General features: G+C 50.6%; 4 protein-coding genes across 7 annotated transcripts; 3 read left to right on the top strand and 1 right to left on the bottom strand.

The window, feature by feature from the left end:
- The first annotated feature begins 13765 nt into the window (after positions 1-13765).
- On the top strand, positions 13766-23440 carry LOC115655357 (phospholipase A and acyltransferase 3-like). Of its 3 annotated transcripts, XM_030570733.1 has the most exons (6): positions 16253-16274; positions 16355-16429; positions 19365-19424; positions 21263-21365; positions 21978-22246; positions 22777-23440. In XM_030570733.1, exons 3-6 carry the CDS (start codon positions 19410-19412, stop codon positions 22888-22890), a joined length of 501 nt encoding a protein of 166 aa, XP_030426593.1. In that variant the 5' UTR covers positions 16253-16274; positions 16355-16429; positions 19365-19409; the 3' UTR covers positions 22891-23440. The 3 variants fall into 3 exon arrangements, with proteins under 3 accessions (XP_030426594.1, XP_030426593.1, XP_030426592.1); XM_030570734.1 differs by lacking the exons at positions 16253-16274; positions 16355-16429 and adding an exon at positions 13766-13831; XM_030570732.1 differs by lacking the exon at positions 16253-16274 and having other exon boundaries at positions 16291-16429.
- Positions 23441-37949: 14509 nt separating this feature from the next.
- LOC115655238 (phospholipase A and acyltransferase 3-like) lies at positions 37950-39643 on the top strand. Its single transcript, XM_030570484.1, has 3 exons — positions 37950-38085; positions 38706-38974; positions 39545-39643. Exons 1-3 carry the CDS (start codon positions 37950-37952, stop codon positions 39641-39643), a joined length of 504 nt encoding a protein of 167 aa, XP_030426344.1.
- A 35191-nt stretch (positions 39644-74834) lies between these two features.
- LGALS12 (galectin 12) lies at positions 74835-89020 on the bottom strand. 2 transcript variants are annotated; one of them, XM_030570977.1, is made up of 9 exons: positions 88908-89020; positions 84829-84917; positions 81191-81401; positions 80089-80208; positions 79614-79652; positions 78457-78483; positions 77996-78084; positions 76638-76800; positions 74838-75837 (listed from the first exon to the last, which is right to left on the bottom strand). In XM_030570977.1, exons 1-9 carry the CDS (start codon positions 88959-88961, stop codon positions 75691-75693), a joined length of 939 nt encoding a protein of 312 aa, XP_030426837.1. In that variant the 5' UTR covers positions 88962-89020; the 3' UTR covers positions 74838-75690. The 2 variants fall into 2 exon arrangements, with proteins under 2 accessions (XP_030426838.1, XP_030426837.1); XM_030570978.1 differs by lacking the exon at positions 76638-76800 and having other exon boundaries at positions 74835-75837.
- Positions 89021-97665: 8645 nt separating this feature from the next.
- On the top strand, positions 97666-140708 carry LOC115655237. The gene is made up of 25 exons (XM_030570483.1): positions 97666-98853; positions 103393-103496; positions 104079-104233; positions 104799-104967; positions 105386-105509; positions 106241-106356; positions 106956-107170; positions 107807-107915; positions 108312-108515; positions 109552-109631; positions 118332-118657; positions 119339-119771; positions 119889-120184; positions 121148-121428; positions 121511-121732; positions 123834-124251; positions 125876-125979; positions 127835-127989; positions 129110-129278; positions 131907-132030; positions 133455-133570; positions 135490-135704; positions 136505-136613; positions 137843-138046; positions 140466-140708. The coding sequence occupies exons 1-25, from the start codon at positions 98452-98454 to the stop codon at positions 140548-140550; spliced, it is 4935 nt and encodes a 1644-aa protein (XP_030426343.1). The 5' UTR covers positions 97666-98451; the 3' UTR covers positions 140551-140708.
- Positions 140709-141350: the final 642 nt, after the last annotated feature.

The following is a 141350-nucleotide window of genomic DNA, read 5'->3' as shown; positions in this document are numbered from 1 at the left end:
GAAGAGCTGAGAGGCGGTGGGGTGCTCCGTGCCGCCGCCCACGCTTTCTGAAGGCTGTCATCTGCTTCCTGCTCAGCCTGGAACTGTTCCCTTGAGGCTGGGGTCACCAGTTCTTCCTCAGACTGTGGACTTGGGCTTGGTCCCTCTGGAAGCGATGTAGGTGATGGGGTTGTTTCCGTTGCTGGTGAACCGCTCTCCGCTGGTGCACCTGAGGGTATTTCAGGCTCTGGCTGAGCCTTTTGGGTATGGCTGTCTGTTGCTTCTGCCAGTTTTGGCTCGCTGGCACCCTCTGGCGTTGAGTTTGAAGATGTGGTTGCACTTGCTGGTGCTGGTTGCTGTTCCAGTTCCGGGCCTGTGACTGGAGATGCTGTGGCTGTTTCAGTGGTAGGCATGGAATCCGGGTCCACTGCCTCTGTCTGGGTCTCTGGTAACACAGACGGGGCCTCTGTGGACGGCTCAGGAACAGGAATGGGTCTGGAAGCTTGCCTGGTTTGGCTACGGGTAACCATTCCCACTCTCTTGGCCCGCCTCACCTGGTTGGCCAAGTCTTCCCCCAGTAGCATGGGGATAGGATAATTGTCATAGACTGCAAAAGTCCACATTCCTGACCAGCCTTTGTACTGGACAGGCAGTTGAGCTGTAGGCAAGTCTACAGCTTGTGACATGAAGGGGTAAATTGTAACTTTGGCCTTTGGGTTGATGAATTTGGGGTCTACGAAGGATTGGTGGATAGCTGACACTTGTGCCCCCGTGTCTCTCCACGCAGTAACCTTCTTTCCGCCCACTCTCAAATTTTCCCTTCGCTCCACGGGTATTTGAGAGGCATCTGGGCCTGGGGATCTTTGGTGTGATGGTGGTGTAATGAATTGCACTCGCATGGTGTTCTTGGGACAGTTGGCCTTGATATGTCCCAGTTTATTACACTTAAAGCATCTTCCATCTGATGGGTCACTGGGCCGAGGTGAGTTACTGGAGACTGGTGAGGTTGAAGGGTAGGGTATCTGTGGCTTTACTTGGGTGGTATGTGGGGTCTTTGGCTGTCCTCGGTTGTAGGGTTTATGGTCTGTGTGCCCCCTGGGGTAATCGTTCCCCTTGACAGTAGCTTTCTTGCTTTCTGCCAGTTCCATCCATTTGGCTCCAATCTCCCCCGCCTCAGTGATATTTTTGGGATTTCTATCTTGTATGTACCGTGTGATGTCTTCAGGAACACCGTCCAAGAACTGCTCCATTTGTATGAGGAGGTTCAGTTCTTCCAAGGTTTGAATGTTGTTTCCTGTTAACCAGGCCTCATAGTTTTTTGCAATGTAGTAGGCGTGTTTGGGAAATGACACCTCTGGTTTCCACTTTTGGGTTCTGAAGCGCCGACGGGCATGATCTGGGGTTATCCCCATCCTGTATCTGGCCTTGGTTTGAAAAAGTTTATAGTCATTCATTTGCGGCGTGGGCATTTCAGCTGCCACCTCTGCTAAAGGTCCACTGAGTTGTGGCCTTAATTCTACCATGTACTGGTCTTCGGGGATGCTGTACCCAAGACAGGCTCTTTCAAAATTTTCCAAGAAGGCCTCGGTGTCATCACCTGCCTTGTAGGTGGGAAATTTCCTGTGCTGTGGAGCAATAATTGGCGCCGGGTTGTTAGGGTTGGCTGGCACATGCAGCCCAGCTTTTGCCAAGTCCAGTTCATGTTTTCTCTGTTTTTCCTTCTCTTCATTCTCTTTTTGTTGTTTTTCCATTTCTTTTTGTTGTTTTTCCATTTCTTTTTGTTGTTTTTCCATGTCTCGGCGGTGGGCCGCCTCTTCTTCTTCTAGTTTTCTTTTGTGTGCTGCCTCGTGGGCTGCCTGTTCTCTTTGGAAGGCTGCCAGTTTGATGCTTTCTTCCTTTTCTTTTATCTCCATCTCTTTTTGTTTTATTTCCAGTTGTCGCCTGTGTTCAGCTTCTTTGAATTGGTCTTCGGCCTCCATTTTTGTCCTGGTAGACATGGTTCCTGTTTTCTTGTGTTGGGGTGCCCTCCGGTGTTTATCTTCTGAACTGCAGGCTCTGTTCCCTCCTGGAGTCTGCCTAGCAACAGTGCTTTTTTCCCTTTCTCTCTCTAGCTAATGTTCAATGAAGGGAAACCAGAAAAACCACTTTATTTGCATGCATATAAGTGCTGGTACTTGCCTCCTAATGGGAGGGCTATTGCATGACAAAAGACTGGTGATAGCCCTTAATGACTTCTTGCTTAACATGCAAGGCACACACTGCCAGAGAGAGCAGAAAAAAAAAATTCTCTCTGGTTCCTTTTTAAAACCAAACTGTTTCTCTCTGCTAAAAAGCCCTTAGCAGAGAAAAGAAAAATATAATACTCCTACTGGCTTCTGGATTCTGTCTATCTCCCACCGCTGCTACACCATGTTATAACCTTATTCCCAGATTTGGACCTTAGCGTCCAAAATATGGGGGTTAGCATGAAAACCTCCAAGCTTAGTTACCAGCTTGGACCTGGTACCTGCTGCCACCACCCAAAAAAATTAGAGTGTTTTGGGGCACTCTGGTCCCACTGAAAAACCTTCCCTGGGGACCCCAAGACCCAAATCCCTTGAGTCTAACAACAAAGGGAAATAATCCTGTTTCCCTTCCCCCCTCCAGGTGCTCCTGGAGAGATACACAGACACAAGCTCTGTGAAACTACACAGAGTGATTCCCCCTCTACAGAGTGATTCCCCCTCTCCGTTCCCCAGTCCTGGGAACAAAAAGGACTTTCCTCTTTACCCAGAGGGAATGCAAAATCAGGCTAGCAATCCAACCCACAGCTCTCCCCCCTGATTTCTTCCTCCCACCAATTCCCTGGTGAGTACAGACTCAATTTCCCTGAAGTAAAGAAAAACTCCAACAGGTCTTAAAAGAAAGCTTTATATAAAAAGAAAGAAAAAATACCAATGATCTCTCTGTATTAAGATAACACAATACAGGGCAATTTCTTAAAAGAATATTGAATAAACAGCCTTATTAAAAAAGAATACAAATCAAAGCACTCCAGCACTTATATTCATGCAAATACCAAAGAAAAGAAACCATAGAACTTACTATCTGATCTCTTTGTCCTTACACTTAGAAACAGAAGATTAGAAAATAGAACTACTTCTCCAAAGCTCAGAGGAAGCAGGCAGGCAGACAAAAGACTCAGACACACAATTCCCTCCACCCAAAGTTGAAAAAATCCGGTTTCCTGATTGGTTCTCTGGTCAGGTGTTTCAGGTAAAAGAGACATTAACCCTTAGCTATCTGTTTATGACACCTGCCACCCCACATTCAGGGCCAGCCCTGCTGATTCCAGCCTCCGGCCAGTCTGCACTAAGGCAGGAGAGCCAGCCGCAGATTCAGATCCCACCCGCCTCTGGAGAGAGGTGGGAAGGGTTGTGAAAGCCTGCGGGGGGGCTCCATCTAAGCTCGCCCCTGAACCTCGAATTTTGCAGGAGTCCCCCACCCACCAGATATTAACAGAACTGGTGCAGAAACTGGATGAAATTCGAAAGCCCAAGAAACTGTGGCATGACATATATAAGCCCCAAAAGGTAGCCACAGTTACCTATGAGATCCTGGCTCAGGCCCTTGATAAACTAACTGTTTTCCATGGGGCCCTAATGACCTTAGCCAAGGAGGCCACTAGCCAGGCTAGCCAGGAGGGACCACCGCTGACCTCTAGCCTGCCCAGTCCCAATAAATCCCCTGAAAAACCATCCCCATATACCCACCCAGAGGCCTCATCTCCCCTCAAGAAAACCCCACTATACCCAGCCCTACCTTCAGCCCCTCTAGAGGCCCAAGCCCATGAACCTGCACCCACTGTCACCTCTGGTGAAGCCCTGCCAGTATCCATCAGTCGTATAAAGATTGATAACCAGGGCAATACCACACAGGTGACAGAACTCCGACCTCGCTCCAAAGCAGAGATGAAGGAGTTCATCTCGGACACCGCTAGGGGGGCCAATGAGCCACCACTACTGTGGCTAGGCCGCCTGGCTCTGGAAAACGGACAAGAGTTAGTGGATAGAGAAGAGGGCATAGTATTAGCCAGGACCAGTAGCTGGTCCAGGGGTCTCTCAGGGAGCCTGGTAATATCTAACACTGCATGGCCCCTGACTGCCCCAGCACTGGCCTTCCTCCATTTACAGCACTCCCTTCAAGGGATCCAAGTCCCCAGAGGAAGCGTCAAGGACATCTCTTCCCTCAGATGTGCCATCGCAGGGGGGTCCATCATGCTGTGGTCCCCTACCCAACACCCTCTGGGGCTTACTCATGCTCAGATTAACCAGGTCAATGCCTTCAGACACGTTATTGACCCCACCGAGATACCCATAGACGAAGCTGCCATTGACTTAGCCATGGATAGCAGTACCACCCCTGACACTGGGGCAGTTCTGTGGCTAAGGGGGTATGCTAGGCGCCCCATTGGGCGACTCTATGAAGCCCTCGAGAAAATAAGATGGCCCTCAGCCCAAGCTCTACCCATCAGTCCACCCCCACCACACGCCAGTCCACACTCCCCACATGCCAGTTCACAACCCAGGCCCCAGTACTCACAGCATTCATTTACAGAACGCAAAATTTTGGGGTTCTTATTGTACAAGGGCCTCACTAAGGAGGTTGTACGTAAGCTCAATAGTGAGCAGCAAAGAGCCTTGGCCATAGCTCTGGGATGGGAAGAGCGCTCAGAACCTTCCCAGCCAAAAAACGGGTAATGGCCGGGTGCTTGGCGGCGGCCAGCACCCGGCAAGGGGACCCCCGCCCCTATTATCCGCTAGTTTTTGACAAGGGTCTCGTCATCCCCTTTTTGCTGGACACGGGGGCACAGGTGTCCATTGTTCCTCCTCACGTCCCTAACACCCCCACAGGACACACCATTTATGTGCAAGGCCTCAACAGCACAGAACCCCGTGCAGAAGTAAAGGTACACGCATCCATAGGCCACACACCAGTAACATTTCGGGCCCTAGTGGGACCCATGCCACTCCTTGGGGTTCGGGAGCTACGGCGTTTTAAACTAGCCAAAGCCGTGCTTGATGCACTACCAGTCACCCTATCGGGTGCCAGTGCCCCCCATGAACCTGAACTTCTCAACCCCACACCCTGGAAATACAGACCCATACCACAGCCCCAGAAGGTCAACCACACATTGCCCAGCTCATTGAAACACTGCTTAATGATAACAAGATTCGGTGTGTGTCAGCGAGCAAATACTTGTCCAGTGCATGGGGAATCCCAAAACCACACAAAACCAATGAGTATAGGATGGTTATAGATTATCGCGCCGCTAACAAACACATACGATCAGTAGCATTCGCCGCCAAATGGGATATCCCCACTATAGAACGCATCCTACTGGAGGACACTAACCAATGGGCCTGTACAATAGACCTAAAAGATATGTTTTATCAGATCCCCCTCTATGACCCCAAGGGATTGTTAAACTTCGCTTACCAGGGAGCCCAGTACCAATGGCAAGCGTGTCCCCAAGGGTACAAAAACTCACCTGCCTGTGCCAGTGAGGCCCTAACCCGCACATTAGAGAAGGTACCATCCCTCCCCAACATTCATGTTGTCTATTACGTGGACGACATTCTTATAACTGGCACCATACCAACTGAAGTACAAAAGGTCACTGAACAGGTTCAGGCCGCTTTATCCACCGATGGGTGGAACCTCAGTTTGCCTAAAAGTGTCCTCACTGCTACTTCTACCTTTCAGTTTTTAGGTTTTACTGTAGAAAAGGGACAGCTACGCCACTTAACTTACCACCCACTCACGAATTCTTTCCCCTTGGGGGTAGCTCCCCCCAGACGTGAAGTGCAGCATGTGTTAGGTGTAATTAACTATCACAGACAGTTTCTCCCTGCTGCTTTGTTGCCACAACTATCTGTTTTGCAGCAATATGCCAGGAACATTAAAACCCCTTGGACACCAGAGGCCGAGCAGGCGGTGTCTTCCCTGGCTGCCTGGTTGGGCTCTGGGCCCACCTTGGCTCGATGGAATCTCACCAACCCTATTGAGATTACCCTCACTGTGTCCTCAGACCATGTGGCCGTAACTGTGTCCCAAGAGGACCTCCCTGTCCACAATCAGGCCCGGAAGTTGTCAGGACCCGAATATCGTTATGGGCCTGTGGGCATTGCCATGCTTGCTGTCCAGTGTGCTCTCCCATGGGGTAAATCTGCCACAGGCACCCTAAAGGGGCCTCATGTGGAGCTTCTCCCATACCTCACCTTCACCCCGGCCCCCCAGTTGCAGGGAGCCCCTGCTACCTGGGAGCGACTCGTTTACCAGGCCCAGGAGGTATTTGGACATTGGGCCCTCAAGTCCTCCTCCACTGCAGCTCCCACTGAGCCGGGGGCTATTGCCCAACTGAGTGCCTATGCCCCTTGGATTGTATCTGATGGGGGCACATCGCCTTCTCCCCGAGCAGGAATGCTGTGTGCTACCTGTAACACCCTCAAAGTTAAACCCTTAGATTTTTCCAGCTCAGCTCAGAAGGCCGAAGCAGCAGGCGTCCTACTGGCAGCCTCTCACATTGTGGCAGCCCACCCGAAAACACGCGTGGTCCTGGGAGTGGACTCAAGCTACTGTGTGTCCATCCTGATGGGAGAAGGATGGCCCACCGCTCATGAAGAAATATGGGCACAGATTACTCAACTGGCAGCACAGTCCAAGCTGCCATGGTTTGTTACTCATTGTCCTTCACACAGGTCTGACAGTAACCCTCTTCATTCCAGCCTGGATCTACAACTCCGAGAATATAAGTGTAACATATCCCAGGTTAACATTATCTCTTGCAGTGATCCCTTCATCACCTGGCTTCATAAAGAGTGGGGGCACCTGCCTGCCCGTGCCCTACATCAGCTGTTGACTGACCGAGGGAGACGAACATCGAGCGTGTCTAGGCAGCAGTGCACCCAAGCTGTTCAAGGGTGTCTGAGCTGCCAACAGGCACGAGTCACTAACAAGCCTGTCTATGCTCATGGTGCTTATAGCCCTGAACACTTTAGCCCAGGTAAAACCTGGCAGATGGACCTCATTGGCCCTCTCCCGGGGGCCAAACAGTATCCAAAGGGGCTTGTAATAGTTGACCTAGGGTCTCGTCAGTTAATGTGTTCTCCCCTCAGGCGATCTACTGCACCAGCTGTTTCTGTAGCCCTTCTCCAGGTAATTGCTGCCTGGGGGGCACCCGAAGAGATCCAGGCCGATGGAGGGCCACCGTTCACCAGTAAAGCTATAGACCAGACGGTGTCCCAGTGGGGGGTGCGTCTTCACACCCACCTGCCATATCACCCCCAAAGCAACGGAGTCGTAGAGAGACGGATCGGAATGCTGAAGACCCAGATTCGGGCCATACTTAGCACCCCTGATTACAAGGGGTGGGACCGGGTCCTGCCTCAAGCCCTCATTTCCCTTAATACAGCATACAGCCGATGGCCAGAAATTGCTCCTAAACCACGGGAACCTTGGAAACCTGCCTATAGTATTTCTCAGCCAGTGTGGGTCTCTATTCCCAATGCCCAGGGAACCTGCACTCCACTAGCAGCCACCATCATCACACCTGGCCGGTTCCCTAACACCTATCATATTCAAATAGATGGACGGGGCAAGCCTGACCTGGTCCACCACAACTGGCTTAGTGTTCGGTCATAACAGGCCCTAAGAGGGGCCACCTTTCTTTTATGTCTCCGTAGGAATCAGTCGCCATGATTGCCACCCCGCCTCGAGAAAACCCTCTGGTTGCCTGGTTGAGAGCCTACGCCCTACAGGAGGTCCTCATCGGGAACCTGTCAGATGTCCCCCCCATCACACGATTGCGTTGCCTGTACAAGACCAAAGGCCTCAGAGGGAGGGTCCCCCTTCCTCTGGGAGTTCCTCCCCCTCACGAACCTGACTTCACAGCATCCAGCTTCAGCCTGCAACAACACAAACTGGGTTCATCGGCCTCTGTTCACGTGCAACACCACCAGCGACGACCGAAGACCCAACTCATTCGCCCCTGTTGCGGTGACAGGACCACTCCCAGCAGCCCCCTGCATCGTGTTCTTTGGCTTCTCCAATCCCACTCCGTTGGGGCAGTATCCCAATTGCACCCAATGGTTCATAGGACCTCGGCCTAACTCAAACCCCAAGAAAGGAAGCTCAAGATACCGCACTGAGTTCACCAGGTTTATTAATCATCTTTCAACAAGTACAGTGTTTAACCCCACCCAATACTTATCCACAGCTCAGACCCATGTAGAACTGAGACAGGTCAGAGCCGCCCACCTACTATGGATGGAGGTTGATATACCACCTGGCCAGAAATCCCCCCAGCGAAGCTCCATCCATGACCAGTTTTTACCCTCTTCCCCAGGACAAGTGTGGCTCTGTGGGAACAACATTGCCCGGACTGCTCTACCCGCATTCCCAAAGGGGGTATGTGCCATCGGGCAACTCGTCATAAAGGGAGGAGGGCTCTTTCACCACCGTCGCCCCTTCTTCTCCTCACCACGCAAACGACGAACAGCCACCGCATGGGAGCGACTCAAGTCAGCCACCGAGATGGTCATAGGAGGGTACATACAGTTTAACCCCCTCTCATACAGTTTAACTTTACAGCAAATCCGTGGACTGTCGCTTGGTCTGGAAGCCCTCACCAACATCACAGCAGAAGGACTTCGTCGAACCAGCGACGCCCTCACTATCCTAGCCAACTACGCCGAGCAGAACCGTCTTCTGATCCAGACCATCCTACAGAAGGACTTTTGTGTCGCCTTGGAGGACCTCGATCCTCGCTTTAAAGGACAATGTTGCCTGCGCCTTCAGCCTGGGTGGAACAATGTCTCAGCCGTGGCTGACCAACTATCCTCCCTCGCCGTCCAGATTCGTAAAGAGCGTAAGCAGTGGGATTGGTGGCAAGCTCAGTGGTCCAGCTGGGGGTTGGGGACCTGGGCTCAGTCCATCAAGCAGTGGCTTATCACTGTGGCTATTGTTCTTGTGGCCTTTCTGTTGGGGATAGCAGTGGTCAAGCAGCTAATTCATAAGGTTGTGTCAGCCCTGCCTTTGCAGGTGAGGTATTCCTCCATCCCCTTGGACAGCAGCAAACCACCACCTCCATACTACGAAGACGATGACTTGTAAAACCTTTTTTTTCTTTTTTTTCCTTTTTTTGGTCTTTGCATGGGACATCCCCCTCACAGCCCGTTCAGGTCGGCCAGGGGGGCATGTCCGTTACAGCTATTCCCCTATTCCATTTTGTTTCCCCAGACTCCATTTTGTTTTCTGTTCTCCTGTGGCCGCCCTTCCCTGGCTGTTAAGTTGTTTACCAGGGCCACTGCCCTTCTCAAAGGGAGGGCCCCTTAAGTTGTTTAACAAGAGCCATTGCCCTTCTCAAAGGGATGGCCACTTGTGCTGCATGCTAAATGGGACCACTGCCCTTTTCAAAGGGTTAGTCCTGTTATCACCTCGTTGAACCTGGGCTTGGTGTAGGGTAGGCAATGTCCAGAGCTGCAAGGCCTATTGTGGTTTTAAGATCCTGGGCATGAGTCATAGTCTCATGTGCTCTTGAGTCACCTATTGCACAGGACTATGTCCAGGCATGTCTCTGGGCTTACCTTCAGTTTTTTCCCCTGTGCCCCCTCCCCTGTGACAGAGGGAGCCTATCAGGATTACTGGTGGGAAACTGCCCAAGTTTGCCTTTAAAACCAGACATTTTTGAAACACACCTCAGAAAGGTTCCTGCATTGCTGCCTGGTCTGATCAGCCAGGGGCTCTGGGGGGTCCTTTCTCCGCTCTCGTTTTATTTTTGAGCGTACCCCCGTTTTTGAAACCCCCCCCCCCCCACGAAAAACGAATTGCTACCTGAGAGATCTCCTGATTATTGAGACTGTACCGAACCCTCCTTGCCTCTTCTGATGTTGCTGCTGCTGCTGCCTTTGCTGCTGCCTTGGGGACTGGTAAGAATCCCTCTGTAAAACTTTCTATACTTTTATTTTATTATTTTAGCTGCTGGCTCTGTTTCCCCAGCACACAGACTCAAGCTAAACCTTGGTCTGTGTCTTAAAACCTCTCTTAAACTACAGGGCTCTTTGCCACTGCTAAGCTCTGCTCCTGTGGGCTTTGCCTTGGGCTCTCTGCTGTATCCACCGCTGTAGCTACCATCCCTTGGCTTCCTTTGGAGCTGGGTCCTGGATACATACCACTCTGCCCTCTGTAACCTCCCCATAGCATAAGGTGCACCATAGGTCTTGTTTTTTTTTAAAAAGTCATAGTTTGTTAAGATTGTAGAGCTTGTAAGTTTCTGTGATATTTGTTGTGTTGCCTAATTGTTGGTTAAGATAAGTTTAGAAAATCATTGCCTGGTTGTATTCTGTAGCTGCTTGTCATTTTATGTAAGTTTGATTAAGTTAGGGGATAGATAAGGTTTTTACTATTTAAATTTGTCTTCCCACTGCCCCAATTCCCCCTCCCCCCGAGCTCCCCAGTCACTTATTGCAGTCTCTCTGCTGTTTAAACTTGCAGCCTGTCTGCTCTCTGTGTCTCCCTGAGTTTAAATCTCCCTCTGTAGCGCCTCTATCTTTGGTTTCTGCTCCACCACGTGCTCCTCTTCCCCCATCCCCTAACCTCATTCCTCTACCACTGCCTTTCTCTCTCTCTCTCTCTCTCTTTTAATCCCTTCCCCCACGTGTTCACCCCGCTCCTACCGCTGCCAAACCTCAATTGTATTACTGAAGTCTAGCATAAAACCCCATTGGTTACCCTTTTTCTCTCTCACACACCTCACATTTTATATTTACACCACTGTGACACATTTTTACCTAAAGTTGTTGGTTATTTAACACATTTTACCCATAACTGTTAGTTGGTTATATGCTGCTGTGACACACCCTTTACCTAGAAATTGTTTGCTACCTGTTACATTTATACTTCAGTGTTAGTTGGTTACCAACTGTATTGTACCCCACTGTATTGTACCCCACTATTGAAACCCCCTATACTATACTAAAAGAACTCCCTCCCCAATTGCCTACCTTAACAAACCCCATACCCCTCACTATTAAATTTTCCCTGTTTTTGCATTTTCTTAATAAAGTTTATTTTGCACCCCACCTGTGTGGTAATTGCTCCCCAAGATCCCATATACCTGCAGGCAGGGACACATCCCATTTCGGGGTGGGGGGGGGAAGGAAATTCTGCACACCCAACATTAATTTCTGTAAAATTCTGCACTGCGCAGTGACACAGAATTCCCCCAGGAGTATCCAATGGGAATTGTATCAGCAACCATTGGGGCTAAAACTTGCAACAGGGGTTCTAAGATGGGAACTTTGGCATCAAATACCAATCCCCCTGCTCTGCCCCCTTCCTCCACACCTGTAAAGTATGGCTGTGTGGGTAGCAGCTCCCAGTCATGCTTCAAACATATTCAGGATGCAACTGAACATTGTAGCTTAGCCTTGTGCTAGTTGCAGACACCTTCTTAAGTGCTGACCTAGGCCCATGATCAGGGGTAGCAGGTTTGTAGAAATTTTGGTGTTGCCCAAACTCCATCCCCCTAACTCTGCCCCTCCACCTGCCCAAGGCTCTGGGAGGGAGTTTGGGTGAGGGAGGGGTGCAGAGGGATGGGATGCAGGGGTGAAGGCTGTGGGGTGTGGCTGCAGATGAGAGATTTGGAGTGTGGGAGGGGCTCAGGGCAAGAGTAGGAGTGTAGGGGGTGAGGGCTCTGTCTGGGTCTGGCAGTGGGAGGCTTGGGGTGTGGGAGGGGCTCAGGGTGAGAGTAGGAGTATCAGGGGTGAGGGCTCTGGCTGGGACTGGGGATAAGGTGTTTGGGGTGCTGGAGGGGCTCAGGGCTTGGACAGATAGTTGAGGATGCGGTGAGGGGTGTAAGCTCTGGCTGGGGTGTGGGCTCTGGGGTGGGGCAGGGCTGGGGATGTATTTGGGGTGCAGGCAGGCTGCTCCGGGACAGGGGCCAGAGAGGAGGACTCCCCCCAGCCCTTTCCCTGCCGGCAGCAGCAAGCTCTGGGGGAGGAGCCCCCCTTTCCTGCCCTCCCCCAGCAGCACACTCACCCCCACCACTGTTACTGCCTGTGCTTCTAGGGCCTCTTTCAGGTCCAGGAATCTCCCCCACGTGGTGGGTGCCGGGGGGTGCTGTGTGCACCTCCTCCCCTGCTGTTGCCCCTGAGTGTAGCCTCACTGAGGATGAGGGATGGGGCTGCCTCCTTGCCCAGCATGGGGCAGGAGCAGTGATTGTGGGCCGGGGGTTAGGAGGGGGTGGCGGTGCTGGTGGAGGGTCCTGCCAGAAAAGGGAAGGGTTTGAGGGGGAAGGGCAGGCTCAGAGTCAGTCTGCCCTGGCAGTGAGATAGGAGTCACTAGGCCTCTGCGGCAGCAGTTGCTTCAGGGAGGCAACATGGAGCTGCCCTGAAGAGACAGCGTGTCAGTGCCTCTCTGCTCTGGAGCTGGGGAAAGGCAAGCGGGGGGTGGGGGCAGCAAGTTGGGGCCCGGGGACACTCAGGAAAGGCGTGTGGGGGGCGTAGGTGGGGCTGAGTCTCCCCCCCGGGCCCTAAATATTAGTGGAGCTGGGCCCCTAGGCTCTGAATACTGCTGGTGCCCGAGCACCACATGGGTATGGAACTTGCCGCCTATGCCCATGATATCAGTGCATCTCATGCTTGCTAACATGCATCTTGGCTTTTTTCCTGTTTGTCTGGAATGCGATAACTGGAGAATGACACATCAGCTCAGTTCCAGGCATTCCACACAGGTCCCCAAAGAGCCAACCATTGGTAATGGCCAGGATGGCTTTGTCTCAGTGACGATAGAGGACTATAATATCATGTATGGTATGGGGAAAGTGAATAGGAAGTGCTATTTACGCCTTTACAGAAGACTACAATTGAGGGTCACCAATGACATTAATAGGCAGCAGGTTTAAAACAAAGTAAAGTACTTCTTTATACAACGGACATTCAACCAGTGGAACTCATTGCCAGGGGATTTTGAGAAGACCAAAACTATAACCGAGTTCAAAAGAGTATTAGATAAGTTCATGGAAGTAGGTCCACCAATGATTATTAGCTAAGATGGTCAGGGACGCAACCCCATGCCCTTAGGGTCCTTAAACCTCCAACCACCAGAAGCTGGGACTTGATAATTGCCCAGCTCTGTTCCTTCTCTCTGAAGCATTTGCACTGTCCACTGTGAGAGAAAGAATACTAGGCTAGATGGGCCATTGGTGCGACCTAGTATGGTCGATGTTCTTATGAAGTGTAAGCATAGAGGTGGATGTTCCTGCTACTCCGCGTGAAATCAGACTTGACCCAGCTATTGATTAAAATTCTGGTATCTTTCTCAAGCCTATTCACTCAGCTCAAACTTTACAGATTGGGGGGCAGAAGATATGGGTACAGTGCATTGTGGGAATGGTAGTGGAGGACTATTCAGATTTGATACCTGGTACCTGCCCCTCCAACACATCCACACTGAAGAGTGGGGCAGGTATAGGGTAGTAGGCCTCAGCTAACCCAAGCATGTACCCATATCCCTCAGGTGAGCTGGCTTGCTCAACACCTACTTGCCCCGAGCATGCGTTTAAAGGGTTTGAGTGTGGACAACAGGTGGGTTTGGGCACAACTTCAATTCGGACACAGGTAGAATCAGCAGCATAGACGTACATGATCTTCCCATGGGCTGGAATCCAAGCCCTGAATATCCAACCCACTTGGCATTTGCCTTAGATAAAGGCAGAATGAAATGGCAAGCTGACAAGAGGATGTGGAAAGCACAGTCAGGAAAGCCAAGGACCTCCGATTCCAGCCCCATGCAAGAGACATCGCTCATCCCTGTAAGTACTGAGGGCAAGGTACTGCAAGAGGGTCTAAAGCAAGCAAGGGATACAGCTCGGAGGGGCGTGGGGGGGTTAACACCAGATGGCCAATCCTGGGAAGAGTTTGTCCAGCAGCTCTGGGCGGTTCTATTTGTTCTAGTCCTATTTTTGCACCTGTAGCAGTTGTGGCAATTTTGTAACCAATAGGTTTGTGTCAGGGAATCTTTTGCTTCACCAACAATGGTCTAGAAGTCAGGACTCCTGGGTTGTTTTCCCACCTCTGCAACCTGAGAGAGTTCTAGTGGGTTAGAGCAGGAGGAGTGAGATCCAGGACTCCCGAGTTCTATTTTCAGCTCTGGGAGAGGAGTGAGGTGTAGTGGTTAGGAGCCAGAACTTCTGGGTCCCATTCCCACACGTACAACTATCAGTGTAGCCCTTAATTAAAAACTAGACAGTGAAATCTGCTGCAGAGAGTATGTCAGAGCAGCCCTCAGTGCAGTGCTTCCCCTGTGGCAGGTCCTGACCTGACAGGCACATCTGCCTCAGTTTCCCCCTCCAGTCACTCAATAACTTCATTTCAGGCTCTCTTGTCTCAGTATGATTCCCCCCTTGAGGCTGGCTTATTACAACAAGCTAGTCTGAATAGTCCATAACAAGAGTCCCAGACGTAGTCCACTTCTGCCCCCAGTGCAGCTACTCATTAAAAATCAAGCTGCCCCATCCCACGGTGCCTCACATACCAGCACCTTCAGCCCCAGACTCTGTTCATCCTCTCCTGTCCTTGTACCAAGATGGCCACCCCAGCCCCTTCCAACAGGAACGCAGCCCTGCTTTTCCCAGCAGGAACCCACTCAGCCTCTCTTCTGGGACCCTCCCTCAAACCCGTTGGCCTTCTCGTTGTTCCTCAGGGTCCAGCTCTCCAGCCCTGCAGATATCAGCAGATCAGCCCCTCCACTGCCCTGCTGCCTTCAGCCCTCTCCAGCCCTTGTCTCTGGCTCTGAGCCAGTAGGTAACACCCTCTGCAGCTGCTGCTCCAGCCCTGGCTCGGGCACACCACCCAAAAAACCTCTCTTGCTGCTCACCTACTTTCAGCCTTCTTCCACAAGCCACCTTCTGCTTCCTTCCAGGAATCCTGCAGTCGGCAAGTCTCAAGCACTTCTCACCTGAGTCTTTATAGCCTCCAGGTGCTGTCCTGCCCTCTTAATTGGCTAAACAGGAGCACCTGTTTTAGCCCAAGGGTGCTGGACCTGCCAGCTGCCTTGTGCTAAGGTGATACAAAGCAAACAGCCATGGGAATGTGGCAGCAGCCCTGAGCTTGACTCAGGCATCTCAGTAAGATTGTGCAGTGCAGGGATGCCAGGCTTACCCCAGGGTTAGAGTTGCCGGACTGTCTCACACTTGCCAGTGGCAGAGGGACACTGGACTGGAAGGGATGAATGTGTGCACGTACACATGCAATGCGGGCTTCTTGTGGCATGCAGGACTCAGACTGCGATTGTACACAGTGGTGTAGTGCAGTGTCACCTCTCTCCATTTGCTGTCTTGCTCGCCGAAGTCTTGAGGTGTCCTGGTTGAGAAACAAACCTAAATATATGGACTGAGTGTAACTGATGTGACACCTGCTTGAGTCTGCAGAGAGCCTGAGCCAATTGCTCTGAGAGTGGGGGAACTGAGTGTAGCTAGGAGCGTATGGGCTGAATGCTGGCATTGCTGAGTGACTTCTCATCTGCCACTGGTTGGGTTTGTGAACATGGAGTCACTTTGTCTCCAGGTCCAATCAGCCCTGGCTATGGGATTTCAATGGTGGCCCCCTCCAGGGGTCTTCATTGGAATTAAGCCATGGATGAGACCTGGCAAGTCAGTAATGAGGTGGCACAAAATGGGAGTATATACAAGTGCTAATCCTTTTATTAGCCTCTAAACTCCAGGGCTGCTCAGCCCCAGCCAGTCTCATACTGGTTCTATTTGGCCCCTGGCAGGGAGTGAGAGTTTCATGGCTAGAACAAACCATGGCATCAGGACCCCTGGGTTCTACTCTTCATCTCACAGAGGGGAGTGGTCGCCAGTGCTTAGAGCGGGGGACAGCATCAGAGCTCCTGGATTCCATTCCCAGCTCTGGATGGGGAATGGGGTCTAGTAGTTTGGGGAGGTGGGAGGAACTGAGAGTCAGAATTCCTGGATTCCATCCCCATCTTGTGGGCCGGAACATGGGAGGCTGGGGAGCCACAAATCCCCAAACAGCAGAAGCTTAAAGCATATTCCCCTGGGGATCGGAGATGCACCGGCTCAGAGCTAAGTTTACCCTTTTGTATGAGTCTTCTCCCTTCCCCTCCAAGTCAGCAGCAACAGTGGACCAGCCTGGGCTAGCTGCTCTTTCTGTGGCAGGGCTGGAGTCACCTGATCCCTCCCCCAGACCGTCCTGCCCATGTCAACACCCTGCTGCCCTGCAGCGTGAACTCTAGTGAGTAACGGGGCTGTCTGTGGCTCTGACACCCATCTGCAACCACCTACACTCATTAAAGAGGAGCACTTCCCTCTCAGCCTCCTGCCCCACAAAGCAGACTGAGGACCCAGCCCCACCGCTGCCACACCAAGACGATCATGCCTCTCTCCTCTGTAAGTACCAGCTGCAAAAAGAGCCCCCAGAACTGTCAGTCAAACCTGTTAGCTCAGCTGATCTCTGCAGCTGTTTGTCTGTCCCAGCTGAGCCATGCCTGTCCTAGTATCACTCTCTCATTTGTGGGGTGTGTTCAAGGGGTGCAGGATAGCATCTGGGTGTCCGATTACTGGGCCCCCCATGAAGGTCGGCTCTTGGCATGTGTCCTTGAGTTAAATATAGTCTTGGCCAGACTGGCTGGCAGGAAGAGGAGGTCCTGTTACACTGCAGCTGGACTTGTTTCCTCTCAGTGGAGTGAAATCAGGGAAGGATATCTCTCTTCGTCAGTTACAGAGCCGCACTCTTCCCTCACAAACCAGCTGCAGAGCAAGAGGGATTTGATTGCTTAGTTGCCAGGCATCCAGACCTCCTGATCTGTGGGAACCTCTTAAATTCTGGGCTGATTTGCTCAACACTGTGACAACAGATAGGAGGTTTATCCTGCAGTGGGCGGTATGAGGCAGACAGACCTTGGGAGTTCAACGGGTTGGCTGGAAAATGTTTGGGTTTCTTTTTCCCCTCATGGAAAGTTTTTGACGAAATATCAAGCTTTTTTTTTTTATCAAAACCTGCTGAAAATTGAATATTTTTGGTTAGAAACTATGTATTTTTAGCCAAACACTGAATAATTTTGGCCCCCAAAATGAACAGTTTTGAATAGGGTGACCATACGTCCCATTTTGGCCAGGACAGTCCCGGCTTAAAAATTGGCAAGAGCAAAGGGACAAATGCACAGTTTTGCCAAAAAAAAGTGGAGTGTGACCCCTATTAGGGCATGGAGGAATATACAGGATGGAGGTGGGGGCAAGCAGCACTGCCAGCCCTGTGTGGGAGAGAGGGCTCAGGAGAGCAGCTTGGGCTGAGCCAGCCCTGCACAGGTGGGCAGCTGGGGGGGGGCTTGGGCTGGTCCCACACTTCCAGGGGAGAGGAGCGGCTCGGGCTGGCCTCATGCAGTGTCCTGTTCTCCCTTTGGGAAAATATGGTCACCCTAGTTTTGAATCAAAATTGCCAGAAACTGATTTTTTGGCCCCAAACTGACAATATCTGAATACTGAAATCATATATTGTCAGTCAGAAACTACCAAAAGTTGAATATTTTTGGCTGAAAACTGCATATTTTTGGCCAAAACAGAGAACTTTGCAGCCAAAACTGATGAAACCAAAACAGTTTACCTTTTTCACAGAAATAAAATCACTTTTTGGTCTTTTGTAGGAACTATGATTTTTAAAAATGAAAACTTGAAGATGAACATTTCTTTCCATGAACATTTTCGTTATGTCAAAACCCCAATTTCCCTATTGAAAAAAACTTTTTGATGGAAAATTTCCCCCTGGCTCTTATTCCCAGCGGCAAAAGAAAATCCCGATTTTTGAGCCAATCTCGTAATGTCTCTTGCAACTGCACTCCTGAGTTTGAACATGCGGGGTTGTGGCAATAGTGTAACATTTCTGTTTTAAAACTCATTTATATTATTTCTGGCTATTTCCCCTTGCAAGAGCCTAAACATTTCCTCTCTGTGATGGGGTTCCTGGGGTGCCACCTGGCCTGTGGGACTCTGTCCCTCCAACCTGGGGTATCCTCATGCACTGTGATGCTGTATCAAGTTACAAATCTCTAGCAGGTCCTGCACCTATACAGCCATCTACAGACAGGGACACACCCAACAGAGTTACATTAATGCTTCTCCCAGCCAGTCATGTACCATCAATAGGGAGGTTCCAGCCAATTCCCACCAGCTCCCAAGCCTTGTACCCCAGAACTGTACCATCCTGCCCTGGTCAGAAGCCTGAGCAGTGTAAGTTCATTACCCAGTCCACTCCCCCACCTCCCCAATGTGGAGAGGGCACAGACTAGCCTTTGTAAACTGAGCTGAGATTTCCCAAGCACTTCAACCAAAAGAGAGTTTTAGGTAAAATAGAAAACATATTTGTTAACTAAAGAAAGATCGATTTTAAGTGCTTATAAGTGGCAAGCATAGAGATCAAAGTTGGTTACCTAAGAAATAAAATAAATTCACAGTTTAAGTTCTATAAACTAAATAAGATTTGAATGGAGTAATGTCTCACCCTGATAGATGGTACAAACATGTCACAGATCTTCAATACACAGGCTGGAACTCTCTGCCAGACTTGAACCACCCTCCCCAATTCAAAGTCTTTGTCCTCCAGACCTTTCTTCCAGATGGTGATTGGGGGGTGAGTGAGGCCAAGCCATGATGTCACTTCTCCTCTTTATAGTTTCTTCCCTTGCTGGAAAGATCTATGGTTGTGACATGGGTGTCTACCCCCATTGGCCAAGCATTCTCTGTCCTCTATGTGATATCTCTGAGAAGTCTCCATTGTATACAGCTCCTGGGATAGTCGATTCTCTTTAATGGGCCAACAGCACATCTGGCTACTCCATTGTTGTACCTGAAAGGTTCATTGTGGGTGTTCCCAAACTCACAACACTTTTCAGTAACACATACATAGAAAAACTTCATAACTTCACATACGACAACACATACAATCCAACAGGATATTAATGTTCAACAGATCAAGGCCTTTGATGTGATACCTCACAAGGCATACTTTGTGCAAAACATATCAATTATATGACATGGGTGTGTATGGGGATTCTAGGGTGTGGCTTTGAGCTACAGTGCGTCATGCTCTCCTTCCTTGATGATATTTATGGCAATGAATCTGCCTCGCCTCTGGCCCAATTTTAGCTTTTCTTTACCAGCAATGACCTAAACAGGTTCCCCAGGAACCACAACAATCCAGTGTCCATTCATGCTACTTTGATGTGATGCAAACACGTAAGTTTCTTTTATCAATTACTCAGGATTTACATAGGTGACACATTTGAATTAGTCAAGGGGAAACTGAAATCTTAATTTCTTTAAAACACAGAAACGCTGAGAAAATAAGTCATTCTGCTTCTGAAGCTCAACGAAAATGCCACTTAAAGGGGTAAGTACTTACTGAAATGGCTTGTATATCAGAATAACTTGCATTGGGCTTGTCCTTTATTCATAGATTCATAGAACCATAGATTCCATGGCCAGAAGGGATGGTTGTGATAATCTAGTCTGACAGCCTGTCTAACAAAGGCCAGCAAACTCCCCCAGAATAATTCCTAGAGCAGAGCTTTTAGAAAAAACATTGAATCTTGAGTTCAGAATTGTCAGTCATGGAGAATCCACCAGGACCCTAGGTAAGTTGTTCCAATACTTAATTACTTGCACTGGTAAGAAGGAACATTTCGACTTTGACAAATTGCCATTTGCAGATGGAAAAAAGTTGCATAGAATCATAGAACTGGAAGGGATCTCAAGAGGTCATCCAGCCCAGTCACCTGCATTCAAGGCAGGACTAAGTCCTATCTAGACGATCCCTGACAGGTGTTTGTCTAACCTGCTCTTATAAATCCCCAATGATGGAGTTTTCACAACCTCCCTGGGCAATTTATTCCAGTGCTTAACCATCCTGACAGTTAGGAAGTTTTTCCTAATGTCCAAACTAAACCGCCCTTGCTGCAATTTAAGCCCATAGCTTCTTGTCCGATCCTCAGAGGTTAAGAAGAATAATTTTTCTCCCTCCTCCTTGTAACAACCTTTTATGTACTTGGAAATTGTTATCATGTCCCCTCTCAGTCTTCTCTTCTCCAGACTAAACAAACCCAATTTTTTCAATCTTCCCTCATAGGTCATGTTTTCTAGACCTTTCATCATTTTTGTTGCTCTTCTCTGGACTTTCTCCAATTTATCCACATCATTCCTGAAATGTGGTGCCCAGAACTGGACACACAACTCCAGCTGAGTGGAGGAATTACGTCTTGTGTCTTGCTTACAACACTTCTGCCAATACGTCCCAGAATAATGTTTGCTTCTTTTGAAACAGTATTACACTGTTGACTCATATTTCACTGATTTTTGGCCCCAAACTGACAAAATCTGAATATTTAAATCACATATTTTCAGTCAAAAACTACCAAAAGTTGAATATTTTTGGCTGAAAACTGCATATTTTTGGCCAAAACGGAGATTTTTTTTCAGCCAAAACTGATGAAACCAAAATGGTTTCACTTTTTCATTGAAATAAAATCACTTTTTGGTCTTTTGTAGGAAATATGATTTTTAAAAATGAAAACGGATCCTTTCCATGAACATTTTTGTTATGTCAAAACCCCAATTTTCATTTTGAAAAAAAAAATTTGATAGAAAAATTCCCCTGGCTCTTATTCCCAGCGGCAAAGGAAAATCCCAACCAAGTTCCCAACCCCTCCACAGCCAGAAGAAGGCGCAACCTCAGGTCTGCCCTGAGATTCTGCACCCTGTATGCCATAGACCTTAGTGATGCATGAACAAGCAACCCACCTGGAGACCCTGCCCCAGGTGCCTCCTAGTGGCAGGAGAAGTGCCCTTCATAACCCACATGCCTGAGCCAAATCCTTTGTCCAGCTTCTCTTAGACCTCCAGCCTCTGAACCACTCACCCTTCTGCTTATTTTAGTGGCTAACCCCTCTTTCTGGTTAATTGCACCATCTTCATTGTACATTACCCCTCTTCCCCGCATCTGATCCAGAGTCTGCTACAGCTGCAAACTGGACCAGCTGGGTTCCTTAGCTCCAGGGGCAGAAGCTGGTGCTTTGGGCTCTGGTGTTTGCCAGGACAATCCCCTCCAGCAGTTGGATCGGCCACCCTGCTATGCTCTCAGAGTCTCTGTGGTGAGGGATTCCCTGATGGAGGGGTAAGTAGGTAGGTTTGCTCCTCCTCCTCTCACTAGTCATGCTGATTTTGCTCCAACAGGTGGAACCGAAGCCTGGGGACCTGATTGAGATTTCCCGCTTCGGATACCGGCACTGGGCCCTCTACGTGGGCTACGGATATGTCATCCACTTAGCTCCCCCCAGTAAGCACCCTGCCTGGCACTGCCAATGTGTGTGTGTGTTGGGGGGGAAGCGTGAATAGAGGGTGCTGATGTACAGCTGTGCCTGGGGTATTGTCGATATTGGGGATCGAGCCTGGGACCTCTGGGTCTAAGATCATTAAGCCTTCAGGGCTTGAGCTCATATAGATGGTTTATTGCTTTAATATCCTCTTTCTTGTATGTTACACTTTGTTCCCACTGTTAAGACTAAACACTACTTGGGTGTAGGGCAGTGTCTGGTTGCTGCACACGCCACAGGTCACAGGCTCCAAAAGGGAAGACCCACAGGTGCCAATCCCAGCTGGACCTGCAGAGTAGGCAGGGCTGATCAACAGGATGCCATAGCCTAGGGCTCAGCTTAAGAGTAGGAGAATCATATGATTCCATCCCCAGAGAGGTAAAGGCACGAGGCCTGACACCTGAGAGGGTACACTGGGGACAAAGGTGCAGCCAGCCCTGTAGCTGGGACACGTGCCCTACTTGGCTTGGTCTGAGACACATCCCAAGTGATGGAGACTCCAGGGAGGGATGGAAATCCCAAAGTCCATCCAGATCTGTTAGCACAGGGTCCATGTGTTTGTCCCGGATCCCCAGGTGAGGTCACCAGAACTGGATTCTCCAGCCTGATGTCCGTGGTGGCTGATAAAGCCGTGGTGAGAAAGGAACCCCTCTGGGCAGTGGTGAAAGACGATGACTACTGGGTCAACAACAAGCATGACAGGAAGCTGCCCCGGCGGAGTGTGGACCAGATTATCCAGGAAGCAGAGTCTCTGGTGGGGAAGACGATGCCATACAGTGTCACCAGTGAGAATTGCGAGCACTTCGTCACCAAGCTGCGCTACGGTGTGGCCAGGAGTGACCAGGTGGGGGCAGAATGGGCCCTGCTGTGTGTGTGTGTGTGTGTATGTGTGTACACACACATGCCATGTGAGGCCCTGCTATGTGTGCCCATGTAATCCACACACCTCCTGGGTGTGGTGTTCTGTCCAATCTAGTGATACCGAGCCCACTTAGAGATTAATGAGTCTGTTCTTACACACAGACCCCATCCAAGATAGGGGCCCTCTCGTGCTGGGCTTTGCACAGACACACAGCGAGAGACAGTCCCTGCCCTGATGAGTTTACAATCCAACTAGACAAAGCATGGGAAGGGAGGCCCAGAGCAGGGAAGGGACTTGCCCAGGGCCAGGAGTAGAGCCCGGAATACAACAAAGGTGACCAAAGACTCAGCACAACTCCTGAACCACAGTTACGTTGCTTCCACTGAACTGTGGAGATTGGATGCCCTAAAATGGACTTTAACTCAGCATGGTTCTTGTGCCATTTACTGCTGTGTTTAAATCCTCCTGGGGTATCCAAGGCCTCCTGACCAGGTCTCTTCTGTACTTTGCAGGTCCGAGATGCCATGGTTGCAGGGATGGTGGGGATCGTGGGCATAGGAGTCCTTGTGGCAGCTGCTACATTCATTGGCTCATTGCTCTCTGACAACAAGCAGGAGGATGAATAATGCAAACATTGGCCTGGGCCAAAGACCCGAGCAAGATTCATGGGAGCTGATCTTTACTAGCTGGCTTAGCTTCTCACCTGCTTTCTTCTTTTGGATCACTGCCTTGGGAGTTTGTTCTAATGGTTAATCACTGGCACTGTGAAACATTGGTGCCTTATTTCTAATTGGAACGTGTCTGGCTTTGACTTCCAGCCATTAGGTCTTGTCCTGCCTTTCTCTGCTAGGTTAAAGAGCCCTTTAGTGCCAGAGATTTTCTCCCCTCATGAAGATACGTATACAAAGTAATCAAATCACTTCTCAACTGAAGCTAAACTGATTGAACTCTGTAAAGCTCGCACTGGCAGGCATTTTTTCCAGCCCTCAAATACATTTTATGGCTCTTGTCTGCACTCTCTCCAATTTAGCAACATGAATGTTAAAGCAACTAGTGGTTTTGGACATGTGGGACATTCTTGGTGAGTGTGTGTATAAATCTAGCCAGAGAGATTCTGCAGCAGATCTACAAGCTTGCACCAGCACTAACAGATTGCCTGGGTCACGCTGAACCACATGTCGTTAAAGAAATAAAAGCATTGCTCACATGCCTGATACTTGGGTACGACTGCTCTCTGAAGGCATTAGACACAGGCGTGTTTAACAAACGCTCCCGAGAAGCTGCAGGTCAATAATATTGTCTTGTGATATTTGTTGCTTTTCTTCAAGCCCTAGCTCCTGGAGCCATGTGAGTATGAGGCAATCTCAGCTTTCAAAAGGTTTCTAGCCCTCCTTTGTGCAGAGAAGGGCTTTAACCATGAACACCATGACACTAGTTGGCAAACACAATGAACCCCAATAGTTGTACTTGTTAAAAAGAATTCACAAGTCTCCTGATCTTGGGTGTGGAGAGTTGACTCCATGGTTTTGAATATGATGATTTGGGGCTGACAATGCTAGAACTCCCATCAGCATAATTACTGCAAACTCCAGTTAGTTCCCGGATTGCTCAGTCAGGGACATTCCTGTGCGTACTCCTGAGCTCTATTGTACTGAGGGGAGACCCCAGCAGGGGCACCAATCATGCAAATTATTTAAGTGCATACTTAACTATAAGCATCCAAGAAGTACCATTAACTAGCTGGGCATGGATCAGACCCGCTGCCCGAACAAAGGAATGCCCCATAGCCCATTTCCCAACCCACTGGGCCAGCCAGTCTCCCCACCCTAGGACTGGATTGGAGCTGCCACCCTTGAGAAAGGAAAGACCCTGTATCCCATTCCCCAAATCCCTGAGCCAACCGTCCACCCAACTTCAGGCTGGATTGGAGCTGGCACCCCCTAGAGAAGAAAGGGCCCAGATCCCATTCTCTATCCCCCTGAGCTAGTCAGTTCCCCACCCTGGGGCCAGATTGGACCCAGCACCCACTAGCATTTGATCCACTCACAGCCTGGGCCACTCTGAAACCAGAGCCCGCATGTAAGGTCAGTATCTCACTTTCATTTCCCTTAGCTGATTCTTTCCTGAAACCATGTGGCTTGTTAGAATCTGAGCAGCAAATGTCAATTGGTCGAGTCATCAGATATAGAAGGAAAATACATTCCAGGCCCTGGTCCCTGGTGAGGCAGGAAGCCAGTTTCCCAGCTTCATGCTGGACCGGAGCTGGTGCACCCTAGAAAGGAAAGGCCCCATCCTCCATTCCCTGCCCCCTCAAGCCAGCCACGCCCCTTGATGAGGTAGGATTGCAGCTGGTGCCCCTGTCCCAGTCCCTGGCTACTTGCCAGGCTGCCCTGGGGGGAATCCCAGCCTCTGGATCCCTGGGTATTTTAAGCTTCCCTGGGTCTCAGCAGGCTGCAGCCGTGTTTCCTCCCTTGGCCTCTGTGGCACATTGCCTGGGCCCCAACCCTCAGTCTGTCACCCCTTCACAGAAACAGAGCCCTTCAGCTCTCCTGCCTTAGGCCTCTGCCTCTAGTGCTGACCCCAAGACACCCCAATTGCTTAATCACACCTCTCCCAGACTCCCACAGAAGGTGTGCGCCTTCCAGCTACCCATGAACTCCCTCAGGGGCACACGGTAGGTGTAGCACATAACACAGACACTCTGCACACAGTTCTGTGACACTGTTGCTCCTTCCTTTTATGCACACGAGAGAGACACAGATCCACACAAAAATAATAACCCCGCCACGCATGTCCTATGCCTTAGGAGTACGGGGGCCACCTGTGTTCAGATAGGCACGGTCCCCCTGCCTCAGCCAGCTCTGCCACAGCTTCCCTCTCCATAAGCCTGTGAAAAATCAATGCGCAAAGAGCAAACAGTGCAGCTCCTGTTCTTTACAACCTTCCAGTCTCTGGTCAGGTGACTTCCTGGGAAGCCTCAACAGGGAACTCCCTTGCCAGGTGACTTTCCCCTGACAACCAGTTCTCCAGGATGGGAGTGCTTCCCTTCTGAATAGCCGAGGGTCAAGTTTTAATGACCTTCCATTGTTAGGCCTTCCCCACCCCCACCCCCGTTGGAATTTTGGTTCATCCTGGAGGTGAAAGTAGGGTGACCAGACAGCAAGTGTGAAAAATCAGGACAGGGGGTGGGGGATAATAGGAGCCAATGTTGGGTCTAAACTTTTGGTGAACTTTGGAGCCAAAAAACACCCAGACTGGCCGTCTCTGCATAATCCTTTCTGAACCTTTTTTGAACAAAGCACTGACCTGCAAACTACTCATGACACCCCCTTCCTCAAGTAGCCATTAGCCTTTATCTCTATGCATTTACTTGTTAAACTTGCTCTTCCTGTAAAATCTTGATTGATTATGCATGACCATTATCTTTTGTTAATCACTTTGTTTACTTCTGTGTATAAATATTGATGCCCACCCCTAATAAAGGGGCCACACTTATTCTAAAGCTTTTGGGGTAGTGTGTGCCCGTTGATCAACGCATTTGTGTCTGGTCTCTGACAAAATTGTGGGCCCATATTCCAACTCCGCACAACCTCGGGTGTTGGAGAGGTGAGTGAGGACTTGCTTTATTACCTAACAATTTGGGGGCTCGTCCGGGATTCCTTCTGGTGCGGTACCTCTGTCCAGTGGTCAGACCACTCATATATGAATTGGCAAGGCGCCACAGGAGATTTCTCCTAGCCAATTCAATATTGAGGGGTCGTGTATTGGACAGCAGGGTAAACGCCAGTTGGAGGGCTCCTGTCAGACACCATGGGTCAAGGGACTAGCGTGCCTCTTGAGAGTCCGTTGGGGATTGTAAATAAGTTATGGAATGAAGGGAAACTCCCAGTACAGACAGGAATGTCTAGGAAGAAGTTGTACACACTATGTGTAAGGAATTGGACTGGGTATACCGCGGTATTGGCCGACTCGGAGATGAGGTGGCCTTCGTATGGCTCTTTCGAGCAGGCTGCCTTAAGAGGAGTAAAGAGCCAGATCGAAAAAGACCATCCGGGACAGTTATGTTACTGGTTTTGTTGGGACACAGCAGCAGAGCTGTGGAAATCTTTAAAAATTATGGCAGTCAGGTACTCTCCCGAGAGTGAACCCCCTCCAGGTTATTTCGATGAAGGGTGTAGACCACGGCGTGTTTTGATTCGTCAGCTGGTCCCCTCTGCACCTGCCCCTATTCCTCCTCCGCAGGGGAACTCTCTCCTTGTAGCAGAGGGGAATCTGCAGGATCCCAGATTGGAATTTGTGCAGAAGGATGAGGAGGAATTGGAGGGGCCAACCTCGGGAGGAGTAGTTACTAGGCTTAGGTCCAAGCAGGTACAGCAGGGTGCATGCCCCCCCCCTGAGGATAGCCTAGAGGATGTCTCTGTCAAATCTCTTGCGAATAATAAAGTATGGTTATAGAGATGCCTTTACAGGTGCACGATCAACCTTATATGAGCAATGATGGACAATTGCAACATGCTAGTATTGTGGAATATAAAGGATGGCTAGAATGGGATTTGAAAGAGTGGGGACAGTTGTCAGGGTCTTTTGGGGAAAATCCCCGAAAGATCATAGAACTTCTAGAAAGATTGTTTTTAAGTTATAATCCTACTTATACGGATGTGGATCAGTTGTTAAGTAGAGTTTTGACTGGAGAAGAACGTAGTAGATTGTGGATGGCAGAAAGGACATGGGGAGATAGCAATGCAGCTAATGTTACTTGGATGGATAGGCGGGATCTGGCCGCTGGCTGGAATCCCCTAGACTGGACTCAGCTAAGGCTGACTCAGCTGCGAACAGATAGAGAGCGATTGTTAGAGAGACTCAAGGAAATGGCTCGCCGCTCGCCTAATCAGGCTAAGTTCATGCAGATTCGGCAGGAATCTGATGAGCCGCCCAGAAAGTTCTGGTCGAGGCTATTGGAGGGGGCCCGAATGTTCACTCAGATGGATCCTGAGAGAGAAGCAGACCACCCTACTCTTATTTCATTTTTTGTGAATCAGTCGGTGCCCCCTGTAAGGGATTACTTCTTAAAGTTTCGCCCTGGTTGGGGAGGTGAGTCAGTCACTTCAGTGTTGGAAGTAGCTGATTTTGCCTGGGAGAAAGAAAGGGAAAGTAGTAAAAAGAAAGAGAAAAAGGAAGAATATAAGCTAATGGCTTTAGCTTTTCACGGTGGTGTTCGAGGCAAAGGCCGTGGCCGTGGCAGGGGATTCCAGGGTGCCCGGGGAAGAGGGTCCTGGCGACCCCAGCCATCAGAAAATTGTTTTCAGTGCGGACAGCCTGGTCACTTTAAACGTGAATGCCCCTGGGGACGCCCAGAAGGTCTGGCTGCATCCGCAGATGCTTACACAAGTGAGGAATACACCCCTGCACCACCAGCTCAGCCCATCCCCCAGGCCTGGATCAACTATGGAAAACAGCAGCAGCCGCAGCAAACTCAGCCTCCTCAATGACGGTACCCCGGGGGCGAAGGCAAACAATGTGATGGTCTTATTTCCTTAATGTCTTTAGCCGGCTCCTTTCTCACTTTCTCTCCTCCCAGCGAAGAGCCTCGTTTAACCCTTTCAGTCCAGGGACTGCCTGTCTCTTTCCTCATTGATACTGGGGCTACTTTCTCTCTTTTAAATCATGCCCCCTCTCCCTGGCTATCCTCTGAGGTTAAAACTGCGACTGGGGTGGAGGGCAACCCACAGTCTCTGGGACTCACTTTGCCTTTGAATGTTATTTATGCTGATAAATGTTTTTCTCACCGTTTTCTTTTTTCCCCAGCTTGTCCGATCCCTTTGATGGGCCGGGATTTACTCTGTAAGCTTGAGGCTACTTTAACCTGCACTCCTGAAGGGGTAGGATTATTGATGACAGTGTTAGGAGATTCGGCCCCTACTCAGGGTAATTGGGAAACACCTCTCTCTCTCTCCCCTGACCTCACTGACTTGCCTTCAACCCTCTGGGGAATTTCTGACACTGATGTTGGCCTGCTCCTTTCGGCAGAGCCCGTAAGGATTCAGGTAAAGCCTTCCTTAACCCCCCCGTCAGTCCCTCAATACCCCCTGTCGCTGGAAGCCCGGGAGGGCATCCGCCCCATTATTGAGGGATTCATTGCACAAAAGCTAGTCCGCCCTCAGCGCACTCCCTGTAACACCCCTATACTGCCTGTCAAAAAGCCTCCTAAAAAGGACGGAGACCCTGTTCGTTGGCGCTTTGTACAGGATCTACGAGTTGTTAATCAGTATGTGGTCCCTCTTCATGCAGTAGTTCCTGACCCAGCTACTATCATCAGCCAAATCCCCTGGGATGCTGAGTGGTTCACTGTTATTGACTTAAAATCAGCTTTTTTCAGCATTCCTGTGCACCCAGACTCTCAGTATCTCTTTGGTTTCACCTGGGAGGGACAAAGTTATGTCTGGCAACGACTTCCTCAAGGCTACAGAGACAGCCCCACGATTTTCAGCCAGTGCCTCCGCCACGACTTGGAAGGTTTCACCAGTCCGCAGGGGTCCACATTGGTCCTATACGTAGATGACATCCTATTAGGTAATCGCGAAGAAGCTGCCCTCCGCATCGATGGTAAGGCACTTTTATTATACCTACACACCAGAGGCCACAAGGTAAACCCTAAAAAGATTCAGTGGGTCTCACAGAAGGTCCGATATCTGGGCTTCCTGTTAACCCCAGAAGGAAGACAGATGGACCCAGCCCGCATAAAGACTATTCAAAACTGCCCTCTACCGAACACCAAGAAACAACTTCGAGGTTTCTTAGGATTAATTGGCTTCTGTCGCCCCTGGTTGCCGTCCTGCGGGGAGTTAAGCAAACCGCTCCACCGACTCACTGCTAACCTTGCTCCTGACCCTTTGCAGTGGTCCCCGGACACTATTCAAGCCTTTCAGTTACTCAAGGACAGTGTGGCCTCCTCCATGTCTCTCCGCCCCCCCAATTACAGCAAACCCTTTCACCTTTTTGTCCACGAGAGGGGCGGAATTGCTAGTGGTGTCCTTACCCAGCTGAGCGGGCCCCACCATTTCCCGCTTGCTTTTTACTCTCAGCAAATCGACCCTGTCGCTCAGGGAACCCCATCCTGCACCCGGACTCTGGCAGCAGCTGCCCTGCTGATCACAAAGGCAAAGAGCCTAACCCTGGGTCATTTTACCACGGTTTGGACCTCTCATGCCTTGTCAGCCCTTCTGCGTAGGGGCACAACCCAAGTCTTTTCGGCCCATCGTCAGCAACAGCTAGAGGCCGAACTCTTAGAAGACACTAACCTAATTTTTGAAAGGTGTGGACCCCTTAATCCAGCTACCTTGCTTCCTGACCTGCCAGTCCCCCAGGACCAGCACGACTGTGTGGAAGTAGTTTCCAGCATCTTACAGATAAGAGACAACCTGTTTGACGTGCCACTGGACAACCCCGATTGCATCCTCTTCTCGGACGGAAGCTCCTTCTATGTTGATGGCAAGCGTTTCACTGGTTATGCTGTCACCTCTGAATGGGACATTCAAGAGGCCGCCTCACTGCCAGGCAACTGGGGAGCCCAAGCCGCTGAACTCTATGCCCTGGCCCGAGCTTGCCAGTTGGCCGCTGGTAAGACCGTTACCATTTTTACTGATAGCAAATATGCTTTTGGAGTTGTGCATTGTCATATCCACCTCTGGAAGTTTCGAGGTTTCCAGACAGCTGCCGGTAAACCCATTCAGCACCTCCCCCTCATCCACAAGCTTTTGGACGCCCTCCAAAAACCCTCCGTCCTGGCTGTAGTTCACTGCCGGGCCCATACTAAAGATAGCAGCCCCGTTACCCGTGGGAATGCCCTGGCTGACGCCTCCGCCAAGAAGGCTGCCACCTTACCTTTAGCCATGCCCACATTGGCTATTGCAACCTCCTCCTTTACTCCACCGCACCCCGTACCAGTACCCGCTGCTAAACTAAAATCATGGAAAAGCCTCGGGGCCACTCTGGTCAAAGGAACCTGGCTTATGCCAGATGGCCGAGCCTGCCTCCCTCGCTCCACATACCCTGTGGCAGTTCGCTGGCACCATGATAAAGGGGGTCACTACGGCACGCACGCCCTCGTGGACACTATCGCTCGCTTTTGGTATGCTCCAGGCATTCAACCCTATTGCCTATCAATAGTGAAAGCATGCAGCACATGTCAGCGTAATGGACCTGCTCCACCTCTTAACAAAATTAAGGGTGGAAGACCTCCGCCTGCTGCTCCATTTCAACATCTTCAAATTGATTTTGCAGATATGCCAAAGGCTTTTGGAAAAAAGCACCTCCTTGTTTTGGTTTGCCCTCTGACTTCCTGGGTCGAAGCTTTTCCTACTGCTAATTGTACTGCTGCCACAGTGGCAAAGATTCTCCTTAGAAATATTGTACCCCGTTTTGGCATCCCTCTTGTGCTCGACTCAGATCGCGGACCTCACTTTACTGGTCATGTCCTTGGCCATTTAGAACAAGGACTGGGCATTTCACACTCCTTTCATACACCCTACCACCCCCAGTCTAGCGGGAAAGTTGAGCGTATGAATAGGGAACTTAAGTTTACATTGGCTAAATACTGTCAGGAAACAGGATTAAAGTGGCCTCAGGTACTTCCCTTGGTCCTGTTTCACCTTCGTACTCGCCCAACCCGCGCATTGGGATTATCCCCCTTTGAACTGCTCTATGGACACCCCCCTTTCAAAGGCGGGGCGCTACCACGTGCTGATGTTTCACTATTGGGAGGGGATCATATGACTGCGTGTCAGTTTCTCTCCCTACAGGCTCGCCTCCGTACCCTTTGGAAAGCCTCGCAGTTTTCCCAGACCGTGCCGCTGGAGGAACAAATCCACCCGTTCCAACCAGGGGACTTCGTCTGGGCCAAAAAGTTCGTTCGTAACGACACCCTCCAGCCAAGGTTTACTGGACCCCACCAGGTTCTTTTGACAACCCAAACTGCAGTGTTCCTGGAAGGACGCAAATCTTGGATCCACCACTCCCACGTCAAGCCAGCCGTAGTGGACCACAGTGACGGACCAGCAGCTCTTGTCACCACTGAGGACACTGCCTTCGACCAGTGGACCAGCTTACCTCTCTCAGACATTAGACTTAAATTAACTCGGAAAAAATGAGAGGACCCTTTATTCTGACAACTGTATGTTTTTTATGCTTTTTCAGTTTATTTTCTGCTTATGAAGATAATGCTTTTATTAGATATTCCCATGAGGTTAAAACTCGTATTTTAGGAAATAAAAGTGATTGCTGGGTATGTACTCAATTTCCAGTAAATGCAGCACAGGGACTCCCCTTCACACCCATTCCCCTAACCACTGCTAATATAACTTGGATGCCACCGACTAGAATAAAAGATCCAGTCCAACCCAATCTTACATGGGACAAAACAGAAGTGCCAATTAACAAATATCTCAGGGTAACCAATCAAACAGGATCACTGTGTTTTGTTAAAAAAAAAGGGTCAACTTTTGTGGGAACAAGTAAATGCAACATATATTTTAATGGCACCGCCTTTAGTAAAAATCTTGGCTTCAAGCCTTGCGCATCCCACTTATCCCATATGTGGATCCCTCACCCCGATCCAACCTTTTCAACTTTTTCATGGAGGGGCAGGTTTTCAGAGTCAGTTTTTAAAAAGCCCTGCTCAGAGCTCGAGGGTGTCCAACTAATTGTTAAAGGATACACAATTGCCTTCTACAACTGCTCAAGCAGTATTACACTGCCCTTTGAGGACAACACTACCAAATTGTGCCTCTGCAGTTCACACAACGACCCCTCTGCGTTACCAGGGGAACAGTGGTACAACGGGCGGTGGGTTACCTCCTACTTTGAGAAATGGAATACCCAAAACGCATTATATGAAACATACTGGGTGTGCGGGCCCAAGGCTTATTATTTCCTCTCCCCTGATTGGGCAGGGTCATGTTATTTGGCATGGCTAGCACCGCCTTCTCGGATCTCCCTCACCCCCCCTCATTTTCCCCACGTTCGTAACATCCGTGAAACTGACAGAAATATTAATCTCCGTGATGGTTTGTCCTGGCAGCGGTGGGCTGGTCACACTAGCTTGAAGGGTGCTATCATCCGTCTACAGGGACTATTAGAATCTTTGACCAATGAAACTGCAACCCTATTTAAAAACCAGGCCGGGGAAATGTCCCAGCTGCGCCAGTTGGCTTTGCAAAACAGAATGGCTTTAGATATGATGTTAGCAGCCCAGGGAGGAACTTGCGCCCTCATAAATAAAGAATGCTGTGTTTTTGTAAATGACACCTACTCTGACACTTTTCAACGTACCAAACACCTAAGGGAAATGGCTAAAAACTACTCCTCTGGCCAGCCACCTTATGATTGGTGGGGAGCCTTATGGAATTGGCTGCCCGGATTTGGGTGGGTTAAAAACCTCTTGGTGGGTGTTGTTGGGGCCATGGTAGTCCTTATAATACTGTGTTGCTGTATTCAGTGTGTCCCCTCCCTCATAAACTCATGTAAGTCAGTTTATTCTTTTCCCACTTCAGCTAAAAGCCTTACTCTCTTCGAATTGGCCCAGGCTGAAATTGCCAAGCGGCCCTTGAGATCTTGAAATAGGGTGTAGCTTTTTGATTAATAGTTATCTCAAAGCTACAAATGGAGGAATGTTGGGTCTAAACTTTTGGTGAACTTTGGAGCCAAAAAACACCCAGACTGGCCGTCTCTGCATAATCCTTTCTGAACCTTTTTTGAACAAAGCACTGACCTGCAAACTACTCATGACACCCCCTTCCTCAAGTAGCCATTAGCCTTTATCTCTATGCATTTACTTGTTAAACTTGCTCTTCCTGTAAAATCTTGATTGATTATGCATGACCATTATCTTTTGTTAATCACTTTGTTTACTTCTGTGTATAAATATTGATGCCCACCCCTAATAAAGGGGCCACACTTATTCTAAAGCTTTTGGGGTAGTGTGTGCCCGTTGATCAACGCATTTGTGTCTGGTCTCTGACAAAATTGTGGGCCCATATTCCAACTCCGCACAACTTCGGGTGTTGGAGAGGTGAGTGAGGACTTGCTTTATTACCTAACACCTATATAAGAAAAAAAACCCAAAATCGGGACCTTTCCTATAAAATCAGGACATTTGGTCACCCTAGGTGAAAGGCCACCAAGGAAGGCAAAGGCTGCACCTTCCCCATGGAGTTTGCCATTTGGGAAAACTACGTGCAGAGAGCTCAGAATCTCACCCAGGATCTCTCAGCTGTACAGACAGATTCCCAAAATTATCACAGCATGGCACAGACACTCAATGTAGATGCAAGTGGGGGACTGGTCCCGCTATTGTGGGCAACTTTCCTGGCTTATATACTCCCCCGGTGAAATGGGCTAGTGAAAGGATGTGAGTCCTCGCTTTCGCTCCCCCAGAGGCCTGCCTGATCTCAAGGGCTTCCCCTCCACACTCCTGTGTGGCAGACTCTTCGGAACCCCAACAAGGCTGGGCCCAGAATTCCTGGGGGCTCAACCCCCCAACCTTGTTGTGGTCACTTAGGGCAGGGGCTAGGGTGTCCCCACTCTGGGGTGCTCTCTCCACTGGACTCTTCCTTGACCCATTGATCATAACACACAATTCAAAACTAATACAATTTAGTAAACAGCAACCAATGTAAAAAGCAAGGTAAAGATGGGAAAGGTGAAAGGAAACCCTGTCCCTCCGCCCTGTGGCATGGGGACACCACAACCAGCCGTCTCTGGAACGTAAGGGCCATTCGCAGCCTGTCCCTCCCCTGTCCCAGGCCTCTGCCCAGATGCTGGCTGTGCTCCAGGGGTGCAGCAGCTCAGATACTTGTTCTGGCAATGGCCACACGCCCTCTGGCACTAGGTGGCAGGACCCTTCTTCCCCTGTGAATCCCCCCTCCTAGTCTGGCCTGCAAGACCTCCTGGCTGGGGGCATCTCCCTGCACTGGCCCGCTGCCCAGGGTCCCCCTTCTCTCCCCAGCTGCTCACCACACCTGGCTCCAGCCCCAGCACTGCTGCCACTACACCTGCGCATCTCTTCTCCCTGGCTCAGCTCCACCCTGCTCTCTCCTTAGCTCACCCCTCTGGCCAGGCAGCTCCAGGTCACTGGACAGGACCCCCCAGCCTCCTGACTCCCTCATTGGGCTGCCTGCCTTGTCAATCAGGCTGATCTGGAGCATTGGCCTCTCCCCATTGCCCCTGGGGACTGTCAGTCTCAGGGTCCTGATTTCCCATCAACCCTTCCCCTTTCTTTTGGTTCTGGGAGCTGGCCAGCCAACCCCCCCCCCCCCCCCCGTTTTAGTAAGGCTGGGGGAGCAGAATGAGCAGACAATGCATAGCACAGACACATGGAACTGAGATCAGGACCCCCGTCATGCCAACTGCTACACAGATCCCCGCCTGAGGTTGGGGCCCTGTTGGGCTGCTGGGCACTGCACAGACATCAGTGAAGATCAGGGTCTGTGTTGTGCCAGGCACTGCACAGACGCACAGAGAAGATGTGCTCTGAGGACCTTACAATCTAAATACACAAGACAGCCAGAGGAAGGATTATTTTTTAATGGGACTTCTCAGCACAACAAAAATAAGTTTGCTCGCAGAGCTGTAAGCTGGGAACAAGCTGCTTTTTAAAACTACATAGTTCACAACAGCATGGGGAGGAAAATGCCCACCCACTCAGACAGGAGGAACGGAGAGATGGAGCATGGCTCTAGCCCATAGGACTCTGGGTAACCCAGTTAATATAAAGTTAACTTTACTACTGATTATTATCCACGTTTTGCCATTGGAGACACAGGCAAGGGGGAACCTATGATTCTCATAAGGATTCAAAGGCTTTCCAAATTAAAATGCAAGTATTCCAAGACTTTTCAAATGAGGCAATGACAATTCCAGTGGGATTTGGGGTGGTAACTTCTTGACACTCTTTTGAACATCCCTGTTTAAGGCCTGCACACCTCACAGATGTTGTATCAGCATCACTATGGCTGTTGGGGGGTGATATTGTTAACAATACTGGTACAACCTCTGTGTGCATGCAGTTAGACCAGTATAAAGATGCCTTATTCTGGTATAGATTACTGCCCTGCAGGAAGCGGACTAAGGAAGCAGGGAGGCAGTGTGACCTAGTGGTTAGGCTTGGGACTCAGGTGGCCAGGACTGCCACTAACCTGTTGGGTGACGTTGGGCAAGCCACTTCTTCGCTCTGTGCCTCGGTTTCCCCATCTGTAAAATGAGGGTAATTCTGCAGAACTGCTTTGAGAGCTATGAATGCCAAGTGTCACAGAAGAGCTAGGTCCTCTCTGCTACAGGCCTAAGGCACCTCTGTAAATGCTGTGCAGAATAAACTGTTCACTCACCAGACCACTGGGGGAAATCCCCCACAAGGGTGGGCAGTTGTTACCTGGTAACCAGAGATGGAGCAAACAACCCCCTGTGATGTCATGATAAGTCCTCCACATCCCCCTCCCCAACAGACAATGTTGCATTAACCCACTGCAGGGAAGGCGTGAGTGCCTCCTACAGGTACTTAGTGGTGGACAATCCAAGGATGGAGGAGGTGTATAGCTGAGAAGGAGGTTGGGCCAGTGGGACTTAGGTGTCCTGAGCTTTGATCCCATCTCCTGCGTAGTGCTGGGTAAATTGCTTTGGTCCTGGGTTTTCTATGAGAGACAACGTGGTCTATTGGGGGCGGGGAAGTGACACAAGGAAGCACTCAAAGCCACAAAGCAGAGCCAGCTAATCGCTCCAGATGTCCTGAGCCTCAGTCCAGCACCCTAGCCACTGGGCCCACCTGCTTCTGCTGTCTTGGGGGTTGTTATCAATGTGGTACATGCCTTTGTTTTAGCTATGCCAATAGGAAGCCCGCAATGCGACCAAGATGAATGATGAGACGCGAAATAATTCCACCTCCTGCATCAGGGTGAAGATCCCCTCCGTCCATGTAAGTGCGGTCACACGCCCAGCCATACTCATGACTTTTGCTCATGATCTGGATAACGGTGAGCTCTGAAGTCAGTGGCACTTTCTGGGTCCTGTGCCCTCTAGTGCCTTCTGCAATGTTTGAGCCACAAAAAGCCACCCAGGGAGAGCCAACCCTTCCCCCACGTAGCTCCACTGGGATGAAATAAATAAACAAGGTTATGGTTCCCTTGTGCTGAGGTTTCATGGGGTCAAAGCCAACCTGCCAGCACCCCATTAAAGAGCATGGGATGCTGCATTAATAGGTCACCTAGCAATGTCTGCAGGGATGGTGCTCTTCATGACCCTCCTCCCCCACCAATATTATCTGGCCCTATCAAAGAACCCCCAGTTAAAGCCAGCAACAAGATCTGCAGGGATGAGAATGGAAGCTGTGGGGAATTAGGGACATGGGCCAGATACTGCTATCAGAGAACTGTGGAGTGACTCTGCTTAAGTCAATGGGGTTAGGGCTAGATACTGCTCTCAGTACCCCTGGGGTAGATCCAGAGTCACCCACTGACTGCAATGGGGGTCAAGGCTGGATTCTGATCTCAGCTCCCCCTGGGGTTCCTCTGGAGTCACCCACTCACTGCAATGGAATCAGTCCTGGATTCTGATCTCATTTATGTCTGGTGTAAATCCAGAGTAATTCCAGCGAATTTAACAGGAATAGGGCCACCTTCTGATCTCATAAGAACATAAGAATGGCCATAGTGGGTCAGACCAAAGGTCCATCCAGCCCAGTATCCCGTCTACCGACAGTGGCCAATGCCAGGTGCCCCAGAGGCAGCGAACCTAACAGGTAATGATCAAGTGATCTCTCTCCTGCCATCCATCTCCACCCTCTGACAAACAAAGGCTAGGGACAGCATTCCTTATCCATCCTGGCTAATAGCCGTTAATGGACTTAACCTCCGTGAATTTATCTAGTTCTCTTTTAAACCCTGTTATAGTCCTAGCCTTCACAACCTCCTCAGGCAAGGAGTTCCACAGGTTGACTCTGCGCTGTGTGAAGAACTTCCTTTTATTTGTTTTAAACCTGCTGCCCATTAATTTAATTTGGTGTCCCCTAGTTCTTATATTATGGGAACAAGTAAATAACTTGTCCTTATTAACTTTTTCCACACCACTCACTGTTTATCCCGTTTACCCCTTTCTCCAGATGATTTATGAATAAGTTGAACAGGATTGGTCCTAGAACTGACCCTTGGGAAACACCACTAGTTACCCCCTCCATTCTGAAAATTTACCATTTATTCCTATCCTTTGTTCCCTGTCTTTTAACCAGTTCTCAATCTATGAAAGGATCTTCCCTTTTATCCCATGACAACTAAATTTACATAAGAGCCTTTGGTGAGGGACCTTGTCTATGTCCACTGGATCCCCCTTGTCCACATGTTTGTTGACCCCTTCAAAGAACTCTAGTAGAGTTCTCCTGCACTCTAGTTCATGTAGCGTAATTCCGCTGAAGTCAATGAGGTTGGGGCTAGATCTTGCTTTCGTTTAAACTGGTCTAAAACTGGAGTAACTGCAGATTGATAGCAATGGAGGAAAAGTCAGCGTCTTATCCCACTGGAAACCCATGGTGTTACTCTAGATTGATAGCACATTCTGGTCCTCCTTGTTCAAGTGTTCTTGATGATGCACCTTTCCTCTTTGGAGAGCCCTTTCCTATGTGGCCACAATTTATCAGGACTCCCTAATGGCAACAGATCCCCATTATCTCCTCTCCCAGGTGGAACTCAAACCCGGTGACCTGATTGAGATCTTCCGCTCATGCTACCAGCACTGGGCCATCTACGTCGGCGATGGCAAAGTCATCCACCTGGCTCCTCCTTGTAAGTGCCTCCCTTCCCTAAACGGGGAGGTGTGTTCTGCTGGAGGCTGAAGGTGGGTCCCTGCCATGGGAGTGCCACTGCATAGGAACCTCTCTTAGGGTTTTCTACCTGCAGAGGAGCCAGTGCTCTGTGCAGGATTTGGGGATTCCATGCCATGGGCGCTGCAGCCCTTGTGTGCCTTGGAGGCCAGCTGCATGGACGTTCAGCAGCAGTGACTGCCATACAGCAGAGTGTAGTACTGCCTGCTGGCACTAGGGGGAGCTGGAACTGCTTTGGCCCTGAAGAGTGCGGTAGGGCCTGCTGTCATTGGGGGACTCAGTGCTCCAGCCTCTGGAGGCTGCACTACCCCAGGGCTGGCTGTCACCTCCTGTGGGGGAAGGGGACTGGAGGCAGCACAGGGTGGAGGTGCAGAGCAGAGACTGGCTGTATGCAAAGCTTCGTGCTGCCTCTGCTCCTGGTGGGTGGGTGGAGGATGCCTATGTATCAGCCACTGTCCCCAGTCTCTAGGGATGCAAGGAGAGCTTTGGGGAGATGCAGTTTTCCCCGGGTACCGTGGAATCTCCCTGCATCATAACCTGGCTCAACGCCGACTCAGTGGATCTCGCTCTGCCCCACCCAAGGTGAGCACCGCATGGATGGCGTTGCCAGCGTCCTGGCAGCCCTGTCCGACAGAGCCTTTGTGAAGAAGGACTGGCTGGAGGATGTGGTGCGCAAGGACCGCTACCGGGTGAACAACAAGCACGACGAGACGCACCCCCCGCTGCCGGTCTCCAAGATTGTCCGCTGGGCCGAGGAGCTGGTGGGGCGCGAGATGCCCTACAACCTGACCAGCCACAACTGTGAGCATTTCGTCATGGAGCTGCGCTACGGTGTGGCCATGAGTGATCAGGTGGGTGTGAGGGGGAGGGACAGGGCCTCACGCCAAATTGATTCCACGCCGGAGCATCTCAACAGCTACCTCTGTTCCTCTGCCTTGGTGCCTCTTCACAGCCCCAGCTGGCCACCACCTTTCCTTTCTGTATTGCAGCTCTGCATTAGTAGCGAGGGGCTGTAGGGGTGGGCGGGGGAAAGCAGGATTCATGCCCCTAGGACAGAAGATCTTGACCTATCCTGTGGCTTCCCTGGATTGGGCTTTTGCAGCAAGTGCTGCTTGATGTCTCATGGGCTGGCCGGACGTCTCAGCTCCTTCCTTCATTTCTGCCTAGGCTGACCAGATGTCCTGATAAAATCGGGACTGTCTCGATATTTAGTTGTTTGTCCCCATTTGTCCTGGTATTTTGTCCAGGCCCTTTTTGTTTTTGCTTCGGCAGCAGCACTCCCGCTTTTTTTTTCTCCTATGTGTCCCAGTATTTTGTTCTTGTCATCTGGTCATCCTATTTCCAAATCGCTTGCCCCAAGCCTGTAAATGACCACATATGGGAAACCCCATGTCTGATGGGCACTTTGTTCTGTTCTGCAGGTCACGGAAGCTATAGCCATGGGCACTGTGGGGGTGATGGGCGTGGCGGCAGCTGTGATCAGATCCATGGCTCAGCGACGCAAGCATCGGAAGGAATAGTGGCAGATGGAGGGAGTGGGGTTCGTACCCGCACTGGCTTGGGGCGATTAACCCGGCTCTCATCCTTTATCATCAGATTGTTTTCAGTGCAAGATGAAAGCTAAATGAGATTTCGTGAACAAAGCTGCCCCATAGATGATGCCCAGTTGTATCCCAATAAACTCATCTTGAGACCCCTGCATCTTGCTGGCTGGGCTGAAAACATACAGAAATGTGGCTCATAGCTTGGTGCGTTGCGCTGTGATTTCCCATCTTCTCTCCCAAACTAAGCCGAGTTGGGCTGGCTCAGTGCTTTCACAGATGAGCTCCTGGGAAATTGCACTGATTCAACAGGAGATGTTTTGAGTGAGGTGATCCCTTTCTGATGAGGTGTAAAACCAAGATCATAATCATGAAAGATCCCAAGGCACTTTTTTGAAAGAAGCTCTAGGTTTTAACCCTTGTGCCTGGTCAAATTCCCACTGGGATCATTTCATTCTGTCTTCTTACATTTTTCCCTGTAGTTTCAAATGGATGCAGAACTCACTCAGCTTCCTTAGCTGGTGGGTAGTATTGCTGTTAAACACTTGTAGTGTTCCACTCCAGAAGCAGCTGCATCTCAGTGCTGGATGAGGGATCTCTGTATAAATAACCCCCGTGCCTCACCTCAGAGATGGCTTCATCTCAGCTTTGGGTGGATAAACACAACCTGCCCCCTACCAGAGACAGCTGCATCTCAGCATCGAACAAACAATCCCCGTGTAAACAGCAGTCATGTTGTATCCCAGAGGGGGCTGGATCTCAGCACCGAGAGCGCCCTGTATAACTAGCTGCAGCCCAAAGCAATGCCATTGAGCTGGGTGTAAGAACTCACTTTGCTCATCTGAAAATGTATTATTTAAAAAAGAAATCCTGATTTTTGAGCCAATCTCATATCTCTTGCAGCTGCATTCCTGAGGTTGAACATGCGGGGTTGTGGCAATAATGTAACATTTCTGTTTTAAAATTCATTTATATTATTTCTGGCTATTTCCCTATAGCGAGGCGGTGTGGTCCCTCACCCCCCCAGAGAGGGACAAGCCTCTTTGGATACCAAAGTGTGCAGAGCCAGTGAGTCCTGCGCCCACCCCCTAGAGGTCAAGGTGCAGGACAGGAAGTATAAAAGCCCATCCCCAGAGCTCACTTGAGGAGCAGTTAGCAGAGAGGCCACGCCTCCGGCTTAGCTCCTCTTTGGGTGACCCTGGTGACCTACGGCGGACCCGAGGACTGGCCTGACCTGCTGATGCCCGATATTGACCAGAACCTGGAGGCACTGCCCAGCCTGCCCCTTGCCAGTTACCCAGAGGACCCCCATGGTGCTTAACCCCTGGAGGAACTCCCCACCTGCCCCTCGCCAGTTACCCAGAGAACCCCATGGTGCTTGACTCCCCCTGGAGGATATCTGGACCCAGATACCTCCAGAGGGAGAGTTAGGAAGTAGCCTGGGGGCAGCTGACCAGAGTCTGGCTGCAGCACTGCCAGAGCCCGTGTCAGTGTGTTGCAGCCAGGATCCCTACTGATGCAGCAGCAGGCCTTCTGCCGCTGCTAGGGCCCTGGCTGGGACGCAGAGAATTGGGTGGGCCTGCATCCCCCCTGCTACCCAACTTGTGGGTGGGAGTCTCCCCCTCCTCCAGGCTGCTCTGAGCTGAGAGGCTGGGCTGGTTGTTTACCTGCTTTGCTCAGCCCCTGCCTGAGGGCCTGAGCCATTGACTCTCTGTTGCCACACCCTGACCCAGGGCCTGGGCCTGCTAGTTAAATACTGTTGCTCAGCCCCTGCCTAAGGGCCTGGCCTTTACCTCGCTATTGCCTGCTGACCACAGGCCGGGTGCGAATAACTGTCTGTGTTTGCCTCTCTTGCTGCCGCGGCGAGAGACTCCCGTGGCCAGGCTAATTCTCCATCCGCAACTGGAAGGAAGTAGCGAGGCAGTGTGGTCCGCCGCCACCCCGGAGAGGGGTGAGCCCCAGCCACCCCTCTACATTCCCCTTACAGCACCCTGAGCATTTTCTCTCTGTGATGGGGTTCCTGGGGTGCCACCTGGCCTGTGGGACTCTGTCCCTCCAGCCTGGGGTATCCTCACACACTGTGATGCTGTATCAAGTTACAAATCTCTAGCAGGTCCTGCACCTATACAGCCATCCACAGACAGGGACACACCCAACAGAGTTACATGAATGCTTCTCCCAGCCACTCATGTACCATCGATAGGGACATAGGCGCCGACTCCGTGGGTGCTCTGGGGCTCGAGCACCCATGGGAAAAAATTAGCCAAGCTCCCCCCCACTGCCTTCCCCCCCCAAATGTGCTGCATCCCCACTCCTCCCCCTCCCTCCCAGCGCTTCCCGTCCCTCCACTACCTAACAGCTGTTTGGCGGCGCTTAGGACTTACCGGGATGGAGGGGAAGGAGCGGGAATGTGGCACGTTCAGGGGAGTAGGCAGAGAAGGGGCAAGGACTGGGCCTTGGGGGAAGATGGTGGAATGGAACCATGTCTCATCCTGATAGATGGTACAAACTGGTCTTGGCTCTTCAATGCACAGGCTGGAACTCTCCCTCCCTTTGACCACCCTCCCCAGGTCAAAGTCTTTGTCCTCCAAACCTTTCTTCCAGACGATGAGTTGTGGGGGGTGGGATGAGGCCAACCCATGATGTCGCTTCCCCTCTTTATAGTTTCTTCCAGCAAAATCTGTGGTTGTGACATGGGTGTCTGCCCCCACTGGTCAAGCATTCTCTGTCCTCTAAGTGATCTTTCTAAGGCCCTGGCTACACTTGAGAGTGACAGCGCTGGTGGTGGCTTTACAGCGCTGTAACTCACTCCCCGTCCACACTGGCAAGGCACATACAGCGCTGTATCTCCCTGGCTACAGCGCTGCCTGTACTCCACCTCGACAAGAGGAATAAAGAGAACAGCGCTGGTGCTGCAGCGCCGGGGTGCCAGTGTAAACAGGGAATAATCTTACTGCGCTGTAACTGACCTCCGGAAGCTTCCCATAATCCTTTTAAGTAAAGATAACTCTCTTTGTTTTTTTTGTGATGCCTCTGTTTGTTTTGTTGTGAACTCTGGGCTCCGGGACCTGCTTATCAAAAAAACCCAAACACAGCTCCTGTTTGCTGTGAATGAGCAGAGGCAGGGGGCTCCCTTTGGAAGGCCCACAGCTAGTGTTTGCTTGAAGAGAGGGGGAAGGAAGGGGCTTGAGAAGCAGCGGGGCGGGCAGGAGGGCGGGGGGGTCCGTTTCAGAGCAGTTGCTTATCTGGTCTGTGAGGAAAAAAACAAAGAGGGCTATTTGCTTTCAGTGAGTGACAGGGAGTGGGGGAGGGGGGTCGGAACGTGCAAGGCAGCTGCTGACAGAGTGTCGGCTCCAGAAATCCACTCTCTCTCTCTCCCCCACGCTCCCTGTCACACTCCACTCCACCACCCTCTATTGAAAAGCATGTTGCAGCTACTTGAATGCTGGGATAGCTGCCCATAATGCACCGCTCCCAGTGCCGCTGCAGATGCTGCAAATGTGGCCACGACAATGTGCTGGTAGCTGTCAGTGTGGCCACACTGCAGTGCTTTCGCTACTCAGCTGTACGAAGACAGGTTTAACTCCCAGCGCTGTACAGCTGCAAGTGTAGCCATACTCTGAGAAGTCTCAGCTCCTGTATACAGCTCTTGGGATAGTGGATTCTCTTTAATGGGCCATCAGCGTGTCTGGCTACTCCACTGTTGTATCTGAAAGGCCGGTTGTGGGTGTTCCCAACCTCACAACACAACACATACATAGCAAAACTTCATAACTTCATATACAATGACAACATATACAACAGGCTATTCATGTTCAACAGATCAAGACCTTTAACATGATACCTCACAAGGCATACTCTGTGCAAAACATATCAATTACATGACGGGTGAGTATGGGGATTCCAGGGTGTGGCTTTGAGGTACACAGTGCCATGCTCTCCTTCCTTGATGACATTTACGGCAATGAATCTGCCTCGCCTCTGGTCTAATTTTAGCTTTTCTTTTCCAGCAATGAGCTAAACAGGTTCCCCAGGAACCACAACAATCCAATGTCCATTCATGCTACTTAGATGCGATGCAACCACCTAAGGGTATGTCTTCACTAGCAATGTTAAAGCCCTGTTGTGGCTGTGTTTTAACGTGGCTATGTAGTTGCGGCACCAGCGCCGAGAGAGAGTTCTCCCAGCTCTGTAAAAAACCACTCCCACAAGGGGAGTAGCTACCAGCACTTGGAGCATGGCTCCCAGCGCTGGTGCACTGTCTAAACTGCCATTTTACAGTGCTGAAACTTGCAGTGCTCAGGGGCTGTTTTTTCATATCCCAAGCGAGAAAGATGCAGTGCTGGAATGTGGCAGTGCGAACAAGGCCTACCTCTCTTTTATCAATTTATGTAGGATTTACGTAGGTGATAGGTTTGAATTAGTCAAGGGGAAATTGAAACTGAAATCTTAATTTCTTTAAAACACAGAAACTCTGAGAAAATAAGTCATTCTGCTGCTGAAGCTGAACAAAAATGCCACTTGAAGGGGTAAGTACTTACTGAAACGGCTTGTATATCAGAATAACTTGCATTGGAGTTGTTCTTTATTCACAGATTTATAGAACCATAGCTTCAGGGTCATCCCTAGACATTGTGGTGCCCTACACAGCCCTCCCCATGGGTGAGGGAGAGGCATCCCCAGGCCTCCGTCTGGGGCAGAGGGGGGCTGTGCCCAAGGTTTGTGGTGGGCAGGACTAGGCTTGCGGGGCAGAGTGTAACCACTTCTAGCACGAGCTGGTGGAGTGGGTTGGGGTTGAGTCACTCCACTTTCTGACGCCTAATGATTGCAGGGTGGGCCCAACCCCATGCTCATGGGGTGGCAGGAAATGGAGTGACCCAGTCCCAGTCTGCTCTGCTCCCCTGACTTCCGGCCTTGAGACTTGGGGGCGGGCAGAGGGAAAGCGCCCCCAAGCGCTCACCGGCAGTGTGGAGCGAGTTGGGGCCTGGTCACTCCACTTCCTGCCGCTCGGTGAGTGCAGGGTGTGCCCGACTCCTGCTGCAGTCCCCCAAGATGCAGCTCAGGGGGAGGGGTGGAGTGGGGCAGGGCTTGGGTGGGGCAGGGGCAGGAAGAGGCGGGGCAGGGCCAGAGCAGGGACTGGGGGTATGTCTACATCTACAATTTTGCAGCGCTGGTTGTTACAGCTGTATTAGTACAGCTGTATAGGGCCAGCGCTGCAGAGTGGTCACACTTACAGCAACCAGCGCTGCAAGTGGTGTTAGATGTGGCCACACTGCAGCGCTGTTGGGCGGCTTCAAGGGAGGTTAGGGGAACGCGAGAGCAAACCGCGGGGAAGCAGGTCTCCTTCCCCGCGGTTTGCTCCAGTGTTCTCCGAACACCCCCCCCCCCAAGCAGGTCTCCTTCCCCGCGGTTTGTTCTCGCGTTCCCCGAACCCCCGTGCAAGCAGGTCTCCTTCCCAGTGGTTTGCTCCGGTGTCCCCCGAACCCCCCTGCAAGCAGGTCTCCTTCCCAGCGGTGTGCTGTCGCATTCCCCGAACCCCTGTGCAAGCAGGTCTCCTTCCCAGCAGTTTGCTCCGGTGTTCCCCGAACCCCCCTGCAAGCAGGTCTCCTTCCCAGCGGTTTGCTCCGGTGTTTTTTGAACCCCCGTGCAAGCAGATCTCCTTCCCCACGGTGGGCTATCGCGTTCCCCGAACCCCCCTGCAAACCGCGGGGAAGGAGATCTGCTTGCACGGGGGTTAGGGGAACGCGAGAGCAAACCGCGGGGAAGGAGACCTGCTTGATTACCAGAGAGGCTTCCTCTGGTATGCTGGGATACCTGTTTATTCCACGGAGGTCAAGAAAAACGCTGGTGAGTGTTTACACCTGATGACCAGCGCTGGATCACCAGCGCTGGATCCTCTACACCCGAGTTTCAACGGGTGTACGGCCAGCGCTGCAAACAGGGAGTTGCAGCGCTGGTGGTGCCCTGCAGATGTGTACACCTCCTAAGTTGCAGCGCTATAACTCCCTCACCAGTGCTGCAACTTTGTGGTGTAGACAAGGCCTGGGGCAGCTTTCCTGGCTGGCTCAGCAGGCCAGGGGATTGGCCTGGCCACTGGAGCAGCACATAGGTGTGTAGAGCACCAGGAAATTTGGGGCAATTGGTGCCCCAAATTTCCTGGTGCCCTATGCAGCTGTGTAGTTTGTGTATGGGTAAGGATGGCCCTGATTCCAAGGCCAGAAGGGACAGTTGTGATAATCTAGTCTGACCTCTTGTCTAACAAAGGGCAGCAAACTCCCCTGGAATAATTCCTAGAGCAGAGCTTTTAGAAAAAAGATTGAATCCTGAGTTCAGAATTGTCAGTCATGGAGAATCCACCAGGACCCTAGGTAAGTTGTTCCAATACTTAATTACTCGCAATGTTAAGAAGGAACATTTTGACTTTGACAAATTGCCATTTGCAGATGGAAAAACATCGCATTGAAAAGTTCTGATTAGTTCTATTTCTAAGGAAGCAGACAGTGGCTGCGTACCTTTGGAGGGGATGGATTTTCCAGAGAAACCGGCTCCCATTTAGGCACCTAAATGAAAGGTCCACATTTTCAAAAACGCCCAGCCAGTCAACAGGGAGGTGTGCACTAGCCCGTTGGACAATCCAACCACTTAATCTCGTCACCTCATTATAAACAGGTTCTGATGCACTGAAAGACCATGGGGTAGGGTTAATTTAATTACTAAATGTTTATTCAAGATAAATATTTAACAGCATATGTGATTTGCTTACATCCATATAAAAAGAGAGAAATACACAGATAAAGGAATTCAGTTCAGGCTACGTGTTATATTGGATAAATGTCATTTTCCTAGAGAAGTTTAATCCTTTTCTTTCAGCCCACCTTTTCTCAGCTAAGTGTTCAGTCAGTGATCTAATTCAGGGAGTGTGTGTCTCCACTCCTCTTAATTGTTTTATTCTGGTGTGCAACACTTTTGTGGATTACAGCCACATAGATAAGGATTCTATTAGGCTAGGCATTCCATTACACCAACCTCATAAATTGGCTGGAGACCAGGATTTTTTGACTCCAGGCTCTTTCTGTTAGAAATCAGAAATGAAGAAAAGGAAAGTGACCAGGACCAACAGAAAAGAGGAGGAGACAGCTCCGGGCAGTGTTTCTCCCCGCAGAGGAATTAGCGCAAAAGCCTTATCGAAAGCCTTGGGCTGACTCTGTTCTGTGATTACAAACAGCAAATAAGCAAATCTGATTCCTCTGTTTGCTTCTTGCTGGAATTAGCCGGTGTAGTCATATAGCAACCGGTACAATAACAATCAAACAGCTGGGTGTGGCATGGCTAAGTGCTCTGTAAACACAAATTACTATGAAGGGGCCTATTTTGGCTCCATAGGGAAGGAGATGTTGAATTCTGCACCTGAAACAACCTGTTACACACAGAGAATATGGGGTGTTCCTGCAAAATGACCAGACCTACCCTTTGAGCCCCCAGTGATTTTTCTGCGAATGTACAAGGGACTGTGTTGATTAGTTTATGAGTGAAAATTAATTTAATAATGGAACATAGGATGCAGACTGGGTGGGACCTCCTGGATCACTGAGTCCCATCCCTGCTATCCCCAGCCTGCCCCATCATATCATCCCAGTCACAAATGTTGCCACCTCCATCTTCAAACTAAGTGGGTTGTGTGTCCCCACTCGTCCGATTGGGAGGCGGCTCAGAGTCGATCTTAAGGAATTTGTATTTTGGTGCCTCTGGACAGCGGAAAACAAGAGTTACTCCATTTTGAAACCCTTCCCCCCTTACCTGAAAGCAGGCAGCTCACATAGATATAACATCAGGCCAGAAAAATAGCAAACTCTTGGAAAAAGTGCAAACAGTGCTAAAGCAGCAGGTCATGACATTGAGTGCAGCAGCAAGTGCTTAACGACAATGTTGGTGCGCGTCCAAAGTCATAACTATAGCAATAAAAGAAAGGAAACCATGGAGAGACACCACTGTTGCTTAAGAACTGCTAGCAAGAGCCGCTGTCACAAAAAATTCTCCCTATCCCCAATGACCAATAGACAACTGGCCATTGGAAGCAGGGCACTACTCATTCAGCATCATCTTGGATTGTATATAACTGCGATTCAGGGTGCTTCTGGCTTATTGCAATAGGGATTTTTGGGCTAATAAAAGACATTGTGTGTTTGAACTGCTTGTGTCAATCACTTTTTGGATGGAGCTGCCGTGTCCTCAGGGAATTCCTGAGACCATCCCAGCACAGTGGACCCTTGCAGGGGGGGAAAGGGCGGGTAACACCCCTGGGTCCCCAGCACCCCTGGCCCTTGTTGCCTCCCTGGGCTTCCCCCTCCTTCAGCCTCCGCTGCCTCCCCAGGCTCCCTACCCCACTATCAACCCCAGGCTCCTCCGCATCCCCCACCTGCATTGCCCCGAGCTCCCTTCTGTGGTCTTGTACCCCAGGCCCACTGTGCTCCTTGCCTCTCGACAATGGTGCCCTGGGCGGTCACCTAGATCGCTCACCCATAAGGTTGGCCCTGTGGTTGCTCCAGCACCTCCTTCCTCTGATGGGTAGAAACATTCTTACTTCCAGCCTCAGTTGACTACTTCTTTCTCCAGTGAAAGTCCCTTGCCACTAGCTTTTGAGTTACTCCAAGCCCAGGGCATCTTTTCCTTTTGTCTCTGATCGCTCAGCAGCTACCGTCTCCCTGCCATTTTGACTGGAGAATAATTTTTTTTCCTGCAGTGGAAACCCGAGGCCGGAGACCTGATTGAGATTGACCGAGGGTTTTACAAGCACTGGAGTGTCTATATGGGAGATGATGACATTGTCCATATAACAGGTGAGATGGGTGGCTTTGGTTCCTTGTGCGAAGCATCCAGCAGAGAGAGAGATGGTGAGATGCCATACGGATTAGGCCAAGGCAAATGTTCATGCTCTATATTTTCAAGTACCTATAACTAGCGCTGGGGGACATTTTTCATCCACATTTTTTTGGGGTGAAAAAAATGCAGATTTTATGACACAAACATTTGGCAAATTTGTGTTAATTTCACCAAATTGTTTTGGTTAAAAAATAAACAAATTCAAAACTAAACCCTCATGTCATAAACAGATAGCTAAGGGTTAATGTCTCTTTCACCTGAAGCACCTGACCAGAGGACCAATCAGAAAACCGGATTTTTTTAACTTTGGGTGGAGGGAAGTTTGTGTCTGAGTCTTTGTTTTTTGTTTGCCTGCTTTCTTTGAGCTTTGGAGAAGTAGTTTTTACTTTCTAGTCTTTTGTTTTTAAAGTAAGGACAAAAAGATCAGATAGTAAATTATATGGTTTCTTTTTTTTGGTATTTGCATGAATATAAGTGCTGGAGTGCTTTGATTTGTATTCTTTTTGAATAAGGCTGTTTATTTAATATTTTTTTAAGCAATTGACCCTGTATTTTGTCACCTTAATACAGAGAGACCATTTGTATGTATTTTTCTTTTTTTTTATATAAAGCTTTCTTTTAAGACCTGTTGGAGTTTTTCTTTACTTCAGGGAAATTGAGTCTGTACTCACCAGGGAATTGGTGGGAGGAAGAAATCAGGGGAGATCTGTGTGTGTTAAATTGGCTAGCCTGATTTTGCATTCCCTCTGGGGGAAGAGGAAAGTGCTTTTTGTTTCCAGGACTGGGAACGGAGAGGGGGAGTCACTCTGTTTGGATTCACAGAGCTTGTGTCTGTGTATCTCTCCAGGGGCACCTGGAGGGGGGAAGGGAAAAAGGATTATTTCCCTTTGTTGTGAGACTCAAGGGATTTGGGTCTTGGGGTCCCCAGGGAAGGTTTTTCAGGGGGACCAGAGTGCCCCAAAACACTCTAATTTTTTGGGTGGTGGCAGCAAGTACCAGGTCCAAGCTGGTAACTCAGCTTGGAGGTTTTCATGCTAACCCCCATATTTTGGACGCTAAGGTCCAAATCTGGGACTAAGGTTATGATATGGTGGCAGCGGTGGGATATAGACAGAATCCAGAAGCCAGTAGGAATATTATATTTTTCTTTTCTCTGCTAAGGGCTTTTTAGCAGAGAGAAACAGTTGGTTTTAAAAGGGAACCAGAGAGAATTTTTTTTTCTGCTCTCTCTGGCAGTTTGTAGCTTGCATCTTAAGCAAGAAATCATTAAGGTGCTATTAAGAGTCTTTTGTCACACAATAGCACTCCCATTGAGAGTCATTACCAGCACTATATATATGCAAATAAAGTGGTTTTTCAGGTTTACTTAACATTGAAGATTAGCTAAAGGCACTGTTGCTAGGCAGACTTCAGGAGGCAACAGAGAACCTGCAGTTCAGAAGATACACACCGGAGGGCACCCCAACACAAGAAAACAGGAATCATGACTTCTAAGGCAAAAATTGAGGCCGAAGAACAAATCAAAGAAGCTGAACACAGGCGACAACTGGAAATAAAACAAAAAGAGATGGAGATGAAAGAAAGAGAAGAACAGATCAGAGAGGCAGCCTACCAAAGAGAACAGGCAGCCAAAGAGGCAGCACACAAAAGAAAACTAGAAGAAGAAGAGGTGGCCCACCGAAGGAAACAAGCAGAAGAAGAGTTGGCCCACCGCCGAGACATGGAAAAACAACAAAAAGAAAATAAAGAGAAGGAAAAACAGAGAAAACATGAACTGGACTTGGCAAAAGCTGGGCTGCATGTGCCAGCCAACCCTAACAACCCGGCGCCAATTATTGCTCCACAGCACAGGAAATTTCCCACCTACAAGGCAGGGGATGACACCGAGGCCGCCTTGGAAAATTTTGAAAGAGCCTGTCTTGGGTACAGCATCCCCAAAGACCAGTACATGGTAGAATTAAGGCCACAACTCAGTGGACCTTTAGCAGAGGTGGCAGCTGAAATGCCTAAGCAGCAAATGAATGACTATAAACTTTTTCAAACCAAGGCCAGATACAGAATGGGGATAACCCCAGATCATGCCCGTCGGCGTTTCAGAAACCAAAAGTGGAAACCAGAGGTGTCATTTCCCAAACACGCCTACTACATTGCAAAAAACTATGAGGCCTGGATAACAGGAAACAACATTCAAACCTTGGAAGAACTGCACCTCCCCATACAAATGGAGCAGTTCTTGGATGGTGTTCCTGAAGATATCACACGGTACATACAAGATGGAAAACCCAAAGATCTCGCTGAGGCGGGGGAGATTGGAGCCAAATGGATGGAACTGGCAGAAAGCAAGAAAGCTACTGTCAAGGGGAACGATTACCCCAGGGGGCACACAGACCATAAACCCTACAACCGAGGACAGCCAAAGACCCCACATACCACCCAAGTAAAGCCACAGACACCCTACTCTTCCACCTCACCAGTCTCCAGTAACTCACCTCGGCCCAGTGACCCATCAGATGGAAGATGCTTTAAGTGTAATGAACTGGGACATATCAAGGCCAACTGTCCAAAGAACACCATGCGAGTGCAATTCATTACACCACCATCACACCAAAGATCCCCAGGCCCAGATGCCTCTCAAATACCCTTGGAGCGAAGGGAAAATTTGAGAGTGGGCGGAAAGAAGGTTACTGCGTGGAGAGACACGGGGGCACAAGTGTCAGCTATCCACCAATCCAAAGGCCAAAGTTACAATTTACCCCTTCATGTCACAAGCTGTAGACTTGCCTACAGCTCAACTGCCTGTCCAGTACAAAGGCTGGTCAGGAATGTGGACTTTTGCAGTCTATGACAATTATCCTATCCCCATGCTACTGGGGGAAGACTTGGCCAACCAGGTGAGGCGGGCCAAGAGAGTGGGAATGGTTACACATAGCCAAACCAGGCAAGCTTCCAGACCTATTCCTGTTCCTGAACCGTCCACAGAGGCCCCGTCTGTGTTACCAGAGATCCAGACAGAGGTAGTGGATCCAGATTCCATGCCAACCACTGAAACAGCCACAGCACCTCCAGTCCCAGGCCCGGAACTGGAACAGCAACCAGCACCAGCAATTGCAACCCCAGCTTCAATCTCAACGCCAGAGGGCACCAGCGAGCCCAAACTGGCAGAAGCAACAGCCAGCCATACTCAAAAGGCTCAGCCAGAGCCTGAAATACCCTCAGGTGCACCAGCGGAGAGCGGTTCACCAGCAACGGAAACAACCCCATCACCTACATTGCTTCCAGAGGGACCAAGCCCAAGTCCCCAGTCTGAGGAAGAACTGGTGACCCCAGCCTCAAGGGAACAGTTCCAGACTGAGCAGTAAGCAAATGACAGCCTTCAGAAAGCTTGGGCGGCGGCACGGAGCACCCCACTGCCTCTCAGCTCTTCTAATCGATCCCGGTTTGTTATAGACCAAGGACTTTTATACAAGGAAATTCTTTCTGGTGGACACCGGGAAGAATGGCAGCCGCAAAAACAGTTGGTGGTTCCAACTAAGTACCGGGGGAAGCTCTTAAGCTTAGCCCATGATCATCCCAGTGGCCATGCTGGGGTGAACAGAACCAAGGACCGGTTGGGGAAGTCCTTCCACTGGGAGGGGATGGGCAAGGATGTTGCCAAGTATGTCCGGTCTTGTGAGGTATGCCAAAGAGTGGGAAAGCCTCAAGACCAGGTCAAGGCCCCTCTCCAGCCACTCCCCATAATTGAGGTCCCATTTCAGCGAGTAGCTGTGGATATTCTGGGCCCTTTCCCAAAAAGGACGCCCAGAGGAAAGCAGTACGTACTGACTTTAGTGGACTTTGCTACCCGATGGCCGGAAGCAGTAGCTCTAGGCAACACCAGGGCTAACACTGTGTGCCTGGCCTTAACAGACATCTTTGCCAGGGTAGGTTGGCCCTCTGACATCCTTACAGATTCAGGGTCTAATTTCCTGGCAGGGACCATGGAAAAACTGTGGGAAACTCATGGGGTGAATCACTTGGTTGCCACCCCGTACCACCATCAAACCAATGGCCTGGTGGAAAGGTTCAATGGAACTTTGGGGGCCATAATATGAAAATTCATCAACGAATTCTCCAATAATTGGGACCTAGTGTTGCAGCAGTTGCTGTTTGCCTACAGGGCTGTACCACATCCCAGTTTAGGGTTTTCACCATTTGAACTTGTGTATGGTCACGAGGTTAAGGGGCCATTACAGTTGGTGAAGCAGCAATGGGAGGGGTTTACGCCTTTTCCAGGAACTAACATTCTGGACTTTGTAAGCAACCTACAAAGCACCCTCCGACACTCTTTAGCCCTTGCTAGAGAGAACCTAAAGAATGCTCAGGAAGAGCAAAAGGCCTGGTATGACAGACATGCCAGAGAACGTTCCTTCAAGGTAGGAGACCAGGTTATGGTCTTGAAGGCGCAACAGGCCCATAAAATGGAAGCATCATGGGAAGGGCCATTCACGGTCCAAGAGCGCCTGGGAACTGTAAACTACCTCATAGCATTTCCCAATTCCTCACTAAAGCCTAAAGTGTACCATGTTAATTCTCTCAAGCCTTTCTATTCCAGAGACTTACAGGTTTGTCAGTTTACAGTCCAGGGAGATGATGTTGAGTGGCCTGACGGTGTCTATTACGACGGGAAAAAAGACGGTGGCTTGGAAGAGGTGAACCTCTCAACCACCCTGAAACGTCTGCAGCGGCGACAAATCAAGGAGCTGTGCACTAGCTTCGCCCCATTGTTCTCAGCCACCCTAGGACGGACTGAACGGGCATACCACTCCATTAATACAGGTAATGCTCACCCAATCAGAACCCCACCCTACCGGGTGTCTCCTCATGCCCAAGCTGCTATAAAACGGGAGATCCAGAACATGCTACAAATGGGTATAATCCGCCCATCTACCAGTGCATGGGCATCTCCAGTGGTTCTGGTACCCAAACCAGATGGGGAAATACGCTTTTGCGTGAACTACCGTAAGCTAAATGCTGTAACTCGTCCGAACAACTATCCAATGCCACGCACCAATAAGCTATTAAAGAAGTTGGGACGTGCCCAGTTCATCTCTACAATAGACTTAACCAAGGGGTACTGGCAAGTACCGCTAGATGAACCTGCCAAGAAGAGGTCAGCATTCGTCACCCATGCGGGGGTGTATAAATTCAATGTCCTTCCTTTCGGCCTTCAAAATGCACCCGCCACCTTCCAGAGGCTGGTAGATGGTCTACTAGCTGGACTGGAAGAATTTGCAGTTGCCTACCTCGATGATGTGGCCATTTTTTCAGACTCCTGGCCCGAACACCTACTACACCTGGAAAAGGTCTTTGAGCGCATCAGGCAGGCAAAACTAACTGTTAAGGCCAAAAAGTGTCAAATAGGCCAAAACAGAGTGACTTACCTGGGGCACCAGGTGGGTCGAGGAACCATAAACCTCCTACAGGCCAAGGTGGATGCTATCCAAAAGTGGCCTGTCCCACGGTCCAAGAAGCAGGTCCAATCCTTCTTAGGCTTGGCCGGATACTACAGGCGATTTGTACCACGCTACAGCCAAATCGCTGCCCCACTGACCGACCTGACCAAAAAGACCCAGCCAAATGCAGTTAAGTGAACTGATGAGTGTCAAAAGGCCTTTACCCAACTTAAGGCAACGCTCATGTCTGACCCTGTGCTCAGGGCCCCGGACTTTAACAAGCCATTCCTAGTAACCACAGATGCATCTGAGCATGGTATAGGAGCAGTGCTCATGCAGAAAGCAACAGATCACAACTTCCATCCTGTCGTGTTTCTCAGCAAGAAACTGTCTGAGAGGGAAAGTCACTGGTCAGTCAGTAAAAAGAAATGCTATGCCATTGTGTACGCCCTGGAAAAGCTACGCCCATATGTGTGGGGACGGCGGTTCCAACTACAAACTGACCATGCTGCACTAAAGTGGCTTCATACTGCCAAGGGGAACAACAAAAAACTTCTTCGTTGGAGTTTAGCTCTCCAAAATTTTGATTTTGAAATTCAGCACATCACAGGAGCTTCTAACAAAGTTGCTGATGCACTCTCCCGTGAGAGTTTCCCAAAATTCAGTAGTTAAAAAGTGTTCTTAAAATGTAGAAGTCTGTTAGTTATATACTTAGGGGTATATGTAAAGGTGCATGTGTTGTATTAATCTGTTTATTTTCAAGTTCTAGAAGAAAATTGCCGCCAGTGAGCTTCCCCACTGTCTGCAATTTGGGGGGCGTGTCATAAACAGATAGCTAAGGGTTAATGTCTCTTTCACCTGAAGCACCTGACCAGAGGACCAATCAGAAAACCGGATTTTTTCAACTTTGGGTGGAGGGAAGTTTGTGTCTGAGTCTTTGTTTTCTGTCTGCCTGCTTTCTCTGAGCTTTGGAGAAGTAGTTTCTACTTTCTAGTCTTCTGTTTCTAAAGTAAGGACAAAGAGATCAGATAGTAAGTTATATGGTTTCTTTTCTTTGGTATTTGCATGAATATAAGTGCTGGAGTGCTTTGATTTGTATTCTTTTTGAATAAGGCTGTAAATTTGTGTTAATTTCACCAAATTGTTTTGGTTAAAAAATAAACAAATTCAAAACTAAACCCTCAACATTTTGATTTTTTTAGTTTCAATATTTTCTTTAAAAATAATTAAAAAACATGTAGACATGCTTGAAACAAAACCTTTAGTTCATCCCAAATTAATTTTTTCCACACAAACTTTGGATTTTCCAAAAATTTTGAAAAAAATCATTTTAGGGCCAACCCAAGACATGTATTTGTCAGAATTGCCAGCTGATTAAAAAAATCCATCATTCACTTATTTCTTCTTATAGCCCACACATTGTGTCTTTGTCTGCCCTCTAATGGCTGTTCTGCAAAGAGGTTTATTAGGAGGCGGCTAGTTAGAGCCTTTGAACAGATACATGCAGGGGCGGCTCTAGCTTTTTTGCTGCCCCAAGCACGGCAGGCAGGCTGCCTTTGGCAGCGTGCCTGCAGGAGGTCCAGGGCCGGTGCAACCATTTAGGCAGACTAGGCGGTTGCCTAGGGCGCCGAGATTTGGGGGCGCCAAAAACACCCGCAATTTTTTTTTTTAATGGTTGAGCAGCCACTGCTGCTGGGACAGAGAGGGAGTCTGAGCTGCCGGTGGCAGCCGGCAGCCCAGGGTGTCCCCTGGGTCAGGGCGCCTCCGCGGCAGCCGGCAACCCAGGCTGTCCCCTGGGTCAGGGTGCCTCCGCGGCAGCCAGCAGCGCAGGGTGTCTCCTGGGTCAGGGTGCCGCCAGAGGGGGCGGCAGGCAGCTCCTGTGGAGCTGCCGGTGGAGCTGCCGCAGTTGTGCCTGCGGACGGTCGGCTGCTCGCGCGGCTCCAGTGGACTGCTCGCAGACACCACTGTGGCAGCTCCATCGGAGCCGCGGAGCTCCGGACCCTCCGCAGGCACCACTGCGGCAGCTCCACCAGAGCCGCGGGACCAGCGGGCGGGGCGGCGAAATTGCCATGTGCCTAGGGCACTCAAAACCCTTGCGCCGGTCCTGGGGAGGTCCCCGGTCCTGCGGATTTGGCGGCTTGCCTGTGGGAGGTCCGCCGGTCCTGCGGCTTTGGCATATCCGCTGCCAAATTGCCGCCGAATCCGCGGGACCGGCGGACCTCCCGCAGGCAAGCCACCAAAGGACCGGCACGGCACCCCCCGCCCGCAGCTTGCCACCCCAGGCACGTGCTTGAAACACTGGTGCCTGGAGCCGCCACTGGATAGATGGTCTTTAGCTTGCTTCTTGAACATAGCACTGGAAGGGGCCTTCTGGGTCATCGAGTCCAGTCCCTGCTAGCACAGCCAACCCTCTCACAGAATCCTGGTCAGAAACTTATCCGGCTCCATCCTCAAACTAGCTAGGGGTGTTTGCCCCTCACTCTTCCAAATGGGAGGCTGCACCAGAACCTCCTTCCTCTGAGGGGTAGCACCCTTCTCCTCTCCAACCTCAACTGATTCCTGGTCAGTTTATCCCTAGTTATTCTTGTGCCAACATTGCCCTTTAGCTTCAATCGCTTATCTTGCTGTCTGGTGTTCCCGTAACAGTTCCCCTGAGCCCCCCTGCCATTTTTGCGGTTTTACACAATTCCATTTTTCCTGTTTCTAAAAAGTGTTTAAAACACATTTTTTCTCTCCACTCTGCTTTGATAGACCCTACACACACAGGAGGGAAACTGACTATGTTGGGGAAACAGGGCATGCAATTGTGTCATTTAATGCTCAAAAGCAACAGATCGAGACAACAGATTTCTTTCTTTTTTTTCTCTCCAGTCTCTTTTGGTTCTAGTCATTTTCAAGTGTCATTTCTGACTAGGGCTGCTTGAAAAGTTTCCAATGAAATCTTTTCCCATCTGAAACTGGAGTTTTGCCATGGGAAAAAATAGCTCTCAGTGGAAATTTCCAGCAGGAGAATCAAAACAAAGCATATTGTTTCAGGCCAACATTAATCTTTTCCTCTCTCTCATTTGCCAGGATGCCTTGTGTGAGTTCTAGTTCTGGGTCTCTCCTGCTTTCCATTTCCCCATGCGCCCTGCTCCCCATTGGAACCACCTCTTTCATGAGGCACAATGGCCGTCTCTGGGGCTGAGGTGCGGCGGGCCATCATAGGGAGCCCATGAAAGACCTGGAACTACAACTCCCATGAGGCCCAAAGCTGCTCAAATATGTAAGTGGGGGAATGGTCCCGCTATTGTGGGCAACTTTCCTGGCTTATGCACTACCCTGGTGAAGTAGGCTAGCAAAAGGATGTGAGCCCTCACTCCCACTTACTTTACCCGAAGCCAGGCCTGACCTAGAGGACTCCCCTTCCACGCTCCTGTGTGGCAGAGGCCTCGTAACCCCAACAAGGCTGGGCCCAAGATTTGTGGGGAGGGCTCAACCCCCAACCTTGTTGTGGTCACTTAAGGCAGGGTCTAGGGTGTCCCCACTCCAGGGTGCTCCCTCTGCACTGTATGCTTCCCTGACCCACTGATCAAGAAGCCCTGTCTCTCTGCTTCTGCTCAGTGTCACGCTTGTGACTAGGCCCTGCATGGATACAAAAACGTGGATCCGCATCTGCCAGAATCAATCTGCATCTGACCTGTGATCCACTCGCCTTCTTTTATGCGTACTCGCATCCGCACCACACGCAGCAGCTTCACAAGGGCTAGTAGCAACGGGGAGGGGAGGGGGTGAGAGGCGAGAGGGGTGGAGATGAGTGGGTGGGGTCTTGCAGGGAAGAGGTCGTGCCAGGGCAGGGACTGGAGGTAAGGGGTGGCGTAGGGGCAGGGTCTCAAGGAGAAGGGGCAGTGCGGAGGCAGCGCAGAGGTGGAGTCTTGAGGAGAAGGGGCAGTGTGGGGGTGGCGCATCGCATGCTGCTTCTGGGGGCTCATGAGTGACAGCATGGCAGGAGCAGTAGTATATGTTATATCACAGTGGGGCGAAGGGTTGGGGCGCCACAGCCCCGCCCACTTCAATCCCCATGAGTAGGCATGGGCCCCACCAGGGACAGCAGGTTTGTATAATTTTTCGGCAGTGCCTAGAATGGGTCCAAGTTCCACACTTGCCTAAGGCTCTGGGAGGGAGTTTGAATGCAGGAGGGGTGCAGGCTCTGGGATGGAATTTGGGTGCTGGGTGCAGGCTCTGAGCTGGGGATTGAGGTGTAGGAGGGAGTGCAGGCTCTGGGAGGGAGTTTGCGTGCAGGAGGGGGTTTGGGGTGCAGGCTCTGGGAGGGAGTTTGGGTGCGGGAGGGGTATGGGCTCTGGGATGGAATTTAGGTGTTGGGTGCAGGCTCTGGCCTGGGATGGGGGTTGAGGTGCAGGAGGGGGTGTAGGAGGTGGTTTAGGGTGCTGGGTGCGGGCTCTGGGCTAGGGCAGAGGGTTGGGGTGTTGGAGGGGATGCAGCAGGCAGGTTGCCCTGGGGCTGGGGCAGGGGGCCAGAGAGGAGAACTCCCCCCAGCCCTCTCCCTACCGGCAGCAGTGAGCTCTGGGGGGATGGGAGGTCCTTCCCTGCCCCTCCTGGCATGACACTCATCCAAGCCCCCCCAGCTGCTGCTCAGGCCGTCCAGCCTTGATAAGCCCCCCCCCTACTTCAGAGTTGCCTGCCGGGGGTGGGGAAAGCCATGTAGCTCCTCCCCTCCTCTTCCGCAGGCACAGCAGCTGCCTCAGCGTGCCCCTGACGCTGCTCCCTTGTAGCCAGCAGCAGCTGGCAAGGAAATGCAGCATGGAACTGGAGGGAGCAGCCGCCTGCTGCCCAGGGGAGGCAGGGATGCTCAGGGGAGGCAGGAGGAGCTGGAGGAGAGACTTGGCTGTGAACATTGGTGGAGCCGGTGGGCCCTGGCCCTGAATTTGCTGGAGCCCAGGCACCATGGGCCCATACAGCTCACTGCCCCTGGACCCCAATGCCCAGGAGCCAGTGGGCTGAGAGCGCGGCCAGTGTTGCCGGACCAGGCCATGATTGGGACACTAGTGCTGCCCAAGGGGCCTGATGTGCTGCGGTGAGTGGATGTTGGACAGCCTCAATTCCAGCCTGCCCAGCCCCAGCCACTGGCTGCCGCTACTCCTGAGTGCACCAAGCCCCCCACCTGGGTGCCCGAGCTGGACGCTTTTGGCCAGGCACTGCCGGTGAATAGAGCCCTGCATGGTTGTATCCACAGCTGATCCATGATCCACAAAAACGATCCGTGGATATCTGCGGATTTGCAAGGCTCTACTCATGCCTCCTCTTGGCTTCCTGCTTCCAACACCCATTGCCTAGCCCCTGCTGCGCCATTTGAGTTAGCTCTGGCCTGGGCATGCGGCTTAGCATCTTGGGTGGAAGTCCCACTGTCTACAGCTGGTTTAAACCACATTAAGGTGCTTCATTGCTCCTTATGTTGAGCCAGAAAGAAGGTGCTTGACATCCCCATTGGCTCCAGTGTCATTGTCTTTGGGTCTACGACCCATCGTGATGGCAGCCATGAGCACAACTGAGCATGGCAATACGATGTAGTGGGTACCAGCAGGGACAGCTGGAAGGTGGGTGTGGGCTCTGGCCATACGACTGAACTCGTAGCCTGCCTTCCTGTTTTCAGTCTCCAGGTCTGACTGGAATGCCTGACCGGGGCTTTGCTAGCTCTAGCAATGGCAAGGCGATAGTGAAGAGCGAGCCCCTCGAATGTGTTGTAGGGAACTGCAACTATCGGGTCAACAACAAGTATGACGGAGCCCGGCAGGTTTAGCCGGTGCCCGAAATCATAGTCCGGGCAAACAACAAGGTTGGGAAGACATGGACATATCATGACTTCGCTAAGAACCGTGAACACTTTGCTAATGAGATTCGCTACAACAAAGCAAGAAGTGACCAAGTATGTAACGGGCCAGGTGTGCGTTATTGTTCCCTGTGTCTGTGGGGTAGGCAGGTCCACGTGCTGATGCCTAGCAAGGTAAACAGGGCTGAGGGAGCAGGGAGGGGACTGCAGCAGGGGGCCAGGACTCATTTGATAGATGTGTAAGGGACTGGTAGTGGGTATTAGATTTCTGATGAGGTGAACATCGAGGTTGTTCCTTTGCCGACTGAAATTTCTACCAGGCCTGGCTTAAAACAATTGGGACTCTAAAAACACTATGACCAGCACTAGCCCTTGCCCCTCTGCAGCATCAGCCTCCATGCCCCCTGCTGCCAGCCCCCCGCTGTCAGCCCCCCGGCTACCCCAGCCAGGGCCGGCTCTAGCAATTTCGCCGCCCCAAGCACGACGCGGGGGGGCACTCTGCCACTCGCCAGTCCCGCGGCTCCGGTGGACCTCCCGCAGACGTGGCTGCGGATGCTCCACCGGAGCCACGGGACCAGCGGACCCTCTGCAGGCATGCCTGCGGGAGCTCCACTGGAGCCGTCTGCCGCCCTCCTGGCAACCGGCAGAGCGCCCCCCGCGGCATGCCGCCCCAAGCACGTGCTTGGCACGCTGTGGCCTGGAGCCGGCCCTGACCCCAGCAGCCTCTATGCACCTCCCATTGCCATCCCTCACCCCCTAGTACCACTCTTCATGCTTTCCCCCACCTCAACCCCCTGCTCTGCCACAGACTTCATCTATGACCTTGAGTCATTTAGTCTCACTCTGCCTCAATTTCCCCAGTTATACCATGGGGATAATGATACTGTACTGCCTCCCAGCGGTTTGTGAGGACAAATATACTGTTTGTGAGGCACTCAGACATGACAGTGGTCAGAGTTGTACAAATACCTAGAAATACCCACTGAGCTTCTCTGAACAAATCAGACATCTACAACACACACAGCCTGATGGGTGGATATTTTTCCAGTCCTCAGCTGATGCTCCATTTTAGTCTGAGCTGTTTGCCAATATTCAGGGCCTTGCTAGCTTGATTCCATTAGGAGAAGAAATGGATAACACAAGTCAGTCCTACTCTTTGGTGCAATCCTATGTCTTTACAAAGGATGCGTAAAAAGCCCAGTGTCCCTGAACGCAGTAGGAACAAACATAAGCGCTGACTTCCTCTGTTCCCGGGTGGTACTCTACCTCTACTCCGCACCAGGCCCCGCCCCACTCCACCTCTTCCCCCAAGATCCCACTCCTTCTGTCCCATTCAACCCCCTCTCCTGCCTCTTCCTGCCCCTGCTCCTCCCAGCGCCTCCTGCATGCCGCTGAACAGCTGATCATGGCTGGCAGGAGGTGCTATGAGGGAGGGAGAGGAGCTGATCTGCAGGGCTGCCCATGGGTGCTAAGCACCCACTATTTTTTTTCCCCATGGGTGCTCCAGCCCCGGATGCCAACTCTGTGGGTGCTCTAGGGGAACAAACAACATTTGCCAGTTTCCTTGTTCAGAAAACCAAGCCAGTTTCAAGCAATGATTGGGACCTTGTGTTGCAGTATCCTGTCCCCTGACTGGTCCTCTGGTCAGGTGACAGCCTGGCTCACTGATCTTGTTAACCCTTTACAGGCAAAAGAGATATGAAGTACTTCTGTTCTATTAACTCTTACTTATCTGTTTATGATGGGGGGGAAGCCCATCTCTGCAGGACAGTAAGGCCTAGTGGCCAGAGTCCATAGAGATACCCAGGGTTTGCAAGACAGTAAGGGCCGATGGTCAATAGAGAAACCCTGGATCTACCAGGTAGAAAGGCCTAGTGGCCAGCATCATTAATGATACTTTGGGTTCGCTAGCCACAAAGTCTAACGGCCAGAGTCAATGGAGATACCCCTCTGGGCGTGGCTGTATAGCCTAGCAGCTGGAGTCAAATCGCCCTCTGGGAGCTCACCCTGGCACACATCCTCCCCTCAAAAGGGCACCCAGTGGGGGCTATTCTTCTCCCCCCTCCCCACCTATCCTCAGAAAAAATGAATCAGCATTGGCACGTGCTTTCCCAGGGTGATGTAGTACCTGAAAGTCATATGATCGTAGAGCAAGATTCCAGCGCATGATTCATGGGCCTGTGTCCTTCATACTATTTAATCATCGCAGGGGTGCATGGTCAGTGATCAGTCAAAATGTATTTCCTAACAAATAATACCGCAGAGCTTCTATGGTCCACTTAACGGCCAAGGCCTCTTTCTCAATAGTTGAGTAGCTTGTTTCTCTGGGGAACAGCTTGTGACTTAGGTACCGCACAGGGTGTTCTTCCCCAGGGAGCAGGGTCAGGAGTTTGCCCCGCTCCACAGGTGCCATAGCTCCACACGGCTCCCAGAAGCAGCAGCACGACCCCCATCCGGCTCCTACGCATAGGGGCAGCCAGGGGTACAGCCCCTGCAGCTCTGATTGGCTGGGAACCACAGCCAATGGGAGCTGCGGGGGCAGCACCTATGGACAGCTGCCTGGCTGCACCTCTGCATAGGAGCTGGAGAGGGGACATGTCACTGCTTCCAGGAGCTGCTTCAGGTAAGCACTGCCTGAAGCTTGTGCCCCTCCTGGGCCTCAACCCCCTGCCCTGATCCCTCTCCCACCCTCCAAACCCGTCTGTCCCAGCCTGGAGCCCTCTCCTGCACCCCCAACCCCTCATTCTCAGCCCCACCCCAGAGCCCACACCCCCAGCCAGAGCTCTCACCTCCTCAACCCAACCCCTTGATCAGAATCCCCATCTGCACCCTGAAAATCCTCATTTCTGCCCCCCCCCCAGAGCTCCACACCCCCAGCTGGAGCCCTCACCCTCACCCCCACCCCCAGTTTCATGAGCATTCAAGGCCTGCCATACAATTTCCATACTCAGATGTGGTCCTCAGGCCAAAAAGTTTGCTCGCCCCTGCCCTAAGAACTAGGAATTCCAGGCCTGTTATTGCATCCAGATCCTGGTGTCTGAAAGCAATAGCTCCTACTAGCAGTGGTGGAAGGCGGAAGCACTCAAAGCTAGCAGCCAATCACTCTGGGCAGTTTACCCCTGAAATTTCCAAGCCCCAGCAGGGACCTGAAATCAGCACAGAAGAGTCTAACCCACATGCAATATGGCCAAAGAAGCAGTGTATTCCCAGGTGAGCATAGCAAATCTTGTTGTATTACAGTAAAACCAAAAGTTTCCAAATGACTTAGAGGTTCTCATTATGACCTGTGCATTATTAATAGTATTCGAATAGTGTCTATAGGCCCCAATTAAGATTGGGGAGTCCATTATGAGATCTACATTATGGTAGCGCCCAGAGACCCCAGCTGAGATCGCGGCCTCGTTATGCTGGGTGCTGCACAGACAGTGAGATACAGTCAATGAATTTACAATCTAAATAGATGAAGGATTATCATCCCCATTTTATAGATGGGGAAACTGAGGCACAGACTGGCAAAGTCGCTTGTCTAAGATCAGGCAGAAAGTTAGTGGCAGAACCAGGACCAGAGAACTCAGGAGTCCTGACACCCACTGTCCTGTTCCTCCCAGAGCTGGAAATAGAATCCAGGAGTCCTAACTCCCAGCCCAACTTTGCTCTAGCCTCTAGACTTCCCTCCCCTCTCCCCTGGTGCCTATTAAGCATGGAACATGTCTATTTATGCTCTCTAAGCTTAGAGCCAACAACTCAGCAAAACTCAGGTGAATTTTCATGTGAGAGGGGGCCAAAGGCACCTCCATGACCCCAGGGCAACCCCCCCACCCACTCCAAAGAGCTTGTCAAGATTTATGCATCTGTGAATTGCACTTAAAACTATACCTGAAACATGCATTGTAGCTGGAGGGATAATACAGCAAGTCTCAGCCAAGCAGAGGGGTAGTCCCCATGCCACAGCCTTTCCTTGCTCTGTGCCTCACTTTCCCCATCTCTCCAATAGTACCTACCCAGTTCCCAGCATGGATGCAGGAGTTGACGTCTGTCCAGGACTAGGTACAATGCTATTACGTTGTTGGATCCTATGCATGCTTCTCCCCTCCCAAGTGAACACAGCAATCCGGGACATAAATCCTCTGAGCTGGATGGATTTAGCCCGTGTTAATCCGCCTGCTCAATCTGCTGCTGCTACTCAGCTTCTCTGCATCAGTAACCGCGAGTCACTGGCTGGAACTGTGTTACTGAGCTGATTGATCGAGGGCCTGGCTTCACACCCCCACAACTCCCTGGGCAGAACCTGAGCCCCAGCACGGACCCAGTCACTCGCCAGCTGCCTGACGATCGGAAAAGCTGGAAAGATTCTTCCAGTTCAACAGCTACTTCAGGCCCAGCAGCCCCGCTGGTGAGTAAGCCCTTCCCAGGGATCCTATGGGATGGGGCGGGTTGTGGGTAGGCATCCCACAAACCCTGAGCTGCTAGGCTTCCCCAGGTCAGGCCCAGCCCCAGAGCCAGGGCTGGCTCTAGCCATTTCGCTGCCCCAAGCAGGGCGACACGCCGCAGGGGCGCTTTGCTGCTCACTGGTCCCGCAGCTCCGGTGGATCTCCCACAGATGTGACTGTGGAGGGTCCGCTGGTCCCATGGCTCCAGTGGATCTCTCACAGGCGTGCCTGCGGCTGCTCCACCGGAACCATGGGACCAGCGGACCCTTCGCAGGCACGCCTGCGGGAGGTCCACCAGAGCAGCCAGCCGCCCTCCCGGCAAGCGGCAGAGCGCCCCTGGCAGCATGCTGCCCCAAGCACGAGCTTGGTGTGCTGGGGCCTGGAGCCGGCCCTGCCCAGAGCTACTGTTCTGGTATCCTTCTGGGGTAGAATCCAGGAGTCCTAGTTTCCAGGACACCCCCTACCCCTGGTCTAACCACTAGATTCAACTCCCTTCCCACAGGTGGGGATAGAATTCAGGAGTTCCGAGTCCCAGCCCCCTTTCTAAACATTAGACCCCACTCCCCTCCCGGAGTTGGGAAATGAACCCAGGACTCTTACCTCCCAGACCGCACTGGTTCTAGAACCAAAGAGGAAGAAACTCCCACTCCAACCAGGGCATCCCCAGGCTGTCTTGTGATTGCAGCAGCTGTGGAAGAGGAGGTGTGGGGGTGAGGGGTGGAGAGGGCAGTGTTAGGGGTAGTTATGTCAGCCTCCCTGCCCCATGTCTCCTCGCCCCCTGAAGATTGCCTGAGCTCAGCTGGGCCTGGGCAGAGAGGGTGTTTCTGTATTTACAGCAATAGGATGGGGTGGGGTTTTATTGCAAAGGTTTAGAAATTGCTGCCTGTGATGGGGGCCTGGGGTGGGGTAGGGAGTGGGTTGAAATACATGGGTGTCAGTTCAGTGATTGGTAGGAGAAGGGGATTACAGAGAACAGGGCTGGCCCGGGAGCCCTGAGGCTCTTCACACACTGCAGAGTTTACACACACACACACACACACACACACACACTCCTTACCTGCAAACACTCACCTGCAGCCCAACACACATACCATCTGCAGGTGCTTTCTACCCCCACCTTTACTTTCTGCACTCACTCCTCTACCCCCCACCCACCCACTTTATATGTGCTCACCTAAACATACACCTTGTCTGCATACACACGCTGCCCCCGTGCTGCTCCACACACAATACACTGGCCACACATCCCACCCCCCAAACTCTCCACAATCTGCAGAGCATGCAAATACACAACCCACCAGCACACTGCGCACACTCATCATATACACACACACTAGTACCCCAACAGATTAGACACACACCAGCACATTACATAGCCCTTCACCACCACCCCATGGAACATACTCACATCCTGTTGCTGGTAGCACATCAGTGCATTACTCACACACCCCAGCACATCCCATACCCACAGACCAACTGTCACACACAAATGGGCACCTGACATCATGCATTTAAAACACACAGCTGCAGTTAACTGAGTATGAACACTTCCTACCAGTCATTCCCTGCATCTCCTGCTGCTACCCCAACTTTGAAAGTGGAGTGGTGTCTAGTGGTTAGAGCAACAGGGGGCTGGGAACCAGGACTCTTGGGGTCTACCCCTGCCTCTGGGAGGGAAGTGGGATCTAGGGGGCTCAGCAGGGGGCTCTGGAGTTCTATTCCCACCTCTTACAGTGGAGTGGGGTTGAGTGGTTACTGCCTGGGAGACTAGGAATCAGGAGTGCACAGTTTTATTCCCAGCTCTGGGAGGGGAGCAGGTCTGGGTTATTGCAGTGCTTTGAGACCTTAGATGGTTAATGCACTGACCCCCTTTTAAGCTATTACAGATTATTCTATGGGGCCAAAGTCTCTGCTCATGTCAGCCTCTGAATGTCCATCCCTTGGTTGCCTGGGCAAGAACTGGCTACTCTCAGCAGGGCTACTATCTGTGAGCATTACTGGAGCCAGTGGCTCCTTAGTTACTCTGAGGTGTGCAGGGAAGTCCTGGCCAAGGGGGTCTCAGCCTTTTCCTTTCAGAGCCCCCCGGAACATGCTATAAAAACTCCAGGGCCCAGCACAGGGGGGGGGAACCAACGTGGAGCTTGGGGGTGGGGGTAGTTTGACTTCTGTTGGTGGGGGCAAGGGCTGGCAGGGCTCAGGCCAGCTCCACGCAGAGGGGTCCAGGGATGGAGTACCACCTCCACCCCTGACTCAGGGCCAGCTCCAGGCACCAGCTTAGCAAGCAGGTGCTTGGGGCGGCTACTCCAGAGAGGGGCGGCATGTCCAGCTATTTGGCGGCAATTTGGCAGAGGGTCCCTCATTCCAGGTCTGAGCGAAGGACCTCCCGCTGAATTGCCGCAGATCACGCTTGTGGCTTTTTCGGCGGCTGCTTCGGGTGGCAAAACCCCTGGAGCCGGCCCTGCCCCGACTCACCTCAACAGGTCACTCTATAGGCGCTGACACTCTAGAAACCAAGAAAAATTCTATTGACCACAATTCCGCCTGCCCTCAAGCCAGCTTCCTGCTTTCCCAGAATCCCCAGCCCTGAACTCTGTCAGCTTTGGACCCTTCTGTCCTCATAGCCCTTCCACTGCATTAGTCAGTGGTAAAGCCATTGTAGGGAAGGAGAGAGGAGCATTTGGAGAAGGCACGGGGAAGTCAGTCTGCGTGCACGTGGCTGGAATGTTAGCTGCCGTTGCAGACAGTTCTCTTAAACAGAGATCCAGTTCAGTTTTAAAAACACAGAGCTCTCACATTATTATGCAGCACATGAAACAGCCATGGGTGGAAACTGCACGTTCCAGTCCCATTAGCTGTAATGTGCTCTTGGCACACAGAGCTGCCATCCAGCTCCAATGCTTATTAAAGTTCATCTCATCAGGGAACATCCTGTGACCTTCCAGGGGTTTAGCGATTGAGCTGGCCATGGGAGGAGGGGCTCAAAAGCAGAGCCACATGTGGCCTTAAAGCAGACTGGGTTGCAAACAGCAAGAGGAGGGAGGAGAGCCCTAGTGGCACAGTTGGAATGGAATCAGCTCTCTCAGGCGTTCTAGCACTGGCATGGCTTAGATGGAGGCAGTGCATTAAATTAGTGCTTTTCAAAACTTTTTTTCTGGCGACCCAGTTGAAGAAAATTGTTGATGCCCACGAACCAGTAGAGCTGGGGATGAAGAGTTTGGGATGTGTGAGAGGGTCAGGGCTCTGGGCTGGGGCCAGGGATGAGGGGCTGGGGGTGCAGGAGGGGGCTCCAGGTTTGGGGGGGGGTTCAGGGCTGGAACAGGGGCTTGGGGTGCAGGCTTACCTGAGGTAGCCCCCAGTCAGTGGCACAGTGGGGGTGCTAAGGCAGGCTTCCTGCATGTCCTGGCATCATGGACCACAATGCTCCCTGGAAGTGGCTAGCAGCAGGTCTGGCTCCTAGGCAGAGGCATGGAAGTTGCTCTGGACAGCTCTTGCCCACAGGCACTGCCCCCTGCACCGCCAATGGGAGTTTGAAGCTAGTGTCCAGGGCAGGGGTAGCGCATAGAGCTTGGTGGCTCCCCTGCTTAGGAGCCAGACCTGCTGCTGGCTGCATCTGGGGCACAGTGTGATGTCAGAACAGGTAGGGACTAGCGTGCCTTAGCTGGGCAGCACCACCAATGTGACTCCGGTCTGGTCAGCAGCACTGACCAAAGCCACCACAACCCAGTGCGTTACATTCCGTGACCCAGTACTGGGTCGCAACCTGCAGTTTGGAAACCACTGCATTAAATCGTGTGCATAAAACATCACACATGGAGCGAATACAACCCTCTGGCAAGTGTAGGCGAGGGTCCCCCTTCTGTGCTGATTCACTGAACTGTTACAGCCCCCAGCTGTGGAGCTTTGACTCTTTAGCTCAAGCAGTAGTAGCTCATGTTTTGGGCTCTGGAACTCCCTGGTTTGATCCCTGGGGTGCTGCCAAAAGGGTGACCATCAAATTAGCAAAAAACATGGCAGCCACCAATCCACTTACCATAATTCCTGTTAGCAGCCCTTTGATGTGGGCTGGGAGCGGTTTCCAACAAGTTAAGTATCAGAGGGGTAGCCGTGTTAGTCTGGATCTGTAAAAGCAGCAAAGACATGCATTCGACGAAGTGGGTATTCACCCAGGAAAGCTCATGCTCCAAAACATCTGTTAGTCTGTAAGGTGCCACAGGATTCTTTGCTGTTCCAAGAAGTTGTATCTTCATTCTCAGGCAGGAAGAGGATTTAGCATTATCCTGAAGAGGCCTGGTTTTCTGGGCATGCCGGCTAGCTCAGAGATACAGCAGGATGATTGGAAGTGTCACTTTTATGCACCTGGGGTAGCTGTTCCTGCTCCCAACACCATCCATTGGCCAGTAGAAACCATGAGGGGAGACCATGGAGCATCATGGGATATGTAGTCTGACCAGGAAACAGAGCTTATAAAGGAGAATGGGAGTATGAGGGGCCTGAACTACAATTCCCAGGAGGCACCATGGCAGCTCAGCAAGAAGGAAAACCATGGTGCCTCCTGGGAATTGTATCCAGCCAGGGATTCTGGCCTGTAAAATCCTGGGAACTTGTAGGATTGCAGTGGCATTTTAGAAAAGAAATTTTGGGGGTGCTGGATGAATTTTCCATTTCTTTTTAAATCTTGAAATTTTCCCTGGAAAACTGACAGACGTTTTCCAACCAGCTCATGTTTCCACATTTCAAGAAGTGTTTCATTGCAGAATGGTTGGATTCAAAACAATCTTGGTTTTGAACTGCATTTTGACATAAAATTGGCATTGACTTAAAATGGCATGCCAAGTTAAAAAATGTTGTTTAAATCATTGTGTTTTATTTCAGAACACTGAATCCAAACATTTTAGTTTCGAGTCCCCCACCCTGCCTCCAAAAGACAGTCCATTTGTTTGGGGGCAGGAGGAACAAACATTATTTTCCCCCAGCAGACAATCTATTTTGATGAAATCACCATTTGTGATGGGAAATTGTTGTTCAAACAAATTTCACCCAACATTGATTATTGTATAGTAACTTATTTCAGTCCATATAAGTGCTGCTACTGTTGTTATGCAATGGGCCAGATGACAGCTGGTAGAAAGTGCTACACTGATTTATGGCCACCAAGAATTGGGACCCACATACTTTAACTATTTGATCACATGTAATAATATCTAGCTCTCTTATCTAGTGCTTTTCATCAGTAGATCTCAAAGCGCTTTACCAGTATCATTATCCCCACTGTACAGATGGGGAAAACTGAGGCAGATAGAGGGGAATGGACTTCCCAAAGGTTATTCCACCGGCCAGCCGCAGAGTAAGGAATAGAACCCAGATCTGCAGAGTCCTCAAGGTTTGTCTACACTGTAAGGCATAGCTACGCCTCTGCAGCTGAGCCACCATAGTGTAGATACTTCGTAAAACAATGGAAGGGAATTTTTCCCATCACTGTGGTGATGTTAATCCAGTTCTCTGAGAGCTAGTAGCTAGGTCAATGAAAAAAAAGGAGTTCTTCCATCAACCTAGCTGCCTCTAAAACTGGAGGTTAAGTTGACCTAACTACAGCATTCAGGGTGTGAAGTTTATCACAGCCCTGAGCAACTTTGTTCCAATTTTTAAGTGCAAACCAGGCCCCACTCCAGTGTTCTATCCATTAGAACACACTGCCTCCATGTAACGAAATAGTAGTTAACATTGGAGACTAGTTGAAAAACAATTCCCTTCCCCCCCCCGCCATGGAAAAACCCAAAGCAAAAGGAAAACAAAATAGTTCCCTAGTCCCCTGACGAGTTCAACTTTCCACAAAAAAAGTGAAATTGGAACCATTTCAATTAGGAAATCGGACTCGGGTGCCTCATGCTCCCGTTCTCCCTTCCAGGCCAGGCTCTCTGGCTGGACTATATTCCCCACAATGCACCACGATATTTCCTCTTGCTGAGGGCAGGCAGTGCATCACGGGATTCCTGGCCACAGTGAATTTTCAGCCAGCTCTTATCACAGATCCATATGCTCCCACTGGGTGACATTCAGCCCTTTGTAAAGGGGCCAGCACAAGGCTTAGTCTTAAGTAGTACATAGGATTTGTGCTGGAACAACGAGTAATCCATACCTGTCCCTGATCCACAGAGGCTATGGCTCTGTTACAGCTCTTCATTTGAGAGTCTGGCTCTTCAGCTCACACTGTAAAGACGTGTGTTTAGCCATAGACGTCCCCAGTTCAACCCTTTGCGTTGGTCAAGATGATGGGGCTGATGGCTAAGTGGGGGCATTAAGGACTGTGAAATTTCACCCTTAAGGAGTATATGGAGCTTCAGTATTAACTGCTATAACATTGTGTGTTATCCTCTGGAACTCATTGCCACATGATTTCACCAAGGTCAATTTCTTCCTATCCAAGCTACAGCGAAACCAGATTAACTCTGAACTTGGTTGGTATTCATCTTTGCCTGTCATTGCTTACCTCACATGATGCCTTTCCTTCCCAACCCAGCCATGTTCAGGGAGCAGACTGAGTCAGTGGTAAAGACAGTGGAGACCCTGCTGGCTGAGGCAGAGCAGCTGAAGAACCATTGCCGGCGCCAGAACGAAGACATCAAGCTGATCATGGAGGAGCTGCAGCGGGAGAACAAGGAACTGGCTCAAAACTACGAGCAGGCTGAGCACGACATGGAGGAGATGCGCAAGGCTCTCAGCGAGCTCATGGACACCAAGATAGCCTTTGAGGCACGCGAGAGGCAGGTGCGCAAGCTCAGCAAACAGCTCTGAGGCAGCAGGACATTTTCACCCAATGGGAAGCACTATCTCCGTTCCACTCAGGGACATGGATTCCCCCCCACCAATCACACTAGTTTTTTCTGTCTGGTGAGGGCTCATCACCTAGACGTCAATTCACCCCCAGTGGCTCACAGCCTCCTCATAGGATCATCGCTGGCTTAATTGCCACCCACTCACTGGCTGACAAGGCCTCAGTTCACCCCCATTTGTGTTCATCACCTCAGCGGTTCAGTCTCCCCTTAAGGCTTCCATTGATATATTGCCCATTGTGTGGCCATAGGAGGCTTCAGTTCAGCAACAGTTGCATCCATTACCTCTGGTCTCCTAATTGATCCAACCCGTTGCCAATTAGTTGCATTATGTTAGCACGCCCCTACTGAGATCAGCCCCTTCAACCAGCGCTGTCCCTGTCATACTGTAAACAAGAGGAGTCTTTTCCCAGCCCATGTCACAGCTGGGGAAATGGAGGCACAGAATTGGCAGTGACTTGGCTAAGGCTGCACAGGAAGTCTTCCACAGAGCTGAGAACTGAACCCAGGCATCCTGAATCCAAGCCTATTGCCTAGCAAGCAACTAGAGAGGAATGGGGGCCTTAAGTGCGGTGTGGGGTTTGCTTATCTGGTTCTAGGCATGGTGACCAACTCCTCAGCCACTGTAAATCAGCATTGGTGTCAAGGAGGTGTGTGCCAATACATACCAGCCAATGAGCTGGCCAACGGCCACACAAGCATCCACCCCACACCAAGTCAGGGTGATAACATTGTTTGATCATGCGTGGCTGAGACCAGCCTGTTACAGTATTGAAAATCGGAGGATTGTAACAGGGGTTAATCATGCATGGAAGACAGGGCCAGCATGCTGCAGTTCCGTATAAGAATCAGGGTTACAACTGGATCATGCGCACATGGATAGGATCAGCCATGTCTAAAGAGAACATATACTGATCCCTGTCAAGCTGTCCTGCAGTGGCTCAGAAGCATGAGTACCAGCCTTAGGCCAGACTGCTAAGAACCAGGGCACAAATCGCAAACTGGCAGTGGGTTCTGCGCTGTGATTTCACCAATTAGTCATCAAGTGTGCACTCCTCACGCACTATAACAGCCTAAACATGGAGTCACAGACAGGCCCCTTGAGTACTCTGTCTTGCCATGCACATAAGCTTACCTTTGTGATAGATGGTCCTATACACCAAAAATCACAGTAATATTCAGGTCCCCAAGACTAGTCACTTACCCCAGATCCACTGCACCAAAAAGACAATACTTGTAGCCAGTCCTATAATAAACTATCTAAAGATTTATTAAATTATACAGGAAAAGGAAGTGAATTATTGACAAAGTTAAAGCAGGAAAACAGATACACACAAGTGAGTTCCAATCTTAAGGTTCAAAAACGTAATAGAAGCATCTATAATAAGCAGGCCCACCGACAGCGATTCCAGGCCCCAAGGCAGAACAGTCAACGGGCCCACGAGAAGGGATGGCTGAGGTTTGATTTGTGCAGGGTGGGCTGAAGCCGGGCCCCACACTGCTGCTGCCCTGGCGCAGCCTCACCACATGGGCACAGAGCTGGACCACGGGGTGCATGCACGAGCCGCGGATGTTTGGGTGGTGCTGCGCCGGGGCTGCCCAAGGCAGCTGCCACTGGCTGTGCGCGCTTTTCCAGCACAGCCAGGGCTTTCACTTGCCCATCTGGCTACCTTCACTGCCACTGGCACATAGGCGCCAACCCTGTGGGGTGCTCTGGGGCTGGAGCACCCATGGGAAAAAGTAGTGGGTGCTAAGCACCCACTGGTAGCCCCCCCTTCCAAAACCTCTTCCTCCCCCAGTGCCTCCTGCTTGCCAGTGAGCCCTGCCAATCAGTACCTTCTCCTGCCTCCCATTGCCTACCATGGATCAGCTGTTTCGCAGGCGGAACTGGGTGGAGAAGGGGAAGGAAAGAGGTGGGCTGGCAGTGGCATCTTGGGAGAAGAGGGGGAGTAGGGGTGGGCCTGGGTGAAGCTGGGGAGTGGGAAAAGCACCCCCCAGCAGATTAGAAACTTGGCACCTCAGGATCTTTTACTTATGCCTGGTAATTCTTGTCCCGCAGAGGCCAAGCAGTAAGAAGATACAGTTCCTCCTTGTTAGGGTTTTTTCGTCCCTTCCTCACTTTGAGCTGCAAGCTCAGCTGATGGGAGGAATTCACTTGCAGGATTCATCTTCATGGGGGGTGGGTGGGGACCGGAGAGTAAACAACGTTTTTGTCCTCTTTAATGTTCCACTCTAGTCTGACTGGCATGGATGGGCCTTTCTTGTCAGGCAGGACATAACCCTTCCATGGCCACCAGCATTTCACACTAATTAATCCAACGTCTCTCCCTTGTCTGGGGATTTACAGTTACAGAGGCTTAAACTACAAATGCTTTAATGTAATCTTACAATACAGGATACAGTGGCTCCAAGCGAGATTACTGTATGCAGCCACTCACAAGCATTCAATAAAATCTAAACACTAAACATATTCTTACAATTCTAATACCTCTTTTCACAATACCAACACACAGGTGAGGCAGACTGGGTCCAGCCATGTATTTGTCAATGTCCACTGAGGCATGGGGACTGTGGCATAAGCTAGCACCTGGTCTGCCAACATCACAATCCCATCGATACAACCAAGCCCCTGTATTATTCTGTTCTACTTTAATTTTGCTGCATACAGTCCCTCTGTGTAATTGGCTGGGTGATCCATTGCAGACTTACAGAAACCACAGTGGAGATGCCACAGCAGCTCAGACCAGTGGGACCAGCTAGCCCCACATCCTGTCTCCAAAAGCTGCTAGGCACAGCAGCTTCAGAGAAAGGGGCAAGGAATTTCCATCTGGGGTTGTTTTTATTCTGTGTCCATTTAACCCCTCGGGGTCCTTCCCCTTTTGTACATGATCAGCAAATAAAGAGCCTGGTTTCTCAATGGGAGGCGGGGCTTGCTGCCGATGGTGTGAGGAAGGTGGCAGATAAATGGGGGAACCAGTTCCCACAGTGCTCCACTCTCCCTGCACTTACTCTGGCTTTAGGCAGCCTGGCTCTAAGAGGCCAGTGTTCAGCATGTGGCTCTGAGAGCTAACCTCATGCAAAGCCTTTCCTGGGGAAGGCAGGGGATTTGTAACACCACCATGTATGAAGAAGCCAACCCAGTGCTAATCAGGGGGATTAGCTCTGTATACAAGGCCTGTGTGCTTAAGGGAGGGGGAGGGTACACTGAAGCCCACATCCCCCAGTGTAAAGGTAGGGCCTCATCCACAGCTACACCAAGGCCTCTAAGCCCCTCTTGCGGGAAACCAATCCCTGAGAACAGCTGCTGGTCTAACTGGATGAGAGCTGGTCAAAGTTTGGAATTTTCTGATAGAAAAATTAATCTTCTATAAACTGAAACTCTTAGTAAAGTTGTTTGGATTTTGATGAAACTGATTAAAAAAAAATAAGTTGACTGTCAAAAGGTCCTGTCTTCCAAAGAAAAAATTATAGATCTTCTGTTTCACAAATTTGCTTCTTTTTTTAAAAAAATAGAAGATTGAAAATAGTGGAAATAGAAACAAAAATGTTTCCATGACAAAAAATCCACCACATCCTCACAAAGCTGGTTTTGCAATATATTTGCAAGTTTTGGCTCTGTCCCAACACAGGAGGATTTTCGCAGGACGGAGGAAGCTGTTTCTGACCAGCGCTCAACAGGCCATGCCTGAGCTATGCAGCAAGGACCAAACTTGGGATTGCCAAGCAGGCACTTCTGCTGCCTGAACTATGTTAGCTGAGGCTGTAATAGGTTTGTCAACTTCCTGTGGCTCAACCATCACCAGCAGAAGACAGACCACCACGCTAAGTGGGTGCAGGTTACACCTGTGAGGAGGTGGATTGGGGATGTGGCCAGTATGCCCTTCACTATGGCTGGTTTCTACTTGCCTCAAGGCCCACAGGGAGCCAGCAGGCCCTACAGTACAGGTGGGAAAAGGACAAACATATCTTAAAGCTACAAGCACAGGAACTGGGAATCAGAGGCCAAGAGGCTCAAGGCACCAAGGTGTTTAATCTTTCACATGGGACAGCTCCTCACCCCAACCCGAGCACTCTGCATCTCCCACCCCCCGTGCCGGTGGCTCAGCAGAGACAGAGCATTGCAGAAAAGAGACTTTATTACAATTAAAATAGCAAACAAACTAACCTTGATGGAGAACAAATATACATGCCAAGGGAGAGCTGGTGCCCAGGGACATAACCAAGCCCTTTAGAGCAAACCATATGGCAGCTGGAGAGAACCAGATGGTCCCACTAGAACCATTCGGTGCATGCCCAGTGCTGGAACCGGTCACTCCATGCAAGGAAGAGTCCCATCACCATTTTGTGTCACCCAGGAGGGCACTGAGGATGCCTCTAGGACCACCCCATGCTTACCTGCTTCTGCCACCCTGTGCAAGGAAAGGCCCATTCCTTAGCATTCACTGCAGTCTTCTAGCCAGCCCAGGCCATGGGGGTTCAGGTAAGTGGAGAGTCAGTCAGAAGGAAGGCTGGATTATCTCACTAAGGCAGCCCCACCACCCCATGCAATAGTTCCTTCAAACACACAGGGCCCAGTCCAGTCCATGCAGTCTCAGCAGAGCCCACAAGACTCCTGGCAGTGAGGGGGTCAGGAGAAGACACTGTAGAGTGTGACGTCACCCTCTATCCACAGCTCTGCGATCCGGTCCCAGGAGACCCAAGGCGTGTCAAACTGTCCCAGGGGGATCCCGTTGAGTGCCAGTTTGAAACTCCCCTCCTCACAGACAAGCAGCAACTAGAAGAGGATTGGCAGAGAATGTGATGGCAGGTATGGGCCAGATCCCAGCTGGTGTTAATGAGCATCACTCCCTTGGAGTCAGTGGAAACAAGACTACCCCAGCTGAGGAGGTGAGTCTGTATTTCTGTAGCAGTTACAGCCCTCCACCCACTCCCCAGTTGGCTTGCTGAGATGCAGCCATCTCTGGAGTGGAACACCACTCTTCCCCCACCTCCTTCACATGGCTCTGCAGAGCTGCAGCCACCCTACAGGGTGGGAGGACAAGAGCCGGGGAACAATAGCTTTGGCCTGGGGAAGATGGAGGGAGGATTCTGATCATGAAACTCCGCTGTGTGCCTGTGAAGGACTGAGGCAGCCCAGGGGTTGTAAGGAACTGAAGCTCTGGGCTCCAGCTTCAACCCACTCTGCTTGAACATTTTCAGGGGCAGTGGTCCTGGGAGGAGGGGGCTCTCAGTCCTACTGATGAGCTTACGGGGCATGCTGACGGCAGCTACCCCAGTGCAGGTGATGGGGCTGCAGAGAACGTGTGCAGAAGCCCTGTACTCTGTTCCTTCTCCCTGGGTTACATGCAGCCCCAGGTGACAAACAGGGCTGGATCTGCAGTGGCTGGACCCCCAGGAGATCCTCCAGGTAGTATTACAGCCATAGCCAGAGCACCCACAGTGGCAGCAGGCAGTACTGCACCCTGCACTGCCTCATTCCCAGCTACACATAGTGATGTTATTAGTCAGCCTGAGCCCCATTTGCTATGCCTGCAAGAGACAGACCCTGCTCCTTCTGTGCCAACAGAGCGTTACCTCAAAGAAGCGCTGGGGATGAAAGGGGAAGCAGGCTGCCACTTTCTCTGCATGGCTCAGGGCCTCATCTGGGAAGGAGCTCCACGTCAGGGCTCTGGTTCTGAAGCAGGTGTTGAGTCTTAGGGGCACATGGGAAGGGTCTTCCCTCAGGCTCAGGCTGAATCTGCAGGGTAGGTTTAGCTCAGAGACATGGTAGGTGGGCCACCGGAAGGTTGCACACGCACCTGCATAGTGTGTGTGTGTGTGTGTGTGTGTGTGTGTGTGTGTGTGTGTGTGTGTGTGTGTGTGTGTCACAGCTGACCCCTGGTGGGCAGAGCATGTATTTATGGAACATGGTGCATGACTACAGGTACAGTGAAACACTGCTATAAGGCGCCCCATGATAAATGCGAATTTGGATATAATGCGATCATAAGGTGGCTCCGGCCGCCCCAAGCAAAAAGTGCCTTCCCCACTGCCTCTTCCCCCCTACCCCCGCTTCTCCTTTTGGCAAGAAGAGCCATTTTCCTCCCCAGCTGCTCCTCGCTCTTCCTCTGCCCCTTGCACGTCTCCCCTGCTCTCCCCAAGTGTTTCCCTCTCTCACTGCATGGCTGAGAGCCCCTGCTGCTGGAGAAGGCTGACAGCTGGGAGGAATGCTACAGAAACAGTGGCACGAACTCTGCTCTGAATATCAGCAACTCCTCAGCGTCAAACATTGCAATTAGCTCTCCAGGTGGAGGGGAGTCGGTTGAGTGCCTTTGTACAGTTCTCTCCAGAGCTGCTCCAGCCCCAGTCTGCCGGTCCCAAAACTCCGCTTTTGAAAGTCCAAACCCAGCCACTCTCAGGCTAGTTCTGGCTCATTTAATAGGTCGATTAGCTTGTGCTGTCACTAATTATTACTACATCCTTTCAGTTACCGTTATGGGCAGTTCGCAAATGCAAGTCGTTTTCTGCCCAAGAGAAACTGACGAGCTGGAAATGGTAAATTTTCATAACCCCGCTATACCGTGACCCCACATTTATCACGATCCCGTTTTTTGGGCCCCAATTATTGTGTTATAGCAGAGTGTCACTGGACTTTCCTCTAAGAGCTGCAGCCAAAGACCTTTTCATTGATGCCATTCACCAGGATTCCCCTTTGCTTCAGCAAGATTGTCATGGGTTCCAGACCTGCCCAGGACAGCAATTTATGTTTCTGCTTCAGCACAGTTTCCAGGGCTCCCTGAGGAATTCCCTGGGCGGATCTCTCTGCACAGCACAAGCCAGAGGTCAGACTGGCTGATCAGAATGGTCCCTGATGAGTCACACCTAGTGCAGCAGATATGGAGCTGGGAGTTAGATGCTCGTCAAGAGGGAGTGAGGTTTGGACAGATACTTACCCCTCTGGTACTGGGCAAACCAGTCCCCTCACTGTAATGGTGTCTCTTGATGCAAGTCCATGGGGGAGCGGGTGGCAGTATGGCACAGCCTGCGGAAGGAAAAGTCCAGGTGCTACTATTAGCCTTTAAGCCACAGAAGTACAAGCCCCAGTGGGATCCTACGTAAGAAGCCATTGTGCGGGGGGGGGGGGGGAAGAGGTCTGGGATCAGGCCTGGGGTACCCCAAATTATCACTGGGACCAATCCAGCAGGCCCCCACAATACAACCCTCCATGGTTAAAGCACAGCAGTACTGGCATCCTGTGCAAAAGTCCCCCCTGCAGCCCATCCCTCCACACAGAACTTCTGCTAGCAGCTGCAACCTGCCCCTCAAATTTCAACCACCCTGTCAGATCAAACCAAGCTGCCTCACAGGTGCAGGAACCTGCCCGTTAGAGATCACAGAGACAGGCTTCACTCACCAGCTTGGAGCTGTTCAGCTGCATTGGCTAAAGGGAGGAAGGAGAGGAGAAAAAGTTAAAAGGACAGAGCTGCACTTGCGTGAGGACATGCCTGTTGCACGTGCTCACGGTGAGGGGTGAAGAGAACAGCACACACTCCCATGCCCCCTCCCCCAGAACAGTCTGTAGCTCAGAACCACCTGCATGAGGCTGCATGGACAATTCAGCTTCAGACAGACTGTTGCACTGCTGCAGCAATGCATTATTAGAGGCTGAAGACATTGGGTGAGACTGGAGGCTCTGGCACCAGCTGCATTAAGAGAACAGCACCAGGCACAGCACAGATCCCTAGATGGGTTGCTACAGGACCCAGGATGGTATGTCATTCCCTCTACGCTAACAACCTCTACTCCTCCGATCTGTCAGCTATGAGATGCAAAAGGACCACAGATTGGAAGCTCTTTGAGGCAGGGACTGGGTTTTTGCCATGTGTTTGTACAGCACCTACCACGATGGTCTGTGACAGGGGCTCCTATGTACTACCGCGATATGAATAGGGGAAGACACCAAGTCCCCCCACCCTAGAACTGACTTTGCTGGGGTGTATGGGGCTGGCCAGCAGTATAGATTGGGGGTGCGGCTGGGGCAGGCCAATGCTCTGGCTTTCTGCCCCCCTGCAGAGCCCCATGGGGGTCATGGAAGCAGAGGCAAGCCCTGATGTGCTGTGATCAGGGAGGGGTGGCTTAAGGGCCCCTAAGCTGGCTTCCCTACTCAGCCGACACACCAGGGAATGGATAGTCTGCTGCGGAGCTATCCACGATGGGGCACATGCTGGGATTTGTCAGGGACAGACACCTAAATTTAAGACCAAGAGTTCCCAGAAGGGCTGGCAATTTGCGGGTGCTTCATATTTCAGGGGTTGCTGCTCAACTCCAGCACCCGATTTTCAAAGTGACCAGTGCTGCCTCAACAATCAGACCCCATTGGGAGTGTCTATGGCCAGGCATCCCCTTAACCTCCCCAGGGGCTTTAGAAAACCTCAGCCAGCTGCCCCTGCAAACAGACCACGATTGTCTCATAGGAGGGAGGCTCAAGCTGGTGCCGATGATGGAGGGAGCACTACAAGGGAACACCCGCTGGCCCCTTGGGTTGGTGCTGAGACATTCAGCTGGACTCACGTGAGCAACAGGGTACTCAGTTTGGCTGGCGTCAAAGGGCTGCCCATGCAGGAGAAAGAGAGAGTGTGTTAAGGACTGTGGCCCTGATTCACAGCCAGTGTAAATCAGGGATTGCTCCATTGGCATTCCTGGAGTCAGATCCCCAGCTGATGTTAATTGGGCTCTCACACCTCATTGCTTGTGGCTGAGCTCATTGTGCACATCAGAGCCCCTTGCATCCCTCCATCCCAGCTCCCTGGTTGCCACCCTCCCTTTCCCTCTCCCCCGCCCCCACTCTTTCAGGGACTCCCTGCAGTTCCCACCCCCCTTTCTCATGCCAAGGGCTCAAGGTGTCCTCAACTGCCCCCATGCTTCTGTGTGCACCCTCATTCCCTCTATACCGGGGCTTATTCCCCCCCACCCACCCACTCACTAACTCCCCTCCCTGAAGCAGGTGCCCCATCACCCTATTGGTTTGCCCCACGGAGGGGATTACATTGCTGCGCAGGAAGGCCAGGCTCTTCACCATGATGTCGCCAAACACCCCTACAGTGTCCACTCGGGCCAGGGGCAGGCGGGAGCGGTACTGGAGGAAGTGCTGCCCATTCACACTCACCTGGAGAGAGGGAGAGGGGAGGAGTTCAGCTCCCTGAAAGGGCAAGATCTCAGCAGCCAGCTGGGGTAACCATGGTCACCAGGGCGTCAGAGGGGCCACTTACACCAGCTACATCTAGTTGCACATGCTGAAGGTCTTGCCCTTTTTCTTTCCCCACCCATAAGTTATGGGGTTGATGCTGCTCTCAGTCACCCCAGTGTAATTCAAGAGAGCCCTGTGGAGTCATGCCAGTGAGACCTTGGCCTAAGCCAGCAGAGAGCCAGGCTCACCCCTGTATGTCTCCCCTATTCAGGAGCTGCCAGGGTCAGCATGGGCAGGCTGAGGGGCTGCCCCACCTTTAATGCCTCCTACTGGCACAGAATAGCCAGAGGGCAGTCCTGTCCAGGTCCTCTCCCTGTGCCAGGGCTGCTACACTTGGGAGCCCCTGCACCAGAGCTACTCCAAGGGGACCTTCGCCCCCACCCAGCTCCCCTGTGGCCTTCTTTGCACCAGTGCTCACTGGCACTAAGGGGCTGCAGGGCAGTGTTGGACAGGGCCCCTGGGACCAGAACTCCTGGTGGGGGGAGGCACTGAGTACACACCTGCCCCTAGGGGCTGATAACAGGGGTCAGAGACAGCCTGTGGCCTCTCTGTACTTGGATCTCCATTAGGAGACAGTCATCCCACTGCAGTTCCAGGTACCACCCTGGAGCTGCTACCACCAGCACACTGAAGGCTGTGGGGGGAAGAAGACCTGCCACATAGCCATGGGAACCCCTGAGCCTACCAGGATGAAGGGCTTGTAGCCATGGGAACCCCTAGCCCCCATTGGGGGATGGGTGGGGACACATGTAGTAGCCACAGGAACACCCAAGCACCCCAAGACCCAAGGCAGGGGAAGGGACCTGTAGACATGGTCGGGCTTGTGCCCATCCACTTCCCAGATTTCCAATAAGCCCCAAACACCCAGCTACAAGCTAGGGCTCCACCCACCACTCTTCACCTGCACCTCATCCTGCCCAAAGAGGAAGAGCAGCTGGAAGGCCTCTCCCCTCTTGAGAGGGAGGTGGGGGAACTTGGTCTCCTCCAGCCAGCGCCCGTTCTGCAGGGTGTTGCAGATTACATGAGGCCGGGAGCGGAAGCGGGGGTTGAAGTGGACGGCAATGTCCGGCCGGGGCATCAGACTGCAGCCACACTGGAAATCCACCTGGAACCTGGGGGACAGAGCACAGAGTGGGAGTGGGGGGCACTACATGGACTCCTGGGTTCTCTTCCCAGTGCTAGGCAATGACAAGCTGACTCTGCTGGAGTCCAGGATATTTGCAAATCTGGGGCCTGAACCTCAGTTTGGGGGAACTAAGGTAGCTGTGAGAGGCAGAGACATACAAATACACCTTGAAATTAGGATGGTGACAAGTTCTTTCTGCCCATTCACCTATCTGGTGGCATTAGCTCTTATGCCTACCCCAAACCTTAGCTCCCTTTTGGAGCTAAAGACAATGAGAGTCAAGAGGTGGGACATCTCGTCTAGAGAGCATTAATTAAGCTTCTGTTAAAATGCACAGTTCCCAAGGAATGAGAATTCTGGCTGGAGAAGGAACCTTCCAGCTATTGCTAGTTTCTCAGATCAAAGAGTCCCAAAATTTATTTACAGAAAAGACTTCATCTCGTAGACCTGCTCAACACTTTAACTTAGATCGACCTAGCTAAGTCACTGAGGGCTGCAACAAGTGTCACACCCTGTGCGCCGTGGGAAAGTTGACCTAGCCGTTGGAGTAGACATGGCTAGGTCAAGAGAAGAATCCTTCCATTGGCCCAGCTACTGCCTCATGTGGGGGGTGGAGGGTGGATTAACTGCATCGATGGAACCCCCCCCTTCCGTTGCTGTAAGTAGTGTCTAAACAATGGCAGCTGCAGGGTCATAGCTGCGCCATGATAGCATGGACATGCTGTTTGTTTACAGCAGTGGTTCTCAACTTAGTGCCCCGGACCCCGCCACATGCAGTGGGCTGGCTGCCCCAGCCCTGGACCCCGGAGCTCGCAGGGCCAGCCAGGAGCCCTTGACCCTCCCCCACCGTATGGCTGCCCTGGACCCCACAGCTCGCAGGACTGGGTGGCTGCCCCAGACCCCTGCCCCCGTGGGGCCAGCCAGGAGCCCTGGACCCCACCGGGTAGCCCAGACCCCTGCATGCCGGGCACCTGGGAAGCTGGCAACCGTAGCACACTGGCAGCCTTTAGCACACAGCTGAGCTGGGCCGCAGCAGGTCCAGCTCCTAGGTGGCTCCACACACTGCCCCCTCCCCAAGCAGCGGCTCCACACTCCCATTGGCTGGTTCCCTGCCAATGGGAGTGTTGGGGAACAAGTGTGCCTGCAGGCGAGAGCCATGCAGAGCCACTTGTGCCCCTCCACCTAGGAGCTGGGACCTGCTGCTGGCCACTTCCAGGGCACAGCACGGTCCATGGTGCCAGGACAGGCAGGAAGCCTGCCTTAGTACCCCTGCTGTGCCACTGACTGGGAGATGCCGCTAGTAAGCCTGTGCCCCATTTACCGAACATGGACAGAAGCAGCAGAGAAACTGAGAAAGCTGAAAGCCAAGAGCCACTTGGCAAGTAACCAATAGAAACCATAGGATAGCCCCCTCCAATAAGCCCTGAAATCAGAGTATATAGAACTGAGGTAGCCAGGTGGGACCCCAGAGTTCTGATGAATCCCTATGTGGGAAAGACACCCCTTGCCCCATCCAGGGTCAAAGGACTGACAAGAGTTAACTGAACCCACAAAGAAGCTGCAGAATCCCCAGTGAAACCAATACTCGGAGGGTTTAACAGAAGACACAGAAAACAAAATCTCACTGCAAGGATTGTATTTCTTCTTCTGTTTTTAGCATTAATACCTGTAGGTTATCTTGCTGAGCCAATGCTCTTTAGCAGGACTTCAAGTAACCCTAGTTTAGAGATTGTAACTATTGCTATAGGCATGGCCTCCTTCATAAGTCCAAGCAAACTGACTTAAGAGATTTGAACTATAAATTTAAGCAAATTGCTTTTGCTATTCTAAACCAATCCATCCAAACAGCCGGGCCTGCTCCCTTAACAAATGACTCCTTACTCCTTGGAGGATACTGGAAAGGTGATAAGTGTGCTAGGTACTAAAGAACTGATGACAGGAGTAAACATGATAAGAAATCTTGGTGATTTTCACTGGTCCTTGGTGTAATTGCCGAGCCTCATCCATAGTCCACTACAAGTGCTTGCAAGACAACATTGTGCGGTCAGCACGTGCCTAGAACACGGTGGTCTACACTTGATTAATGAACTATTGATTATATGCTGATGTGGTTCTGAGTGAATAGCTGAACTGTTGATTGGTTGAGAATAAGCAAGTGTCTCGATTTAAGAAATATTCTTCAAGTTTAAAGTTGACCTAAATAGAACCAAACACTGAATTACTTAGCTAATGCTCCCTGGACTCAGTAAAAAGGGTTTATTCCATTCTAACAATGCCGATAACACATATCCAGTTGGTATATCTAGTTTGTTAGATTTCAGCTTTAAAACCTACCAGGGACCTCAGCAAATTCATAAAATTAAACCCATTTCATGCTTAAACTACATATGTGAAGTGGAGACACCCCAGAGTGGTTCTCACTCATGCTTCCCTGGGAAGAAGAGAATAGCACAGAGCCCTCTAGCCCCTCGTCAAGGAGGGACTAGAACTCATAACTCCCTGCTTGGAGGCTGACTCTCCTGGAGTCCAGGGATTGCCCAACCCCATCCCTTGGTGGCTTCAAACAGGAGCTGAGAGAACATTTTTGGCTGAATTTTTTTTGGAGGGGGGGGGATGGGGGAGGAAATGCAGATTTAGTGACACTAGAAGGTTTTGCCAAATTGTTCATTTTGAAGGGAAAAAAAAGCAAATTTTTAAAATATTTTCAGTGATTTGTTTGTTTTGAAGTTGCCTCTAATGTTATTAAATTCAAAGATGTTAAAAAAAAATAATCAAAACTCAAATCTTTTGTTTTGGCTCCAAGTAAGCATCCCCAAAGTAAGCATTGACCCAAAACGGGTCATTTTCAAAAATCACCAACAAAGTGGAAAAAAGCCCAGCCCTACTTTTAGCCGGCTTTGTTCCCAGGAGTAAGTTAGAGCTGGCTCCAGGCTGCTCTAATCCATACCTCTCCCCAATGGCTCCTGTGAAGCAGATACTAGCTGTAGCATAATGCACTCTGACAATGGCCGAGGTGGGCATATAACCCAGGTCTCCCAAGTCACAGTGGTGTAAGGCCAGAGGAACTATGGCATAGTTGGTACAGCAGTCAGGGATTCCCATATAACAGGAGAGCACCTCCACCTACTTATGCCGCAAGAAAGGCCTCAGTGTAGCTAAGAATCAGGCCCATAGAGTGGTACCATAGACAAGGGAATTCCTGACCCAGCCTTGTACAGGACTGGAAGGATCCTGAAACTCCCTGACTAAAGGAAACTAGCTACAGCTCATGTGAGCGCTGTAAAATCAGAGGGTTCAACACATTAACTCCCAGCAGCCACTGAACTAGTGCATTTTCTGTCTGACTGCAAGAGCCATGAATCAAGGGGTTCGAGTAGGATGAGCAGCCCGAGTCCCAGGAAATAGCCTTTTACCTTTCGGCCTCTGCAAGGACCACGCCCTGCACCAGAACCATCTTCCCATGGGTCAAGCCACCGAAGATCGTCGTGATGTACGGGAGCACCTGAAATGGACATGGGGTGGAGGAGAGGGACCCATATTGATGTTGGAAATGGGAGAGTCTGGGAGCTCTGACTGGTAACACTGGACTCTTGGGGTCTCTCTCCAGCTCTGGGAGGAGAATGGGATCTAGAGAGTTGGGAGGCTGGGAGGGGAGGCTCTCATTTGTGCTCAGTTGGGGTCAGGGCTGTCCTTAGGATTTATGGGGCCCTACGCAGTATTATTAAACTGGTGCCCCTATGCCAGATGGCAGCCCAAGCTCACAGCCTAGTAGGGGAGGGGGAGGAGGGACTTGACAGCAAAGGATAATGAGATGCCCAGCCTGCCTCATGGTGGCGGAGAGTCATAGTTCCCTGCAGAGACTTCCATGCACTCTCCCTCATGCAGAATGGACATGAAGAAAGTACCTAATTAAAAGCACTAAAATTTGGGAATGAAAAATGTCAGTCACAGGTTTTTTGATATGCCCTGAAGTTTGTCAGAGATTTATTTGCAAAAACTTCATAGTAAGGGTGAGTCAGCTGTCCTGCTGAATACAACATTACATATAATGGAATACATGATGCAGCTCTTCTCTGTTTTACATTTTCTTCATCAGTATTTCTAAATTGAATTTATATTTTAAATGTACTCAAATCTTAAGCCAGCATTCCAGATTACTACATATTTAACTCACTGAAACAAAGACATTCTTTTAAATTAATCAGAGAGGTTTAGTGTGTTCATAACAATGCTCATTGCTTTTAGAAAAAGGGAACAGTAATTTACTTTGTGTGATCTCCATAACAAGAGACATGGTTATGAAATTTCACCAACTTTAAAAAAATAGGTTTCCAAAGATTTTAGGTATAACAAGGATTTTGTCTTACTAAGGTACTGATTTTGCTGGAGGGTTCTTTTAAAACTAGTTTTTCAGATAGAAGTAAAGAAAGGGAACTCTTTGTCCAGCTATCTGGAAGGGAAGGACTGTTGTCCCTTTAAGGGCTCTCTTCAGTGGGGAGAGAGGTGGTGAAGGGATGGACAGAAAGGACAAGAAGACTTGGAAGCACTTTTTTTTTTTTAACTATAGTAATTAAAATGTGTATTTTAGATAAGGGAGGTCTTTTGAAGGATTTATTTAAAAAACTATGTCTGAAGATCCACACATTTAAGGCTAAGGATGATTGTGCATCTAAAACTCTATGCAAGCATTTTTTAGAAATGTGATTTTATAATCTTCACCAGCTCACTAATGAAATATTTTTAAAGCAAATTTTAAACTAAGGTCCTGTAGACTGACATGTTCTGTGTAAATATTACATTAATGCACAACTGTTTTTGTCAGTAAAGTCAGAAACTGACAGTATAAAAATTTATTTGGGCATAAGCTTTCCTGGACATCTGATGAAATGGGTTCTAGTCCACAAAAGCTTATGCCCAAATAATTTGTTAGTCTTTGAGGTGACACAAGGACTCGTCCTTGATTTTGCTGATACAGACTAACAGGATTACCACTCTGAAACCTGTCAGTATATATATACCTTGGGGTTGGCAAATGCCTGTTAAATGGCTTTATTACCCCTTGAATGTCTCTTTAACAGTTTCAATGTTGTGCTAATACGTCTGGCAGGCTGGAGGTTTTTTCACTTTTAACTACTAGATTCCCTCCCAAGGAAGGCTCACCAGGCTAGAGCAGCCATCTGTGGGAGCCTGCAGGAAGGGTCAGAACAGGGATAGGAAAACAAGAGAGTGGACACTAAGACCCAGTGGTGCCCCAAATTTTCAGGTGCCCTACGCAGCTGCCTATGTTGCTTATGCCTAAGGACGGCCCTGGTTGGGAGCCAGGACTCCTGGGTTCTATGCCCAGCTTTGGGAGGGGAATAGGGTCTCATGGTGCCTTAAAACAAGAGCAGATTAGCTGGGGCAACTGGGAGTTAAGACACCCAAGTTCTATCTCCAACTCTGCTGCTGATTCACTGAGTGACCTTGCACAAGAAACCCTCACTTCTTTCCCTTTCTGTGCCTCTGTTTCCCAGGGTATCAGACACCAGTTATTGCTTCAGCTCAATGGCTAGTGGTCAGTGCTGTGTTCTGAAATTCCTGGGCTAAGTAGATGGGAAAAAAAATCTATTCAAACCAAAAGCCATGGGGTGTGGTGGGGGAGATGCAATCAGACACACAAGGGTATTAAAATAATACAGACCCTAAGCACCAGCCCTTCTCCCCATTGGTGATCAGCTAGTTGACCAGAGATGATTAAAAGCCAGAATGTTTTATATGAAACCCTCTAAACTTTGGGGAGAATTGGGGGTATAATGGATTCAGGAGCTAAAAAAACAGCATCTTTTTGTAGAGTAGATGCCTGGGTTTAGCAGAGCCAAAACTGAAACCACAACCCCAACCTCCTGAGCTAGGACTGACTTGATTTAAGGAAACGAGCAACTGCCTGCCTGGTCTCAGCTGAAGTTTCTGCACTTTACAGAGGGCTCGTCTACATCAGAAAGTTGCAGCGCTGGTGAGGGAGTTACAGCGCTGCAACTTTGAAGGTGTACACATCTGCAGGGCATCACCAGCGCTGCAACTCCCTGTTTGCAGCGCTGGCTGTACTCCCGTTTTGGCTCGGGTGTAGATCCAGCGCTGGTGATCCAGCGCTGGTAATCCAATGTAGACACTTACCAGCGCTTTTCTTGACCTCCGCGGAAGGAGGAAGCCTCTGGTAATCAAGCTGGTCTCCTTCCCCGGCTTGCTCTCGCGTTCCCGGAACCCCGAGCAAGCAGGTCTCCTTCCCTGCGGTTTGCAGGGTGGTTCGGGGAACGCGAGAGCAAACCGCGGCGAAGCTGGTCTCCTTTCCCGGTTTGCTCTCTCGTTCCTGGAACCCCGAGCAAGCAGGTCTCCTTCCCTGCGGTTTGCAGGGTGGTTCGGGGAACGCGAGAGCAAACCGCGGCGAAGCTGGTCTCCTTTCCCGGTTTGCTCTCGCGTTCCCCGAACCCCCCTTGAAGCCGCCCAACAGCGCTGCAGTGTGGCCACATCTAACACCACTTGCAGCGCTGGTTGCTGTAAGTGTGGCCACTCTGCAGCGCTGGCCCTATACAGCTGTACTAATACAGCTGTAACAACCAGCGCTGCAAAATTTTAGATGTAGACATGGCCAGAGTTTCACATGATCAGTCCAGAAAGGATCAAGAGAAAGATCTTTGTGCAGAGAACAGCCTGATGGCCAAAAAGTTTAGTGATAACCCGATTAGTCCCCTCTCCCCAAACAAGCAAACACAGCTGCACAGAGGAGCTTAAAATGAGATTCCAGCTAAACTAGTCACACATGCAGGCCTTGGGGGTTAACCCTTTAAAAGTCTGGCTTTCCCTAGATTTAAGATCAAGTCAGACAGTCCCTACTGCAGCAGGGACTCAAGGAGGCAGCTTGCCAGGAAGTGAGGTCAGCTGTCAGATATTTGATAGCACCCATCTTGAGATCCCTTGAGAAAACCAACCCCCTCCCCCACCCCCACCCGCCTGTTTTAAAGCAAATGGCAAGCACTCACCCTCTGGGCAATCAGAGCCTTTTTAGGGGGCTTTGTGTTAGGCACCCCAAGGTTTGAGACATTCAGAGAACAAATTGCCTCTTTTGCAGAAACAAAACACAACTTGGCCCATGAGGGAAAGAGAGAGGAGGGTGACATTAGCTTGGGAGCTCTCTGGGGCAGGGACTGCCTTTTTGCTCTGTTTGTACAGCATCTAGCACCATAGGATCATGGTCCATGAGTAAGGCCGCTGCCACAATATGAACAATGGGAGTGCAGGAGCTATATGCTGTTCTCAGACACACCCATTTAAACCTGGCTGGAGCCACTCCTCTTTCAATGCAATACCTTGTCTTTGGACTCTCACCCACCTAACACAGCATGATTCAGCTATAAGAACACAGGAAACTGGGCAAAGGCCAGAAGTAGGAGTGAACTGATCTTTGATTTCACTGCATGCTGGCTGCCCCTAGGCACAGATCACAGGGATTACTCACCGGGTGGAAAACTGGGGGCTGGAGGATGAAATCTACCGGAGAAGTGGGGCCCATGGCTTGAAAATCCTAAAACCCAACAGTTACCTTCAGCTTCCAGCAGGGAACCTTAGAACTTGGAGCAGTCACATGATGCAATCACACTGGGTGGAGAGAAATATTTTAATAGCAATCCCTAGCAGCTTCACTCCTAGGCAGATTTTGGTTCTTTCACACTCCATGCAGGGTCCTAGTGCCCTCTTCAATTATCAGGGAAATGCTGACAAAGATCTTCAGCTGGTGTTAACTGGCTTACAGCCCTTGGCACCAGCTGAGGGTCTGACCCACTGAGTGTTTGGGCTGTTGACTCATGCAGTGTTGTTAAAACGGAGTGTAAAAAAATCATGAGTTAGCAATATTGCCCACAGCCCACCCTAGGAGTTCATAAATCGGCTCCCTCCAAGAAATCATGAGCTTGGCTTAAAAATCACAAGGTTAGAAAAAAACACAGTAATAAATGCTGAGTTTATTTAATTTACTTTCTGTTTATTTATTGTTTTTAAGCCTTTAGGGATCAAGCTTCTTTTAGCATTTGCAATATTTTAGAGGGGGTGGGATGACAGATTTCTCATGCAGGGAATTCAGCTGCCACTAGAAAAACTCATTTTACCTGAGATCTGAGGTGGAACATGAACCCCAGTTCCTGCCCATATAGGCTCCTAAGTTTGCTTGGAAGTCATGCTGCTTTTGAGTGAGGGTGGCTGGCTTTGCAGCTAAAGCACTAATTGAGGATGCAGGGCATCTGGTTCAATTCCCAGCTCTGCGCCCACACTCTGTGTGACCTTGGGCAAGTCACTTAATTGCTCTGTGTCTCAGTTTCCCCATCTGTAAAATGGGGGACATAATAATCCTTCCTTTGTCTATTTTGACTGGGAGCTCTTTGGGGCAGGGACTGTCTCTCTCTGGGACTGTGCCTTGCCTAGTATGCCAGAGCCATGATCTTGGCTAATGCTTCTGTGGCCCACTGTAACTAAGTAATATAAGTAATTAACAATAATGTGTCAGGAATAGCTTGCATGATTGGCCTCTTGTTTAATTTCTTCGGAGGAGGAAACATGCTCCCAAAGTGCTGCATAAATTCATGCCCTTTCATCAGTCACAATAAACAAACAATTCTTTTAAAAATTTAATTTCTCTCCACCAGATGGCAGTGTTGTCCCAAACGTTTTTCGTGTTACTTTGTGGCTAAGTCCCACCCAAGGGGGATACACCATGACAGGGTCCATGCATTATGCTTTTCCGGGACGATGGGTAAACATCCTCCCCATAAAAAGACAAAAAGTGGGGAAATGTAGTAAGTGAAGGCCCTGATAAAGGCCCAGTATGAGGCCTGAGGCCTGAACTAAAGTAATGTCAAGACTTAGCTAGAAAGCAAGGTCAAGCTGTGAGCTGAAGGCTGGCTCAGTTCACAGATGCTGGCAAGGAAAGGGCTGATACTGCATAAACATATATTCACCTAGCATACCAAAGTATAAACATGGTACCAGAACACCTTATACTGGAACATTCCACAGATAAGAAAGAACAGGCCGACCCATCCCAATGACAGGGCCAAAAGGGTAATATGATGGATAGAGTTGTTTTGATCGAACCAACATGTACAAGGTGAGAGGTGGCACTTTACTACGTAGAGGGGCTGCACCTCAATACGTCAGGAGTGATGTGTAACTTGTTTGTACCTGTGTATAAGAATGTATCCCTGGGGCGATGTTTTTGTCCGGCCGAGGGGGCAGTGGAAAGTCCCGCCACTGACTGAGCCGAGTCCATTGACCGTGGGCACATATTAGTAGTATGCCTTTTACTAGAGTAACAATCTAGGGGAACTATCGTTGTGTTCATACGGCAATAAACCTGGCCGACGTGCCTTCGTACCTTACTAGACTCTGTGGTCATTGGGGGTTCTCTTCGGGTCTGCTGTGTCAGCTATCTGCGCAGAGCTGGGGCAGCACACAGAGGGAACACACGCATGCAGCCGAGTGATACCAACAAGGAGAGAGCAGAGCAGAGCACCACACCGGTAGCATCTGACAACAACACCTCTGACAACAGGGTCCAATCCTGCAAAGGTTTAAGCCTGTGCATAACTTTACTTGCGTAAATAAAGTTGTAATTATTTGTATTATAGGAGCACAACCAAGAATGGGGTCCACATCCCGCTGGGCGTTGCATATATCCCGAAGGAGATCAGGACCCCATTCTGCCAGACATTGCACAGAGTGAAAGACAGTCCTTGTAACCAGAACTGATTAAGACTGGGGAAGTGAAACTAAGGCAAAATGACTCCCCCAAAGTCATACCGGGAGTCAGTGGCAAAGCCAGGAATAGAACCCAGTTCTTCTAGAATAGGGCCTTATTAGCCACACAGCCATCTTCTGAAAATTTCAGCCCAACTCAGGGAGCACTGGGAAACATTTAGTTTACCCAGCAGCTGGTGCATGACCTTTGATGCTGGAAATGTTCAACTGTAGGTTAACATCCTATTAGCAGGAGAAAAAAACAGACTCAGCAACTTCCAGGTGGCTTTTGTCCTAGGAGCTATTTGGAAGGATCAGGGCTGAACTTTGATGCTCATTTGTTTATTGACTTGCCAGACTGAGCTTACAACACATTTGTGGGGTGATCACAATCTTCCCAAATGGGTCTCCAAGCAGGTTCCTTGTTTGGGTCATTCCCTCAAGAGCAAATTTGCCCCCAGGTCATCTCCCTACCGACTGGCTCTCCAGAAGTTGCTCCTGCAGACCTAGCTGTTGCGCCTCAGTTTTTCATGGCCTTGACAAGGGCCATCATATGCAAATGTGCCATGAAACGCCCCACTGCGCTTATACAAAAGTGACATTCTGGGCCCCACAAAGTCAATGGGAGTTTTCCAAATTACCTCAATGGGGGTAGGATTTTACTCACACTCCAGTTCAACCACAAGTCACCGTCACGCTCATAGTAGGGAAGGGAACTCACTCCATTGCACCAATCGGTGGGGCGGGATTCTCTGGCCTGTGTTACGCTAGATGATCTAATAGTCCTTGCTGGCCTCCTGGACAATGTGTAGATGAATCTGTACGCCGAGGCCAGAGTGAGATCTAGAACTGAGAGAACACTAAGCATTGGGGTCTGTTTGTCATCTCACATACAAATGGATCAATCTATCCCTCCCTCCCCACACATCCATCCACATGTAGTTACCCATCCCGATATATCTATCCTCTCTCAGTGCACATTCCTCAATTGGTCGATAAAAAAGTTTTGGCCCCAAACTCTGGAAAGCAGAAAAATTTGCCTGAAAACTGAAAGATTTTCAGTTTGGGGGGTTGGTTTTCAATTTTCTAACAAAAAAATTACAACTTTTCAAGGAAAGCAAACATCATTCATGACAATTTCCATTTAGCCAAACTCTAACATTCCATTAAAATAAAGAAGTTCAGATGGAAATTTTTTTTAGCAGCCCCTATTCACAAAACCCCTTTGAGGCAGGGACGTTCATTATGGCCATTTTTACAAAGTAGGAAACTGAGGCACAGAGTATAAGTGAGGTAGTGCGTAGGAATAGGGAGTATCCCTTTAAATAATTGGTGCTGTAGTGGTGCTCACCATGTTCTATGGTTTAGAACCCAACCCAGGAATGCATCTAGGCCTTGCATGTTTTGTATCCTCAGTAAACACTATTATTTGGACCCCATTGTGCCCATGTGGTTGCTTCATGTTATGTAAAGAGCTAAAGATCACTTTCTTAGCCTATCGCTTTGACTCCGGTCTTTGCATCCCTCCCCGTCTCTCCCTTCTCTTTCACATCAGACCTAAGCCACTTGTCTTCCCTTTCAAGGTTCTTCCCGCTCTAACCCCACCTGACCTATCATTCTCGTCCGCTATGGAGGTGATGACTCCTGCCTCCAGCCAGCCCATGATGCTGGCCTCCAGCGCCCACTAGTTACATTTTCACACAAACCCCTTCATGCTTTCTCCCCTGCTGCCCCTCACGCTTGGGAGGAGCTCCCCATAAACACTTGCAAAGCCACCTCACACTCCACCTTCAAATGCTCCATTGCTGGGAAGCCCATGAAAAACCTGACAACAGTCAGGTCTCTGGTGGTCTGAGCCCACTGCCTGTCCCGCTGACCGGGATTGTCTCCTAGTTTCCTTCTGCTCCCCCGTCTGGCTGTATCCAACTGTCATCTCTTGTCTTATCCTTAGATTGGCAGCTTGCTGGAGTAGGAGCCATTTTTTTGTGCTGGGCCTAGCACCATCGGGTCCTGCTCCAAGGTGCTGTGATTGTGCAAATATCACAGACACAACAAGCAACTTGCTCAAATATCTGGACTAGAACAGGGAATGGCGGCGCGATTGCCAGAGTCCTAGGGGGAGGGCCCTAGTCGTGAGGCCGCCTGTCCACTCTGGAAACTAGCTTAACACTCTGCCAAGTTCCATCTGACCCACTAACTTTCCTGAGCCAGCTAGAAAAACACCCCACTGTGACTCCAGTGCATCATGAGTCCTCGACCTTGGTCAGTGAAGCTTCACCAGGGCTCTGACCACAGCTCAAAAGAGATGACCCAACAAATTCCAGCCTGGTCCAAAGGGTGGCTGCAGTTAGGAGAGCGGTGTAGGAATGAGGTGGAAGGGACAGGGTCACGTGAGTCGGCAGGCAGTCATGCATGTGATGAACCAGAGAGGGGCTCTGGAGCTAACTGCTCTGCCACAAGTTGCCTTGGGCAAATCATTTCCTCTCCCTACCCTGTGAGCTTCACCAGGGCAGGGTCTTTCACCAAAGCCTTGCCTAGATTGGGCAAATCCATTGTGCTGGGCTGATACCTGTCATCATGACCAGCACAGCAGGGCTTGAGCTGGGACCCTCCAGAGCTGAATTCACAAGTCACTACAGGCAGTCTTTCCAGCTGATGCCTCTAACAGCACCACCGCCCCTGTGAATTACACCTGAGTTATGCTACAGTAGATGGGTGAAACTGAGGCACCAAGCGAGTGGAAGCTACTTGCCCAAGGTCACACAGGGAATTGGGCCCAGGTCTCCGCCTTAGCTCAGTGTGTCAACCACAAGACCCGCCTCCTTTGCCCTACAGGAAGCCTCCAGCCTAATATGCAGCAGCCACCAGGGCTCAGGAGCAATGGTTTTGCCATATCAGGGAGTAGGGGTCACCCACTTCGTAGATTCTGCTGGTGAAGCATACTGCAAACACTAGGGGCTCCTTGCATCCCTCCATTCCCGCCACAGCTTCCTGGGTGCCACCATCCCATCCCCCTCTAGTTCAGGGACTCCCTGTAACTCCCCAGCCCCTTCCTCATACCCTCCCAGCCCCTCATTCCCCTTCCCTGCATGGCAGGCTCTCTGTGTGCACCCCTCTCCCCCATGGCAGGGACTCTGTGTGCACCCCCCTCCCCCATGGCAGGCTCTCTGTGTGCACCCCTCTCCCTCATGGCAGGGATTCTGTGTGCGCCCCTCTCCCCCATGGCAGGCTCTCTGTGTGCACCCCCCTCCCCCATGGCAGGCTCTCTGTGTGCGCCCCTCTCCCCCATGGCAGGGACTCTGTGTGCACACCCCTCCCCCATGGCAGGCTCTCTGTGTGCGCCCCTCTCCCCCATGGCAGGGACTCTGTGTGCGCCCCCCTCCCCCATGGCAGGGACTCTGTGTGCACACCCCTCCCCCATGGCAGGCTCTCTGTGTGCGCCCCTCTCCCCCATGGCAGGGACTCTGTGTGCACCCCCCTCCCCCATGGCAGGGACTCTGTGTGCACCCCCCTCCCCCATGGCAGGCTCTCTGTGTGCGCCCCTCTCCCCCATGATGGAGCCTCTGTGATCCATTTGACTCTGCCACAGGGCACTAGTGAGCTGGCTCTGTGCTGAAAACCTAACCACCTCGCGTCAGCCTCTGCATCACCTTAGCATGTATCCCAGTGAATTCAGCAGCTGACCTTCCAGAGCTAGTCAGTTGGCTGCATGGGCTGGGGAGAGGGGGTGTCTTTCTTGAACTAGCTTGGTGGTCTAGCTGTTACACCAAGGGAAAGGTAACTAGGGTCCTTCTCACTGTGGGATCTAAGCACTAGGACTCCTGGGTTCTAATCCCAGCTGTGGGAGAGCACTGAGGTCTAGTGGTGGATGAGGAGTCAGGTCTCCTGATTTTTGTTCTCTGGAAGCCTAGCGGGTAGAGCAGGTGTGAGGTCAGGACTCCTGGGGTTTATTCCCTGTGATAGGAGGAGAACATGTTCTTTCTGCTCTGCACAGCAGTAAAGAGTTGGCAGATCAGCTCGTCACTGGCCACATTCTTGCTGTCTAATGCTTGTGCCAAGCTTCTAATAAGCCAGCAACTTACAGCGTGACTAAATGGTTCAGCCATCTGCAAATCTGCTTTGCTGGCCCCGCCATGAGAAAGGCTGCTGCTTCCTCCCATCATGCAGCAGGATAGGGTGTGCTGGAGCTGACACCATCATGGATGGGGTCTTTAGGGATGGGGCAGTGGGTTTATGCCATAGCCTCTGCCCCACCCTGACTCAACTCCCAAATCAAATTCCCCCAGTGCATCCCTCTTGCAAAGAGCTGCGGCTGAGAAACTGGCCTTCAGCCCCCTCCATAAAGCAGTGCAGAACTGAGCGGGGTATCCAAGTTCAGTTAGTTTGGCTTTCTTTGAGTTGGGTTATGACACTGCATTGAGACAGGGAATTCGGGTTCAATTCCTAGCTCTGACACAGACTTCCTGTGTGACCTTGAGCAAGTCTGCATCACTCTGGGCCTCAGTTTCGGCTCATCTGTGAAATGAGGAGAATGATCCTTCCCTTGTCAATTTAGTGTGCAAAGGCTTTGGTGCAAGGGCTGTTTCGCACCATACGGTGCAGCACGGATGGGGCCTTGATCTCGGTCAGGGGGTCTGTGCAGCACTTGGCACGATGGGGCCCTGATTTTGGTCAGGGTCTGTACAGCACCTGGTATGACGAGGCCCTGATCTCGATCAGGGGGCCTGTGCAGCGCCTAGCCCAACAAGGGCCCTGATCTCTGTTGAGACCTGGGAGTGCTACCGTAACATAATATCAATGATCGAAGAGGCAGAAGAGGACACACTGCAGCTGCAATAGGCGATAAAAGAGACTGTGTGCCTGTTTCTTTCTTACAAAGCACCAGTCACTGGTTGGGACAAATCCTGCAGCTCTTACTAAGGCTAAACTCCAAGGCCTGATGTGTTCTTTGCACTAGGACAGGATCCCTTTAGCTAGTGACTAGCACTTGCCAGTTTAGCAACCCACAACACTGTCCAAACGCTGTTCAGTGTGACCATCTAATCTAGCCGCTGTAGTTGGACCGACTTTGAATAATGAGGCAGTAGCCATGGAACACTATGTGGTGAATTAACAAGGCTCTGAACAAAGTCCGTTGCCAGGGGCATGTGGCTCTATAGAGATGCATTGATTGGCAGGTCAACTGGTGATGCAGCTGGGAAGTAAATGCCAACATCTTCATGGCCTTTGAATTCAGGGGGGCCAAACCATGGCCCGGTTTTCAGTCGCAGCTGAAGCCAGTGGGAATTGTGGTGGTGCAAAGATAGGGGCTGAGGTACTGTAGTGATAAGGCAGATAGGAACCTCCATAGAACAGAATCTGCATGGACCTTGCCTGAGATTGGAGCCCCCATTGTGTCTGGCGCTGCACAGACCTTGGCCCCATTTTGTGACACACAGCAATAGGCTGACCCTTCCTCAAAGAGCTCACAGTCTAAAGAGACAGTTGGGGAAACTGAGGCACAGGGACTTTTACATCTGAGATTTTTTCCTTACTCATGGCCCAGTGTCTTACCCACAACACCATCCTTCCAACACAGAACTAAGGCCATGCAAATATCCGTCCCACTCCCAGGTACTAGTCTATAGTGGGTGTTTTGCTAGGCTAAGGAGCTCAGGCTTTGAATGGAGCAGCTCTACCCCCAGGTCTTGGCATGCAGTCCCCAGCATCTGCTACCTCCTCTGCTTCTTGTGTAACTACATTTGGCTTCGACATGCTATCACTCGCTCTGCTGAACAGATGCACTGATTGTCATTCCTATCCAGCAGATGAACAATGGCCTTGTGGGAAAGAATTGGGACCCAGGAGATCCCTTGAGCAAATCACATTAGCATTCTGTGCCTCAGTTTCTCTGGTTGTAAAATGGGGAAGAATTATCTTTCTTTGGCTGTTTAGACTGAGCTCATCAGGGCATGGACTGTCTCTCCGTGTGTGTCAGTGTGGTGCCTGCCACACCGGGGTCTGTACAGCACCTGGCACAAGAAGGGGACCCTGATCTCAGTCAGGATCTGTACAGCATCCAGCACAAGCAGAGGGCCCTGATCTTGGTAGGATCTGTGGAGCATCCGGCCCCCTGATCTCAGTCAGGATCCGTGGACCATCCTTCATGACTGGAAGGCGGGGGGGCACTAATTGCAGTGCCTTAACCACAGAGCCATCTTAGATTTAATTTTTCCTCCAGTTTCCCAGATCAATGTGCTCATGCAGCCATCTCTGATGGCTGAAGCCAATGTGTCACAAGACACCTGCAATGCTCCTCAGTGGGAGAGACCAGACCTGGGCACTTTGACTTCTAGAACCCACAGGCCTTTTACCCAGCCACCCAGAGCTCTGTACATTTCTGAACACAGTCCCTCCAGCAGAGAGCACCGGTGCATTTCCCATCTCAGCCCCTCTCCGCTTCCAGAAGGCTGGCTTTCCCTGACTGCTCTGTGGGGATGTCACAACTCTCAGCCCCAAGCCTGAACCTGTCCTCCAGCAAGACCCAGTGCACTTTCCTCTGCTGCCTTTTTCTCCATTTGCCTCTTTTATTTTTTTTTAATTTTTTTTCCCTTTTCATTTTAATGAATCCCTTAAAACAGGAGTAAAACTTTAACCAAATGAGCTGATTAAAGCTTATATAATCCTCTCAAGGACCCTTCAATCAGGATCTCTTTGTCGCAAGGGGGAAAACAGGAATCTAGGAAGGTTTCAGCACCCCTAACAAAGGTGCCTAGTGACATTTGCAAAGCAGGTGACTGATGGTGGATTTTAACAAGTCCTGTTTTGTTTGCCTTAGAAGGAACACCCCTTCTGCTGGGTTACCTGGAAGATTCACAGACACAGGGACTCTAATCTAAAGCCACAGGTGAAAATCCATGGCAGACGCACCTCGATCAAACTAAAAAGCTCTTTTGCCAGCTCTCCTGTGGATATTTCAGCACTGGGAGCAACTCCGCAGCAGCATCTTAGGTAAACGCCAAATCTCTCCAGGGCTCCAAGGACTCTTCCATCAGCTCTCTAAAGCCCCAATCTGTTGCACACCAGATACCCTTTGAGGGGAGTGACCTACGGAGCACTGGATCTAGGAGCGTGACATTCAATTACAGAAGGAGACGCATTAGCTCAGAGGCAGCAGCAGCCCCACAATCACCGTTCTGGTTTGAGATCCATGCAGCTCTAGAAGTATTTTGAATCCTGGAGTATTTTTTGTAGCCTGGGTTTTTTTCTGAGGGCAAGGTGCTGCCAGCGGGACCATGTCTTTTGCCGAATTCTTACACCAGGTGGGCGGTATGGGACGTTTCCAAATTATCCACACAATGTTGCTTACCATCCCTATCGTGCTGATGGCCAGCCACAACCTCCTGCAGAACTTCACCGCCGCCATCCCAGGACACCACTGCCAAGTCCATATCAATGCCAACAACACTGGCTACCCTAATGCCACCCTGCGCCTGGACTCCAAGGACCTGCTCCGGGTCGCCATCCCCATGGACAGGAACCGGCAGCCGGAGAAGTGCCGCCGCTTTGTCACCGCTCAGTGGCAGCTCCTAGACCCCAATGTCACCGAGCCCAATGGAACTCAGCTGGACACAGAGCCCTGCACGGAGGGGTGGACCTATGATAGGAGCATGTTCACCTCCACCATCATTACTGAGGTGAGACATACTCCACTGCTAGGGACTAGGAGGAATGGGCAGGTTGGGGACTCCGGTTGCCATTAATGTTGAGGTGCTCTGGGATTGGGGAGAGGAGGACCGCATAAGTAACTAGGTAGACAGAGGGATGTGTATGGGACAGAGAGACACAGGGGTTTGTATGGGGATACAAATACAGCAAAACACAAAATCTTCAATAAGTTGTTGGAATGTGTTGGAGATAACTTGTTTCGAAAGGTGAAGAGGGGAAGGGCGGTGTCAGCTATTTTAGACTTGATTCTGCCTGGCCGAGGAATTGTTTGAGAATCTTGAAGATGGAAGGCAATTTGAGCCAAAGGGATCATGAAATGAGAGATTTTGTGATTCTACGGAAAGGAAGGAGTGAGAGCAGCAGAATGAAAGAAAATCTAAGGGACAAAGACGTTCAGGAGGGCAGTTTCTTAAAGAGACAATATGAAAGGCACAACAGCAAACCATTCTGATACACAGGAAAGACAGTAAGAAGGGTAAGAGGCCAATATGGCCCATCAGGAGATCTTTAATGCCCTGAAAATCAAAAAAGTGGAAACATGGACTAATGGCTAAGGATGAGTACAAACGAATAGTGCAAGTCTGAAGGGACAAGATCAGAAAGGCTAAGGCACAAAACGAGTTACACCTACCAAGGGATATAAAAGATGAATATATAAGTGAAGATTCTATAAGTACATCAAGAGCAAGAGAAAGGCAAAGGAAAATGTAGGTCCTTTACTTAGCAGGGAAGGAGAGCTACTAATGGATGACATTAAGAAGACTGAAGAGTTTAATGCCCATTTTGCTTCAGTCTTCGCTGAAAAGGATAATTGTGACAAGATGTTTAACAGATTTAACATTAAGAGCCAGAGGGAAGGATCACAAGCCAGAATAGGGAAAGAACAGATTGAAGAATATTTAGACACGTTAGATATATTCAAGTTGGCAAGGCCAGATGAAATTCACCCTAGAGTACTTAATGAACTAACTGCAACAATCTTGAAACCATTCGTGTTTATCCCTGAAAACTCAAGAAGGATGAGTGAGGTCCCAGAGGACTGGAGAAGGGTGAATGTACCTATCTCTAAAAAGGGAAACAAGGAAGGCCTAGGGAGTCATAGATCAGTCAGCCCACTACAATACTTGAAAAGATACTGGGATAAATTATTTAACAATCAGTTTGTAAGCACCCCTAGAGAATAACAGGGTTGTAAATAACACCCAACATGGTTTAGTCAAGAACAAATCCTGCCAAAACAACCTAATTTCCTTCTTTGACAGAGTAACTGCTAGTGGATGTGGGGAAGCAGTAGATGTGATAGGTCTTGATTTTAGTAAGGCTTTTGCCACAGTCCCCCATGACATGCAAATTAGGGAAACGTGGTCTAGATGAAACTTCTGTAAGGGAGGTGCATATCTGGCTGAAAGACCATTCTCAGAATAGTAATCAGTGGTTTGCTGTCACATTGGGAGGATGTATCTAGTGGAGTCCCCCAGGGTCTGGTATTATTTGACATTTTCATTTAGTGATTTGGATCATGCAGTGGAAAGTATGTTTATCAAATCTGCAGGTGACACCATGATGGGAGGGGTTGCAAGCACTTTGAAGGGCAGGATTAGAATTCAAAAGGACCGTGACAAGTTGGAGAAATGTCTATATCACAGGGTGACATCGGTTCTCTGGAAGGGAGCAGGGCCAGTGCACCTGTGCTTGGTCAGCATATCACGATTGGGCTTTAGAGGGGGGACGCCTGGGTGCATCAGGCCTCATCAGTTAGGAAAGGGGGTAGAGAAAGGAGACATGGGGAGCTGCTGCTGGCTCCCTGGGAATAGGGACACAGGCCAGAAGCAGGAAGTTCTGTGGGATGGGAGAGACTGGATGAGACAGAGCCAGGGAGCTGCAAGAATCAGGGAGTTCCTAAGAGATCTCTGGGAGGGGAGGCAGTGGAAAACCTGCTGGGGAAAAAGGGCCTTCCAAAGAGAAAGCTCTGGGAGGTGGTGCTCAGGGAACAGAGCATGGAAGACTCCTGCAGGAACCACTGAAAGGTAAAGGGGAGAAACCCCTGGAAGTAGGGTGACCATATTTCTTAAAGTAAAAACAGGATGGCCCAGAGCTTCCCCGAGCCGCTCCCCTTGCACATAAGGCTCGCCAGAGCTGCCCTCCTATGCCACCCAGGGCTGAGACTGATTCGCTGAGCTCCATGCCACCCGCAGCGAGATTGGGGCTGAACCCCCAAGCTCTGTGGCTCCCGGGGCTGGGGCTGATCCACCGAGCTTCACGCCGCCCAGGGGGTCAGCTCTGAAGAAGGCAGCACTGCCCACTAGCAGCAAATTTCTCTGCTTTCCTGCTAGCGGGAAGCACTGCCTTCAGTTAAACCCCTGGACAGCAGCCCCTACTCTCCGCTCTGCCTTGCACCCGGGATAAATGCCCAGTTTGGGCAAAAAAGTAGGGACGACCAGGACAGAGCTGAAAAATGGGACTGCCACGGCCAAACTGGGACATATGGTCACCCTACCTGGAAGCTGTAGCCCAAGGTGGGTTGACTGAGGAACTGTTTGTGTTGTGTTTGCCCAACACCTGGAGAAGTAAAAGTGCCTAAGAAGAGACTCAGGGCACCTTGTTACAGTCTGAAATCAACACAATGAAATTCAGTAAAGGCAATGAAAAGTACTGCACTTAGGAAGGAAGAATCCAATGCACAGCTACAGAAAAAGAACTAACTGGCTAAGCAGTCGTGCTGCTGTGAATGAGCTGGGGGTTATGGCAGACAAGGGCGACTCCAGGCACCAGTGCAGCAAGCACGTGCCTGGGGCGGCAAGCCGGGGTGCGGGGGGGGCGGCGTGTCGGTTGCTGTGAGGGCGGCAGTCAGGCAGCCTTCAGTGGATTGCCTGTGGGAGGTCAGCCGGTCCCGCAGACCACAGAACAATTTGAGCCCAGAATGGGCACTTCCATGAATCCCAGTGATACTGATCAACATCACAGAAACTCTACAGTCCAAAATTACTCTGAAGGTAGTACAAAGGCCACTGCCTGGCCACACTGCACTGGGCTCTCTCAGGCTATCTGCTGGCAGCTGACATGCCCACAAATGCTTTGTTCTCATGACTGGGGTTCTTGGCAAAAACTGCTGAGAACATATCTGCAGAGATTTTGATTTGTTAGTCTATCCACCCATTTCCTTACGCACCCCTCAGTCTATCCATCCATTGCCCTACATGCCCTCACAGTTCCTGTGGTAACCGCCTGTCTGACCCCTTTGTGGCCTCCTCTAGGGCACCCCCACTAAGGTCTCAAGCCTCCAGTCCTCACCTCTGTTGGGATGGAGTCCCACAACTCTCTCCTCCCAGAGCAAACATGCAATTTCTCTTGAAACTCACTGTAATTATCCCTAAAGGCCTGACTTGAGTTCAGCACCTACAGCTCTGCTTACACAGGGCCCTGCCAGCCATCAGAAAGTAAAGTACCATTTATTCAGAACGAAAGCATTACAGAAAACTATACCTTGAAAACAAGCAACAGTTTATACATGTGCCTGTTTTATCCGGCAGTCACCCATCTTCCAAATGGGGTAGGAACACAGTACTTCAAATCCTTCCCATGCCTTTTGGGCACAGCATGATGTCAGTTCTTGGATCAGGTGAGAATGATCACTTCATACCGTTCTCAGTCCTCTGGGTGGTCACCTTTGTCCACCAGTTCAAACCAGATTATGCAATTTCCCCCAAGGGCTGAGGCTTCTCCAGACTTGTTTAACCCTGTTACTCACCCAGGAACCTGGAATACCACCATAGCCCATACAGATAACAGACAGCATTTATACAGGTGATACAGTAGTGAAAGACATTCCATGTGTCTGTAATATCTATCCCCAGACACACCCATCATCTATCACCATACAAACCCCTCTTCGTTTCTCGCAGGCCTGTTACCATGGTGTTTGTTACTGTAATTGCTTTTGCAAAATCAGCATCTGCATCTTTTGGGAGGGGAGAATGGTCAGGGCAGGAATGGCAGCCAGGGACAAGAATCTCCGGGCTGCTCTAACACATGTGCTGCTTCCCATGGCCCTGAGGGGAAGAGAATAGCCAGAGCACCATGCATTCTGGCCAGGTGCCCATTCTCCCCCTGCATCAGCCCTTATTCCAGCTCTACACCAGCCAGGAAGGCACTCAGCTCAGTGGGGATTCCTAGGGGGCCACACTCACTCACTTTAAGGCTCCTTTATGTTGCCAGAGAGGCGCAGAGGGGCCTGAGCATGAGTGAGAATCAGCTCCAGTGATGCCAGTGGGAGTTGCAGCAGGGTAATGAGAACAGAACACCAGCAACTGTGTTGCACAGCCACAGCATGTGTAATGACAGCAACCACTGTTGTACATGGACACCGGACACCAAGGACACTTTGCAGGCTCACAGCCCAAAGGCTGGGACTTGTTGCAATGCTCCAGTGCTTTAGGATCTGACCACCATCCACTGGGCCTCTGCAGAAATGACTGACTTACTCTCTGTCTCTCTTCACCCACCTGCAGTGGGACCTGGTGTGTAACTTGCAGAAGTTCCAGCAGATGGCTCAGTCAATCTACATGGCCGGGGTGCTGGTGGGAGCACTCGTGCTAGGCGGTCTCTCTGACAGGTAAGCACAGAACAGGGACTCAGGAGATCTCTGTTCTATTCCCTGCTCTGTTGTGTGACCTGAGGCAAGTCCCTCTCTTTCTGCCCCACCTTTCCTTCTGGTACTCTGTCTGTTGGGGGCAAGCTCTCTGGGATGGTCTCTCGCTACAGCTCTGGGCAGTGTCCAGCACAACGGGGCCCTGATCTCAGTCAGGGGCAGAACAGCGCTGGCACAATGGAGCTCTGTGCTCACTGGCTCTGTGCAACACCTGGCGCAATGGAGCCCCAGTTTCAGTTGGGACCTCCCGGTCCTAGTGAATTAGCCCAATGATCTGTGTTATAGAGGAAGTCAGAGTGGACAATCTAATGCTCCCATCTAGCCTTAAAATCTGTCAACCATCACTCCACATTGTCCCCATCTGGTTCATGGTCAGTCGTCCATGGCAACCCAGCTGGACATGCCAGCTGGAAGCCAATGGTCCTATCAGCCCCGAGAATCACTTCCTCTCCAATCACATCACAGCCCATTTGACCCACAGCCGAGCCCTGACCACTACCCTCAATGCCCGTAACTTATTCCCTTCTCTGTCCCCCTTTGACATAGGTTTGGACGCAAGGCAATGCTGATTTGGTCCTTTCTGCAGCTGGCTGTGATGGGAACCTGCACGGCCTTCGCCTCCAGTTACATCTCCTACTGTATCTTCCGCTTCCTGGGTGGGATGGCTCTGTCTGGCTTTGGGCTCAGCACCGCCTGCCTGAGTAAGGCCTGCCTTTTTAGCAGCTAGGTTTTAAGCTTCTCACCTCAACCCTTAACAGATACTGTGACTGATGTACTAAAAGGTGCAGTACCACCTGCTGGCACTGGGGATCTCCTGGTGGCTCCATACACCTGCATGACCTGACCTGCAGGTAGCAGAGAGAGGGGAAATGCAGAGCATGCAAGCAGGCTCCCATGGGGCTATTTCGGCTCAGAGTATTGGGCTGTTTGCACATTCTCCTTGCTACCTCTGCAGCTGCCCTGGGCTATAGGCTGAAGCAGCTCCAGCCTCAGAGGGTGTAATACCACCTGCTACCACTGGGGGAGCTGCAGCTCTGGAGGCTGCAATATCTCTGGCCACCAATGGGGGATCTGAAGGCAGACGGGGCAAGAGTTGCTGTCTCCAATATGGTTATTTCAGCTCAAAGTACAGAGCTGTACATTCCCTCTGCTGCAGCCCTGCAGGGTGCAGTAACACATGGTGTCAGTGGGTCCGAAGAGAGTCAGGGCTAGCAGTATCCTGGTCACTGCCCAAGGGCAGGTTAAACGAGGTTCCTTTCTTTGCAGTTGTGGAGTGGATCCCCACTGAGTTCCGTACCATCACCATTGCCACCACAGGATTCGTCTACACCCTGGGCCAGATCCTACTGGCGGGCTTGGCATATGGCATCCCAGACTGGCGCTGGCTCCAGCTGACTGTGTCTTTGCCTTTCTTCTTCTTCCTCATCTATTCCTGGTTCGTGTCTCCGGAAATCTCTCCTTCTAGGCACGAGTGCTGTCCTCTTTCCTTGTGGTTGTTAGCAGACAGGGTGGGGGTGGTGTCTAGTGGTTAGAGCTGAGAGTCAGGACTCCTGGATTCTGTTCTCAGCTCTCGGAGAAGTGGAGTTACAGCAGGGACCTAGGAGTCAGGCATTTGAGTTTCAAGAGGGTGGTGCACAGGACTCCTGGGTTCTGTTCCCAGCTCTGCTGCTGACTCCTTTGGCAAGTTCCTGCTCCTGTCTGTGCCTCAGTTTCCCCCTCTGTAACACAGGGATAATTCTCTTGTGCTGCATTACACTTCAGCTGATCCTGCTTTGAGGAGCCCATCAAAGCTGTGGGTCACATCACTGACCTTGGCTCTGCAGGAAAAACATTTGACTATCCTTTTTCAACAGGTGGTTCGCAGAATCTGCTCGCTGGCTGGTTCTGGCAGGTAAAGATGACAGAGCAGTGAAGGTGCTCCAAAGGGTTGCCAGAATGAATGGGAAATGGGAAGAAGGGGAGAAGATTACCACAGAGGTAAAGAGTCCCAATGGAGTCTTTAATGAAGGGCTTGATCCTCAGGTGGTCTAAACAGACACAACTCCAGTGGAGTCATTCCTTTACACTAGCTGAGGATCAGGCCATTTAACTTTTTAATCTATCAGAGAACACAGAACCAGGGCCTGTCCCACCAGATTTCTAGCACAGGGCAAAGGAGATTGAATAAAGCCTGATTTCAGCAGAGAGCTGGCACAGGCCTGGCTTCCTCCCTTGCTCCAAAGTGACATTAACGTAGTCCCCTGTGGATATTTGTCCATGTTATAAAACCAGCACATCATTGCACACAACTGCCAGTCTGGGCTCAAAGGAGGCCCAGGGCTGGGATAGCAGCTGTGGCTGTGGGTCAGGATTGAGGGCCACTGGCTGAGTGAGGGCAGGGAGTAGGGTTCGAATAGCAGGGGGAGAGGGAGGGAGAAAACTGTGTAACTGAGCTCTGATCTTAGTTGTGGCCTCTTGGTGCTACCATAATATACTGATTAATAGTACCAATAATACCAGACCTGTATGGTCAATATATGTGGACTCTATATTCCATCACAAGTAGGTCTTGTTGAACTGAAAACTGAGGTCCTTGGAAGTTTGCCTCAGTAAGGAACGAGTAGCTACCATTTGCCGGAGCAAGGAGCCATTGGCAGGTTCTGTGTTGTCACAGCTGAATCCATGGGGCTGTCATATGCTTCCCAACTGACCCTTTTGTTTCCTAATAGATCCTAAAATCCAAAATGCAGAAGGAACTGTCAACAGTGAAGTCCTCCTACACTATCTCGGATCTGGTACGCACGCCCGCCATACGCCAGATATTCTGCTGCCTCTCAATTGTGTGGTAAGAGCACTTCTTCCCTTCGGCCCTGATCCTAAATCTGGATTCGAATTAGGTTTGGCAAACCCAGTATCGATAACTTTAGTCCATTTCTGAGCATAGATAATCCGCAGATTTTGGACATCTGTCGGCCTAAGGGTTATTCATTCATGCTTCAATCCATCCCTAGACATACGCAGATCTGTCTGTCTGTCTACCTTATGTGTCTATCTAGGTCTTATCTTCCAGTCTGTCAGGTTCTTATCAGGTCTGTGGGTTTTCTCTCTAAGCTGGTGCATTTTAGGGCCCTTTGTATGTCCATTCAGTCCAGGGCATCCCTGCTTTGAATAATGCCCCGCCCTCCGCTCTGTTACATCACTGCACACACCAACCAGAGCACCCACAAGCGTTACACTAAAAGTTCCCCTGGCCAGCTCCACCCTGGAGGGGATATTGAATTTGTGGCTGTTCACAAGGTTGGCACAAGGGTTTAGATAGCGCTCAAGTCCCATCTAGACTGGTCTTAAGTTGTGACTAGGCCTGGAGCTAAATCTCACAAGGCTGCACTTTCAACAGGCTGCTCACTCATCCCTTTGCTTCTCTCTCTCTATGGTGAACGGCAGGTTCTCTACCAGTTTCTCCTATTATGGGCTGGCCATGGACCTGCAGAACTTTGGCGTCAGTATCTATCTGATCCAGTTGATTTTTGGAGCTGTCGACTTCCCGGCCAAAGTGGTGGTCACCATCTCCATGTCCTATATTGGGCGCAGGATCTCGCTCTCAGCCTTCCTCCTCCTGGCTGGGCTTGTCATCATTGCCAACATCTTTGTGCCCAGAGGTGGGTTTGGTCCAGTCCACATATGGCAATGCTTAGCGCATAACCGCCAAGAAATGTCAATGAGTCTAAAGTAACTCAAACAAAGAGTAATTGACTCCCTCAGTATGCATCTCTCTCTCTCTTTTTCTCTATCTATCCATCCACATACATAACCGCCTATTTATCCATCCTTCTGTCCACATACACAACCACCTATCTATCCATCTACATACGTAACCGCCTATTTATCCATCCATCCGTATACATAACCACCTATCCATGCATCCACATACATAACCATCCATCCATCCATCCATCAGCTCATCCACATACATAACCACCTATCTATCTCCATACACAGCCATCTATCTGAACAGACCTGAGGTAGGCGTGAGTGAGGTCAGAGGGGAAGAGGATAAAACAATCACAATGAGAAATGGAGAAGATTCTTACCCATGGAAGCGAAGGGAAAGCCAGGTCTTGGAGAAGTGATGAAGGAAGAAAGAGCAGGATTGGGGATATGCCAGGTGAAACAGGGCAGAGGAGAGAGGCTGTCAAGATTACAGAGCTGGGATGCAGAATGGAAGATAGGCATGAGAGAGCTCAGAGTTTGGAACAGAGTTCTAGCCCTGGATTTTCCTTGTCCCCTCTTTGCAGAGCTGCAGATAGTCCGCACGTCACTGGCTGTGATTGGGAAGGGATGTCTTTCAGCTGCGTTCAACTGTGTGTTTCTATTCACAACCGAGCTCTACCCTACACCGATCAGGTAAGATGCTTTATTTCCAACTGACCCCTGATGAACCCTGCACCCAATTCCTTGCAGCACAGCGCCCCCTAGCATGGCACTGCAGCACTGGAGTCAGCACTGACTGAGAGAGGAGAGTATACCCCTACTGAGCCCCCACCCTGCTCCCTGCAGGATAGCACCCCCTAGTGCCATGCTTGGGCATTGTTGTCAGCACTGGCTATGAGAAGAGAGCCCCCACCCTGCTCCCTGAAGCACAGCGCCCCCTAGTGCCATGCTGGGGCATTGGGGTCAGCACTGGCTGTGAAGAGTGAGCAGCACATCCTGCGGAGTCACTATTTAGCATTCCCAGGTCTGCCCTCCCAGTACTGAGCTAATCCTTCCCTGTTCTGGATGATTATTTCCCTGCAACGCCAGGCAGACCGGACTGGGCTTTGGAAGCACCATGGCCCGGGTAGGAGGTATTGTGGCTCCCCTGGCCAAGATGTTGGATGACTACTTCACCTTCTTGCCGCCAGTCGTCTACGGTGCTGCCCCAATCATCTCTGGCATTGTGGCCACCCTCCTCCCGGAGACTCTCAACCAACTACTGCCAGACACTGTGGAGGAGGTGGAGAGCAGGTTGGTCTGGTTGCGGGGGCAGGGGGAGGGAGAAGTGTCCTTCCTGTCTGACTCTGATACCTGCGGCCAAGACAGGGCTTGGACTCCAAAGGCCAAAACACTCAGCTGGTGCTTGGGATCACCCCCACCCCCACCCAGCCAGCAAGGCAAACTGCAGAGTTGTTAATATTTGTATGACTGTAGCACCCAGGTGTCCAGTCATGGCCCTGCACCCTGTTGTGCTAGGTGCTGTACAAAGGGCTTCCTGATCCTCCTCTATCCACTGACTGATTCCAGTGAGTGGAAAGAGACTAGGCATGTATGTTGAAAGAGAGATAGCTCTTCAGGCCCCCATTGTACCAGGCGCTGCACAGACCCCAGCCAAGATTGGGGCCCCTGTTGTGCCCATAAACGCACAGTGAGACAGAGTCATCCTGAAGAGTGTAAATCAGAGGTCCCCAAAATGTGGAACAGAGGAATGTTCAGGGGGCATGGTGGGGCCTGGGCCAGCTCCCAGGGGGAGCAGGGAGGGAGCACCACCCAGCCCTACTCCGCTCCTAGCTCTGGTCTGGTCCTGCCCCCAGCCTCAGCCCCTCTGTTCCTATCCCTGGACCCACCCCCAGCTGCCACCCCCTTACCTCTGTCCATGTCTCCCACACCCCCGGAACTGCAGCCGTGCTCCCAGTCCCAGCTCAGGGTGTGTGTGCATGGACAGGGGAAAGAGGGGACATGACAATGAAAAGTTTGGGGATCGCTGATCTAAATGGACAATGAGTGGCAGGAACAGAGACAAGATAGGACTTGCCCAGTGTCACAGCAAGTCAACAGCTGAGTTGGGATTAGAACTGAGAGACTCCTGAGTCCCCACCCAGAGTATCAACCACTAGACTATAGGGCTCTTTGGGGGTACACTACCCTTGTATTGTTCCTCTAGTGAAGTTCAGCCCTGCTGACTAATGTTTGAGCCTCATTTTAGTATTCAAACTGGCTGGAAAGTAACTTATGCCTGTTTTGCCTCTCTGCTTCATTGGTATTTCCCTCCCTCATTTCATCAAAGGTCTCAAATGAAGAGGGGTAAAGACACCAAAGAGAAGATTCCCCTTCAGAACCAGAAGAAAGTTCTGCTCAAAGAGACTTGCTGATGGCACTTGGACCCAGATGCCAATGGGGGTTGCGGGGTAGCAGCAGCTCAGTTTCAAATAGTCCTCCATCCAATTACACATACTCTCACAGTTAACACCTTGTCCCTTGAGACCCACACGCAGGTGGGCTTTTGCACACAAGGATTCATGGGGGAAAGGGGTTAAATCTGCACCGCAGCTTGAGGGAAAGGTTGCAAGAGAGAAACCTATTGGGAAAGGAATGTGTGGACTGATTCAAAGCTCTCAGGAACAAGCAGGAGCCCTCCAACCCCAGGGCTAACCAAAGCTCTGAGTATGCCAAAGAGTACAATGATGCCCCTTATCTCCTAGGTGGCATCAGCTTTCTGTAATGCAACCTTTTCCCTTGCGCTTTGAAAGGAGTCAGGGACAAACTCTGCTGCTCGCAAAGGCTACTCTGCACCTGCCTGTCACAAGAGGTGGATAAAGATTACAGACCCCACTGGAAATACAGCCGGACTGACTCTATCCCAAAGCTTATGTTTCAGCCTATGCACTGGAGAAAACAAGTCTTTGTATACTGTGGAGCAAACATGGCACTATAATAATCACACAGTCATTTCACAGCATGGTGTCTTGTGATTACTTAACCTCTGAGCCCAGGGCTGGTCCAGTGAGATGCAACAGATTGGGGGAAAATACATGCAGCAGTGCATGTGAGCCTTTCTGCCCCCTAGTGGCTGGACCTTGCAACTACAACAGCTGGCTGAGCTGCTCTTCTAGCTCAAACAGTAATAATAATAATGATATGTAGCACTTAGATAGTGCTTTTCAGGGCCGCCCGGGGGGAGGAGGCAAGTGGGGCAATTTGCCCCAGGCCCACGGCCCTGCAGGGGCCCCCAAGAGAATGCCCCCAGCCCTGCCTCTGCCTTCCCCCATCCCCCAGTGCCTCAGCATGCCGTACAAGAGCGATCCTGGTCAAAGCTAAAGCGGCGTGGCTCTAGTGGGGCCTGAACTCCGCCCTGCTCAGCGCCGCGTGGTAAGGGGGTGAGGCTGTGAGCCTCAGGGCCCCACTGGAGTCACATCGCTGCAGCACTGTCCAGGGCCGCTCCTGGATGTGGCGCGCTGAGGCTCCAGAAGAGGGGGAGATGGGGGTAAGCAGCATGGCAAGGTGCCAGGGCCGGAGTGGGGGGGCTGGATAAGGGGCAGGGAATCCTGGGGACAGTCAGGGCACAGAGAGGGGGCAGAGATTCTGAGGGGGGGCAGTCAGGGGTGGGGAATGGGGTTGGATCATGGGCATTCCAGGGGTCTGTCAGGACTTGGCGGGGGGTCAGGGTTGTCAGGGGACAGGGAACGGGGTGGTGGGGTCCCGGAGTGGTGGTTGAGGAGTGGGTCTTGGGGGGCTGGTGAGGGGATAAGAAGCAGGCTGGGGCGGGCATTTTGAGGGTGGCAGTTGGGGGGCAGGAAGTGGGTGGGAGTTGGATAGGGGGCAAGGCCAGGCTGTTTGGGGAGGCACAGCCTTCCTTACCCTAAAGCTCATTCAGCAGTTTGAGGCTTGCAGACAGCTATTTAACATGAAGAGCCAAGTTGTTATCTTTTCCATGGGGGAGGGATCACATGAGAAGAGCAATATCCTACACCACCTACCTCCTTCCCAACCCTACTAAGGGTGACTCCCCCCCCCCCGCATTCCCTGAGGCTCCAGAGGGGTTAATTCAGTGCTTCTCAAACTTCTGTACTGGTCACCCCTTTCACATAGCAAATCTCTGAGTGTGGCCCCCCCCCCCATAAATTAAAAACTATTGTTTATATATTTAACACTGTTATAAATGCTGGAGGCAAAGCAGGGTTTGAGGTGGAGGCTGACAGCTCGCGACCCCCAGTAATAACCTCGTAATCCCCTAAGGGGTCCTGACCCCCAGTTTGAGAACCCCTGGGTTAATTTAATTTTAGCACCCTGTGTCCATTCACATGCATGTGCTATTTTGAGCATTTCAGTTTTCACAACATAGGCTCATCCCAGATTCTGGAACAAGCGCAAATGCTCAGTTCGTGGAGTATGTACATAAGCTGTACTAAAGACAAACCCATAGTAACCGTCTCCAGTTTGTGAGGGACCCTGTGGAGCCAGTCTCTAGGAAACAGATACATTCATGGAGGTTAAGCCCATTAATGACTATTAGCTAGGATGGGTAACGAATGGTGTCCCTAGCCTCTGTTTGTCAGAGGGTGGAGATGGATGGCAGGAGAGATATCACCTGATCATTACCTGTTAGGTTCACTCCCTCTGGGGCACTTGGCATTGGCCACTGTCGGTAGACAGGATACTGGGCTGGATAGACCTTTGGTCTGACCCAGTATGGCCATTCTTATGTTCTAAGCTAAATGAACCCAAAGTTATGGAGACAGATATGAGCCAAGGAAGCCAGCAGAGTATCAGAAACCTGGAATAATCTCTGACTGGATGGGCTCAGACGTTTGGTCACAAACTGAGGTGGTTCAAAGGTTGTGGATTTTTTTTTAAGCAGAATTTTTTTTATTGTTTCTTTAAACAAACACAGCAAGCAGCAAATATTTGGCCACACACTTCTGAAACCGCAAACCATGCTCAGATTTTGGCAGACTAATTTCAGCTTTTCAATTAAAAAAACAACAAATTTTGAAGGAAAGCAGACATTGTCCGGGATTTTTTTCTGCTTTACAAAAACCCCTAGTTTTTGATCCAGAAAAAGTTTTGACAGAAAATATTTGTTCAACCCTTTTAATGAACTTTAGTGCCTTTTAGCACTAGCTGATGCTGAGAACCAGTGATACCTTGTAAAGGTGACTTGAAAAGAAGTTTTCTCAAAACTGGGTTTGTGGTGAGATGCGGAAGGTTTTTAAATGTTTATTTTTCCCAAGGCTGCCCCGGGAGGAGGAGGGGCAAGTGGGGCAATTTGCCCTGGGCCCCGCAGGAACTTCCACGAGAATATAGTATACTATAGTATTGTAACTTTTTTTTTATGGAAGGGGCTCCTGAAATTGCTTTGCCCCAGGCCCCCTGAATCCTCCGGGCAGCTCTGGTGCTTTTTATTAGCAGATCTCAAAGTGCTTTACAAAAGAGGGGAGTATCATTATCCCTGTTTAAAGGTGGGGGAGACTGAGGTGCAGAGAGGGGAAAATGACTTACTCAAGATCACTCAGCAGCAGAGCCAGGTCTTCTAAGTCACAGGGCAATACTCAGTCCTTTAGGCCACATGGCATTGGGCATCAGTGGTTCGACTGGCTCTTCCAGCTGCCTCCTCCATGTCTGCCCCATTCTCCTGTCTCTAGATAGCCATAATACTCAACCCCCATCGCTGTAAATTGCAAATAATTTCCTTATTGGGAGGCTCTGTGGGGAGAAAGCTCCATAGATGGAGAAGCTCTGAGGTGAAGCTTTCTCTGTAGTGCTGTTCCCTTGGCCCCAGTATTCAGGGCCTTGTAGAGTTCTTTCCATTAGCAGGAGAAATTGATGATATAGACAGGTATGTTCCTGGTTAGGTTTACATAGATTCACAGAGTTTGAAGTCAGAAGGGCCCATTATATAATCTAGTCTGATACCCTGTATGGAGCCCAAATAACTTGTGTTTGGCTAAGGCACCTTCCAAGCAAGGCAGCCAGTCTGGATTTGGAGACATCACACGACGGAGAATCCATCACTTGCCTCAGGAGTTTGTTCCAATGGCTAATCATCCACACTGGAAAACACTGTTGCCTCTAATTGGAATGTGTCTGGCTTTAACTTCCAGCCATCGGTTCTTGTTCTGCCTTTCTCGCTAAGCTAGAAAGCCCTTTAGTATCTGGGATTTTCTCCCCATGAAGGTCCTTGTACACTGTTGTCAAGTCACTTCTCAGTCTTCTTTTCCTTGAGAAACTAAACAGAATGAGCTGCCCAGGTCTCTCACTGTCAGGCATCTTCTCCAGCCCTCAAATCGTTTCTCTGACTCTCAGCTGCACCCTCACCAATTTTTAACCTCCTTTCAAGAATGTGCACACCAGAGGCAGTATTCCACTCTGGGTCTCACCAATGCCTTATACAGAGGTAAAATTTCCTCCCTGCTTCTACTCACTACTCCCCTGTTTATACAACTAAGGATCGCATTGGACCTTTAGGCCCCAGCATCACACCGGGAGCTCATGATATAATCTAGTTTATTCACAAAGAATGCACACAGTCCTGTTTCCCTGAGCACAGAGGAAAACAACAACAGCCAACAGTTTCCCTGCTCAGAAATTCCCAAGTCTGCCCCACCAACAGGCTCTGTGCCCAAGAAGCCCTGCCTCTCTGTGTCCTCTCAGGCTCCCACAACTGTTTCTGGCTTCCTGCCTCAAGCACACTCAGGATGCAAAACCAACCTCCTAGCCCCTGTGTCTGCAACCCGGGAAATCCCTCAGCAGGCAGCATGTAGCTCTGAGCTTCTAGGGGGGCGGGGGTCACTTCATTCTTTGTAGCTGGCTCTACTGTATAAAGGGGCTTAATTGCTTCTTCCACAAATTGAAACGGGGCTTGGCACACCCATCAGATTTAGTGAAGTCTGTGATTGTCTTTCTGCGGTTCTCAAACTCCATTACACCACGACCCCAGGAGCAGGGACCAAAGCCTGAGCCCGTCTGAGCCCCACCGCCCTGGGTGCGGGGGCCAAAGCCAAAGCCCAAGGGCTTCATCACTGGGAAGTTGGGCTCAGGCTTCTGCTTCAGCCTCGGGTCCCAGCAAGTCTAACGCCAGACCTGGTGACCCCATTAAAATGGGGTCACGACCCACAGTTTGAGAATCCCATGTCTTTGGTTTTAATGCACCATGAAACAACACTTGAAACTGATTTGTAAATAAAGATCTCTTAGGAAGAGAGACTGTTAAATTGTTGTTTTTGGGTTCATACAGAACTATGCTCAATTTTTGTAAGTTGATTTTAGTTAGATTATTAGATTGTGATTTTTCCATTTACCAGTCAGGCAACCCCCTGAACCAATAAAGGACAGTGTGAAAAAAAAGGACTCACTTGATGGCCACTGATAATAATCCCTAGTTCTTGCCTAGGGCTTTGCAGCCATGGTTCTCAAAGCACTTTATAAAGGAGGTCAGGACTGTTATCCCAGATTCATAGAAGGGGGTGGGGTGTCTAACTTGTCCGAATATCGTTTTTCAAAATGAGACGTTTTGTTTTCAGTTTCTAAATGACTGTCTTGAGGTTCCCACGGCCCCTTTCCAGGCCAGGTGTCCCATCCCATTGTTTTGTGGAGGGGAAGTTCTTGGACAGTGCTCAGGACTGTGAGTTGCCCTGTCACCCCTGCCTCCAACAAAAGGGCATTCCCTGTGGTATCTGGGTGTCAGCTCCCTCCCTCATGCACTGCCCTCTGGGCAATGCCAGCCCTAACCTGGTCATTGCACCCCAGTCCCTTCAAATTGTTCCCCTGCGAGATCCAGCCCCTGACACTGACTACTCCCAGCAATCCCAGCACCTCTGCCCCCAGCGCTGTGGTAGGCCCCAGAGTATCAGTTGTACCTTAAACCACCGCTCCTGCAAGCCACGCAGCACTTGCCGGCACCTACGGGGACACACAGAAACAAGAGAGAGGGGTAGAAATTGGTGGGAGGAGGAAGAGAAGGGCCAGGCTCTGGTTTGCAGGGGGGAGGAAGAAGAGAGGGGCTGGACCATGGTTTGGAGGAAGGCAGGAGGCATAGGTGCTGGAACTAGGGCTGTGGGGGGTACTACAGCACCCCCTGGCTTGAAGAGGTTTCCATCATATACAGGGTTTACAGTTTAGTTCAATGGCTCTCAGCACCCCCACTGTAGAAATTGTCCCAGCATCCCTGGGGGAAGGAGGAAGAAAAAGGCTGGGCAATGGTTTGCACTCTGTAGCTGCTCCTGCAGTGGCCTCCGCTCAGGGCCGGCGCTTCCATTGAGGCGAACTAGGCAATTGCCTAGGGTGCCAGGATTTTCGGGGGGCGGCATTTTGCCGGGGGGGGGGGGCAGCAGGCGGCTCCGGTGGACCTGCCACAGTCGTGCCTGTGGAGCATCCGTTGGTCCGCGGGTCCGGTGGAGCTGCCACAGGCATTCCTGCGGACGGTCTGATGGTGCGGCAGCTCCACCAGACCCGTGGGAGTGGCGTGCGGGGCGGCAAAATGGCCGTGTGCCTAGGATGCGAGAAACCCTGGCGCCGGTCCTACTTCCGCTCCTAGCTCCCTCCCCACGACAGGCTGCAGCCACCATTGATTCTGCAGTGCAGATGGCAGAGCTACCTCCTCTGTCTGCCTGGGTCAGACAGGGGCCCTCACAGTGCTGTGGGTCAGGGCACAGACGGGCTATGTGAGCTCACACTGCCCTGCTCAACCCCACAGAACAGAACTACCCCACTTCTGCTGAGCTCCTCAGCTTTTCCCTCCCACACAGCAAACATACGACATGACCCAAAAGAAATATCTGTCCATCCATCTATCCCCATGCACATCCCCCCATCCCCTTATGTATCAATTTATCTATGCCAGTCACTGGTATCTGGGACCCAAGACAAACAACAACCCATAACGCAACAGTCTTAGGATCATATCTCATTTCTTTTTTACTCAGATATTATCCTTCATTAAAACCCCTCAAATGGCTTGATTGAGGCCCCTAGCACTGCAGCTGCAAGGCGAGGGTGGCAGCATGTAAAAAACAAAGGACACCTCTATTAAGCCAATCAGCAAACTAGGCTGACTCTGGCCGTTCTGGACATACCAAGACACTCCTCAGACATCAAAACTACACCAGAACAAGAAGAGCCTCGTGAGGAAGAATGGCCTCAGAGTTAATGCATGAGATGAGGACTTACGAATTCAGGGCTCCATCCTCAGTTCAGTTACAGACACTTGCGCAACTCATTTTGGCTTGCCCCGTGCCTCAGTTTCCCCATCTGTAAAAAGAAGATAATGGAGCAGGGCAGGTTTTCCATCCAGAGAAAATTCATTGGGATTCCAAAAATATTTCCAGCTTGGAACCAGGATGAAAAGTTGAAATCTCAAAATATTTCAAAATTCAAAAAAAATTGGTTTGGTCAGTTGAAACATTTTGTTTATGTTTCAACCATTTTGTATTTTCCAAAGCTTTTTTTCTGTAATTAGCTCAAATTTCTAAACAAAAAGTCATTTTACACTGAAAAACTGAAATTTGTCATCTCCAATTTTTTGTCTTCAAATCTTTTTTCTTAAAATTTTAGAGTTGAGACGTTTGTCAAAAATGATACTTTCCTGCAAAACCCTTTTGCTAAATTTTTTCAGATTAACGCTAATTACAACCCTCCCTTTGGACTGTCTTGTCTATTTAGACTGTAAGCTCTTTGGGACAGGGATGGCTCGCACTATGAGGTTGTACAATCCCTGGCACAACAGGGCCCCAATCTCAGCTGGGTATATCCAGGTGGTATTTTAAGAACAGTGATGGCTCAGGACTAGGGTGACCAGATGTCTCAATTTTATAGGGACAGTCCCAATTTTTGGGTCTTTTTCTTATACAGGGTCCTATTACCCCACAGCCCCGCCGAGGGACGAGACTCCCCTAGCACCCACGTGGGCTGAGCCAGTGGGTCCTGTGCCCGCCCCACAGAAGTCACGGTGCAGGACTGGAAGTAGAAAAGCCCCGCTGCAAAGCTCAGTAGAAAGCCAGCAGTCGGAGAGGCCAGATGCCTGTGGCCTAGCTCTGGGTTGGGGAACGCCAGCAGGGTGGCCGACCTGAGGACTGGTGGGGCTAGTTGACGCTACCCCTCGCCAGCTACCCCGGGGAGGAGCCACGCCTACCCCTCGCCAGCTACCCCGAGGAGGAGCCATGCCTACCTCTCGCCAGCTACCCCTTGGAGGACACCAGCCAAACCCAGATACCTTACAAGGGCGAGTCTGGAAGTAGCCCGGGGGCAGCCGACCCTGGCCTGGCCACAGCAGGGCCAGAACCAATGTCAGTGTGTTGCGATCAGGATCCCCACTGACGCAGCAGCGAGTCTTCTGCTGCTCCTAGGGCCCCGGACTGGGACGCAGTGGAATGGGTGAGCCTGCATCACCTCTGCCACCCAACTCATGGGTGGCAGTCTCCCCCTCGCACTAGACGCTCAGAAGCCGGAGCTCCTGACTGTGTGTTTGCTGCCTTGCCCTGACCTTGGGCCTGGGCTCATATTGAACTATTGACTCAGCCCCTGCTTAAGGGCCCGAGCTTCTCACTGTGTGTTTACTGGCCTGCCCTGACCCAGGGCTTGGGACCAGAGTTAACTAGTGCGAGGCGGATACCCCACAGCCCCATGGAGGGACAAGCCTTGGCCGAGCCCTTCTACATGTGGTACCAGAAATGAGGATTCTTGCCCAGGATGCGGGCATGAGCCTTTGACACCTGTGAGAAAGGGTCTGGGGAGGGAACGGTCCCCCACCGGAGACATGGATTTATCCAAAATTTTTACGCTCCTAGCGGAGAATCAGGAGCAACAGCAGGTGGCTCAGCTCCAACAGCAACAGCAGCTCATCCAGCAGCTGGGGGCACAGCAGCAGCAGCTGATTCAGGACCTGACTGTGCAGAACCAAGAGTTTCAGCAGCAATGCTTGCAGACGGCACGGCCTCGCCACACGGAGCCCCAGCCAGGAGACACGACTGGGTCACCCTGCCCCCCCACTGCCCGTGCAGCTGACTAAGATGGGACCGTAGGATGACCCCGAAGCCTTTTTGGTGACTTTTGAAAGGGTGGCACATGTCGCAGGGTGGACACCCGACCAATGGGCCACCCTTCTGGCCCTGTATTTGACGGGGAAAGCCCAAACCGTGTACTGGGGGCTATCTGTGAACGATGCCCGGGACTATGCCCAGATAACAGCGGCAATTCGAGATGCCTTAGACATCAGCCCGGAAACCTTCCGACAGAGGCTCCGGAGTCTGTCCTACACCCCAGGTGCTCGACCCCGGTTGTTGGCCCAGGAGCTGAGAGACCTGTGCAAGTGGTGGCTGCAGCCCGACAGGCGGAACCCCAAGGAGCTCACTGAGCAAATCATCCTGGAACAGTTCGTCCATATCCTCCTGTCGCGGGGTGTGGGCTTGGGTCCTCCGGCATCGGCTTCCAACAGTAGCCGCCGCTGTTGTCCTCATGGAAGACTTCCTTGCGGTGGAAGCCCCAGTCAGACTGGCTACTCAGAGCCAGCGGCCAGGGCTCAAGCGCCCTAACCTCGAGAGGAAGGCAAGTGCCCAGGTCAAACTATGAAATCCTCCGAGGAGTCAGGAGCCCCGTTATAGATGTCCTGAGGGACCCATTTGCGCAGGCCCAGAGATTATGAGTGGCCGGGTCCCACAAAGTCCCCCCAGGGAGGCTCGGCCTGGTCTGGATGACCAGAACTTGGGTCCTGATTCTCCCGTGGGAAACATGGACACCTGCAACGGGACTGCACAGAGTTGGATTGTAGCTTTGGGCACATTTGCACCAGGGAAAACCGGACCTGACTACCGCAGGCCACCAAGGTCACCGTGCCCGTAGTTGTCAGGGAATGCCTGACATGGGCCCTGGTCGACTCTGGCTGTGGCCAGACCCTAGTCTGACAAAGCCTAGGCCTCCAGGCGGACCCCTGCTTGGGAACCATCCAGTTGCAGTGCATCCACGGCGACGTCCGTCCTTACGCCAGTGCCTGAGTCCGACTAACCGTGGACGGGGTCATGCGGACGATGGTGGTTGGCGTGGCCCTGGGACTCGTCTACCCTGTGATCCTGGGACGGGATTAGCCAGACTTCTCTGGAGTCCTTTGTTCAAATGCTGAGGAAAGCCCCGACGTCACCCCAGCATTGCAGGCGGACTCCTGTGAGGACCCCGCCAAGGAGGCAGAAGAACTGGACCCTATTACACAGGAAGTAGAGCCCGAGGACCCCCCGCCCACATCTGCTAACGACCCCAGGGTTGACACTGACTTCTGCCGGGACCAACTGAGGGACCCTACCCTTAGTCGGGCATATGAGCCGCTGGCGGCCGTGGATGGCGCTCTCATTGATCCAGGCCGAGCCCAGGTCTGGCCCCATTTTGAGCTACGCCATGACTGCCTCTATCGGGTGGACCGAGATTCCCACACCGGAGAGGTCCAGACCCAACTGCTGGTGCCTCAGTGCAACCACCACGCGGTGATGAAACTCGCCCATGATGTCCCAGCTGCAGGGCACCTGGGTCAGGAAAAGACTCTTGCCTGGATTCTGACCTGATTCTTCTGGCCCGGGGTGCACCAGGAGGTACGGGAATATTGTAACTCCTGTCCGGAGTGCCATGCTACCCATGTTCCCAAAGCCATCCTGCTCTGGAGCATCACCACCTGGGCCATCGCTGAGGAGCTCATCAAGGTCTTTGCCCGCGTAGGCTTGCTCTTGGCGATTCTCACTGACCAGGGCACTTCCAGGCTGCTGCGGCAGGTTTGCAACTTCCTGGGGATTAATCAACTACGCACCTCCATTTACCACCCACAAACCGACGGCCTGGTAGAACGGTTCAACTGCACCTTGAAAACCATGCTGCGCAAGTTTTCCCTAGAGGACCTGCGCCGTTGGGATCAGTTGCTCCCATCTCTGCTCCTGGCCATCCACAAAGTACCCCAATCATCCACGAAATTTCCCCCCTTTGAGCTCTTATACGGCCGTCGTCCGAGGGGGCTACTTGACCTCATTAGGGAGACGTGGGAGCAAGCCCCGTCACCAGCCCAGGGCCTTCTGCAGTACATCCTCCAACTTCAGGGACGTCTCACATAAGCAGGAGCTCTAGCTTGGGAGAATTTGAAGGCAGGGTCAGGAAGCTCAAGCCCAAACATATAACCGGGAGGCCCGAGTCCGCGAGTTCGAACCCGGTGACTAGGTTCTGCTCCTCCTGCCCTCCAGCGATTCAAAGCTACTGGTCCGGTGGCAGGGGTCATATGAGTGTGGTTTGGAAGATCGGGCCAGTCATCTACGAGATTAACCAGCCGGACTGGCAAAAAGGAGCCCAGCGATACCATATTAACCTTCTGAAGCCCCGGCGAGAACGAGAAGGCCTTCTAATTAATCCCCGCTCCCCGGACCCGAGCTAGGACTCTGTGTAATCTCACCGAGGACTCTGCAATGTCTCAGCTCGGAGACTCCCTGACCAAAGAGCAATAAAAGCAGACCAGATGCCTCCTGGCAGGCGTTCCCCAGAACGTTCACCGTCCAGCCAGGTTACACGACCCTTGTTTACCATACCATCCAGACGGAGCCGGAGGTGGCGATCCAGGAATCAAATAGGCCCTTGCCACATCATATGCGGCAAGTCGTAGAGGAGGAAGTCTGGGCAATGTTGGTGCTGGGGTTATCGAACCGTCGCAAAGCAAATGACGCAGCCCGGTAGTCCTGGTTCCCAAGCCAGATTGGACACAGTGCTTCTGTATTGATTTCCACCGTGTCAATTCCATTTTGAAATTCGACGCGTACCCGATGCCCCCGGTTGATGAACTGCTGGACCGCTTAGGCAAGGCCCGCTTTCTCACTACCCTTGATCTGAGCAAGGGATATTGGCAGATCCCCCTCAACCCTGCCTCTCAGGAAAAGACCACGTTTGCCATCCCCATGGGCCTCTACCAGTTCACTCAAATGCCCTTCGGGCTCCATGGTGCCCCAGCAACGTTCCAGCGGCTGATGGACCGCCTCCTTCAACCTCATAGAGAGTACGCAGCCGCATACCTGGATGATGTTGTTATTTACAGCTGCCATTGGAAGAACCACCTGGAACAGGAAGCGGCCGTCCTGAGGTCCCTGCGGGCAGTGGGATTAATGGCCAATCCAAAAAAATGCCATATTGGGTGGCAGGAGGCCATCCACCTGGGGTACACTATCGGGAGGGGACAAGTGAGACCTTTCGTAGGAAAGGTTCAGGCCCTAGCGGCATGCCCACCACCCATCACGAAGCGTCAAGTACGCCAGTTCCTCGGACTGGCGGGCTACTACCGATTTCGCCTCCATCGCAGCCCTGCTAATGGGACTCTTGACCAAAGCTATTCTCCAATGTGTGGTGTGGACCCCGGAGTGTGACCGCGTCTTCCAGGCACTCAAAAACAATCTCTGCCACAAGCCGTCCTATACAGCCCCGACTTTAACCAAGAGTTCATCCTTCAGACGGACGCCTCAGAGGTAGGCCCAGGAGCGGTCTTGTCTCAAGAGGTGGATGGAGAGGAACAGCCGGTCGTATACCTCAGTTGGAAACTGCTTCCATGAGAAAGAAACTATGCAGTGATAGAGAAGGAGGCCCTGGCAATAAAATGGCCTGTGACACCTTGCAGTACTACATACTGGTCACTGACCACGCTGCGTTACAGTGGTTGGCCAGAACGAAAAATAATAATAATATGAGGCTAATGCCTTGGTACCTGGCACTACAGCCCTATGCTTATACTGTCTGCCATAGGGCCGGTAAGGACCACGCGAATGCTGACTTCTTGTCCCACCTGGGAGACTTGGGCAGGCCTGGACCCGATGGACGGGAACCAGGCTTGTGGGGGGAGGGATGTAGCGAGGCGACGGGATACCCCACAGCCCTGCTGAGGGACGAGCCTCCCCTAGCACCAACGTGGGCGGAGCCAGTGGGTCCTGCGCCCACCCTCCAGAGGCCACGGGGCAGGACAGGAAGTAGAAAAGCCCTGCTGCACAGCTCAGTAGAAAGCCAGGCACCGGAGAGGCCAGATGCCTGTGGCCTAGCTCCGGGCTGGGGAACCCCGGCAGGCCACGGCCGACCGAGGGACTGGCTGGGCCATCCGTGCCTACCCCTCGCCAGCTACCCCGAGGAGCAGCTGCGTGTACCCCTAGCCAGCTACCCCGAGGAGCAGCTGAGCCTACCCTTCTCTAGTTACCCGGAGGAACAAATGGTGCTGGAAATTGCTGAGGATGCCAGCCAAACCCAGATACCTTACGATGGGGAGTCCGGGGGCAGCCGACGCTGGCCTGGCTGCAGCAGGGCCAGAACCAATGTCAGTGTGTTGCAGTCAGGATCCCCACTGACGCAGCAGCGAGTCTTCCGCTGCTGCTGCTAGGGCTCCGGACTGGGACGCAGTGGAGCGGGTGGGCCTACATCCCCCATCACCCCACTCACGGGTGGCAGTCTCCCCCTCGCACCAGACGCTCAGAAGCCGGAGCTCCTGACTGTGCGTTTGCTGCCCCACCCTGACCTAGGGCCTGGGGTCATATTGAACTATTGATTCAGCCCCTGCTTAAGTGCCTGAGCTCCTGACTGTGTTTACTGCCTCACCTTGACCTAGGGCCAGAGCTCACAGTGAACTATTGGCTCAGCCCCTGCCTAGGGGCCTGAGCTCCTGACTGTGTGTTTACTGGCCCGCCCTGACCTAGGGCTTGGGCCCAGAGCGAACTAGTGTGAGGCGGTGGGATACCCCACAGCCCCGCGGAGGGACGAGCCTCGGACGAGCCCTTCTAAACCCCCTCACCCCCTGTCCCTATTTTTCACATTTGCTGTCTGGTCACCCTACTCAAGACAAAGGCGGGCTTTTGGTATCTCAGCTAAATCTGGATCCTTTTTAGTTATAGTTAATTTCTAGTCCTGTGGTGTGAATAATATACTCACCCAAAGGCAATCTGGTTTAGCAGCATGGATCAGTATGTTTGTCACCTTTGCACTGGAAATATTTAGCGCCGTATCTAGCACATTGCTTTCAGACTCTGTCTTTTTTGGACTTAATCCATGCAAAACAAAGTAAAATTGTAACCAAGTGACCTGCTTAACGCCTTATATAACCTTCTGAGGGATATATAAACTCCCACCTGCTTTTCCAGAGGGTAAAATGCAAGGATCAATGTGGCATTAAGCTTGGTAAAACCATTCCCTTATGCGTCAACAGTTCATAGAAAAGGTGTGTGGAGTTTTCCCGCAGCTAATAGGAAACTAGGAATGGTTGCATGGAATTTTTGCAACAAAGGAGAAGCAACATGGTAGCATACTCAGTTATTTAGGGAGAATATAACTCAATGCCTCTTGTTTGGAAACTACACCCTCAAGAATCCCTGGAAACTATTTTGCCAACAGCTGACTTTTTCTAAGTTCTGTGCTTTATGGTTGTCTTTGAAGTTGTGAAGTGGAATACAAGCTGGATTCAAATTAACGTCTTTCTGTGTAGATATTTTGATCACACAACGTTTAATTTTTACAAGTAATCGACTTATTTCAGGTAACGTTGGTTATTCAAGCCCCATCGTTTTTGCTTAACATAGACGGTTAGTGCTGAATCTTCCAACCCGGCACCATGAGTTTTGCCGAGCTCTTAGACCACGTTGGGGGGATGGGTCGCTTCCAAATAATCTATGTTATCTTACTGGCTATCCCAGTTTTCATGATGGCCAGCCATAACCTCCTGCAGAACTTCACTGCTGCCACCTCTGAGCACCACTGCCATGTCCATATCAACATCAGCAACACTCCTGACACCAATCTTACTGGAAAGCTCGCTGCCAAGGACCTCCTCAGGGTCTCAATCCCCATGGACAGCAAGCTGCAGCCAGAGAAGTGTCACCGCTTTGTCACTATGCAGTGGCAGCTCCTAGACTCCAACGCCACAATCACAAACCTGACCAAGCTGGAGACTGAACCTTGTGCTGATGGGTGGGTGTACGACAAGAGCATTTTCACCAGCACCATCATTACAGAGGTACGTGAGAGCAAGACCTGCTGCAGTGCGGGTAAATGGCTGGGAAAGGGATACTGAAACCATGGGGTGGAAGAGGTGAAAATATTTTTGTTGGAATCATGTCTTTTCATAGATTTTTGCAAGTAAGTTTCACCGTCCTATGGGCAGAGAGGGTCAGAATATTTATCTATCAATCAATCCTCCTCTTCCTAGTATCAGATCTTACAGTTTGCACCAACCTACAGCCCCTGAATGTCTACTGACATCAGCTTGGTTTCAGCCCAGAGGATTCAGGGGGCCTGGGGCAAAGCGGGGAAGCTGCGGCGCTTGTACTCATCCGGCGGCGGTCCAGCTCTTTGGCGGCATTTCAGCTGCGGGGAGGCCCTTCAGTCGCTCCGCGTCTTCGGCAGCACTGAACGGCCCCCCACTGCCAAAATGCTGCCAAAGACCTAGAGCGTCTGAAGGGCCCCCTGCTGCTGAAATGCCACAGAAGACCTGGACCGCCACCAGGCCAGGGCTCACAATTGCCCCACTTGCCCCCCCTGGGTGGCCCTGTTTCAGCCTAAGTCAATGCAGAATTTCATCCAGGGCCATGTGCTGTTCTCAGTTACATTCTGGCCCCCAAGGCGACTTCAATCCATGCAGCTTCAAGTGACTGCCATTATACAGCTGTAAAGGAAAGCAGGACATGGCCTTTATGCTTCACAGAGTCTTGATTCCTTCAGTGTATGAGTAGGAGGAAGCTGTGGCTGCAGTGGGAATTCCCCTGTCCATTTTGCAGTCAGTTTCCTCTCAATTAAACTGGACATAATCCACGAATCTGCATTAAAGGAACCGTGAATGATGCTAAGAGCTAGCCCTCCTCTCCCCTAGATCTGAAAGGGCTTTACAATAGTGATTAAACCTTACTATCCCATCTCACAACTGGGGGAAACTGAGGCACAGCAAGGCAGCATGACTTGTCCAAGGTCACAGCAAGTCAGAGTTAGGAGTAGCAGTCGCAGTCTCTTGAATGCTCACTCCATTCAAAACCATCCACCTCACGTGGGATCATTATATTTGATCCTACATTAACATCTAAAGGATCCATTCTGCCAGGCACTGCAGAGACCCTAGCTGAGTTCAGAGACTCACCGTGCCAGATGCTACACAGACCCAAGCTGAGAGTGGAGCCCTGTTGTGCCTGGCACTGCCCAGAGCCCAGTTCAGACTGGGGAACTTTTGTGCCAGATACTGCATGGACCCCACCTCCAATCAGGGCCCTATTGCACTGGGAACTGCACAGACCCCAACTGAGACTGTGCTGGGTGCTCTGTGGACCCCAACTGAGATTGGGGCCCAACTGTGCTGGGTGCTGCACTGGGACAAAGCTAGAGACCAGGATGATCCTCCCTCATTTTACGGATGATGGACATTGAGACTCAGAGAGATTAAGGCTGTGATGCCCTGCAGATCACATTTCCCATTAAAAGTAGGTAGCTTTGGACTTGTAATTAACAAATTAAAATTAATTGTAATGATTGCTAGGGGAACTGGCTGTCTAAATGCCATTAATGGCTCTGAAAATCTCAGCTCCAGTCTAGGGCCTTAACCACAAGCCAGTCTTCCTCCTGGAGCCCAGCTTCATTTTCTCTCTCCTTTACAGTGGGACCTGGTGTGTGACTTCCGGCAGCTGAAGCAGATGGCTCAGTCCATCTACATGGCTGGGATCCTGGTGGGAGGCATCATCTTTGGAGGTCTGTCAGACAGGTGAGAGCAATGTCGTTATGAAGCCGAGCAAGGCTAATTCCTAGGGGAATCAGGAATCTCGAGCAGGAGGAGAGGAAATTATGGTATCTCTGTATTTGGCACTGGTGTGACTGCTACTGGAACCCTGTGTTCAGTTCCAGTGTCCAAAATTCCAGAGGGATGTTGGTAGGCTGGAGAGGGGTCAGAGAAGACCCACGAGAATGATTAAAGGCTTGGAAAACATGCTTTACAGTGAGAGACTCCAGGAGCTCGATCTATAAAGCAAAGGTTAAGGGGTAACTTGATCACAGTCTGTAAGTGGAGCCCCTTGAATTCATTTAATAATTGTTTATTTTATTTTGGGAAGTATTTCTTGTTTGTTTTGTTTTGTTAATGTTATCCAGGCACGGGGATCGGGTCTTGCCCCTGGAGGTTGGGAGGCCCTGGAAGGGGGCTGAGTCCAAGGCCACCCGGGGGGGGGGGCAAGTGGGGCAATTTGCCCCAGGCCCCACAGGGGCCCCACGAGAGTTTTCAGGGGCCCCCATGAGAGTTTCCAGCGGGTCTTCAGCGTCAGGTCCTTCAGTGCCGCTGAACACACCCGGATCGAGTGAAGGACTCGCTGCCGAAGACCCAGAGCTTCTTTCACTCCGGGTCTTTGGTGGCAATTTGGCAGCGGGGGCTCCTTCCACTCTGGGTCTTCGGCAGCAGTTCGGCGGTGGGTCCTTCACTCACTCCGGGACCCGCCACCAAAGTGCCCCAAAGACCTGGAGCGGAAGGACTGCCGCCGCCGAAGACGCCAGGCCTGCTGAATCCTCTGGGTGGCTCTGGCTGAGTCCTGCCATCAGGGGTCGGGAGGCTCTCGGGGAGGTGAGTCTTGCACTCCCAAGCCTGCCCTGCACTCATCCCACAGAAGCGGCTCCTGGGGTCCTGTGTGGTGTGGCTGGACCTGGGTCTCGACTCAGGGTGTTGTGGCCTGGCACACGGGGTAGCACGGGCTGAGGAGGAGAGAACCTGTTGTTAATATTTTGGCAGCTCATCACTGAGCTTTTCCATCTAGCAGACAAAGGTCTAACAAGAACCAGTGGCTGGAAATTGAAGCTAGACAAATTCTGACTGGAAATAAGGTGCAAATTTCTAAGGAATTAACCATTGGAACAAAAGGAATTAACCATTGGAACAACGGCCCAAGGGCTGCGGTGGATTCTCCAGCCCTGGAGATTTTTAAATGAAGATTGCATGTTTTTCTAACAGTCAGATATCAGCCAGGGGATAACCCTACTGCCAGGGCCCTAGAATGCCTTAATCCAGTGCTGCAGGCAGGGCTGGCTCCAGCTTTTTGGACGCCCCAAGCGGTGAAGCAGAAAAAAAAAAAAAAGATAACGCCGATCGGTGGCACTTCAGTGGCAGCTCAATCGCGCTGCTTCGTTCTTTGGCAGCAATTCGGTGGCAAGTCCTTCGCACCCTCTCTTCCTCTTCAGTGGCACTTCGGCAGCAGCTCAAAGAGGAAGAGAGGGACTGAGGGACCCGTCGCCGAATTGCCGCCGAAGACCTGGACATGCCACCCCTTTCCATTGGCCGCCCCAAGCACCTGCTTCCTTCGCTGGTGCCTGGAGCCAGCCCTGTCTGCAGGCCTTATCATTAGCAGCTACAGCACGGCTGACATGATGTTTTTTCATCAATAACCTTTTGTCACATGCCACAGAGCTGGTTTTAGAACTGGGGCCTCCTGCCCTCTTAGCCCATTCCCCAAGCCAGGAAACCATGCCAGCCAGTGGCACCAATAGTTCCTTGCACCAGGTTTAACTCCTACTCTGAACACATTTGCCTCAGTATCCTGGGTTTCCCTCACCTGTTCTCTTGGTTCTTTTTGGCTCAGGTTTGGCCGCAGGTCTATCTTAATCTGGTGCTACTTTCAGATGGCTGTCACAGGCACCTGCACTGCCTTCTCGCCCAGCTTCACTGCCTACTGCATCTTCCGTTTCCTGACTGGAATGGCCTTCTCGGGCATTGTGATGAACGGTGTCTCTCTGTGTAAGTGTGTCCGGCGCCTGCCATCTCAGACACAAGATGAGCTGGTTATTAGGGATGGATGGAAGTGCCTTGTTCCTGCTGCTGATAAATTACTCTGTGGTGGGAGCACAGAGAGACCAGAAGCACACACAGCATGGGTGGGATGTCCAAGGTCTCTGCACCAAAAATCAGGAGCTAGATTTTCCAAAAGTTCTAGTTCCCATTCCAGCTTGGATTTACCAAAGCACTCAGCAGTTCCCTTTGGGACACTCATTGCCACAGCTGACAAAGATCTGAGCATGTTATTTAGGAGATATTTTGCACCTCGAAATCCTCTTCTGAAAATTTGGTACCTAAACGTGAACTGAGTCCTCTGGAACAATCCCACCTCCGTGTGCTTCTGCAGTGCCAGAGCACAGGAGATGCCACAAAACAGGGCAGCTTCCAATAGCATGCAGGTCCCCAAGAATGGAATGGAAGCTATTTAGAGTGGAGTGCCGTCATCAGATGATGATGACTCACAACAGAACAGAGATTCCACAATACATCTTCTACAGAACAGGCACAGGCCATGTGCATCAGCCAGGAGCTACAGAAGGCCCTCCTCATTACTAGAAAGTCCCTTGCACTATACAACATATACAGGTCCTCTAGGAACTGAAGGGACTCAGCTTATTCAATTACACAACAGCTGTGTATTGTGGCTGACGTACGTCAGGGTGCATAAGTGTGCCATTGTGGGGTGTTGGAGCTGCTGCAACCCTGCAGAAGGCAGTACTGCCTGCTGCCACTGGGGGACGGGTGCTGGTGTAGCCCTGCAGGGTACAGTACAGCTTGCTGCCAGCAGGGAGCTGGAGTTGCTCCAACGCGCAGTACTGGCTGCTGCCATGGGGAGGGGGAATGGAGTGCCTCCAGCAGGGTGCAGTACCACCTACGACCATTAGGTGGGATGCAACTAGCAGGGGAAGGCGGCATGGATCAGGGAATGCGGGTTCTGGGGAGCTATTTCATCTCAGCCTCAAAGAGCCAGGGGAAGGCTGTTTGTACATGTTTCTGGTGCCTCTGCTTGTGCTTGTTCTCACCACTGGAGGTCATCAGCCCAAGGACAGAGAGATTATTTTCCCTTTGTCTCTCTCCTCAGCTGTTGAATGGACACCCACCCGCACACGGGCCATTGTGGGCACCACGTATGGATACTGCTACACAACTGGGCAGTTCATTCTGGCTGGAATGGCTTATGCCATCCCCAATTGGCGCTGGCTGCAGCTTGTGGTGTCTTTGCCCTTTTTCATCATCTTCATCTACTCCTGGTAGGTTAGCTCACCCTTATCCTTTCTGATCCATTCCCCTTCCATCCTGCTTTTCTCACTGGATGCAGGAATGAGACAAACTTTAAGCGAGTAGAATAAACAAATCTCTTATCCTAGTTCTTATAATCTTGCGTCTCGATTACTGTAACATCCTCTTCTCCGGCCTTGGCAAATGCAATCTTGCTCCACTTATATCCATTCAAAACACTCATGCAAAGATCATTTCCCTGTCTCATCACTTTGTCCATGTCTCCTCTCTCTTTACAGCCCTCCACTGGCTCCCCATTCTTTATCACATCATACATAAACTGCTCATCTTCACTTTCAAAGCTGTCCACGCCCTACAGCACCATACCTATCCCGTCTGTCATTCACTAGCACAATGCCGACTCCCAGCTCCGATTGGCCCATGATGCCTGCCTCCGTTGCCTGCCAGGGCCGCCCAGAGGATTCAGGAGGCCTGAGGTCTTCGGCAGTGGTGGTCCTTCCACTCCGGGTCTTCGGGGCACTTTGGCGGCAGGTCCCAGAACCCGCTGTCGAACTGCTGCTGAAGACCCGGAGTGGAAGGAGCCCTGCTGCTGAATTGCCGCAGAAGACCCAGAACGGAAGAAGCTCCAGATCTTCAGCGGCAGGTCCTTCACTCAATCAGGGTGTGTTCAGCAGCACTGAAGGACCTGCTGCCGAAGACCGGCTGAAAACTCTCATGGGGGCCCAAATTGCCTCACTTGCCCCCCCTCTGGGCAGCCCTGTTTGCCCGCTTGCTAAATTTTCAAACAAGCACCTTTGTGCATTCTATCATGCTGCCCCTCATACCTGGGAGGAGTTCCCCTGTAAACATCAGCAAAGGTACCTCATAGTCCTTCTTCAAATCCTTCTTCAAACTCTCCTTTGCTGTGTGGCTTACAAAAAAACCTGACCATGGTTAGGTTGCTGATGTGCAGAGACCATTGCCTACCATGCTGACCAATACTCTCACTGTTTCCTTGTGTTACCCTGTCTGTCTCCACCTGTTGTTGCTTGTCTTGTCCTTAGATTATAAGATGTTTGGGGCAGCAACTGTCTTTTTGTTCAGCATGTGAGAGAATAGGGTTCTATCCCATGACTGGGCCTTCAGGGCATTAGGGTAATACAAACAATGAATAAAGAACTATGAAAGCGGTAGAGTTTCATACCTGGAATTCTTTCAGCAAACCAGGGAAGAGGATAACATACGAATAGAGAGAGTTGAAGATTTGACATCTTAAATTTGGTTTTCCATGAAAAATGGCTTACCTTCTCCCCCCCCCCCAGTTCTGTTTCCTTCAAAAATTTTCAATGGAAGGAAACATTTTATTTTAGTTTTCAGGGTTGGGGGGGTCAGGATTGCTGAAAAATAACCGTTTCTTTCTAAATTTGTTAATTTTTTGACACAACAAAAATTTTCATTTCAATGTTTTAGAGCCATGTTTTTCCACTTTCCTCCATTTTCCAGTGGAAAAATGAAAGCAAAAAGAAATAAAAGAGGAAATAAAAAACAAACAAACACCAAAATGGAAACAAAGTAAAACTTTTGTTCTGTTGAAAAAAATGTAAAATATTGTGAAAAATTTTCAGTGAAACCAAAGAGGGCTCTACTCTACCCATAATGTCACTGCTAGGTAATATGAGGAACTGACCTACCATGGGTATTTATCTGGCACCCATCACCATAGTATCAAGGTACACTACAATGTTTAAAATATTTATTCTCACAGCTAGAGCTGGCTAGCAAAAAACATGAGAGTCTTTGAGACCTTGAAAAATTTTCCCATCCCGAATCTGGCCAAACGTCAAAACCAGGAAAACTTTTGTAAATTGATAATCTAAAAAAATATTCCAGTTGGGTCAGTTGAAATGTTTCCTTTTGAAAATTTTGAAATTTTTCTTTTTGATCTGGAGTTTGTTTATTTTTACCCCCTTTATTTTTTAATGTAAATGATCAAAAATTTTGAAACAAAATTGTTGAAACTTTTAATTTTGACAAAGGTCACCATTTTTTTTTTTAAATCAAGAGATTCATTGAAACCGACCTTGCCCTGCAAACAGTTTCAGTTTGGACAAACCTGCATTCTTCAATGGAAAAATATTTCAGCAGAAAAGTGCCGACCAGTTGTAACCACAACACCCTTCTGAGGAAGAGCAGTGCTATTATCCTATTGAACAGATGAGGGGATTCAGACACAGAGACAGACAAAAGTGACCTGCAACGGTTGCACAGGAAGTCTGCAGAGGAGCAGGGAATTGAAACCAGGTCTTGGCTATCACAAAATCATCATCCTTCCTTTCTGATGCATGGCAAGGTGCAGTAACACCAGCTGCCACTGGGCAGTCTCCTGGCAGGAATGGAGCTTCAGGTTGCAGTAACACCTACCTGTCACTAGGAGGCTGCAGGTAGCAGAGGGGGAAGATAAAGCAGAGAATGCAGGTTCCACTGAGGCTATTCCACATTATGCTCCCTGCTGCATCTGTCACTGCTGTGCCCTCCACTGGCTTTGGGCACTGCCCCTAGTACAGAAGCACAGCACCGTGCTCCTGTGGGGCAGATCCCAGTTCAACAAGAGCAATGCGCGTGTTCTGTGCAGGTGTGTTTTCATATCTTCTGCTTCCCAGGTGGTTCGCAGAGTCCGCCCGCTGGCTCGTGATAGCCGGCAGACCCGACGAGGCAGTGAAGCAGCTCCAGAGAGTGGCCAGGATAAACAGGAAGAAGGAAGAAGGAGACAAACTCAACTCAGAGGTAAGACTGGATCAGGCCATGTCTACATCTAAAATTTTGCAGCGCTGGTTGTTACAGCTGTATTAGTACAGCTGTATAGGGCCAGCGCTGCAGAGTGGCCACACTTACAGCAACCAGCGCTGCAAGTGGTGTTAGATGTGGCCACACTGCAGCGCTGTTGGGCGGCTTCAAGGGGGGTTCGGGGAACGCGAGAGCAAACCGGGAAAGGAGACCAGCTTCGCCGCAGTTTGCTCTCGCATTCCCCGAACCCCCCTGCAAACCGCAGGGAAGGAGACCTGCTTGCTCGGGGAACGCGAGAGCAAACTGCGGCGAAGCTGGTCTCCTTTCCCGGTTTGCTCTCGCGTTCCCCGAACCACCCTGCAAACCGCAGGGAACGAGACCTGCTTGCTCGGGGGTTCGGGGAACGAGAGAGCAAACCGGGAAAGGAGACCAGCTTCGCGGCGGTTTGCTCTCGCGTTCCCCGAACCACCCTGCAAACCGCAGGGAAGGAGACCTGCTTGCTCGGGGTTCCGGGAACGCGAGAGCAAACAGGGGAAGGAGACCAGCTTGATTACCAGAGGCTTCCTCCTTCCACGGAGGTCAAGAAAAGCGCTGGTAAGTGTCTACATTGGATTACCAGCGCTGGATCACCAGCGCTGGATCCTCTACACCCGAGACAAAACGGGAGTACGGCCAGCGCTGCAAACAGGGAGTTGCAGCGCTGGTGATGCCCTGCAGATGTGTACACCTTCAAAGTTGCAGCGCTGTAACTCCCTCACCAGCGCTGCAACTTTCTGATGTAGACAAGCCCTCACGAGAGGCTGAGAGCTCCCACCAACTCCAGTGGCTGATATAGGAACACGAGACAAGCAGATATAAATCAGCATGGTTGCACTCATGTCATGGGGACTCTGCACATGTACACCAGTGGTGCAACTGGCTTTAGTGTTCCCTGAGCAATGGTATTCTCACCATGGTCTGACTTCTTTCTGATACCTTGTAGGTATGGGAATCCCATTGTATCTTCTATCAATCTCTCTACCTATAGCCGTATATACATAACCACCTGTCCAGCCATCTATGTATCCACCTCTAGACATAAACACTCATCTTTTTTAAACATATACACATACACATAATATCTCTATTCATCTCCATCGATCTTTCATCCCCACACACACCTCTCCATCCATCCATCCCCATACAAATGCTTCTCCCATCTAACTGTCAATCCATCCCCATGCACGCCTTCTATCTATCCATGCATCCATCCCTTCCTACACATACACATTATTTGATCTGCGCTGAGGCCTGCTCTGAGACAAGAATTTTGGCACCACTAGATGATCCAGAATCTCATTCCCTCCCATTCCTCTGCTCTGTTTCCAGGCCTTTCCTGCCATGGAGGCTCCATGCCATTACCCAGAACTCTCTTCTCTCCCCAGGTCTTGAGATCCAATATGCAGAAAGAAATAGCCTCTGCAAAGAGCAGCTATACCTTCATCGACCTGGTGCGGACCCCTGTCGTACGCCAGATCTCCTTCTGCCTCAGCTTTGTATGGTTAGTTGGCTTGTGCTCGCAAAAAGAGGAAGCTGAGACTAAGGCCTGGTCTACACTACGCTGTTAAACCGATTTTAACAGCATTAAATCGAATTAACGCTGCACCCGTCCACACTACACTGCTCTTTATATCGATTTAAAGGGCTCTTTAAATCGATTTCTGTACTCCTACAAAACGAGAGGAGTAACGCTAAAATCGATATTACTATATCAGATTAGAGTTAGTGTGGACGCAAATCAACATTATTGGCCTCATTATTTTACAGTAGCTACCCTCTCTGCACCGCTCCAGAAATCGATGTTAGCCTCGGACCATGGACGCACACCACCGAATTAATGTGCCTAGTGTGGACGCGCACAATCGACTTTATAATATCTGTTTTATAAAATCGGTTTAAGCTAATTCGAATTTATCCTGTAGTGTAGACGTAGGATATGAAGCAGCCTGCAGCAAGTAAACCAGGCACAATATGCTGAGGAATGGGGCAAATAATGGATTTTCGGACCTGCAGGCAATTCCAAAAAATCAGTAAAAAAAATCATTTTGGGTTAAACAGAAAACCATTTTTTCCCTCAATTTTTGACTAATCAAAAAGTTGAAAACATTTTGTTTTGATTCAAATAGTTTGATTTTTTTAAAATAAAATTAAAGAAATGTTTGAGACAAACATTCATTTTGAACCAAAACTGAAAACATTTAGATTTGGTTTTGGTTTGGCTTTGTGGGGCTTTTTTTTAATCTGAAACAATTCAATAAAAGGGACATGAATCCCCTAAGCACTTTCATGTTGTGGACTCTGCATTTTTTGCTGAAAAAGGTTTTAGATGAAAAATGTTGCTCAGCTCTACTAAGCCCCACTGATGCTCCACTTCATCCCATGGCATGTCAGTGACAGCCAATTTCAATTGGCATGACAGTCAATTTCACCTTGATTGAATATCCCACTAGATCACAATTCAGTATGTTATAGCTAGACTTCGGTAAATCCCACCTGGGAGAGAGCCTGTAGAGAAAACCATCAGGGGTCACTTCTACCCAGAAGCAGGAATGGGACGCAGGAGTCTCATGCATCCAATGAAGTAGCTATTCACCCACAAAAGCTCATGCTCCAAAACGTCTGTTAGTCTAGAAGGTGCCATAGGACTCTTTGCTTCTTTTACTGGCTCCTATAGTCACCTATTCCTATTACTAGGACACATTCCATGTGCAGAGCGGGGAAAAGAACCCAGGAATCCTTGGTGCCTAGTGTGTCTTGTTCCAGCTATTGGACCCCATTCCTCTCTGAGAGTTAACAACAGAGCAAAGCCCCCGCCCCCATTAGGCCCCACTCTTCTTCCAAGGCTGGAAATAGAACCCAGGAGTCCTGGCTCCCAGCTGCTCCCCAGTCTAACTCACTAGACCCTAATCCCCTCCCACTGCCGTGAACAGAACACAGTGCAGTCTACCCACTGGGGCGGCTCCAGGCACCGTGCAGCAAGCACGTGCCTGGGGCAGCAAGCTGGAGGAGGCGACGTGCCGGTTGCTGTGAGGGCGGCAGTCAGGCAGCCTTCGGCGGCTTGCCTGAGGGAGGTCCACCGGTCCCGCGGCTTTGGTGGCAATTCAGCAGCGGGCACACCAAAGGCGCAGAACTGGCAGATCACTCACAGAGCCAACCCCGAATCCGCCTGACCAGTGGACCACCCACAGACGTGCCACCAAAGGCCGCCTGACTGCCATGCTTAGGGCAGCAAAAAACAGAGCCGCCCCTGCTACCCACTAGACTACACTGCCACCCAAAGCAGTGAAGAGAACCCAGGGGTCCTGACTCCAACGACTAAACACATTTCCAGGGCCCATTGCTGAAAGGGAACATGCTTGTAACAAATAAACTCAATGATAAGGACTCTCTATGCATCAATACCTGTCTGCTTCATCCCAGGTTCTCCACCAGCTTTGCCTATTATGGGTTGGCCATGGACCTGCAGAATTTTGGTGTCAATATCTTCTTGATCCAGCTGATCTTTGGAGCGGTTGATTTCCCAGCGAAGTTCATCTCAGTCCTCACAATCAGCTTCGTCGGGCGCCGGTTCACACAGGCCTTGGCCCTCATCCTGGCTGGACTCTCTATCCTAGCCAACATCTTTGTCCCACAAGGTGGTTACTTGTTGTCCTGGATTTTCAGGGTTCGATACGGAAGTGTTCAAGCCTTTGTCATTCCAAAGGTCCGAAGCCTGGCTAATATGGTCAGCTGCAGGGGAGGGAGAAGATCCAGGAGAGCTGATCCATAAGGGCGAATGGGGCTCAAGCCCACCGATATGTCACATCTGTGTTCTGTGGCTGAGGTACTGCAGGGTACAGAACCACCTGCTGCTGCCAAGGATTGAAGCAGCTGACACGTGTTTACGACACCAGTTGCCATGGCACTTCCCCATGAAGCAACCTGAGAGACATATTCAGCCTGATCCAGGCTGGCCTGTTGCAAGATGGTTGTGAAGTGGATGAGCCGCTGTCTGGGAGGGGTGACAGACACAGTTTCACAAACAAAGCTGAGTAGATGGTTATTAGTGTTTGATTATTGGGCGAGGCGCTGCACAGACCCCAGATGACATCAGGGCCCCATTGTGCCGAGCACTGCACAGACCTAAAAGGAGAGCCAGGCCCTGTCCCAAAGAGCTCACAATCTAAATAGACACAACACAGAAAGGACATCACTCTTATTTCTGGATGGCAAACTGAGGCACAGATCCTCAGCTGGTGTTAATTAGCCCAGCTCCATTGATTTCTTGCCCTTTTGGCTTTAATGAAGCAGCTGGGGATTTGGCTCCATTGATTCCAGTGCAGCTATGCTGATTTACACCAGCTGGGGATCTGGCCCCATTGGCCCCTGACCCTTCTTGAGCATTTCAGCCTTTTTCCATGTACTTAACCCTCCTCCATTGTGTGCTTCTCTCAAGATCTGAAGACCCTGCGCACCGTTCTAGCTGTCTTTGGAAAAGGCTGTCTCGCTGCCTCCTTTAACTGCGTCTACCTCTACACGAGTGAGCTGTACCCCACAGTGATTAGGTAGGTAGAAAAAACTCAGAGGGTGCAGCTCAAACTACACATGCAGCACCATGGAATAGCAAAAGTCCAGAGCCAAGTGACTAGTGATTAGATTTGGGCAGGAATTTTTCATCAAAATGTACTTTTCTTACAGAAAAAGCTATTTCACCAAAGCCAAAGCTTTCATGGGAAAGGGTTGGTTAGAAAAAATGGAGGGAGGGGGCAGGGGAAGGTTGGAAATTGCATTTCCAAAATGAAAATTTTAGTTTTTCTGGTTGGAAACAACTTTGTGTTTTGGAATGTGTATTAAAAAACAACCACCCTTTTTTGTACAAATTCATAATGGTCAAAATCAAAATGAAATGATGTGATGGACCCAAACCAAGATTTTTTTATACTGTTGAATTCACAAAATTTTTTGAAATTTCAGTAGTTCGTCCTGATTCAGAATGGGGAAAATGTTTGAAATCTCAAAATTTATCATGGGACAGGAAAACAATTTTCTGACCAGCTCTACTAGTGATTTTGGGCACCTCAGGGGATGCCCACGTTAGGATACTGCAACTGGGCTTGATTCTCTGCAATTGCTGAGGATGTGCCATCTGAAAAGTGAGGACCCTCTGAAGTGCCTCAGTCTAGCCACCCAAAATTGCCCTTCTAGGAACTAGGAATTGCCACATGGATCAAAGATCTAGCTAGCTCTGTCTCAGCTGCAAGAAACCCTGCACTTCTGTGGTAACCTGCCCCCAGGAAAGTTCCCATTTGTTAAGTTAGCACCTAAAGACCACACCAGGGCCCCATGGTCCCAGCTGCTGCACAGACCCAGATTGAAATCAGGTTCCCATTGTACTAGGCACTCCACAGATCCTGAGTAAGATCAGGGCCTCCATTATATGAGGCACTGCACAGACCCAAATTGAGATTAGCACCCCATTGTGCCAAGTGCTGCCCAGATACATAGTGACAGCAGTCGCTGCTCTTCACAATCATAATAGACAAGACAGACTGAGGGTGTGAAGAGAAAGAGATGAATGAAGGGAGGAAGTGACTTGCCCAAGGTTATGCAGTGGGTCAGTGGCAGAGCAAGGAAAAGAACCCAGGTGTCCTGACTCCCTAGTCACTATACTAGTCCACAGGGCCTGGCTGAGAGGTACTGCCTGGCTTATTGCCTGTGAGCGCCTTAGCCCAGATTTTTCTCATCACTGCGGCTTATGCTAATAGCTCTGTTTGTTATGATTTCAAATTCACAGGCAGACCGGCATGGGTTTGACCAACACCATGTCGCGCCTGGGCAGCATAATTGCCCCATTGGTAAAGATGTTGGAGGAATACATTCCCTTCCTGCCACTGATCATTTATGGAGCTGCCCCAATCATCTCTGGCGTTGCAGCAACCTTCCTGCCCGAGACGCTCAACGTGCCATTGCCTGAGACCATAGAGGAGGTGGAGACACGGTTAGTAGAATCTATTGGGAGGCAGGAACAGGAGCCACGACGCTCTATGTGGGGGCTTTGTGATATAGACATGGGTCCACTGAGAGAGACAGAGAGAGAGAGAGAGCGCGCGCACAAACAAGAAATGATATGCATGATTAGATAGTGTGATAAAGTTCCTCCTCTACTTTGGTGGGTCCTGTGCTTATTAGCAGATTTTGCTAGCCTCAGAGATCTTCCTGTGTTGGATCAGAAGTTGGGAGGTTTTGGGGGGAACCCAGCCCCGCCCTCTACCCCTGGTTCCAGCCCAGGGCCCTGTGGACTGCAGCTGTCTAGAGTGCCTTCTGGAATAGCTGCACGACAGCTACAATACCCTGGACTACTTCCCCAGGGCCTCCTCCTAACACCTTTTTTGTCCTCACCACAGGACCTTCCTCCTGATGTCCGTTAATGCTTGTACTCCTCAGTCCTCCAGCAGCAAGCCCTCTCACTGCCAGCTCCTTATGCACACCTCACTAACTGGAGTGAGAGCCTTTTTATACAAGGTGTTTTGATTAGCCGTAATTAATTCTAGTAACTTCCCAATTGGTTACAGGTGTCCTAATTAACCTGCCTGCCTTAATTCTAGAAAGTTCCTGAGTATTCTAGAATAGTTCTTGTTATCTTACCAGGGAAAAGGGACCTGCTTAACCTCGAGCTAATGTATCTACCTTCGACCACTCTTTTTTAGCCATCTGGCCTGACCCTGTCATGATAGATAGATAAGAACGGCCATACTGAGTCAGACCAAACGTCCATGAAGCCCAGTATCCTGTCCTCTGACAGTGGACAACGGCAGGTGCCCCAAAGAGAATGACCAGACAAATTATCAAGTGATCCATGCCCTGTCATCCAATCCCAGCTTCTGGCAAACAGAGGCTAGGGACACCATTCAGGTCCATCAATGGCTACTAGCTAGAATGGGCAGCTCTTCCATGAATCTGTCTAGCTCCCTTTTGAACCCTGTTATAGTATTGGCCTTCACAACATCCTCTGGCAAGGAGTTCCACAGGTCGACAGTACATTGTGTGAAAAAAAATACTTTCTTGTGTTTGTTTTAAACCTGCTACCTATTAATTTCATTTGGTTGCCCCTTGTTCTTGTATTATGAGAGAGTAAACAATTCCTTATTTATTTTCTCTATACCACTCATGATTTTATAGACCTCTATCATAGCCCCCCTTAGTCACCTCTTTTTCAAGCTGAAAAGTCCCAGTCTTATTAATCTCTCCTCATACAGAAGCCGTTCTATACCCCTAATCATTTTTGTTGCCCTTTTCTGAACTTTTTCAAATTCCAATATATCTTTTTTGAGATGGGGTGACCACATCTGGGCACAGTATTCATTGTGTGGGCATACCATGGATTTATATACAGGCAATATGATATTTTCTGTCTTATTATCTATCCCTTTCTTGATGATTCCCAACATTCTGTTCACTTTTTTGACTGCCACTGCACATTGAGTGGATGATTTCAGAGAACTATCCACAATGACTCCAAGATCACTTTCTTGAGTGGTAAGAACTGATTTAGACCCCATCATTGTATATGTATAGTTAGGATTATGTTTTCCAATGTGCATTACTTTGCACTTGTCAACATTAAATTTCATCTGCCATTTTGTTGCCCAGTAACCCAGTTTAGTGAGATCCTTTTGTAGCTCTTCACAGTCTGCCTGGGACTTAACTATCTCGAGTAGCTTTGTATCATCTGCAATTTTTGCCCCCTCACTGTTTACCCCTTTTTCCAGATGGCTTATGAATATGTTAAATAGGACTAGTCCTAGAACAGACCCCTGGGGGACACCACTATTTACCTCTCTCCAGTCTGAAAACTGACCATTTTGTTCCTAACCTTTTTTCCCCCGATCTTTTAACCAATCCATGAGAGAAGCGAAACTCTTATCCCATGACTGCTTAAGAGCCTGTGGTGAGGGATCGTCAAAGGCTTTCTGAAAATCTAAATACACTATATCCACTGGATCTCCTTTGTCCGCATGCTTGTTGACCCCTCAAAGAATTCTAGTAGATTGGTGAGGTATGATTTCCCTTTACAAAAACCATGTTGACTATTTCCCAACAAATTATGTTCATCTATGTGTCTGACAATTTTGTTCCTTAGGATAGTTTCAACCAATTTGCCCAGTACTTAAGTGAGGCTTATCAGCCTGTAGTTGCCAGGGTCACCTCTGGAGCCCTTTTTAAAAATTGGCATCACATTAGCTATCCTCCAATCATTTGGATAGATAGACAGATTGATAGATAGATAGTCCGATCCAATTGACTCCAGTGTAGCTATGGCTGATTTACACCAGGTGGGATCTGGCCCCATTAGCTCCAAGTATGTCTCTTGATGCTTGTATAAATGTTAATATTTACTGATATTCTTTTTCATTGAGATCCAGGCATCTGAGAGATGAAGAACAACAAATGAAGATCCTTCTGAAACCCACCATGCCAGACCCAGCCAAGGAAGCCAGTTAAGGAAAGAAAAAATGAGTAACTGTTGTAGGGTCTACGGGTAAAATTTTCAAAAGTGCCTTAGGAACTATGTTCCATTTTCACCAGTGACTTAGCCACTTCCATGCCTCATCTACCTGAGCACTTCTGAAAATCCCACTGGGCACTTATCTGAATCTCTTCATACCTAAGTACCTTTGAAAATGTGGCTCCCAATCACTTTTGAAAGTGGGGGCTTAGGCACTTTTGAAGACTCCACCTTCTCTCTTTTACTGTTTTAATCATGGTAGAAGTAATATGCAGGCATCAGTGACAACTCCATAGGGGTTGAATTTTGCACTTAATGCAGGGAATCAATCTCTTCAAAAAGCATGTTTACCTCCAAATCACAGCAGGAATTTATACCACGGGACCTGCTGGTGTGTAAGGTGGGGGACACGACTCAATTACTCTATGTGGCTCCTCCATGTAGTTCAAAACCTGGTGTTGCACTCTGCTGCGATCCAACATATGGTACCCAACAGCTCAGCAAATATTTTTGGGCCAGATCCTCAGCAAGCATTAATCCACGTAGCTGAGGATTGACCCAGTACTGCAGGACAGTCACGCAGTGGCAATTCTTAAGGGAATTCTGTAAGAATATGTACAGAAATGGTGGCAGAATATAGGAACTGCTGGACTGATCACAGCCAAGGTCCATGTAGTCTCTCTAACAGTGGTCAGTGATAGATGCCTTATAGGAAGGTGTGAGAAATCTGCAGTGGGCAGATATGAAATAATCTCCCCACCATTAAGTCTCATCCTGATCTTGAACAGTCATTAAA

Source organism: Gopherus evgoodei, chromosome 7 (genome assembly GCF_007399415.2).
Source record: "Gopherus evgoodei ecotype Sinaloan lineage chromosome 7, rGopEvg1_v1.p, whole genome shotgun sequence".
Taxonomy (NCBI): domain Eukaryota; kingdom Metazoa; phylum Chordata; order Testudines; family Testudinidae; genus Gopherus; species Gopherus evgoodei.
The sequence above is the reverse complement of the archived record's forward strand: the minus strand, read 5'-3'. Positions and strand labels throughout refer to the sequence as shown.

Excerpts from the sequence above, each read along its gene's own strand:
- LOC115655357 (XM_030570734.1), top strand. Across the intron at positions 21,366-21,977 it reads CATCCACTTAGCTCCCCCCA|GTGAGGTCACCAGAACTGGA; the intron begins GTAAGCACCCTG and ends CCGGATCCCCAG. Across the intron at positions 22,247-22,776 it reads GTGTGGCCAGGAGTGACCAG|GTCCGAGATGCCATGGTTGC; the intron begins GTGGGGGCAGAA and ends TGTACTTTGCAG.
- LOC115655238 (XM_030570484.1), top strand. The coding sequence starts at position 37,950 with ATGGCAACAGATCCCCATTATCTCCTCTCCCAGGTGGAACTCAAACCC. Across the intron at positions 38,086-38,705 it reads CATCCACCTGGCTCCTCCTT|GTGAGCACCGCATGGATGGC; the intron begins GTAAGTGCCTCC and ends GCCCCACCCAAG. Across the intron at positions 38,975-39,544 it reads GTGTGGCCATGAGTGATCAG|GTCACGGAAGCTATAGCCAT; the intron begins GTGGGTGTGAGG and ends TCTGTTCTGCAG.
- LGALS12 (XM_030570977.1), bottom strand. The coding sequence starts at position 88,961 with ATGGGCCCCACTTCTCCGGTAGATTTCATCCTCCAGCCCCCAGTTTTC. Across the intron at positions 84,918-88,907 it reads AGCCCCCAGTTTTCCACCCG|GTGCTCCCGTACATCACGAC; the intron begins GTGAGTAATCCC and ends TGTCCATTTCAG. Across the intron at positions 81,402-84,828 it reads GTCCTTGCAGAGGCCGAAAG|GTTCCAGGTGGATTTCCAGT; the intron begins GTAAAAGGCTAT and ends TCTGTCCCCCAG.
- LOC115655237 (XM_030570483.1), top strand. The coding sequence starts at position 98,452 with ATGTCTTTTGCCGAATTCTTACACCAGGTGGGCGGTATGGGACGTTTC. Across the intron at positions 103,497-104,078 it reads CTAGGCGGTCTCTCTGACAG|GTTTGGACGCAAGGCAATGC; the intron begins GTAAGCACAGAA and ends CCTTTGACATAG. Across the intron at positions 135,705-136,504 it reads CAACATCTTTGTCCCACAAG|ATCTGAAGACCCTGCGCACC; the intron begins GTGGTTACTTGT and ends GCTTCTCTCAAG.